This window comes from Oryx dammah, unplaced genomic scaffold (genome assembly GCF_014754425.2).
Source record: "Oryx dammah isolate SB20612 unplaced genomic scaffold, SCBI_Odam_1.1 HiC_scaffold_12, whole genome shotgun sequence".
Lineage (NCBI taxonomy): Eukaryota > Metazoa > Chordata > Mammalia > Artiodactyla > Bovidae > Oryx > Oryx dammah.
In genome coordinates, this window is record NW_024070196.1 from 53,012,667 (window position 1) to 53,154,946 (window position 142,280).

Sequence of the window (142,280 nt, forward strand, 5' to 3'; positions counted from 1 at the left end):
GCCCCGGGGGCTTTCACTCCAGTAGGCTCGGCTTGCATTTCCGCGCCTCCCGCTGAGGCCAGCCGTGCAAAGCTGCACCTCCCTCCCCACCCCCTCCCTCCTTCCCTTCCTCCCTGCCCCGCCATCTCCGGGATGCGCCCGCCGCCTGCAACTCAGCCCTTCCAAAAGTCAGCTCTGCACACAACTCCCGGGCGGCGGCGGCGCCTGCGTGCAGAGGCGCACTCGTGACCCAACAACAAAACAGCGATGCCAGGGCGCTAACGGCGCCCGGTGCCTCCCGGGCGCCCTCCCCGCCCCACACCTCCTCGGGCCGCCGCCCCCTCCCGCCCCCATCCCGGGCCGAGTGCCCCCTCCCGCTACTAGCCCGGCCGCGGGCTCCGAGCGCGATCGGCAACAATGTTTACGTTCCGGGGATTATGACGTCGACGCCTCCCCCCCCACAACTGCTGAAAATGGTTTCCTAGGACTTTGCAAACGGATCTGCTTAAGTGTTGGTGCAAAACTTTGTAGATCTCGGCTCTGGCTTGCTTTATTTATTTATTTTCTGGTTTGTTTTCTTTGGTCTTCCCTCCTTCCCCCCTCCGCCAAAATGCAGGGGGCAGGAGTGTTGACAATTAATTGGTGAACTCTCCTAAAAAAATGGAGGCAGAGAAAGACTCTGGAAGAAGATTGGTGTGTAGCTTTTTTTTTTTTTTTTCCAAATCTGTATCTGGTTTATGATAGATCTATTTTTTTTGGTCGTTGTTTCTTGCTGCCTTTTCTTTCCTTTTCTGTATTTTGCAAGAGGACCGGAAAAAAATATAATAAATTGCATGCAAAAGGAAGCAAGCAGCTTACTCCTCCAGTCCCTTGTGAGACTGAGTCTCAGACACTTATGTGGGGAGGTGGTAGCGGGGAAAGGCGTTGGGGGGGGTGCTCAGCGGGCTCGGGGTTCGCCCGGAATCTGGGGGGCTGCGGGGCCGGGCGCTCGGCGGTGGAGGGAGGAGGCAGGGGATGCGGGGAGTGGTGGGGGATTCTCCTAAAGAAGTGAGTGTGCGCGCGCGCTTGTGGGGAGATGAGGCAGCTGCTGGTGCGTTTTGGGGTCTCCGATGGGAGCTTTGTGGCGGGCCGTCTGCCTCTCCCCCTCCCAAGCCGCGAACCCCCCCCCCCCGACCTCTTCTTCTCGCACTAGCGGTCTGTCGGCTGGGGCGGCTGGGGTCTCAGCCCTTCCATTTCAGCTTTCCAGCTTACCCGGTAGCTCGGGGGCGGCTCCAGGCTTAGAAATGCCGCCGGCCCCCGGTTCCGGCTTCCCGGCTCTGCCGCCGCGGCCGCCAGGGCTGCTGTTACCGCCGAGCCGGGCGCTGCGGCGGCTCCTCCCGGGGCCTACAAATGCCCCGCAAGCCCGTGCGCGGAGCCCCCCTCGCGGGTTACATAACCAGGCTCCCGGTCGAGTGGGCAAAACTCAACACCTCTCGGGGGTGGGGGCCTGGAAGCAAGGGAGAGTCCTCCAGAAATCCCTTCCACGGCCTCCAAAGATGCAGGAGGGGAGTGCCCTGTATAGGGCGCCGCCTGACCCTGGGGGGTGCGGGTCCTTCTCCTTATCCCGATTTTCAGCATCTTTGGCTTCTGCGCAAAGTTGCTCCGGTCCCAAAGGTGGGGTGCAGGGGGGCGCGCGGCTCCTGCACCTGTTCGAGCTGGGCCCAGGGTGAGAGGCGACCCCCAGTTCCCCCAATAATGTCCCGGGCTCTCCGGTTTGGGTCCCCGCAGCGCCCGATTGACCGCCAAAGATACGACGAGAACGAGGACTTGTCGGACGTGGAGGAGATCGTCAGCGCCCGCGGCTTCAGCTTGGAGGAAAAGCTGCGCAGCCAGCTGTACCAGGGGGATTTCGTGCACGCCATGGAGGGCAAAGGTGAGGCGCCCCCTCTTCAGGCCGTCCTCCGCGGCGAGGCCCGAGCGCACGTGGGGAGGGAGCTGCCGGTGGCTGGGTTCGTATTTCGCGCCCGCGTCCCCCATTCCAGGGGATCCGGTGACGAAACGAGGCCGAGCACTCGGGGGGGTGGGGTGGGGTGGCGAGGGAGGAGGCCAGGCGGGAGACGGGGCCGGCCGTGGGCCTAGGCCCGGCCTGCGCCCACCACCAGCCCCAGGGTGGGCAGAACCAGGGGCCCGGCGGACAGAGGGACCTGGGGACCGACGGGTGGACCTAGGCAGGGCGGGTGCGCCGCGTTCTACCCCTCCCGGAGCCGGCTCAGCTCCTTGCACTGCACGAAGTGCGGCTGATGGGCTGCAGCGGGCCAGGGTCACCCCAGGGGCATTGGGGTGAGGGCCCCCCAGGCCTGAAGCCTCCCTAACCCCGTGCCGTTTCGGACCCTGCCAGTTGGGCTCTGGAGCTGGGGACGCCCCGGGTCACTTACTGACACCTCCTCAGGCCTGGGGTCTACTGAACCCCATCACCTCGTGGGCTTTGCCAGACTGGAGCAGGGTGGGTGAACCCGGAGTTGTTGGCTGGCCCCCAGTGAAGCCCGAGGCCTCTAGTCCTGCAGCCCTGATGCTTTGAATGTGGGGACTGCAGGTAAAGGGGTTATCCCTGCTCTGGCTTCAGACTTCCTCCTGGCAGTTGGAGGTGAAGACTTGGGGCACCCTCCTGGGAAACAGGGTCTCTTCGCAAGTCTAAGGCCTTGAGAGCTCTGTCCCTCTTGTGAGCCCTGCCAATTTAGAGAAGTTAGAGAAGCCTGGGGAGGGGTTGGCGATGTCACCCCAACCTGAGACCTTCGGGACCTGACTTTCAGCCTGACCCTGGTACTCGCAAGGTGTCTGGAGACCTTTAAGTGATGCTCTGACTTGGGTCTAAGGCCTGCAAGGCCCCTGGTTGGGCCCATGGGATTGGGGTTTTGGATTTGTTTTTGCCTACTTGTGTCTCTGTGCCCTTCTGGGATTTAAGTATATTTTTGCTTCTCAGTTATTTGGGTTTCCCTTTATATTACTGTTTCTATTTTGTTGATCCCCCATCCCCCTTGGAAAAGCCTCCAGTCCCTCAGTGAGCTGATTAACAGGGGAAGAGCCTCCCCCACCTTCAGGTTCTGGTTGAGTGACTGGGGCTGTCGGGTTAGCCCTTAGGAGAGACAGGGCCTGGCTTTGCATTTTTGAAGTTTCTCTTTTGTGTCCATTGCTTCCTGGAGTGCAGGGGTTCGGTGGTAGGGCTAGTTGTAGGGGAAAGGAGGAAGAAATTTCTTCCAGCCTGCCAGGTCTTAAAGAGCATTGCAGCGGAGGCTGGATAGTTCAGGGGTCTAGTCCCAACTACATCTAAATCCCCTTAGCACAAATGGGATTTTAATTCCTCTCCTTCCCCATTTTTCTTGAGTCGTTTGGCACATTGTAGGAGAAAACAGTATGCAACTCTTCCTGGTCATTGGTGAGGAATTCTCTGCCCAGGATCTCATGTTTTCTCAGGCTCATTTGAGGAAGTTGAAGCTGACCCTGGGGCTGGACTTTGGGTGTGTGTGTATTGGGGAGGAAGGTGGTAGTCAGGGGAGGTTTCCAGTAAGGGAGATTTCCTTAAATCTACTGTCCAGGCTCCTTTCAAAGAAGAGGACTCTAGGGTTGTTGGTTGTTAATTCAGATCTTGCCCCAGAACTCGAGGGAGGAGCTGAGAAACAGAAGGAGCCCTCAGCCTGGATTCAAAATAGAAGCTTTTTAAACTTCTCTGCCTTTAAATCCTTAGGAATCCCCATTCACTAGGAGCCCCTGGGGATCTGAGCTGCTAAGGTCAGGGCTTTCCCCAGCTCTGGTTTTGTTCTCTCTCCTCTGAGCAGAGTTGCCGTGGCCTCCCCACCCCCCGCAACCCCCCAAGCTGCCCTAGTGAACTGTTTCTCTGGGGCAGGGGTTTCAGTGCCCTGAGATCTCATCTGTCTCCCTTCTGACCGGCCAGGGTGGGCTTGTGTCTTTGTGAATTGCTTTAGTTACCTGAGGTCTTTGGGGGGTGTATTTGTCCCCGCCTCCCTCATCTCCATATTTAGGGATAAGGTTAAGTGACTCCTCTACTTTTGGAACTCAGGAGGATGGAAACTAAGGCTTCCTTCATTCTCTGGGGCATTCCGTAAGGATGTTGGGGTCTCCACTAGACAAGCATCCATCAGACAAAAAACTAAGTGGTGAATTTTCTTTGGGCCTCACCATGTCCCCTTCATACAGCCTTCACCTGGGCAGCATCCCTCTGGGTTATCCAGCTGAAGCAAGTGTTGTGATGGCTGCAACAGAATTTTACTATTAAGACAACAAAGCTGTGCCCAGTTCCCTAGTTATTTTGGCACCAAATACACAGTTTCCAGGGAAACCGACTTCCCCCCACTCCCCTTCACTACGCAGGATATTACAATAAGATCTTCCCTGATGCTCAGCTACAATGAGAACCCTCCTCCCAGCCTCCTCTATGGGGCTTCAGATCCTCCCAGGTGGCATTCTTCAGTTCTGCAGTTCCTTTACTTTCTGAGCTCAGCCTGGGATGCGTTTTCTCCATCCGTCCTTCTTTCGCAGTGAGAGCTGGGGCTCTTTCTGTGTGGGGCTCTTTCCTGAGTTTCCTTCCCCAACCCTCGCCGCCCCTGGGCTTTCATTGACAAGTTCTGACCCGTGGGGCATGCAGGGAATGACTGAGTAGGCAGAGGAGCCAAGAGTTGGCATAGCTTCTCTTGGGCTTTGCCTCATCCATTTCCTTGTCATTTTCTAGGGATCTCTTGCTCTTTGAGCTGGTGCCTGCGTCTCTTATAACCCCTGCCCGTTCCTCCATCAATGTTCTTCCCCTAACCAATGGATCATGGTTCATTTCCTCCTTCGTGACTTAACCAACCTGATTTAATTCCCATCTCCAAACAGATTTCAACTATGAGTATGTGCAGAGAGAAGCTCTCAGAGTTCCCCTGGTATTTCGAGAAAAGGATGGCCTGGGAATTAAGTAAGTTGCTGAAATGAATTGCTTCTTCCCCTGTCTCCTTCCCTCACACAGTTTATAGGTTGGATGGATTTCTTCCGCTCTTTCCCCTACCTTTCATCACTGAGCAGGATTTTTCTTTGTTATTTGGGGCTTGCACCTCTTTGTTCAAAAGAGGGGAAAAAATCTCCAATGATAGGTCTGGATTTTCAGAGAATTTGGATGGAGAGGTCACAGGGTACTTCACCGTGTGGACTTTCCCTTCTGATCCATCCCACTTATACGCAGTGACTTCCTAAAGGGAAACTGAGGCAGTGCCTAAACTGCGAAGGGATTAGCCAGCCTTTGGGCAGAGAGGCAGAATGCCTATATGCCTGTTTCTACTCAGACTCCCACTGTATGGGAAACTGGTCCTTTTCTTTGGAGGGCATGTTCCTTTTTTTGGCCCTGCCTCTTGGCATGCAGGTTCTTAGTTCCCCGAGCAGGGATCGAACCTGTGCCCCCTGCAGTGGAAGTGTGGTATCTTGCCACTGGACCGCTGGGGAAGTCCTTGGAGGGGATGTCAGGACACTAGGTCCTGTCTCCTCTTTCTGCTGGTACCCCAGCACCTGCCTCCCCACAGTAGCTTGTTTGGTTTACATTCTCTTTGGAGATCTGTCAGAGCTCCAGGTGGGGGAGAGATCCCGGAGGAAGCCTGGAAGAACAGGTTTCTGCCCCTGGGGCAGGGGTTGGAGGAGGTTGATGGTGTCCTCGTCACAGCCTGCCTCCTTCCACAAGCATCTACTGCCAGATTTGCTCAAGAGTCTCATTCCTATGAATAGAAATGAAATCTTTGGCATCACTGTCAATTAATAGTGAACATCATCACCGCCATAGTAGCCAGGGTCACCAAATCCTTGCAATTGGTGTGATGTGGGTTTTTTTTCCCCCTCTAAACTTAAAGAGGTTCCTCCCACCCTCCATACAACACCTTAGGGAAAGTATTTTCTAAAAGTGAAGCCACAGAGAGAGCTAGCCACTCTCTTTTAAAGCAGAGGTTTGAATGCCTAACTCTGGTGCTTACCTTGACAGCACTCTTCAGTCTTCCTGGGAAAAGTGGGCGGGGGGACAGTGAGTTCCATCCTCTTCTCTGTAGCAGTGTTGAGTTTGGGTGTCGGGGAGAGTGGGGTTTGATTTGCCTGTTGAGTTGAGAAAACTGCTCACTAGTTCCGGGGTGACCCTCCCTCTAGGCACCAACTCATCACTACCCTTTTGCTGAATTATCTCATTGTGTGTTCTCAGCCTGAGAACCAGGGAACTCTCTTAGAAAAATGGCTTCCCCTGCCCCCATTGTGAGATCTAACCCTGTTGTTTCTGGCTTCCCAACAAATGCCTGCGTTCCTCTTTTTCCAGGATGCCTGACCCTGATTTCACAGTCCGAGATGTCAAACTCCTAGTGGGTAAGTTGTGTGTGTGGCGGAGATGCTGCAGTTGGGGATGGGGGTTCCGGGGAGCAAGGCCTGTATCACCTGCCTATTTGGATATTTAACTGCCTCTGAAAAGAAAGTCCTCATGGGAGGAGGCAGGAGCAGGTGTGAGCTGCAACCGGCTCACTCTGGAGAACAGGTTGGATTGCAGAGCCGTAAGAAGCTGTATTAGAGGGTGTTTGCCAGTGCAGTTTTATGAGGCCGATTTGGACCCCAGCCTCCAGCTTGAGTGTCAGCAAGGCAATCTTAGATCTCTTCTGGTGTTTGTTTGTGGGTTGCTGGGTAAACATTGGGTGCTATGTGACCCCTGAAAGACTTTGAGAACTTCCAAGGGGGAGGGATTACTGTTCCCTACTTCCTCTGGGTTCCAGACAGGTCTAGGGCGGGGCTTGGCCCTGGGCACCTGCAGAGCTTGGCTGATCACTGAGTATCCCGGACTCTTGCCCAGGTAGTGGGCGGCCTTTCACATTTTACAGGAAGTTGTTCGATACATCCATTCTTTCCAGAAGTGTTTCTCAAGTAACTCATACATGGCAGGTGAATTCAGAGCTATGAATAGGACAGATAAGAGCCCTGCCCTCTTGGTTGGAGTGACAGGCAAAGAAGAAGTAAACTGTTTTTTAAAATATATATCTTTTCAGAAGGTGATGGGGCTATGTAGAAATAAAGCAGCATTAATGGGATGGAGGTTGTTGGAACTGTTTATTTTAGATGGAGGTAGTCAGGGAGGGCCTCTGGGTGGAGGTGATGAGGACATTTGGACAGAGACCTGACTGATGAGAAACTAACTGTGGGAAAGAATATTCTGGATGGAGGAATAAACAAGGGCAGAGGGTGGAGGAAGAATGGGAGGAGTGAGGAGAGGTGGGAGAGGTCTCAGGGCCAGGCCCACAGTGGGCCCTCTAGGCCCTGGTGGGGAATCTGGGTTTGGTATAATGGGGAGGCCCTTGGGGAATTTTAAAGTGTGATGAGGGGGTAGCTTTGTGATCTGATTATTTTCTTGGGAGGGGGAATTAAAAACATTTTTTAAATTGAGAGATTTCATATACCATAAAATTCACCATTTAACCATTTTAAAGCATGCAATTCAGTGGTTCTCTCTCTCTCTCTTTTTTTTTTTTTTTACTGCTTGTGGGATCTTAGTTCCCTGACCAGGGATTGAACCCTGGCTGCAGCAGTGAAAGCTCCAAGTGCTAACTGCTGGACAGCCAGGGATTTCCACAGTGGTTCTTCATATATTTACAGTGTTATGCAATCGTTAACCACTAATTCCAGAACATTTTCATCACCCCCAAAGTAAACTCTGTACCTCCCAATTCCCCTTTCCCTCCATCCCCTGACAACCGCTAATCCACTTTTTTGCCTCTGTGGGTTGTCTATTCTGGACATTTCGTATAAGTGGAATCGTAATATGTGGTCCTTTGTATGTGGCTTGTTTCATTTGGCCTCATGTTTTTGAGGTTCATCCGTGTAGCAACATGTCTCAGTATTTTGCTTCTTTTTATGGATGAATAGCATCCCATTATATGAATAGACCACATTTTGTTTACCCATAAGTCAGTTGATAGACATTTTGGTTGTTTCTGCTTCTTGGCTTTTGTGAATAATGATACTATGACTATTCATGTACAAGTGTTAGTGTAAACAGACATTTTCACTTCTTCAGGGGAGATTCATAGGAGGGGAATTGTTGGGTCATGAGGTAACTACATTTAATCTCTGGAGGAACTGCCAGACTGTTTTCTAAAGTAGCTGCACCCTTTGTTTTTTTTTTTTTTTTCAGCTGTGCCATTTTAAATTCCCATTAGCAACATACAAGGGTTCTAATTTCTTTGCCTTCCTTGCCCACACTTGTTATTGTCTGACTTTTTGCTGCTAGCCATCCTAGTGAGTGTGAAGTGATGTGGTCTAAGTTCTATCAGAGCTGACTCTGGTGGCCGTGTGGAGGATGCAGGCAGCTGACCAGGGGGTGTGCAGATGATCCGGCTTAAGTTCTTGACCCAGAGGTGTGTTAATGCAGGAAAGAAGACTGGGGCTTCTCTGGTGGCCCATCGGCCAAGGATCTGCCTTCTGCCTTCCACCGAAGAAGGCGCAGGCTCAATCCCTGATCAGGGAACATGCCTGCAGCCAAAAAAAGAGAAGAGAGGACCAGTTGGCTATAAGGAGATAGTGCTGTTGACAGAAGGATCTCAGTTAATTGATGAGGGTTTGCTCAGGAGAGATTTTTTTTTTTTTAAGCTGGATCCTAGAAACACTGAAGGAAGTGGATGTCAGAGCGGAAGGAGGCAAGCTTCCAGCAGTGAGCAGAAGGTGGGGCGATGGACCCCATAAATCGAGTCTTGGCATAGGTCACTCTCGCTGATGCCTCTGCTCAGCCCCAACCTTTGTTGTTGGGGCTCAGCTCTGCTTTTTGACTGAGTCATTTGGGGCAAGCTACTTCACCTGCTTAAGCCTCACTTTCCTCAGCTGTGAAATGGACCTAATAGCAGAATCTGCCTCAAATAAGGATCCTATAAGAAAATGAATAAATGCTTAGCTGATTGACTGGGTCGAGGGTGGGGGGTGGTCTCAGTAAATGGTCCCTATTATTATTCTAATGGAAGGATGTGGATCTGATGAGATTATCTTTATGGATAAGGATTAAAACCAGATTCTCAAATCTGGGGTTCAGGCATCAACATTACAATCTGAGTAATGTTGCTCTTTGCCCTTTTGAAAAATTTCCAAGCCCTCTGTGAAAGTGAAAGTCGCTCAGCTGTGTCCCACTCTTTGCCACCCCATGGACTACACAGTCCATGGAATTCTCCAGGCCAGAATACTGGAGTGGGTAGCCCATCCCTTTTCCAGGGGAATCTTTCCCACCCAGAAATCGAACTGGGGTCTCCTGCATTGCAGGTGGATTCTTTACCAGCTGAGCTATGCGGGAAGCCCTCCGTAGCTTTGTTATTAGTTCTGGTTGTATGTAGGCTGCCTCTTCTTTCTTTGAGCCTCATTCTTCTCATCGTGAGAGCAGAATTCAATTTTCTTCCCGGCTCTTGAAAAGCTTAGGATGGCAGAGAAAGTGGGAATAGTGGGACTTCCCTGGTCGTCCAGTGGTTAAGATTCCACAGTCCCAATGCTGGAGGCGTGGGTTCGATTCCTGATCAGGGAACTAAGATCCTGCATGCTGCATGATGTAGGCAAAAAAGGGGGATGGGGAAGGGGGGAAGAGTAATACCTGCAGCCTATGTCTCTGGTGATGATTGAATGGACTGGAGAATATGAAGGTGCTTTGTAGAAGTCCAGAAGCTCTGATACTGTGAGGGATGCCTGCGATGGCAGTTGGCAGGGGGTATGATAATGCCCATTTTAGTCTCTGGGAGTGCACGCAGGCTTCTGGAGAGTGGCGATGGGGAACATTTGTCACAGTGACATAAGTGACAAATGTAATTCAATCTGCCCTAAGCAAAACAGAATTCAGTGGTTTACATAATAAGTTCAGGATGTGACCTTAGGCATAGCTAGATCTAGAAGCTCCAAGAAGATCTCAAGAATTCGGTTCTTATTTTTTCATTTCTGCTTCCCTTTTTTTTGTTTCCTCTTTCTGCTTCATTCTCTGGCAAGTTTTTCCCCATGTGGCAAGAAAAATGGGGAGCACAACCCCACGCCCAAAGCTGCTGATGGGGTCCGCCCAAGCAGAACCATGTGAACTGAGAAGGGAAGGAGTGACTTCCCAGGGTTGCTGGTGACATGACCAGGCCCCTAACACAAATGGAGGGTGTTTGTTTGTTTGTTTTTGGTTGTGCTGCTTGCGGGATATTAGTTGCCCAACCAGAGATTGAACCCTGGTCCTCTGCAATGAGAGCGTGGAGTCCTAACCACTAGACTGCCAGGGAATTCCCACAACTGGGAGTTCTGCTATGGAGGGAAGAGCATAGGGGTGGCTGGACCATCCCCTTTGAGTTAGTGGGCTATCTCAGCCTATCTTCCAGCCACTTGCCCCCTCCCCAGGCCCTGTCTCTTGGGAGAAGCAGGTTGGTGCATGACCAGCTCTCAGGTCACAACTTGGGGCTCCAGACTCTTCTCTAATCTCCTGAGATTGGGCTTTTTTACCCCTCAGCCCTGTCTGTCTGCCCTGGGAAGACAGGCACCTAGCCTCTGTTTACAGTTCCTCACCTCTAAAGAACAGAAACAAAACGTGGCACTTTTCATTTCTTTGGCACTGTATGCTTAAAACTGAAGCTTTTTATTGAAGTCTAATATACAGACAGAGAAGTCCACAGTAGTTTAAATGTGTGTGACTTTAACAATTGCCTGCCTGAGAAGTCGTTTCAGTCATGTCCGACTCTGTGTGACCCTATGGACTGTAGCCCACCAGGCTCCTCTGTCCGTGGGGATTCTCCAGGCAAGAACACTGGAGTGGGTTGCCATGCCCTCCTCCAGGGGATCTTCCTGACTCAGGGATCGAACCCACATCTCTTATGTCTCCTGCATTGGCAGGCGGGTTCTTTATCACTAGTGCCATGGAACCCCAGGATCAACCCCTCTTGAATTCCTGTCCAGGTTTTCCCTCCGCTGTTTTCCTGACTTCTAATAGTGTAGATGAATTTTGCCTGTTTTCATACTTTATGTTAGTGAAGTCTTACAGGGTGTCTGTCCTCTTGATTTTGGCTTCCTTCATTCAACTTTGTGTTTACAGGATTCACCCAATTTGTTGTGTGCAGTTGTAGATGGCTTATTTTCATTGCTGTATGGGTTTCCATTTATGTGGTTATTTCCCAGTTGATTTATTCATTCTGTTAGTGGGCACTTGGGTGACTGCCAGTTTAAGGCTGGTGCATAGTGCTGCCATGAACATGCTAGGCATGATTGGTGAACAAGGGGGTACATTTCCATTGGGCATATACTTAAGAGCAGAATTGCTTGGGTCAGAGAGTTAGCATGTATGTTCAGTTTTAGTAAAAACCGTCCAATAATTATCTGGAGGAATTGTTCTGGTTCCGCTGGCTCCACAACCTCACCAAGAGTTGGCGTGTTCATCGTTTTCATTGTAGTCACGCCTCCATGCTGATGGGAGTATCGTTGTATTTCACTGTGTTTCAGTTGGTGTTTTTCTAATGACTCATGAAACTGAGCTCCATTTCATTACATGTGTTGGCTATTTGGAGATCTTTTGTGAACTGATTGATCGAGTCTTTTTTCCATTACTGTAAAGACTATCTCTTATTTAAAAACATATTTTTTTAAATTCAAGTGTAGTTGATTTACAATGTCGTGTTTGTCACATGTGCAGCAAAGTGATTCTGTTACTGAATATAGTTTCCTGTGCTGGACAATAGGGGTGCTTGTTTATCTATTTTATATATGGTAGTGTGTATCTATTAATCCTGAATTCCTCATTTATCCCTCCCCTCACCTTACCCTTTGGTAAGTATAAGATTGTTTTCTATGTCTGAGTCTGTTTCTGTTTTATAAATAAGTTCATTTGTATCATTTTTTTAGATTCCACATGTAAGTGATATATAATATTTGTCTTTGTCTGTCGTACTTCATTTAGCATAATAATAGTCCATTCATGTTGCCGCAAATGGCAGTATTCAATTCTTTTTTTATGATTTAGTAATATTCTGTTGCATACATATATATATATATATACACACACACCATACCTTTATCCATTCATCTATTGCTTTTGTGTCTTAGCTTTTGTAAATAGTGCTGCTGTGAACATTGGGGTGCATGTATATTTTCTAAATAGAATTTTTTTTTCTGGATATATGCCCAGGAGTGGGATTGCTGGATCATATGGTAACTGTATTTATTGTTTTTTAAGGAACTCTATACCATTCTCCACAGTGGTTGTACCAATTTACATTCCCACCAACAGTGTAGGAGGGTTCCCTTTTCTCCACATCCTCTCTAGCATTTATTACTTGTAGACTTTTTGGTGTTGGCTATTCTGACTGGTGTGGGGTGATACCTCACTGTAGTTTTGATTTGAATTTCTCTCACAATTAGCAATATTGAGCATATTTTCATGTGCCTGTTCCCACCAGTACATCTTCTTTGAAGAAAGGTCTATTTAGGTCTTTGCTCATTTTTAGATTGCATTGTTTGTTTTTCTGATACTGAGTTGTATGAACTGTATGTTTTGGAAATTAGGCCCTTGCTGGTTGCATCATTTGTGAATATTTTCTCCCAGTCTGTACGTTGTCTTTTCATTTTATTTATGATAAAGATTGTCTCTTGTTGATTGTGAGGTATATCAGTTTGCTATGGCCAAACATAGCAAAGTACCACAGATTGGGTGACTTAAACAACAGAAATTAATTTTTTCGTAATTCTGGAGTTGGAAGTCCAAGGTCAAGGTGTCAGCAGGGTTAGTTCTTTGATGGTCTCCCTCCTTGGCTTTTAGATGGCCGTCTTCTCCCTCTGTCTTCGTATGGTCTTCCCTCTGTATGTATCTGTGTTCCAATCTCCTCCTCTTATGAGAACACCAGTCTTACTGGAGTAGGGGCCACCCTCTCAGTTGGTTAAAAAATCTGCCTGCTTGTAGGAGACCTGGGTTTGATCCCTGGGTCGGGAAGATCCCCCAGAGAAGGAAATGGCAACCCACTCCAGTATTCTTGCCTGGGAAATCCCATGGAAACAGGATCATGGCAGGCTATGGTCCATGGGGTTGCAAAGAGTTGGATGTGGCTGAGTGATTAAACCACCACCAAAGACCTCATTTTTAAACTTAATATCCTCTCTAAAGACTTTATCTCCAAATAAGGTTACATATTGAGTTACTGGGGTTAGAACTTCAACATATAAATTTTAGGGGACACAATTCAGCTGATAATATAAAGGTTCTTTCTGTATTCTGCATGTTAGTCTCCTACTTTGTGGGTTGCCTTGTCGTCCTCTTAAAGATGTCTTAGAGGGAGGGGACATATGTACCTATGGCTGATTCATGCTGATGTATGGCAGAAACCAACACAATGTTGTAAAGCAATTATCCTTCAATTAAGAACAAATTTAAAAAAGAGACATTTTTGAATGAACAGGCAGTTTAAATTTTAACATAGACCATTTTGCTCTTCCTAGTCCATTAGTTCACATTGTGTCTTTTCAAATTAAGAAAATTTTGCATAGTGCAAGGTCACGAAGATATTCATATGTTCTCTTCCAAAAGTTTTATTGTTTAAACTCTTACATGTAGTCCATCTGGAGTTGATTTTTGTGTTTGGTATGAGATGGGGTCAAGATCTTTTTTCCCCCATACTTTGGCCACCTGAGGCGAAGAGCTGACTCATTTGAAAAGACCCTGATGCTGGGAAAGATTGAGGGCAGGAGGAGAAGGGGACGACAGAGGATCAGATGGTTGGATGGCATCACCAACTCGATGGACATGGGTTTGGGTAGACTCCGGCAGTTGGTGATGGACAGGGAGGCCTGGAGTGCTGCAGTTCATGGGGTCACAAAGAGTTGGACACAACTGAGCAACTGAATTGAACTGAATATAGATATCCAGTTGATCCAGTATCATTACTGAAAAATCACTCTTTTCTCCATGGCACTGAATCAGGTTACGTTGTTGGGAAACAAGTGACTGCATTTGTCTGAATCTGTCTGATGCTCTAATCTGTGTCCCCCACTCCCAGGATTGCTGTTCTGGATAGTTCATGTAAGAAGACTGGGATATTTTCACATCTGTGGTTTAGGAGTTGGGGGGCTAGGGAGAGTGAGGAAGAGATTTCTTTTGTTGTCTCTGAAGATGCTTTAAACCTCTTGAGAACATATACCCAGAAAGTGCAGGGTCTCCACTCCTTGTCTGGACTGACATCACCAAAAATAGGAAGGCCCACGGCTATGGGGAGACTTGCGTATTGTCTCTTCATTGTATTTCTCTTTAATGAGGGTACCCAAGCCAACCAATGCTTTCTTTGGCCGTTTTTCTTAAAAAAAATCTCATGACAGATCACTTCATTCAGTATTTATTTGTTCATACCATTAGAATAATACAGAGGAGCCTGGTGGGCTGCTGTCTGGGGTCGCACAGGGTTGGCAGACACTACTGGAGTGACTTGGCAGCAGCACCTATCTTTTACTGTATGTTTACGATGTGACCTCATTTTGTCCTCACTAATAACTGGAAATTAACTGCTGTTGTTCACTTTTCTGGATGAGGGATCCGAGTCTCACAGCTAGTGGGCAGCGGAGACAGGATCCGAACCCAGTCCGGGGTATTTCTCAAACCCATGTTTTTTAAAAAAATATTTATTCATTTGGCTGTGCCAGGTCTTAGTTGCGGTGGGTGGGATCTAGTTCCTTGACAAGGAATGGAACCCGGCCGGCCCCCTGCATTGGGAGTGGGGAGACCTCCAGGGAGTTACCCCAAGCTCGTGCTTTTGCTTTATGAGTTCCTACTCTACCCTAGCCCTCCTCCATTCCTTCTTCACTCACAGATTTACTGGATGTCTTTGTTGTGTCTGGTCCTAGCTCTACCCTTGACTGGCTGTGTTTAGGGAGACTACATTTTTACTCTAGAAATCAAAGGTGGCTGATCTGTCCTCAGACCTTATTTTTACCGTGTGTGTGTGTGTGTGTGTGTGTGCAGCATGCTGGATCTCACTTCCCCTATCTGGGATCGACCCTGTGCCCTTGTAGTGCAAGCACCAAGTTCTAACTGCTGGACTGCCAGGAAATTCCCAACTAATCATTAATTTTTTAACTTGAAGTAAAGTTAACTTAAAATATTGTATTAGTTTCATGTATATAGCAAAGTGTTTCATATACATATCCTTTCACATTATTTTCCATTTATAGGTTATTACAAGATATTGGATATAGTTTTCTCTGTTAAGCAGTAAATCCTTTTTGCTTACTATTTTATGTATAGTAGTTTATTAATCGAATACTCCTAATTTATCCCTCCACCTTTCCTAGAATTAAAAAAAAATTTTTTTGGTTTATTATTTATTTTATTTAATTAATTAAATTTTCGCTCTACTGGGTCTTCATTGCTGTGCCCGGACTTTCTCTACTTGTAGTGAGCAGGGACTGTTCTCTGGTTTCGGTTCTTGAGATTTTCATTTGGTGGCTTCTTGGACTTCCCTGGTGGCTCAGAGGTTAAAGTGTCTGCCTGGAATGCAGGAGACCAGGGTTCGATCCCTGGGTTGGGAAGATCCCCTGGAGAAGGAAATGGCAACCCACTCCAGTACTCTTGCCTGGAGAATCCCATGGACGGAGGAGCCTGGTAGGCTACAGTCCGTGGGATCAGAAAGAGTCGGACACGACTTCACTTTCACTTTCACTTGTTGCAAAGCACAGGATCTAAGGTACGTGTAGACCTTTTAAAAGTTGGTTTAAAAGCATAGACTTTAGGGATTTCCCTGGTGGTCCAGTGGTTAGGACTCCTTGCTTCCACTGCCTGGGACCCACATTCAGTTCCTGGTCAGGGAACTAAGATCCTACAGGCTGTGTGGTGTGGTCAAAAAAAAAAGAAACAATAACAGTAAAATAAAAATAGAAAATATTTAAAATCCTGGACGACTTTTTAGAATTCTTGTAGTCTTGCTTTCCCATTTCACAGGAGGGAGAAACTGAAACCTGGAGAGAAGTTATTTGCGAGTTGCCCAAGCAGATGGCACATCAGATTCAAATGTAGATTTGAATGTCAGCAATTGGGAAACGATGCTTGCAACAGAACCCAAGAGGAAACATTGATTCGGGTTGGGGTGTAGATGAGTTCAGTTCTGGCCACACTGAATTTGAGCTCAGGAGTGACATTAAGGCTGGACAGACAGGTAGGGGTGGCAGGACAGATAGAAGTGCCAGGAGGTGGGGGTGGTGCATGAGGCCAGGAGTGCTGAGGATCCCAAGTGAGGAGGGTTCCTGAGGGGTTCAGTTATGTTCTCAGGTATGTTTTCTTTCCAAGAGAAACATCCACCTCATTGATTTGTTCTGTGTCCATTTCCCCTAAAATAAAAATCTTTTTTTTTTTTTTTTTTTGGCTCCACTGCATGACATGTGGGGTCTTAGTTTCCCAACCAGGGATCAAACCCAGGCCCCCTGCAGTGGAAGCACAGAGTCCCAACCACTGGATAGCCAGGGGACGTCCCTAAAATCAAACTCTTGATGCTGCTAGGGGCCTAGGGAAACTGTGTTTGCTTCTGCCCACTGTCTGCATTAACTATTGTTCACTGAGACCTTGTTATAAGCCAAGGATCTTTAGTATAGCTTTTTGTCTGATCACACGAAATCCTATTTATTACGACCCCCATTTTATAGATGGCAAAACTGAGGCTCAGAGCGACTTGTCCACAGTCAAATAGCTAGAGTGTGGAAGAGCTGAGCTTTGTGCCCATATTTGTCTGACTGCAGAGCTATCCTGTTAATTTATGCATGGTACTCGGTGTCTCTTCATGTTGAATTCTTTGTTGTTGTTGGCTGGGTGTCTTTTGGATCTTCTTGCCTGATTGGTTTCAGCTCTGGTTTGTTAGTCTGTTTTGTATCTTCTTATGCCCCTCTCTCTGAGGGTCAGAATGTTTTTAAAAAATATTTATTTTTATTTATTTATTTGGCTGCACCGAGTCTTAGTTGTGGCATGTGAACTCTTAGTTGTGGCATGTAGGATCTAGTTCCCTGACCCAGGATGGAAACTGGGCCTCCTGTGTTGGAATCGTGGAGTTTTAGCCACTGGACCACCAGCGAAGTCCCAAGGCTCAGAGTCCTGAGCCCAGGGCACAGAGGACAACCTGGCACCAGATCTGTCTTGGGAATCATCTTAAAAGGTGCAAAGGTGAGGAAGTCAGAAGATATTGGTGCTTAGGGAAAGCCTGTGGACCTTTGAAAGCATCCTCTTATTTCACAAAGAGGAAAACTGATCTGGTTTCCCAAGTTGTGCAATGACTCAGCCCTGGGCTCCCTCTTTCCTGTACCCTTGCATCTTCAATTTGGGACAGCATCCTTACTAGAACCCCTGTTTTTAGGTTTAAAAAGTGCTTCCAAAAATTTTGTTGGGCCACTAGGCAGGTCCTATTATCCCACTTTGCAGGTGAGGCAACTGACGCCAGAGAGGGTCAGGGATTTACTTAAGGCCTCACTGCTGGGAAACAGAGGAGCAGGATTTGAACAATGACTGGTGCTCTTGCTAATAAACACTGCCTTTATGAGATGGATGAGGAAATACTCCCAAGTAGCAGAATAACAAACCAGAAACTTGAGGATGATAGAGAAGGTTCCAGAACTGTGATGCAAGACACTTGCATGTACTCTCTGAAGAGTGGGCTCAGTGGGAGTTGGGGTCAGGGCCCGTGCCTGCTTTACATTAGCCTTCAAGGTGACTTTCCCCAGCCTACTCCCAGCTCCGAGCCCATGGCTCTTGGAACTGACTGATGGAGCCTTCAAAGCAAGGGCCATAGGGCCACGGATTAATTTCTGCAGCTGGAATTTGTTGGATGTGGGTGAAGCCTGTGAGCGCAGAGAACCAGTGAGACTGGGAGGGAGGAGGAGGCGGGAGGAGGGAGCAAGGAGAAAGAGAAGCAGAGGGGTTGCTGAGCTGTTGGCCTACTTAGGAACTCCAGCACCACACCGACATGAAAAATTTCTCCTGTAACCCCTTGGCCTCAGGGCCTGGGTTCTAGCGCTGTGGATCCCTTGCAGGCTCCAAAAGGCACCTTGTCCCTGTCACCTGCTCCTGCGGGGTGCTCCCCAGAGCTTGGACTGCCACATTCCCTTCTCAGCACTGAGCTGTGCCACCTGCCTCCTCCCCAGGGCTCAGCTTCCAGCTCGGAGACCTGGCACTTAGGTCCAGCTCCCCTTTGCCACCAGTGGCAGACCAGCCTGGGAACCTGAGAAGACGGAATCCTGGCACTTAATCTCCCAGCTCAGACTGAAAGCGACTGGAAGGCCTCAAGTGTCCCCAGTGACCCCTCGGGCAAGCCTCTCCATCTTTTCCCTCTTCCTCCTACTCCCCTCAGTTCACATTAAAAAATTTTTTTTTTAATTTATTTTTGGCTATGTCAGGTCTTAGCTGTGGTGCACGTATCACCCATTGCAGTGCTTCGGGTTCTTTCTAGTTGTGGTTTTAAGGGCTTAGCTGCCCCAAGACATGTGTGATCTTAGTTCCCCAACCAGGGATCTAACCCGAATCCTCCGCATAGAAAGGCAGACTCTTAACTACTGGGCCACCAGGGAAGTCCCTCAGTTCACATTTAAGGGATATGATCTAAGTAAGAACTAGGCTAGGATGGGGAGGGAGGTTCAAGAGGGAGGGGATATAGGTTTACCTATGGCTGTTCATGTTGATGTATGGCAGAAACCAACGCAATATTGTAAAGCAATTATCCATCAATTCAGAATAAATAAACTTAATTAAGAAAAAAAGAACTAGACTAGAGAATTCCCCGGAGATCCGGGGGTTAAGATTCTGCCCTTTCTCTGTAGGGGTCACGGGTTTGATCCCTGGTCAGGGAATAAAGATCCCACATGCTATGTGGTATAGCCAAAAAATAAAAATTAAAAATAAAAGAGAAAAATTTTAAATCGGCACCACCAACAAAAAAAACTAGGCTAAAAATCAGTGTGTCAGCCCTGGAAAAGGACCTAAAAATGACCTAACCAGTGGTTTTCAAAGGAAAATCCCCAGAATCCAGTTCTGAATTCTGAGTGCCTTCTCCCTTCCCACTTCAGCCTGAGCTGCTTGTTTTTATTTATGTAGTTGGCTCTCATCAAAGCATCTGTTTGAAGGAAGAATTCTGCAGCAATGAAAAAAATATAAAGATCAACTTCTTCCTGTCTTTACATATGAGGCAACAGAGGCCTAGAGGAGGGGCATTTGGGTCTGCAGGTAGTCACAGAGGTGGTGGTGTCTATGAAGCCAGAACCCAAGACATGCAGATCCAAAGGGCATGGCTCCGTTTCTTCTCCATGAGAATGGCAGCTTCCACAGCGTCCTGGCTTTTACCCCACTCATCTTGGGATGGCCTCTGCACGTTCTGTAAGAGGATGTGGACACCACACTGGTTTTGCATTTTCAAATAATGCTTGGTGCCCTTGAGCTTCTCTGCCAATTCTGGGAAAAGTGGCCCATGCCCTCCAGAGCCACGCCCTGACACATCATTGTGGTCGAAATAGAATCCCATAGAGAGGGAGGTATAGGAGGCCTGCAGATGCGTGTTCCCCAGGTGGCGGACAGCACCCTCCGCTGTGGGGGAATAATTCTGACGAACCTGAGAGCTCATGATTGATGGGTATAAAGAGCTCAGATCAAAAAAAATGCTGTTGGCTGGGACTTCCTGGTGGTCCAGTGGTTAAGACTCTGCTTCCACGACAAGGGGTGCACATTTAATCTCTGGTCAAGGAACTAAGATCCCACATGTCGCCTAATGCAGTCCCCCCTCCCCCCAATTAAAAATACTCAACAATCCATTTTTTAAAAATGTTGTTGGCTGGTCCTGGAGATCAGGGGTAGTTGAGTGGCTGGTTCCTAAGGTATAACTGGAAAAAAGGTTGGAGGGTGGTTGGAGGCTGGAGGAAGGGGTGTTCCTGGGTCTTTTCCATCCCAACACTGATGAAGCAAAAGATAGGTCTGCAGGGCCATGGAGTGCTCTCTCACACCTAGTCTTTTAAAAACTAGGAACCTTAAAAACGAAGGAATTTTTTTGTTTGTTTTTTAAAAGCTAAAAGTGTCAAAAATTCCTTAAAATGAGTAAATATCCATATCCTTTGTTCAAATTTCCAGTTGTTTCCTATATGGCACAAATGTTACTTTCTTTTTTTAAATAGTTGAATGAGTCAGAATGTAAATAAGGGTTTTGCATTGTGATTGGTTGAGGTATCTTTTAACTCTTCTATAATCTCTGGGCTCTTCCTCGATCTCTTTCCCATCTGAAGAAGTTGGATTGATTGTTTGAGCTAGAGTTTTTCATTACTTGGACTCAGCCTTGCAGTAGCTTCTCTGTGGACGTCCCTGGTAACTCAGCTGGTAAAGAATCCACCTGCAATGCAGGAGACCCCGCTTCGATTCCTGGTCTGGAAGATCCCCTGGAGAAGGGATAAGCTATCCACTCCAGTGTTCTTGGGCTTCCCTGGTGGCTCAGAGGATACAGAATCCGCCTGCAATTCGGGAGACCTGGGTTCGATGCCTGGATTGGGAAGATCTCCTGGAGGAGGGCATGGCAACCCACTCCAGTATTCTGGCCTGGAGAATCCCCATGGACAGAGGAATTTCTGTAAATTGGTAGTTGGCTGTATTAATAGATGCTTGATCAGACTCAGAGCCTGTCTCACTCATTCATAATTAGTTCATTCATTTTTTTTCTGACTGCTTCATAGATCTGTCAGGAGGGGCATATTAGGTTCTCGCTTCTCCCTCTCTCTTCCTGATGCTAGCAGCTATTGACGTCTATCTCCATCATTTTATATTATTTTATTTTAGCGGTGCTGCAGGGCTTGCGTGACCTTAGTTCCCCAACCAGGGATCACCCCCCACCCATGCAGTGGAATCCTGGGGCTGCTCCTTTGGACCACCAGTAGTCCTCCTTTGCCCTTTATTGTCTGGAATACATGTATGGAGAAAAACTTACCCTCCTCTGCAGCTTGCTTCGAGCTGGCCCTTATCTCAGCTGTGTCAGACTCCTAAGCTTATAGTCACTTCACTCAATATCCTTTCGCCTCCTCAGGACGTGTTCTGAGGTTCCTGCATCTCTCATCCCCGCCTGCGGGCTGGAACGCAGCGGGATTGAATGCGGTTACTGGTACACCCATGTTTCCCTGGGGGTTTGTAGAGCCCCGGCATCCGGAAGAACTGACCATCTTTGCTCCTGCCTGTATTCCTATATTGTCTCCTCCCACCCCCCCCCCCCCCCCCCCCCCCCCGCCCCTGCGGCTGGCAGGACACCTGGGGGATCCGGACGTCGGTCCTGAACACTGAGGACGCTATTCTTAGAACCGCTCCAGATACAGTCCGTTGGCCTCCCACCCTGGGGCCTCTTTCCTCTGGCGCCCCTCTGCCCCAGCTGCCCCTCGTGGTTCTAACCACTCCAGAGTTCGGACTTACCTTTTCCGCTGAGGGTGGAGCAGATCGAGGTGGGTCAACAGGGGACCTGCACCTGGGCAGGATCACAGTGGATGAGGATGCACAGGAAGCCCTGGGGATTGTGTTGGGGAGAGGGGGTTCTGGAAGTCTGGTTGGTTGTTGTTCAGTCACTCAGTCCTGTCTGACTCTTTGTAATCCCATGGACTGCAGCACTCCAGGCTTCCCTGTCCTTCACCATCTCTAGGAGCTTGCTCAAACTCGTGTCCATTGAGCCAGTGATGCCATCCAACCATCTCGTCTTCAGTCGTCCCCTTCTTCTCCTGCCGTCTATCTGTCCTAGCATCAGGGTCTTTTCTAATGAGTCAGTTCTTCGCACCAGGTGGCCAAAGTATTAGAGCTTCAGCTTCAGCATCAGTCCTTCCAAAAATAGTCAGGGTTGATTTCCTTTAGGATTGCCTGGTTTGATCTCCTTGCAGTCCAAGGGACTCTCAAGAGTCTTCTCCAACACCACAGTTCAAAAGCCTGGTTAATGCTCAAAAAAGTAAAAAGTAGGCCTTTCCCATGGGTATCCTTCTTGTTCAGTGATGGGTGTCTGTAGAGGTGGGGCTCTGGACTGCTCAATACTTCTGGATGTTTTTTAGGCTGGGAGGAAGGCATGTGTGGGGTATCTTGCCCAATGCAAAGAGAGTTACTCTTATCCGCCTCCGGATACCCTCAGGGCGTTTCTTCAGTTCAGCTGTCATTTATATGTGAAGTAATAGGTTAAATGCTGGGCAGTAAGAAGAATAACACTCAACATTTATTTCTTTAGTCACTATTTTTAAAATATTTATTTATTGTTTATTTATTACTATATTTATTGGGCTGTGTCTGATCTTAGTTGCAGCACGCATCCTTGCTGCAAGCGGAATCTTTGGCTGCCATCATCTGTGGGATCTTAGTTCCCCAACTAGGGATGGAACCCTGGCCTGCTGCAGGGAAAGAGCAGAGCCCTAAACAGTGGACCACAAGGGAATATTTTTTAAAAATATTTAAAAAATTTTTTATTTATTTTTGGCTACACTGGGTCTTTGTTGTTGTGCCCTGGTTTTCTCTAGTATCAGTGCTGGGGCTTCTCATTGTGGTGGCTTCTCTTGCTGCAGAACACTAGCTCTAGAATACCTGGACTTCAGTAGTTATGGTCCACGGGCTTAGTTGTTCCCAGGCCTGTGGGATCTTCCTGGACCAGAAACTGAACCCACGTCCCATGCAGTTGGCAGGTGGGTTCTTAACTATTGGACCACCAGAGAAGTCCCTCTGTATTTTTTATGATGTGTGTTTTCAGTGGATAGAAGACTTTTGGAAGAAAAAAGATAATTGTAGAAAAACCAACTTTGTTGGTCATTTAGTGTCTGAGTGTTTTTGTTTAATAATATCTTTACTGAGTTATAATTCACATACCATACAATTCACTTATTTAAAGTGTACAATTCAATGGTTTGTCATCTGTCCAACAGAGTTTGTGCAATCATCACCACAGTCAATTTTAGAACATTTTAATTACCCCTCATACCTCTCACCCCTCTCCATTAGTCATCCTTTTAGACTGACTGGCAGAGATTTAACTCACTCTGATTTCCCACCACCTCACTTTCTCTACCTGTAATTATATGTATTTAAAAAAATTTTGTTTTAATTTTTTATTAGAGTGCAGTTGAGTGGGAAAGATCCCCCTGGAGGAGGATATGGCATCCCATGGACAGAGGATCCTGGAAGGCTATGGTCCATTGAGTCACAAAGAGTTGGACATGACTGAGCAAGCACATGTAGTTGATTAAAATGTTGTGTTAGCTTCGGGTGTACAGCAGAGTGATTCAGTTATACATATACAAGTATCTGTTCTTCTTCAAATTCTTTTCCCATTTAGGTTATTACAGAATATTGAGCAGAATTTCTTGTGCTACACAGTAGGTATTTGTTGATTGTCTATTTCAAATATAGTAGTTCCACCTGTTATTATAAATGAAATTGGCCAATTTGGTAACAGTTCCTACTTGCAGACACTTCTCAGAAGTCTTTCATGTGCATTAGCTCATTTAAATCATGACAACACCATAGGCTGGCTACCATGTTATAGATGGGGAAGCTGCTACTCTGAGATGCTAAGAGGCCTGAGGGCCAGTTGGGGTTCAAACCCACAAAGTCTTAGCTTAATGAGTGAAAGTCACTCAGTCATGAGTCTCTTTGGGACCCCATGGATTGTAGCCTACCAGTCTCCTCTGTCCATGGATTTCTCCAGGCCAGAAGATTGGAATGGGTAGCTGTTCCCTTCTCCAGGGGAATCTTCCCAATCCAGGGATCAGGGATCAAACCCGTCTCCCACATAGCAGGTGGATTATTTACCATCTGAGCCACCAGGGAAGCTTAATTTATTTTTAATCTTTTTTAATGCATTGAGTCTCTAATGCATCAAGTCTTGGTTACAGAATGGGGGATCTTCATTGCATCATGTAGGATCTTTCCTTACAGCACACAGATTCTCTAGTTGTCTGTGGGCTTAGTAGTTGCCGTGTGGGCTTAGTAGTTGCCGTGTGGGCTTAGTTGCTCCTTGACATGTGGGATCTTAGTTCCCCAACCAGGGATTGAACCTGCATCCCTTGCAATTGCAAGGTGGATTCTTAACCACTGGACTGCCAGGGAGTTCCCCAGCATAACCACTCTATTGTACTGATGGGGCAGCTAGCTCCAGGCCTTTAATGCCACTTGCCCCAGCCTGTAGGGCTGTGAGTCCCATCAGCTACCTGTCCAGTGAATCTCCTTCCCCAGGGGGCTTTGCGGATGGGACCTTGAGCAAAGTGAGGGAGGAGAGGCAGGGGGAGGCTGGAGGCGGGCCAGAAAGTGGGGAGAGCTTGGCGGGGGGCAGGGGCAGCTGTTCTTTTCCCCTCCCCACTCTTAACGGCAGGTTCTCTGCCAAGTGGGCTTTCCAGAAAAGCTGAGCAGAGCCCACCTGTTCCAGGAGCCCTGGTAAGGAAGGAGCTGGCACTGTCCAGAGCTCGGCCAGAGTTTCCGGCAAAGTTCAGGGATGCCCCCTGGTGGATTTGCACTCCTGACTCAAAAGCAAAGTGCTTCTCCAAGGCTTCCTGTGATCTGTGGGGCGAGGAGCCAGCCTCTGAAGGCGGAGATCATTTTTCAGCCTTAGCATGCGATCAAGATTCAGTATTGCAGGGGGCAGGGGCCAGCGTTGGGAGTTACGAACCTTGGTGCCGGCATTAGATGGAATTGGCTTCAAATCCCAGCTCTGCTGCTCAGTAACTGAGCTTTTGGGGTAAGTTAGTTGTGGAGGGAAACAGATCCGTTGAAGAGGGATTCCTTTAAAGATTGGAGAGCGATTCAGTGAGGAACACTGATGGGATGACGTCATTGAGCAGAGAAGGTATAGGGTTGTAGGATGATGAGGCATATTCTGGATGCTGGGTTAGGGATAGGTTTTGTTTTGCGGGGTCTCCCAAGTAGGATCTGGAGCTCTAGCTGTCTGGAGCCACCAGTCTGTGGATTCTGCCCCCAGGTAGCCGGCGGCTGGTGGATGTGATGGACGTGAACACCCAGAAAGGGACGGAGATGAGCATGTCCCAGTTCGTACGGTACTACGAGACGCCCGAGGCCCAGCGGGACAAGCTGTACAACGTCATCAGCCTTGAGTTCAGCCACACCAAGCTGGAGCACTTGGTCAAGCGTCCCACTGTGGTAGGTCCCCAGCTGTGGTTCCCCTCCCCAGTCACCGTCCCCCTCCTCTCCTTGCTCGAGGCCAGCCTGCCCCTGCCTATGGGGGGAGGGCAGGAGGATTTGGGAGCCGGAGGAGGAGGGCTGAGGCAGTGATCGGGTCTGACTTAAGGGTACCTGGGGCCAGGAAGTGCTGATGGTGGCCTGGCTGGATTTCAGGTAGACCTGGTGGACTGGGTGGACAACATGTGGCCTCAGCACTTGAAGGAGAAGCAGACGGAAGCCACGAACGCCATTGCAGAGATGAAGTACCCGAAAGTGAAGAAGTAAGGCTGGCTGGCTGGTGGCGGGAGCTGGGAGGGGTGACTCTCAGCCTTGTAGGGGGTGAGGGCTGGAAATGAGCCTGGGCTGAGGCCGCAGCTCTCTGGGGTGCTGCTGGGATGTGAGTGCTGGGGGTCCTGAGTGTGGGCAGGTTGGCTCTGCATTCTGCTCTGGGTCTGGATTCTTCATCCAGATGGTTCTTTGGCCTTCCTGCCAGCCTCACCCAGGGGGATGTGATCTGAAGAGGAGGAGGAAGAGTAATGGAAACCATCTCTCTGTGCATATGTGTGTGTGTGTGTGTGTGTGTGTGCATGTGTGTGCGTGCTTGTCAAACATTCATCCACTCCCTCTAAGTGTGTGTGTGTGTGTATGTGTGTGCGTGCTTGTCAAACATTCATCTACTCCAAGTGTGTGTGTGTGTGTGCATGTGTGTGCGTGCTTGTCAAACATTCATCCACTCCTTCTAAGTGAGTGTGTGTGTGTGTGTATGTGTGTGCGTTCTTGTCAAACATTCATCCACTCCCTCTAAGTGAGTGTGTGTGTGTGTGTGCATGTGTGTGCATGCTTGTCAAACATTCATCCACTCCCTCTAAGTGAGTGTGTGTGTGTGCGTATGCATGTGTGTGCGTGCTTGTCAAACATTCATCCACTCCCTCTAAGTGACAGTGTGTCGTAGGAGTGGATTTTCTAGGGACCCACCATGGACACTTTGCTTTTGCTGAGGGCTGGATAGGGGTCTGGTATTCTTTTGCTTCCTGTTGTTGAGACCAGGCACCTCTGATGGAGAAGAACCTTCTCTGAATAAAGCCAGGGGCCACTTTCTCACCAGACACTCCTTAGAAAGACAGTGTCCTCTAAGGGGGAGGTTGGTGCTGTGCTGGAAAGGTTGGCCACATCTAATTACGGGGACATCACTACAGGCAGCGTGACCAGCAAGTCCTGAGACCAGTTATTTAACACGGGCAGAGCTGGCTGCAAGCACCTCCGTGTTCTAGGATTTGAGTGGAGGACCCTTGGGATGATGAAGTCACCTTGGGGCTCCTGCCATCTCAGGCCCTCTGTTTCTATCTCTAAAATGAGAATGAGATACTCTTGGCCCAGGCAGTTGCTCTGTGCTTCCTGGAAGAGTTGGCTCTGGTGGCTCTGAATCCATTAGCATCTCTGCCGAGCCCTGCTGCCAGGAGTGCCCCAAGGAGCTTAAAGGCTGTGAACTTCTCATTCACTCAGCCCTTCATTCAGTGCATATTGAATGCAAACTCCGTGCCAGGCTTTGTAAGGGAGGCCAGCACGCTGGCCCTGGGCTTCCCAACGTTTTGCTTTCAAGCTCGCTCTCTCTGTTTAATTACTACTCAGGAATTTTTTTTCCTCTCAGAGCTGATGCTCCCTAATACCCCTTGGATCTGGGCTGTCTTGAAGGGAAAGACTGGGTTCAAGGGGGGGTTGGTAGGAGGGGTTTCAATTCTGTTCTGTTTTGATGCAATCGCAGTAAAATTTATGGAGACCCTGGGACAGGGAAGTAATAGAGAAACAGGTCTAAAAACCCCTACCTTCTGGAGAACTGCGGGCCATTAACGCGAGGGCAAGGTGCAGCTGTCATCCTGTGTGTGTGTGTTAGTCGTGTCTGATTCTTGCGACTCCATGGACTGTAACCTGCCAGGCTCTTTTGTCCATGGAATTCTCCAGGAAAGAATACTGGAGTGGGTTGCCATGCCCTCCTGCAGGGGATCTTTCCGACCCAGGGATCGAACCCAGGTCTCCTGCATTGCAGGCAGTTTCTTTACCATCTGAGCCACCAGGGGAGCCAGCTTTCATCCTAGGCAGAGAGAAACAGGTTACCAGAAGGGAAATGGGAAAAAGAGGAATCCCTTTTGGCTGCTGGCCTCAGAAAAATCCTCTCAGAGGGGATATTTGACATTGGCTTTAAAGGACAGAGGAGATGGGAGGGAAGTGGGGAGGGATGGAGGTAGGCAAGTGCCAAGGGCCTTGATGGAATCACAGAGGCGGACCTTGAGGAACAAGCGTGGGACTCAGATTAGAGGCAGATCCTAGCTCTCTTTGATTAATCGATTGATTGATTCCACCTAGATATTGAACAACTGGTTGGTGCTGGGCGCTGAGAATACAGTGGGGAGAAAACCATGTGAGCTCCCTGCCCTCATGGAGCTTATGGTCTGTGCAGGAGACCTATTAATCCAGTGATCAGAGAAACAAATGGAAGTTTGCAGTTGTGATGAGGCCACAAGGCCGAAACCCCTGGTGCTATAGTGTACCAGGGGATTCATCAGGTCAGGGAGGACAGGGCAAGCCACTTTGAGCTGTGGTCTGAAGGGAAGAAGAGTTATTTAGGTGAAGAGACCTTGGAAGAGCTTTTCTGACTGTGTACAGAGAGCCTGGGGTGGTGGGGAGGACTGGGAAGAGGGTGGAGCTGAAGGATTTGCAAGGCCAGTGGGAGTGGAGCAAAGCGAGGGAGGGTCAGTGGTGCAGGATAAGGGGTGGGCCAGGCTGACAGGAGTCATGCTGCTGCTGCTGCTAAGTCGCTTCAGTCGTGTCCAACTCTGTGCGACCCCAGAGACGGCAGCCCACCAGGCTCCCCCGTCCCTGGGATTCTCCAGGCAAGAACACTGGAGTGGGTTGCCATTTCCTTCTCCAATGCATGAAAGTGAAAAGTGAAAGTGAAGTGGCTTAGTTGTGTCCGACTCTTAGTGACCCCATGGACTGCAGCCCACCAGGCTCCTCTGTCCATGGGATTTTCCAGGCAAGAGTACTAGAGTAGGGTGCCATTGTCTTCTCCGATGATCCTCCTAAGGAGCCTTTTTTATTTTTAAAGACATTTCCCTTCTAAACACATCTTTCTCCTAATTGCCCACCTCTCAAAATTTAACGTCACAAAGATACTGTGTATCTGTTTATGTGTATATATGTGTGTGTGTGTACTTTACACATACAAAGAGTAAGATTTTGTTTCACCCCTTGGAAGTGCATCAGCCTGTAGAGGAGGGATGCTCTTGACTGAGAAGGAACACTAGGCTCACAGGAAGGCCAGGTGATAATATTATCAGACACGGGGCAGGAGTAAGTCTGTTTCTACAGTGGGACTCCTTCCATGAAGAAACTGCATGGTCTCAAGAGAAAATAGTTACAGATACTGATATACAGGGCTCTCTCAATGAACAGGTAGCTTACAATTAGTAAGGCCCACTAACAAAACCCAGCCTACAATCCCAGCTTGTAATCATTTTTTTAACATCTAACTGAATAGACAGCCAAGGATCAACAACTATATGAGAAAAGCCTGAAATATTAAAAAAAAAGGGGGGGGGAGGAGAGGGCTAAAAAACTTCAGAAAAAGAAAACTTATAATTAATATTCATGATACAGGAGATATCTCCTTTTTATTGAGCTTTGCCAATAGCGGTTTTTTGTTGTTATTTTCTTGTTCTTTTTTTTACAAATTGAAGTTTTGTGGCAATTCTATGTCAATCAAGTCTACAGGTTCCATTTTTCCAAGAGCATCTGCTCACTTCATGTATTTGTCACGTTTTGATAATTCTTATAGTAATACAAATATTTTCATTATTATTTTATTTGTTGTAGTGATCTATGATAAGTGATCTTTGATGTTACCATATGACTTGCTGAAGACTCAGATGATGGTCAACGTTTTTTATCATTAAAGTAGTTTTTAATTAAAGAATGTACAATTTTTTGAGGAGACTCATAAAGCTGATGTGCGTGTTAAGTCATTTCAGTTGTGTCTGACTCTGTGACCCCATGGGATGTAGCCTGCCAGGCTCCTCTATCCATGGGATTCTCCAGGCAAGAATACTGGAGTGGATTGCCGTGGGGGTCTGTGTTTCTTCTAAGGGCAATCAGAAACTTCTTGAATTACAAAAAAAAAAAATTTATTTTTTGATTACTCGGCATGTGGCATCTTAGTTTCCCAAGCAGGGATTGAACCCACACCCCCTGCATTGGAAGGGCAGTGTCTTAACCATTGGACCACTAGAGAAGTCCCCTGAAACCTTGTAGATTTTAAGCAGAGAGGGACGTGTTCAGATTTGCATTCTGCACATTCTGCAGCTTCAGTGTGGATTGAAGGAGGTGTGTGGGCAGAATGATAGGAGCAGCCATGGTGTCATCTACCTGAGGATGGGTAATGGGGCAGGGTTAGGGGAGAGCACAGCACAAACAGGCATGTATTTAGGAAGGTGAAATAGACAGCCTTTAGTGACACATTTCAGTTAAGTAATGTCTGCCTTGCCTGTCTGAGATATTCAGTGTATTCTTCACTTTATTGAAAGATTCCTTTAAATAGTAAGCTCTGTTAATACACTGAGAGTTCTATCTAATTACCAACAAAAGGGTCACCCACAATTTTCTAGAACCACATGTCTTGGACATATTGGTTGTATCATGTGGCAAATAAATTTACAAACCCTGTCAGTGGCCTAGAACTTGTTATACGATTTGAAGCCTGTTAGGAAGGAAATTGTCGCCTTGGAAATAGTACATTTGTTTGGCTGAAACAAATGCTAATTTCAGTTAATAAACAAGGTAAAAATCCCATGATGATGAAGTCCTCTGGGATCATAGAATTGTTCTTTGGAATTTAATTAAAACGACACTTTCTAGAAATCAGAGTTTTCATGCTGGAGGTGCCTGGAGAGTGGAAAGAGCTGAAGGGTCACCTGAACCGAGGGTTTGCAGGGGCGAGAGGAGGGTTACCAACCCATGACTGCTTCCTCCCTGGTTCTAGGATTTATGCCCTTTGATCATGGTGAGGAGGTAAGGAATTTTAGTGGATTTTTGTTCAGGAATTTCAGGCAAGGAAGGGGTGGAGACAGTTGTTAAGAGGGTAGTTGCAACATTGTGGGAGACAAAATATGTGTAAAGGGTATACTAGTGTGGGAATTCTCTGGTGGTCTAGTGTTTGGGACTTGGTGCTTTCACTACTGTGGTGCCCACTGGATCCCTAGTGGGGGAACTAAGATCCCACAAGCTGCATGGTACAGCCAAAGTATAAATAACTATATATATTTATACTAGTTATTAATTACCTCTTGCATTTGCTGTGTATTGCGTGCAAGACACTAAGTAGTTGGTAGACTGCAGTGAATAAATAGAGTCCCTCTTCTCATGGAGCTTGTATTCTGGGTGGGAGAAGAGACACGCCAGGATAAACTATATTCTGTGTGTGTGTGTGTGTATGTGTGTGTGTGTGTGTGTGTTGACTCCCTTCCCTTTGCTGTTTCACGTCCCTTCTCCCCACCTGTTACCTGGGATCACCTCCCAAATAGACCACTTGTGTTTGGAGGGAAAAATGTGTGTGTGTGTGTGTGTGTGTGTGTGTAAATAGACCACTTGTGTTTGGAGGGAAAAGTGTGTGTGTGTGTGTGTGTGTGTGTGTTAGTTGCTCAGTTGTGTCTGACTCTTTGTAATCCCATGGACTGTATGTAGCCTGCCTGGCTCCTGTGTCCATGGAATTCTCCCGGCAAGAATACTGGAGTGGGTTGCCATTCCCTTCTCCAGGGGATCTTCCGGACCCAGGGATTGAACCTGGGTCTCCTACATTGCAGGTAGATTCTTTACTGTCTGAGCCAAGCTCTAAATTATAGTATAATTTTTACCCTGAATTATTATATTATCCTAAGTTATATGTTAGGAAGTGATAAGTGTCATCAGCAAGATAAAGGGAAAAGGTGATGACAGAGTGGACTGAATAGCAGCTGTACCGTCTTATTTCTACCACGTCCTCCCCACTCCCATCGCTGTCCTGTAGAAACATTTTGACTGTACAGAATTATTTGTCTTGGGAAATTCCTTACCAGTGTACAAACAGTGACAATGATTTGGAAGTATCCCTGTTGGCTGTTTATTGCTACATTACACTTTAAATTTAACACCTTAAAAAAATGTATATCTTAGCAGCATCAGCTCACAGCTTTTGTAGGGCAGGTGTGACTCAGGTGGCTCAGTTATGGCTCAAAGTCTTGCTTGCACTTGGGTTAAAACTTTAGACCTGGGGGATTCCCTGATGGTCCAGTGGTTAAGCCTTTGCACTTTCACTGCCAAGGGCCTAGGTTTGATGCCAGGTCGAGGAACTAAGATCCCACAAGCCATGGGGTGTGGCAAAAAAAAAAAACCCACAAAAAACCAGTTTAGGCCTGGGCCTCAATTCTTCACTATGTGGGCCTCTCTGTAAGGCTGCTTGAGTGTCCTCAAGACATGGCAACTTCCTACCCTCCATCAGGAGTGGTTTGAAAGAGAACAGGAGGAAGCTACAGTGCCTTTTATAACCTAATTTTGGAAGTCATGTACTTTTTCGATCATGTTAAGTCCCTTCATTCATTTCTGACTCTTTGCAACCCTATGGAATATAGCCTGCCAGGCTCCTCTGTCCGTGGAATTTTCCAGGCAAGAATGCTGGAGTGGATAGCCATTTCTTCCTCCAAGGTATCTTCCCAACCCAGGAATCAAACCCGCCTCTCCTGTGCCTCCTGCATTGGCAGGTGGGTTCTTTACCACCACTGCCACGTGGGAAGCCTGACATACCGTTTGCTGCTGCTGCTGCTAAGTCGCTTCAGTCGTGTCCGACTCTGTGCGACCCCATAGACTGCAGCCCACTAGGCTCCTCTGTCTCTGGGATTCTCCAGGCAAGAGTACTGGAGTGGGTTGCCATTTCCTTCTCCAGTGCATGAAAGTGAAAAGTGAAAGTGAAGTCACCCAGTCGTGCCCGACTCTTAGCGACTTCATGGACTGCAGCCTACCAGGCTCCTCCGTCCATGGGATTTTCCAGGCAAGAGTACTGGAGTGGGGTGCCATTGCCTTCTCCGACCAAAATCTCTCTGGAAGACATAATAAAGTGAAGTTGCTCAGTCGTGTCCGACTCTTTGCAACCCGTGGACTGTAGCCCACCAGGCTCCTCCGTCCATGGGATTCTCCAGGCAAGAATACTGGAGTGGGTTGCCATTTCATATTCTAGTTAGTTAAAAGCAAGTCACTAAATCCAGCCCACACTCAAGGGAGGGGAATTTGGCTCTGCCTCTGGAAGGGGTTGGGGAGCACTCAGAGACTTTTTGGACGTGTTTTACAACTTCTGCAGTAATCTCCTAGGTCTGTGACATGGGCACACGTTTTTCACTTAAGAGTGTAGGATATTGTAATGCATTTCAGAAAGAAACGGGCAAGTCGTTTCCCTTCTCACCTGCTCACACTCCAGGCTTGCAGAAATGAGGTTTGCTGGTATATTGGAGATATACCGTGGACCAAAAGAGCTTAGAAGCCCAGCCTAAACGGGATCCCGTATAAAGCATACACTTGGCTCCCCCCAAATTGAACATTGACCACATTTTCTCCCCGTGTATGTTCTGGAAGTGGCAGGAAGAACAAGGGAATAATGTGGGGGTACAAAGGTGAAACAGGATGAAGGCAGGCAATGGGAAGACCAAGTTTGGGCCTGCCTCTGCTACTCCCTGTAGCTATGGCAAGTGTTTCATCTCCTTTTTTTTAAAAAAATAAATTATTTGTCTATTTGGTTGCCCAGGGTCTGAGCTCTGGCTGCTGATGCTACTGCTAAGTCGCTTCAGTCGTATCCAACTCTGTGCGACCCCAGAGACGGCAGCCCACCAGGCTCCCCCGTCCCTGGGATTCTCCAGGCAAGAACACTGGAGTGGGTTGCCATTTCCTTCTCCAGTGCATGAAAGTGAAAAGTGAAAGTGAAGTCGCTCAGCCGTGTCCGACCCTCAGCAACCCCATGGACTGCAGCCTTCCAGGCTCATCCATCCATGGGATTTTCCAGGCAAGAGTACCGGAGCGGGGTGCCATTGCCTTCTCTTCTGAGCTGTGGCAGGCAGGATTTTTTAAAATTGTGGCATGTGAACTCATAGTTGTGGCATGTAGCATCTAGTTCCTTGACCAGGGATTGAACCTGGGCCCCCTGCATTCAGAGCATGGAGTCTCAGCCACTGGACCACCAGGGAAGTCCAGATCTTCACTTCTGTCTACAAAATGGGGATCCTGTGATCCCTGCCCTGCCTCCCTGCTGTGCTAAAGGGAAGATGGAGCCTACAATGGATGTGAAATATAGTTGGAATAAAATGTTTTGTCCATGTGGCCTCATGTATAGACACACAGAGGCTGCAGCTGCCATTGGAATCCAGGCATCCACCGCTTTCTAATCTACCCTCCCTCACATTTGCACAGGGCATCTCTACAACCCATATTTACCTTCTCACTCTCATCAGTCATGTTTGCTGGCATCGTAAATGACTTCCCCTGTGTAATATATCACACAGAGAAATTGACATGGAGAGGCTGCTGATGTCACACATGGGCCATGCCCTGGACCCAAGCCTCTGGATTCGTGGGTTTTCCCTTGTACCTCAAAAAGAAGAGCAAAGAAAACTGTTCTTTCCTGTAGTGCCATGTATGGACCCAGGTGCTGTGTTTTATACTTAGCACACAAATCTCAAAAATATAGGAAGCAGGTTACTTGAGTTGTTGTTCAGTCGCTAAGTTGTATGGGACTGTTTGCAACCCTGTGAACTACAGCACACCAGATTTTGCTCAAACTCATGTCCATTGAATCGGTGATGCCACCCAACCATCTCATCCTCTATTGCCCCCTTCTCCTGCCCTCAATATTTCCAAGCATAGGGTCTTTTCCAATGAGTCGGCTCTTTGCATTAGGTGGCCAAAGTATTGGAGCTTCTGCATCAGTCCTTCCAGTGAATAGTCAGGGTTGATTTCCTTTAGGATTGACTGGTTTGATCTCCTTGCAGTCCACGGGACTCTCAAGAGTCTTCTCCATTACTACAATTCGAAAGGATCAATTCTTTGGCCCTCAGCCTTCTTTGTGGTCCAGCTGTCACATCCATAACATATAAATGGAAGCTGAAATTCACAGTCGTTTAATGCAGTATGGATGTAGCAGCTGAGCGCAAGTCAGTAGGAGATGGTGTGGCTTCTGGATAACCGGAGAGGCAACGTTTAAAAAAAAGAAAAAAACAGTGCTGGCCAAACCAAATTGATTCAGGGCCTGGTTTGATCTGTGAGGGCCATGAGTTAGAGGGCCCTGAGCAGTTCAACAAATGGGATGCTGAGTTCCAGAGGCGGGGAAAGATTTGGTCCAGCTCACATAGCTGATTAGAATAATTATAGGGCTGTTGCTGGGTGCTGCATTTACTCATGAATCTGGTGTGGTCCCTCCTCTCAAGTAGCTGAGGCGTTTGTGACTTTAAAAGTAATATGGGGAAGTTCTCTGGTGGCCTAGTGGTTAGGATTGGGTGCTTTCCCTGTGAAGGCCTCGGTTCAATCTCTGGTCTGGGAAACGTCCTGTATGCTGGTGATGCGGCCAAAATACAAAATTTAAAAAAAAAAAAAAAGAAAGGTAATATGTCTCCCATGTGGACAGCTTGATCCTGTTGTCCGGGCCCTCTCCTCTCTTAGATCATTTAATTCAATGACTGGTGCTCAGATTCAAGGTCAGGAATAATCATTGTCATGATTATCTTTTCTTTTAAATAGGCAAAGTATTCATAAGGTAAAAAATTCAACCCTTCTAAGGCATTTACAGTTTAACTTCACAGCAGGCCATCAGGGAGGTTCCAATGCATGAGCCATCCTGTAAATGACACCAGAGAGCAGCACGCTGCCACAGGGTATTGACCACCTTGAAATGGCTCAATGTTCACTTCCCTAAAATGGGGATTATTGGGTTGTTTTGAGGGTAAAATGTTATCATACCTGTAAACAGCTATTATTATGAGCAGCTGATAATTAGAACCTATTCATTAAGAATGGTTGGTAGCCTGGGGAATGGGACTTGGCTAAAGAAAGGAGAAGTTAGCTTTCTGTCCCTGCAGCCAGCATACCACCGTCTCCTACACTTCTTGTAGTTTGGGAGGAGAGCGGGAAGGGTGGGATGAAAAGTGGGCTGTTTTCCTGATGAGCGTGCCTGGGATGGAGGGGACTTATGATTTGAGCTGGATTAACTCTTTAGGGCTTCCCTGGTGGCTCACTGATAAAAAAAAAAAAATCCACCTGCTAATGCAGGAGACTCCATTCTGGTATTCTTGCCTGGGAAATCCCATGGACAGAGGAACCTGGCAGTCTACAGCCCACGGGGTCACAAAGAAAGATTTGGTGACTAAACAACAGTTCCTTCAGTTAGTGTCTGAGGTTTGGCTGTAACCTGCAGACTCTGTGAGTCTTGGGATTTACCAGGGAGATGTGGGGAGAATGGCTGAGAGACTTTGAGATAGGCTGTTTGGATAAGTACCTCACTTCAAGGGTAGTGATCAGGGTGAGCCTCTCTGCTTTCTCACCTGTAAAATGGGTACAATCCTGGGAATGACCTTACAGGGTTGTTGTGAAGATTGGATTCATCATCAAAGTGTCTATCTCAGTGAATTTCTACAGGAGTTCAATGATGTGGGGTTACATAGCTACTAAGGGCGCAGGTAAGGGACAGGGCTGAAAGAGCATCTTAGATTGCAAAGGAACTTCAGGTCACCTCCCTGCCCTCAGGACAAGTATCCTGCTGAGAGAGGGGAAGTGGTTGTCCAGGGTCATACTGGCAGTGTGTTTTAAGGCCAGAGCAGCGTCCCTGGTCCCTGGCTGCCACACCGGGATCTGACAAGCCCTCCACCTGCTGGCACTCGCCCTTCCTATAGCTTTGCCCCATGGGTGCATTTCAGGAAGCTAGTTTTGCTGGGTCGTCGCCTTCAACAGCAGGATAGCATCCACACTCCCTGAAAACGTGTGTGCGGGAGTCCCCGGGCGCCTGCCAGTAGAACAGAGGTGGGGAGAGCTATCCTGGTGCCCCCACCCAGCCCGGGTGAGGGGGCAGCCGTGGGCGGCGGCGGCGTCCCCTGGCGCTGGTGTGGCGCGCTTCCTTGTCACCGCCGCGGCCTCCCTCCGCCTCCCTGGCGGCCGCCTTGCCGCGCGCGGGTGTTCAGTTTCAGCGCGGGGATGAGTACAGGCTGCGCCCAGCTCCCCGAGAAAGGAAGGAAGCCAGCAAGTGAGGGCTCCGCGGTCCTCGACCGGGGCCTGGCAGCACCGTGGGGGGTGCTCGGCTCTAGTCGCGGGGGGCCGGGCGAGCGTCCAGCTTCCGCTGCCCAAGGGGACACCCGGGAGCCGCACAGCCGAGGGTAACCGCGGGCGGGGCTGGGCGGGCGTCCGCCTTGCGGGCCAGGGCTGCCCGGGAGCCCCCCACTCCTTCGGGGCGCGCCGGGGCGGGGTGTGGGTCGCCTCCCGCCCGCGGGCTGAACGGCCGGCGTAGCGGAGCAGCTCTTTGTGTCTCCCGGGGCTGCGTGTAAGTGTGTAGTGTGTGTGCACGCGTGCGCGCGCTCATCGCCTCCAGCCCCATCACCCTGTGCCCGCTTTCCAGGCATCCCCCCGCCCCCGCGAGCCAGACCTTTGCCCGAGGGGACGCCCCCTGGGCTGCCTGGGGAGTTTGGCCAAGTTGGAGGGAAAAGGGCGGGGTGGGGCTGCCCTGCCTCCCCAGACGCCAGGAGCGCCCCAGAGTAGTGCTGCAGGTGCCGCGCCCCCACCTTCCAGGCTCCTCCCCCGCCCGCCCGAGCCTTGGGAGGCGGGAGCCCCCCCAAAGGCTTGGGGTCGCCTGATATTCAGCCGCCAACTTGGAAGGTGTCCACAGAAAACCACCCGCGTCGGTGCGGGGGTAGGGGGTGCGGTGGGGGGGGGGAGCGCGGCTTTCCGGGCAGGGGGCGGCCGCGGCCCAGGCGGAACCAAGGCTGGCTGGCTGGCCGCCGCGAGAGCTTAGCGGCCGTGGCACCGAGCCGGGGTGCCCATGTGACTGCGGTGTGCTTTGGAAGAGGAAGCTGTTAGAGGTCAGTGCAAAGGCGTCACGCCAGAGAGAGCCAGAAGCCGGAGTGCGGGGGGAGACGTGGGATGAGCACGGCGGGGCGAAGGCTGCAGCCACCAGGACCGAAGCGGCCCTCTCCCCTCTCCCCTGGCTGCCCTAAAGCATGCAATTGCCCGGCAGGAGGGACCGGTCGGTCCTGGACGCCTGGGAATGAGGGACCTCTCCTGGAGGGGCGGGTCTGGAAGTGGTTCCCCCGAGCTCTGAGGGGCCTCAGAGGATGCCGGAGGGTGACTGGGAGGGCAGAGCAGACACCAGCTCAACTTGGAGAACTTTCCCTTGCACGCAGCAGCCGCAGCTTGAAGGGATTCCCTTTCCACACTTGCTGGGGAGGTTCGGGCTGGGGCTGGAGATGGGCAGGTTGAGGTGGGTGACCTGTTTGACCAGGCAGGCTTGGGTCTGGGGCCCAAGAGACTAAACTGCTCTCTTTTCTGCTCTGGGCACCGGGGAGAGTGTCCAGCTGCCGGCCAAAGGAAGCATCTCGCCTTGCTCCATCCCACGAACACTTAAATTGTTTTTCCTAGACTGGGTTCTGCCAGGGGCCTGGAGGAGGTGGAAATCAAGGTTAGATTAAAAAAAAGAAGAGATCGTTTTAGGAAAATGAGGACTAATATTTTGAAGTGGTGCTTAGAGAATAGAGGCCGGTGTGGTCCATGGGGGTGGGGTGGGGATGGGGTGGGGTGGGGGCTTCAGCCCCCCCGCTGCACCTTGAGTTCCTTGGAGAGATGAGAAACACCCAGGCCTTCGGCGTGGGGACCTGGCTGGGTGGGCAGGGAGGAGGCAGCGGGGTGTGGAGCCGGAGCTGGAGCTGGGACTTTAACAGTCTCAGCGCCAGCACCCGCAGCCCGCGCCTGTCTTCGTGACTGGGCTGCGTCCTGCGCTGTCAACTACACCCCTCCGATGGGGTTGCTAGGCAGCGGGGCTCTGATGTGCGGGAAGGCCTTCTGATTTGTCAGCCTCCTGCAGACACATGGTTAAGGCTCCTTCCAGCCTATCCGGAGGAGGGACGCGGGGCACGCCGCCTGCATACTGCCGACAGCCCTGGGTCCACCTGAATGTGAGGTGCAAAAGGCAACCAGAGGGAGGGGCCACCTGGAATCCTCCAGCTTCCTAACCAGCTCTGCCCCACGCCCCCCCCCTCCTCCCCTCCGCCCCATTATCTCTTAAGCTGCAGGTTCCTCCCTACCCATCCCCGCTCCATTCCTCCCCTCTTCCCCAAAACCGTGGAAAAGCAAAGTGCAGCAGGGAAAAGAGGTCAGTGGGGTAAGCATGTGTGTGCGGGCCTCTGGAGGTGCCAGGGTGTGTGAGCATGAGCCCTGGGGGACTGCCCCCAGCAGCGGCTCTTGTGGGAAGGGATAGGTGGGAGGGAGGGGGCCCTGGCACCGCCATCTGCCAGGCCCAGACCTGGAAGCCTGTCCTTCCCCCTCCTGAGCTCTGCCTACCCCTAGGAGGGCAGCAAGTGGAGGGAGGAGGGAGGAGACGGCTGAGTAAGGAAGGATGGGTTGTCTGGCAGTTGCAGGAGCTCAGAAGCAGTGCTGCTAGTGCGTTTCTTCTCTCAAATGCACTTCTTCTGTCCCAGCCTCTAAGGGCCAAGCTCTCCTTCCCTCTTTCCCTCCCTTTTTGCCTCTCCACCATCCCACCCCCAGGGGCTTTACCACTTGACTTTTTTTTTGGCAGCTTTTTTTGAGATGTACTTCACACACCATTCATCCATTTAAAGTGTACAATTCAGTGTTTCTTAGCATGTTTACAGAGTCATGCAACCACCATCAATTTTGGAACATTTTTGTCACCCCACAAAATGGAGTGACACCCCATTAGCTGTCACTCTTCATTTCCTCCTCCAACCTCCTTCAGCCTCTGGCCACCACTGACCTGCTCTCTGTCTCTAAATTTGCCTACTCTGGACATTTCATACATGGAATCGAACACTGTGGTCTTTTACAGCTGATACCCTTATACTTTCAGCTGCATTGCTTACTTTGCAATCAATTGCAGTTTGTCTTGTCATTTAACTTTTTCAGGGCTGTGTTCCAGTAAGAGTGTTTCATCCTTCAGGTCAGGGGTCTATGCTTTTCTCTTAAGTGCTATGCCTAGCTCTGGGCTGGACCACTGCTTGGCTCTCAGTCAGTGATTGTTGAATGAAGGAGGAGATGAATGGGGACTAGTAATTGGCAAGCAATGCAGGTGGTTTACAACTGAATTCCGGGGGGCCCAGCTGCTGCACAGGGGCCTGGCAGCTTGGGAGAACAGCAGGTACAGGAGCTGGAAGGAGTAGAAAGGAAGCCTCTTGCTTGGGTAGGAGGTGTGGGGGTGGGACAAGAGTAGAAACTGTCTGCAAGGAAGAAACGAAGTGGCCTGTGGGTTGCCAGTTCTTTCTCTGACGGGAACCTGAGAACAAAGATGCCTCCCCCAGCCTTGGGGGCAGGTAGCCAATGCTTGAGATTCATCATGTGGTCACAGGGGCTTCCCCCACGGGGAACTCTAATTAGATTTGGGTTTTTTAAAAAAAGAAAATTCCCCAGCGTCAGCGTTTATCAAAGGGCAGCAGGTCAAGCATCTCTGAAGCTCTTTGCTTACCTCCTGTGATTCAAGCACTGAATTGTTTTTTCTGTTTTTTTCGCTCCTGTGCTGCAGGTACTGTCTGATGAGTGTGAAGGGTTGTTTCACTGACTTCCACATCGACTTTGGAGGCACTTCCGTTTGGTACCATGTTTTCCGGGGTGGGAAGGTGAGTTGAGTCTCTTCAAATGTCTGTGCATCCCTGACTGTTTGTGCATGGAGGGGCTCTCACCTTTCTCTTTCCACTCACCTTCCCCAGCAAGCCCCCACCCTGTGCGTACTTTGAGGGCCACTTGGTCCCCTGGGGCCACCTCCTTACTCTCTGTCTTTTTCTGGAGGGAAAGATCAAGGTCAACTTTTTTGCATCACTCTTGGTTACCCATTCACCCCTGTTCACCCAGTCCAATCAATGTCCTAAGCATCTTTGGCCCGATTGGGAGCATGAATGCTTCAGTCCTGTCTGACTCTTTGTGATCCCATGGACTATAGCCTGCCAGGCTCCTCTGTCTACGAGATTCTCCAGGCAAAGATACTGAAATCATTTGTTATGTCCTCCTCCAGGGATCTTCCCGACCCAGGGATCAAACCCCAGTCTCTTAAGTCTCCTGCATTGGGAGGTGGGTTCTTTACCACTTGCACCACCTGGGAAGCATCTTAGGCCACATTAGAACTCCAGATTTGGCTCCCAAGAACCCCCCAGCATTCACTTCCCCCAGCTGTAGTTTCAGCTCCAGCACTGTGACCTTTTAACTTACAAGTCTAGTTGCTGGCACCACCTGCCTCCAAGAACATTTTCCATGAGGGACAGACATCACCCAGGGAAAGGAGGTGAGGCATGTGTTCAGGGTGCTTCTGCTGTGTCTGCCCCTGTGTGCCTGTCCCCGTGGGAATGGAGGGGTCCCTGCACAGACGTGAGTGTTCCTTGAGAATATGTGTGCGCCGTCCTGCTCCTCTGGGTCTACGTGTGCATGTGTTTTAACCAAACATGTTGGGAGAAATTCTGGTTAGAAAGTCACCCCACTTGGTTCCAGATGTTTTTCCTCCTTCTCCAGAGCGAGCACAAGCTGGGTTTATTTATTGGGCTGTTTTATCCTACAACTTAAGAAATCCCCCTTCCTCTCTTTGCCCCACCTCCCCCAACAAGCCCATGGCTCAGGAGAAAGAATGTTCTACCCAGTCTAAGTCTTTCCACCTTGGTGTTTCAGCTGGAATGAAGATTCTCTAAAGGCAGGCAGGGGGCCTCCCAGAGCAGCAGCACAGCCCACCCTGCCCCTGCAGAGACCCTTCGGAGAATCTGGCCCTAGAGGGGTCCCCGGGGCTGGGTCCTCCCCCATCTTCTCCGCTCCCAGGCAGATGGGGCTGTCTCCTGGCTTGTGGCAGAGTCTGGAAGAAATCAGAGACTTTGGCCTGGATCTTTAACCAATTGCTTCCTTTTCCTCCTAAGATCTTTTGGCTGATTCCTCCAACCTTGCACAATTTGGCACTGTATGAGGAGTGGGTGCTGTCAGGCAAACAGAGCGACATCTTCCTGGGAGACCGTGTGGAGCGATGCCAAAGAATTGAGCTGAAACAGGGCTACACGTTTTTCATCCCTTCCGGTAGGTTCCCGCGAGGCTGGCACTGGGCTGTCTCTTAGCAGCTTCCTGTGACCAGGCGTTTAGGCCAGGCGATGGGGTCTCTCTGGGCCTCCCGGCCTTGGGCAGTCTCCAAGAGAAGCAGACCTCAGGCTGCAGGGGAAAAACAACCTCGCACATCTTACCTGTTTCTTCCTGCCCGAGGGCTAGAATTTTCTCCTGGGAGAAAGCCAGAGCCCTCCCAGTCTGGGGAAGTTTGAATGCCTTCCTCCAAGATGTCCTGCTGAGATTTCTGATAGTGAGGATGAGGGTGGTCCTGTGGGGAGGGAAGGGGTGAATTTACCCTACGGGCTTGGAGGGGGAAGAGGAGGGTTTGCCCAGGGGAAGAACAGACCCCATGGAAGCCTGGGTGGAGGGGAGTGCACCCAGAGTGGCAGCCTCCTTCCTGCAGAATGAGATGAAATGTAATTGGGCTCAAGGTCAATTCCTGCACTTGGACTCTCCCCTTCCCCCAAAATAATTAGCTCCATAACTACAACAGAGGGCAGTAATTAAGAGCATGGGCCCTGGGGCCAGAATACCCCACCCTAATTCAAATTCTTTCTCTGATGTTTACCAGCTGTGACTTCCTGGAAATAACTTAACCTCTCGGTGCCTCAGTGTTCTCATCCGTAAAATGGAAGACTTACTGGGTGGTAATGAGGACTGAATGAGCCAAGACCTATTTGCCTACAGCTCCTGGGAGATGGGCTGAGGGCTTTTGGCCAGTTACAGGCTGAGTCACTAGTGGATGTGGCCAGGGACCTGGGACCCTTAGGCTGCCTTGGTGGTGGTTTAGTGTCTAAGTCGTGTCTAACTCTTGCAACCCATGGGATTCTCCAGACAAGAATATTGGAGTGGGTTGCCATTTCCTTCTCGATAGGCTGCATTAGTGGAAGCATTTTACCCCGCATGGGGGAGGTAACAGTCCCACTGGATAGAAGAGTGAGTCGGTCAGGCCACCTGACTGTATTCCTTGTGGGTTGTAAATTGGAGGAGAAGTCAACCTGGAGAAAGAGAAAAGAGTCTGGATATCATACCAGGTGAGTCGCAAAGAGTTGCAAAGAGTCGGACACGACTGAACGACTGCACTGAACTGAACTGAGGTAAATTTGAAGGAGCAGTTGGATTGTTTCGCCATGGAAGTGGAGATGTATGGTAACGGCCGTCAGCCAGCTGAAGGATCATCTGGAAGAAGAGGTGTCGCCAAGTAGTGCTGGACTGACTTGCTCTGCTAGGCACTGAGCTCCCCATCACTGGAAGTATACAAGTAGAGGTTATATGCCAAGGAGCCTACAGAGAATTTGCTGCTGAATGTAAGTGTGGCTCTTAGGGTAGGCTTATCCTTTGAGGCCAGTAAGATTCATTGGATGGAGAAGATAGTCACACTTAGGTTTCTGAGAGTTGGACTGGAGTTGGCCTTGAATCTGGGCCAAGCAGTAGTGTCAACTGAAGGAGGAGTGGTTGTGGTGATAGCTCCTGCCATGGGGATGTGGGACCTACATACGTGGGTTCTTCTAGAAAGTTGGGCAGAGATTTCACTGGTCGGGAAATCTGGGATTCGGAGGTGGCAGGGTTTAGTGGGGGTAACTTTGTTGTCAGGGCCCTGGATCCATCTTTGGACCTGCTTGACTTGGGGAGGGTTGGGACCCTTGCTTGAGACAGGAAGGAGTTGCAGTTGGTGGGCAGTGTTTATGGAGCACACCCTGGCCGGTGTGGTGTGGAGAGATAGAAAGGAGGTGCTAATCTGCCATGGGTTCAGGGCCACTCTGGGTTCTGGAGGACTGGCCCTGCTAGATTCAAAGGAAGGCTGGTGTGCTCTTGATCTTGCTGTTGTCTTTGTGACTTTGGGTTAATCTTTTCCCTTCTCTGTGCCTCAACTGTCCCATCTCTACGGTGGGGGCAGGGTGAGGCTGAACTCTGGGACCCTCAAGATCCCTCCCAGGGACTTCTCTGGTGGTCCAGTGGTTAAAACTCTGCCTTTCTACTGCAGGGGGCACAGGTTCAAATGCTGTGTGGTGTGGCCATTAAAAAAAGATTCCTCCCAACTCTGTCCCCTGAGCACAGGCCTCCCAGCCTTCCTAGGAAGACAGGCCTTTTTCTCACAGGGTCTTTTGCTGAACTAGGAGGTGGCTCGTTGCTTTCCCCTGATCTGGGATGGGAAGGGTGTTAATTTTGATGACTTAGGCAGACTGGAAAAGGTCTCAAGAAGCAGCCATGTAAACCCCAGCTAGGGTATGACTGTGTGTTGAAGGCAGAAAGAGGAGATGTGGCTTTGAACTGCAGCTGGCAGAAATCTACTTAGATCCCAGCAAAGACTTCTGGCCCTAAGGGTCTTGAGTGAGACACTAGAATTTTTTTTCCTGGATTTTTTTGGGAAGAAAAAAAGAGACAATTGAAATTTATCACCTTCGCGGGGGCAGGGTGTACATGTGGTTCCAGACATTGATTTCATGAACCTTGTAGTTTTGCTAAATATGGGCGTTACTTAACCTGTCACCTGTTTGTGCTATTGTTTTATGAAAGGAAGACTATTCTGACGCTAAAAAAGATGACAGTACATAATTCCAGAATAAAGAAGTCACTAGTTTTGAGTCTATGAGACTATACCATCTTCATTTTTCTCGTCTTGTTACCAACCAGTGAAAACTTAAGGGCCAGAGTTTTGGGGTCACTGAGCATCTTGGGTCCTCATGGGAGCCCAGGGATTCTTCCTAGCATCATACCCTCTGAAGCGAACACACATCTGAGATTTGTGGTAGCTGGGATGTGGCTTTGTAGGGAGAGAGGGCCCTGGGGATTCCTGCCGCTGCAGATGTGAGCTATTGGGTGTGGAAAGTGGAGAATCTCACTCTGGCATTTCCCACCCCTGACCTGGGTTTTCACCCCCTTGGTGTTACCTCAGACGTGTTCTGCCTTACGCTGGTCTCAGGCCTCCCTCCTCATCAGCCCTGTGTGAGCTAATAGATACTGGTGGGAGAGGAAGATGTCAACTGTAATGATATCTGATATCTTTGTAAGACTCGGTTGAGCCTTCTTTTGTCTGAGGATGAAAGGGTTGGGTGCTAGCTGTGCTTCAGAGGTGGTAGTTATTCAGATTTCCTTCCTGGGTAGTCCAGGAAAGCTGCCTGGAAGAGGAAGACTGTCGAAGGTGACTGAGGAGTAAGATGACCTGGATAAAGGGGCTGGAGTTTATCCCACTGAACTGGCCAGCTTTCAAAGGTGGAGGAGGTGGGACTACAATGGCCTCGCCAGTCTGCACAGAGTCAGAGTCCAGAGTGGGTTAGGTATCCCCAAGATTTAACCTGATCATTGGGAGTAAGGAATGCTGGAGTTGGAATGCAGCAGTGGACCCGGTGACATCTTTTTCCTTTCCTTGACCTGACCTATGTCCAATTCCCCTTTTGGAGAACTCTAGTTGATAGTAATAAGAACTTACATTACTGAGTAATGATCCTTTTATGTACATAAGTTCTGTGTGCATAAGGAAACTCCCCCCACCCCTCCCCCTTTCTATTTTTAATTTTGTTTTTTGACTGTGCTTGGTCTTTGTTGTGGCTCAGCCTTCTCGAGTTGCAGCACATGGGCTCTCTAGCTGCAGCGCTTGAGCTGAGTTGCCCTGCGGCATGTGGGATCTCAGTTCCCTGACCAGGGATCGAATCCTCATCCACTGTATGGAAGTCCCATTCCACCCGCTTTTTAAAAGTGAAGGTTCCTAAGGTCCAGAGAAGTGAACACACTAGTCGAAGGTCACACAGTTTATAAGTAACAGGGCAAGATGGGAACCCAGGTGTGTCTGGTTTCAGATCCCACTTGGTTTCTTGTCAGCCTGGGGGTCAGCAGGCTTGGGATCTGGTTCCCATTCTTGGCTCTGTGACTTGGGGATAATTGTATGCTCATTTAATAGACTTTCTTAAGGGTCCACTTGGCAGTGTGAAAGGTGCTTGGGGAGGCTGAGAGACAGATTTCCTCCATCATGAGTACATATCCAGCCAGCTAGCAGTAGGATGGAGGAGCCCAGTACAGGGGCCTGGCAAAGACCCCCTCAGTCATCTTTGCCTGGTAGTAAAATTCATAGTAGTTCCAGGCATTTCCTGGACTCGGGCCAGTCTGAGGAAACAGTAACTCACAGTTGTTTAACAGTGTAACGTGGCTTGGACCTGAGATGATCCATCTGTAAAATGGGTACAGAGCAGAGAAAGAAGGGCAGTGAAGCAGCCTGAGGTGGAGGGCCTCTGGCAACCCAGAGAATTGCTGCTCAGCTCCAGCCAGTTAGGCCCAGGTGGGAATGGGGCCTGGGTGGGGTCATTGTCTCATTTATTAGCAAAGTGTTAGTTGCTCAGTTGTGTCCGACTCTTTGCAACCCCATGGACTGTAGTCCACCAGGCTCCTTTGTCCGTGGGATTCTCCAGGCAAGAATACTGGAGTGGGTTGCCATTTCCTCCTCCAAGGGATCATCCCAACCCAGGGATTGAACCCAGCTCTCCTGCATTGCAGGCAGATTCTTTAAGTTCTGAGCCACCAGGGTAGCCCATGTATCTGGTGTGGAAGCCAGTTCAGATAGCCTTGTGAAATTTCTCTATTGTGATAACACAGGCAGGTCAAACTCTACACACCCCTGGTTCTGACGCAGCCCATGGCTTGGTACCAGCGAGGAGGTCCTGGAATGGAGAGGCCATCCTGGCAGCTGCTGTGCCAACCCCCAGGCCTGGCTCTGAACGGGGTGTTCATGGATGTTCCTGAAAGCAACAGGCCATGGGCCTCTGGGAGGCACCCTGAATTTTGTGAACTGTAGACATACCCCTGCAGTAGCCACTGATATAGACAGATGTGGGTCAGGGCCTTTGCATTCCAAATCCTGAGTGGCTGGGCTGTGGGTCAGACTCTGTGTGCCCCCTCTGGCCTTCTTGGCCCCTCAGGTCCCAGAGAACACACCTGTCAGTAGGTTTTGTTGGGTTGCCTGCTTTCCTTCCCTGACTGGATCTGTCTCCCATTGCCTGGCCTGAATAGCCTTTGTGATTAACTTCATATTGTTGGAGACTCTGGCCCGGAAGCAGGAGGTAGATGCCAGCCTCCTTGGCACAGTTGCCAGTCTGGGGACACCTGTTCCCTGGTGCTTCCTGGGGTGCAGTGAATGAGTCGCCATCGGGAGGGTGGGTTCAGATGAGACTTCTGAATTTTATTACTTCCCCTCCTTGGTTGTTCAGAGATATTTATTTTATTAAAATAATTTTTTTTTGGCTGTGCCACACAGCATGTGGGATCTTAGGTCCCCAACCACGAATAGAACCTAGACCCTCTGCAGTGGAAGTGTGGAGTCTTAACCATTGAACCTCCAGGGAAATCCCAGAAACAAGCATTTGAGATGTGAAAAGAGCTGGGGAGAGGGGCTGGGCAGCAACTCTAATCCAAGTAAGGTTGCCCGATCCACCTGCAGGGCACCGGCATGGAGAGGAGAGTGGAGAGAAGCTTCTAGAACCCCTGGAATATCTTGGAGCACAGATTCCCTGCCCCCACCCACCCAAACCCCCAAAACAGCACCTCTCACATCAGAGGGATAGCTGTAAGTCAGGTGTATCTGCCTTTCCAGAAGGGAGAGTCCAGGGCTGATGAATGCAGATTCACGTGGCCGCTGTTCTTTCTGAAGCCCTCGTGATGGCTGAGACTGCAGCAAATATCAGCGGTAGTTGCTTACACGGTTTGAGTTCTTACTCACAAGGGAAGCAGTGATCTTCCTCATTTCACACAGGCACGTGGAGGCCAGGAGTGGGGATAGTCAGGTGCCCCAGGCCACATGGTGGATCAGCCCTGGAGACAATCTCCATCTCCGGGCATGAGCTTTTGTAGGGTGGGAGGTGCAGCATAGGAAGGGGACCCAGGAACCCTTGTCTCATTTGGGCTTCACCCCACCATGAGCATCTGCCTGAGTCCCGCTGTCCTAGGTCCCAGCCTTGGGAAGTATTGCTTAAATAATGCTGATGGTGGTAACCACAATCATAATAGATAGCGTGGCTCTGCTTGGTAGAAATAAAAAAATGTACAGTTGAGAAAATCAGCTGAGGCGGAGAGGCTGAAGCAAATGCGGGAACCGGGGCTTTGGAGGCCTCATGGAGCCGGGGAGGGGGCAGGGAAGGAGCCCAGGACATGCCACAAGGGCACACCTGGCCGGCACAGATGCTGCCAGAGATGCGGGAGGTGACAGCAGATCCAGGTTACATAAAGCCTTCGCTCCCATTCGGTTAGCTAGTGGGTTCCCCTGCCCTCCCCGCCCCGCGTGCCACCAGGTCTGTCCCACCTGTTGTCCCCAGCAGGGGAGGGCCAGCCGCCCAGAGTGTCAGCATGATACCAGCAGTGGCCTTGCAGCCTCCGGGCTCTCTTCCCACGTGGTAGCGCTGCTCCCGGCAGCCGTGGCCACCCGCCGCTGACCCTGACTCAGGGCCGGCGTGTTCAGCTCGCCGAGGAAGGAGGCTGGATCTGCTCCCCCTCAGGGATGGGCGGGGAGGCCTCTGTAATTTGCCTCCGAGCAAATGAGTTAGGCTCCAGGTTGTGGGTAGAAGGCTCAGGATTTCAGGTCACCTGTGTGAACCCTTTCCCCTCTGCTGATCCTTTGTCTTTCACTGGGAGTCCCCTGTCCTTGTCTTTTTGCCTCTGTCTTGCTTGTTTCTCTCTTTGCCTCCGCTCCTGTGTTTTGCCGGCCTGTCTCCCGGGACTCCCGGGGCCTGTGCTAAGCCTCTGATGTAGTGTCTAAAAAACCGAGATGCTTTCACTCACCAGCTGCGAGGTCATTCAGCAAGTGACTTACCTTCTCTTGGCCTCAGCTTCAGTATCTGTTAATGAGAGTGGGGTATAACACCCCCTCTCCCCCAGCTCTGCGCTGTCCAGTGTGGTAGCTGGGTGCTGCAGGGAGGTCTGTTGAGCTCTGAGAGCATGATCAGTCTGAGACGGGTTATTCACTGGAGGAATTAGGCGGCTCCAAACCTTACAACTGACTTCACTTTGCTGTGCCTCAGTCTTCTCATCTGTGATTTGGGGATGAATGTTGCGTGTACCTTGTAGCGATCTTGAGAGAATTAGATGAGCTGAGGCCTGGAAAGCCTTCGGACCAGGGCCTGGCCCACAGGGATCCTTCTCATGACTGCAGTGCCAGCTTCTGGGCCGGGAGCTCAGGGAGATGAAAAAGCCCTGCTCCAAGCTGTTCAGAAGCTGCAGTCAGACAAGAGAGACTTGTCAGCACCTGCAGGGCACAGCAGACGCAGAGCTGATATGAGGGGTGCAAGAGACCACCTGGAAATGGGCTGTGGGTGATTTTGATGGCAGGAGGTGGCCTCAGGCAGAGGAGGGCATCTGGGTCCTGCAGCTCGGTCAAGATATCTGGAGCCTTAGCTGTGGCCTCAAGCCATCCCTGAGTAATCCTTGACCCCTCCTGAGATGAGGCATCTCTGGAATGATGCGGAAGAGGCTTCGGGCCATATGAGTAGCCTGAGTGAGGGGTTTCCAGCTCATTGACTGGCAGTGGCAGGGGACAGCCTGTCTCTGTTGGCGTCTACAGTCTGGTTTTTCATAACACTTTGTCACCAAGGTTTTCAGGACAAGGGGCTGGTCTGCAGCTGCCCCCTGGCTGGACTTGAGCTAGCCAGGGGTCTTAGCTTGTAGTGGTCCAGTGGGGCTTCAGGTCTGGGTCCTCCAGGACAGCTAGGAGCTCAGCTATCTGCATCACATAGCCTGAGCATCCTCGGGTGCTCACCCAGGCCTTCCACGCAATCTTATTGTGGGCCTAGTGGGGCATTACCGCAGGGCCAGCTGCTGACCCTTTCTTTCCGTGCCCTTCCCCACCCAGGCTGGATCCATGCAGTCTACACTCCCGTAGACTCTCTGGTGTTCGGCGGGAACATCCTGCACAGCTTCAACGTGCCCATGCAGCTGCGGATCTACGAGATCGAGGACAGAACGCGGGTGAGGCGGCTTCCTTTTCTTCTCGTGACCGTGCCAGCCCCTGAGCTCTGCCTGGTCCTCGGGGCACACGGGGCAGTCCTTCCAAAGTCCTTCCTGGCTCCTTGTCAAACCTCCTGAGTTCCCTGCCTCAAGGCAGGTCTTGGTCCTAGTTCTCTGGGGCAGGGGGTGCCCACGAGAGCCTCCACTCAGAGCCCCGGGTGTTTCTGTTCACCTCCAGACCCGTGGTGCCCAAAACCCCCTTGTCGAAGAGGAAGTATCTCTTGAGAAAGCACCGTATGATGTCAGGAATCTGGCTCTTCCTTCTTCCCACGTGTATAAAGGGACACGAGGCAGTGGGGCAGGGGTGGGGGGGTTGGTGGTTCATGGTTGTGCTGGTAGTTTGGAGCGGGGTTAGGATCTTGGGAAGTAACTCAGATCTTGACCATGGGGGGACCCTGAGGAAGCCAGTATTGATCTGTGAGTCTGCTGGGGGACTGTCCCTGAGCTCCATCTCAGTGTCTGCTTGCTGCTGTTGGGGGGGGTCCCTTGTCTTCTTGACACGAAGTCTCCCCTACTTTGCGCCCCAGGAGCAGAGTCCAAGCCTCAGACACCTGACCTGGGTCCTCCACTCTGTTCCCATTCCACAAGTTTCCTCTGAAAATCACTGTCCCATCCATGCCCGAAACTGACCCAGTGTCCCCAGGCATTTGAGACAGCTCTGAGAATGGGAAACCAGGACACAAAAGGCCTACTTCTTCATTCTTAACAGTTATTCAAATGTTTCTTCTCCCTTTTAATTGAGATGTAATCCACACAGACAAAGTGTACAATTCAGTGGCGTTTAGCATTTGCCTATGTAGCACAGCCGTCACTTCTAATGCAAAGGGGTTTTCATCACCCTAAGGAGAAACCCTGTCCTCAGTAGCAGTCACTCCCCACTCCCCCATCCCCAGCCTCTGGCAGTCACCGGTCTGTTTTCTGTCTCTGGATTTGCCTGTTCTGGATATTTTATGGAAATGGCATCGTATAACTTGTCCTTTTCTGTGTGGCTTCTTTCACCTAGCAGACTCTTCAGGGTCCATCTACAGTTGTGGTGTTTCTCAGTGCTTTGTTCCCATGGCTTAATTCTATTTCATTGTATGGGTAGACCACACCTGGCCATCTCGGGCTTTGCCTTGGAAGTGACTTTTGCCCCAGAGAGGGTTGCCATTCGTGGACCCTCTCATAGAAGCTGATGCTCTGTGCTCAGGGTTCCTGCCTTTCTTGGTCTTGTTTCCGGGCCTTGGTCTGCCTGGAATCACATGCGTGGGTCAAAGTCTTAGCCACTCTGTGTACACTAACCGTTTGAGTAGTCCCGATGCTGAGGTTTTAATAGTCCCGATGTTGAGGAGCCTCGTGCACAGGTTCCCTGGGGACCACTCTACGCTGTGTTCAGTGAGCAGGTGTGCTCACAAGGGCAAGTGCATATCTTCAGCTTGGTGGGTTTGCTACTGGGATGCCTGGATCCCAGGGGTCCTGCTTTGTGGAATTTCGTGCCTCTCTTCTGTTGCCTGCCGACCATCCCTCTCCTGGTCTTGGGGAGGCCAGTTCCAGCCCTGGTCTGGAGGCTGCTGCCCCATGGCGTTCTAGAGAAAGGCACCATTTGGGTGCCAGTGGTCAACTTGTAGTCTGGGTCAAGAGCTGTCTGGGACTCCGGCCAACTGTCCTTTGGCCAGCCCCTAAAGAATGGACCGGTTTGTTTGTGAGCAGACGGGTAGGTGTGGGAGAGCAAAGGAGAAAGAAGTCAAGCACACAACTTTCCAGGCAATTCCTAAAAGCCGGAGTCAGGCTGGGATATTTCTAAACGCTTCAGCAACTCACTTGGCAGCTGTCCCCGCTCCCCCCGAGGGAATCTGGATCCTACTTTTCCGTGGACTGGGGTCCTGTCGTCATTCTGTTAGGAGCCCAGCTGCCCTCCCCGTCAGCAGGAGGCGGGAGGGAGGGTAATGGAGTGGAACCCCCAGCGCCATGCTGAGCTGCTGTGGAATATCGCGCCTACATCGAGATGAGCACGGCAGGGCCCCTCCCCCAAGGCCCACTGTTCCCTGTCTCAGTGGGCATCCCATCTGGTTTCCTGAAGCAGGTGGATGGGCGGGGGGTTGAGGGGGAGATGTCGGGGGTGGGGTGGGGGGAATGGGTGCAGGCTGGGCGGGAACCAGCAGCAGGCTGTTTAATCTGCTTTGATTTCTGGTCTTTGGAGAGGGCTTGGCTACAAGGCCCGATTGTTTATGTCTTAGGAGCCAAAGCAGACAAAAGATGCTGGGAAGAGAGCCCTGGAAGCCAGATAAAATGCCAGGGCTGCTCCTCGTCAGCTCGCTACAGCTTAATTCTTTATATCCCTGTGAGCTTTCTTAAGAAGGTTATGGCCATTTAAAAATAGTTTTTCGAGAGTCCGAAAACATGGATTTGCTTGGAAACCAAATGCCGGGGGCGGGACAGAGGAAATCAGTCTCTAAGCCCTGGGGTGTGGGTTTGATTTAGAAAAATCATTTGCCTTTGTGGCCCAAGGTGGGGGACCTCTCCCTAGACACCAGGGGAACCGCAGTGTTCGCTTATGTTTAGGAAGCATGTCTGGCTCTCATGATTTGAATTTTTCTCGTCTGGATGAGAGGTGACCACCCTGCTGCCCATAAAGCAAGCATGGATAGGTGCAGATGTTCTGAGACTGGGTTTTTCATTTCCTGACCGTCTTTCCCCTCTCATTCTAAAGATAAGCAGAGGGGTGAAGAGCTAACCAAAGACTGGATGTGTCGCATGTTTATTATTTGAAGATAGCATCTCAACAACTCTCACTCCATATTTTTAACTCCAGTTGGCTTGATAGAGGATAGGAATCGTCCAATCGATCACTAAACTGCCGTCTCTCATATTTATCTTTCTCCCCCCACCCCCCGCCAATGTCTCTAGTGAAAACAGCCTTCTCAGGAAAGGTAATGAATGCCAACATGCCCCATTCCCTCTCAGCTAGTGAATCTATTTGGAAATTGCAGATAATTTATCCTTCCTCTCACCTTTCCCCTACCATTGGATTTTTTTTTTCCATTGACTTTTTTTTTTTTTTTTTCCAGGAGAAAAACAATTTTTAAGACACTTCCACCCACCCTCATATTTTAGTTTCTCGAGTCCTTGAGACCTTGGGGTTCTAGACGCACCAAAACATCTTTGGTTCTGATCCCCTGAGGTCACTCAGCTCCAGGAGGAAGGGCTTAGGCCAGGTGCCACTCGAATGGACCTTTGGGAACTCAAACTGACCCCTTGAGACCCGCTGAGAGATTGATTACTCCCCCAGGCTGGGAGCATTGCATGCTTTCTGACTGCCTTGCCTTTCGATGATCAACTCAATTTGGTGAGGCTCCGAATGTGTCAACAAGTAATGTTGAGCAATCGTGTGTTTAATGTTCCCAGGCATGTGGCTGAAACCTTTTGAAGGCGAAGGGTGGAAGGCGACAACCTGTTTGTAAGTCAATTCTTTGCAAATTTTGTTTCCTGCGGTGCTCTCTTGGAAAAAAAAAATTTAAAAAAAAACAACAAAAAAACCAAAAATAATTCTTCCATCAGCATTTGTTTTCACCCAGCTGGTTTCCCTTGGGTTCAGCAACGATGAGGGGAGACTTATCTTCCTCTCCGGAACTACAAAACAATTTTTTTCCTAATCTAGAAAGATTCTCAGGTGCCATGGTGCCCATCAGGGCCAAGTGGCTCAGACAGTTTTCCAAATTTGAAAAGTCAAAAGCAACTTGAGAGTTTTATCAATCAAGTCAGGAGATGCGAGGGAGGGTCTGAGAAGAGGCAGGCCTGCCTGTCCTCAACTTGCTCTGTAGGTTTTGACGATTTGTTTCAAAATCTCTTGGCCCTTGTTCTGGAGTAGGGTTGGGGTGGGGCTGAGAACCACCCCCTCCCCAAACTCTTCACAGGAGGCCAGGACGGCCTCAGGCCCGAGAGCTTCTCTCCTTTTCAAACTCTGGAGAACACTGATCCAATGACTGTGAAAAACAACGAATACTCTCCCAGCAATAAAACTGGGGTTCTTGGGAAAGCAAGCTGGAGCCAAGGAAACCACTAAATGATATTCCCAACTCCATGCATCTCCCCAGGAGCTCAAAAGCATGCGGCAGCCAGGATCTCATCCTAAAGCATACCGTCCCCCAGAGGCAGGGAGATCAGGTGGACCCAGGATGCAGATGGGAGAAGTAGGGACAGGGCCTTGCAGTCGGGAAACTGAGTCAGTGGGATCTGGGATGGCTGGGAGCTGGAAGTGGGACTCTGAGAGGGCAGAGTGGGGGCCTTGTCCAGGTGGACACCAAGAGAGGCAGGAAGACCGGATTTTAGGGATGATGGAGTTGATGGAGCATCTAGGTCTGCCTGAATTTGCCTTCTTCCCAGATGTAGAATGTCACCTGTTGGTTGTCAGCAAAGCAAGGTGGGAGAGTGCGCTTCCTTGACACCCAGTTCCCTGAGTTCCTAGAGGACAGGAGAGGTGAGGAGGGGTCTCTGGCCCCCACACAGGTCCCTCAAGGCTGGTGCATGCTCGGTGAGAGGGTCCAGGAGTGAATGTGGACATGCGGGAGCCGTGAGTGGTCTCAGAGAAGAGGGCGCAGCTGTGGGAGGCAGACCACCTCCCACCACCCTCGCCCTCTCAGGATGTAGTTTCTGGAAGGCTCCTCCATGCCAGGGCCATCAGTGTTATTGCTTCTTTCCCATCTCTTGCGGCCGTCTCATCCGTATAGAGCCCGTGCTGCCAACCATTGGAATCCCCCTGGGGCCTCTGGCCTTTTCACAGCTCTGATGCACCAAACTCTCAGCACCTGTACTTCCTCTCCTGTAAGAAACAGTCAAAAGGGGATCTCCAGCTGGACGCCTGCTCCAGACCCAGGGGGTGTGTCCTGCAGTGTTAGGACTGTCCCAGGTCACACCGGGGACTTGTGTCAGAGGGAGTCCTCTGTGGAGCTAAGGCTGGCAGTGCCAGGTATCCTGGGGGAGGCGCAGAAGGTGGGCTGAGGCCCCGCCTCTGATAGCAGGAGAGGCCACACCCCCTCCATCCTCATTGGTCCGTCTGTGGTGGCCTCCTTCTCTTGAGTACAGGAGATGCTTGACAGCCTGTCTACAAATGGGTAAGGTTTGGGGTTTGATTTCTGTTTTTCAAGGCGGGAAGGAGTGGTGGTAGAATCTATGCAAGGATTTTTGAGAATGGGCAAGGAGCCTGTGTCTGTGGTAGCTAGAATCAGGTAGGGGCTCGCAGCCGCAGGCACCTGCGCCCTCCGCCATCAGATCAGGGGACACCTCTTTCTCTGCATCTCCCCGAAGCACAAAGTGGACCCCATACAGCTTTCCCTGCGCAAAGCTCGAGGACCTTTGCAATGACGCTCTCACATAGGCCTCTTCCCTGCTCTTCCTCCTCATTCGTGCATGCTGGTATCTTGCCCCTTTCAGTGCTTCCCTCCAGCCCATACCCCTGCCCCGCCCCCCCCATTTTTCCTTCACACCATTTGTGCTCTTGCTAAGATGATGAAAATGACTCCCACTCCCAGGAACTCCCCCAAACCCATCCCAGTGCCCTTCTTTCCCACCTTTCTCCTCTGCCCTCCAGAAACTGACCTCTGCTCCTGGATCTTTGCTTTCAGGTGCAGCCCAAATTCCGTTACCCCTTCTACTATGAGATGTGCTGGTATGTCTTGGAGAGATACGTGTACTGTATGACCCAGCGGTCCTACCTCACTCAGGAATACCAGAGAGAATCAATGCTTATTGGTGAGTGAGCCTTGCTCGGCTGCCTCAACGGCTCAGCTGCAGCAGAAATAATTTTTTTTTTTTTAATTCTCAGCAGTATTTTTTTTTTCCATCTCTAGGTCGGTATTTCTATTTGTTTATCTTTAAAGATTAGTTTTTATTGGGGTACAGTTGCTTTCTGATGTTGTGTTAGTTTCTACTGAATAGCAAAATGAACCAGCTATACATATACATATATTCCTTCCCAGAAGTAATTATTTTCAGTGGGGCTTTGGGAGTCCTGGGTTCCAGGAATTCTTCTGAGCCAGTGTTATCAGGCAAATTCCTAGAGACTCTTGAGGGACAGGGAAGTCATCCTTCTTAGCTTCCCACTTGAAATAGTCTTAAGTGAAGGAAGTCATGACCTCCAACAGAGTCATCTTGGTGACCCCCAGGTTTTACTAGTTGATTATACAGAGGTGGGGAGGGGCTAATCCCCTGGCATGGTTACTGAGACAGGATCCCCACCGACCAAAGTTTCCTGGTTCTTTTTTTTTAATTCCTCCTTGGCCACCAACTAATTTTTTTTCTCCCTGCACTAGAGATTAGATTTTTGTCTATATAGAAGCAGTCCTAAGAGATTTAACCAGTTCCTCAAAACCCAGGCCAGTTATAAGCCAGAGGGAGGGGTGACCAGAGGGAGGGGTGCAAGCTTGGCAGAGCGGTGGGTGGTTATGACAGAGGCAGGGAGAGAGCATTTATAGCTGCAGCTGCAATGCCCTGCCCTGCTGCTCTTACTTAAAGGGACATCACACTCCCCCCACATATAGCTCAGTCCCTGAATCTTGGCTCACAGGCACACACCCTGAAGTTGGATCTAGCTTGTGACAGCCTCGAAGAGCGATCTGTAGGAAGAATATGCTTCTTCCCCTCAGCCTCTGAGCTGGTGCAGTCCAGGGTTTCTTCTGGATGCTAGAGTCACTGTACCTCACTCACTGCATCTTCCTCATCATGGGATAGAAAAATGGGGTTGGCCCGTCTCCTTTAGGGCCTGAACAATTTCTGCTGTGATTTACAAGATGTTTAGATTTGTTTTCTCCCTCTTACTAAACCTCTTCCTTCCTTCCCTTGACTACTGTCCTGACGTCCAGGGGTTTCAGGCCTGACATGTGATGAAGAACCAATGTTTCTGCTGGTGGGGGGGGGGGTCTTGATTAGGGAGTGCCTTTTGGAAATTCAATTCTGTCTGGGGTTCTAGGGTGGGGGTGGGGCCTCTGTTGTGATGTAGCTACATGCTCCCTTGGGGACCAGAGGCTGGATTTTGTGGCAGTCCACAGGACCAGGAAAGAGAGGGTCACCACTCTCACTTGGAAATTTAGGGACATAGAAGAAAGTTCCTTATTCTGTTCCATGCTTGGGAAGAAGTTCTAAGGCAACATTTGGATCACTGGTACCCCTGTTTCTCTTCAATTTTCTTGCCAACCAAAGAGAAGGGGGGATATTTGGGGGACACTTCATTTCTTGAGTGCTAATTTTGTGCCAGGAACAATGCTCTGTGATGCCTTATTTAATGCTCACTATGAGTGTTCAAGGGAAGTATTTAGTACCTGTATTTTTTAAAGAGCATTCTTGAGATATAGTTCACATATCATACAATTCACCCTTTTAAATATGTAGCATTCAGTGATTTTTAGTCTGTTCTCAGGGTTGTGCAGACACAAGCACGGTCAGTTTTTAGAACATTTTCATCATCCCCAAAGGCATTCTGTACCCTTGAGCTACCATGTCCTTTCACCCCATGCCTGTGACCTCAGCCCTAAGCAACCACAAATCCACTTTCTGTCTTTATGTAGTTTCTTCCTGTTCTGGACATTGGATATGAATGGAATCATTTAATATGCTCATTTTTGCTTTATTTTTTCCCGTATTGAAAGATACAGTACCAGGTGTGTTCAGAGAGGCGAGGCAACCTGTCAGGGTACACACAACTGGGGAAAAGCAGAGCTGTGTCTGGCTGGTGGCAGCCTCTCTAGGGCCTGAGGGAGGCAAAGGCTGTTAGAATCATCAGAAGGAGCTCAATGTGTAGAGTAAAGGAGGCATAGCGAGTGGGACTTCCAGGGACGTCCAGCAGGGAGTTTGGGGTGTTCATCTCTTTCTTGTGACATTCTTCCTCCACGCCTCCTGCCCCAACCCCATTCTTAGATGCCCCAAGAAAGCCCAGCATAGACGGCTTCTCATCTGATTCCTGGCTGGAGATGGAGGAGGAGTCCTGTGAGCAGCAGCCCCAGGAGGAGAAGGAGGAAGAAGAGGAAGAGGAGGAAGAGGAGGAGGGTGCAGATAAGACCCCCAAAGCATCCACCGATGCTCCTGCCTCACCCACGAGCACCCCATCCGAGGACCAGGAGGCCCCCGGGAAGAAGCCCAAAGCCCCTGCCATGCGGTTCCTCAAAAGGACTCTGTCAAACGAGTCAGAGGACAGCGTGAAGTCTGCCATGATGCCCACCGACTACCCCAAGACGCCCACCGGCTCTCCCGCCACTGAGGTCTCTGCCAAATGGACCCACCTCACCGAGTTTGAACTGAAGGGCCTGAAAGCTCTGGTGGAGAAACTTGAATCCCTCCCGGAGAACAAAAAGTGTGTCCCCGAGGGCATCGAGGACCCCCAGGCCCTCCTGGAGGGTGTGAAGGTGGGCAAAGGGGGTTGCCTCGGGCTGGGCAGCTAAGGAGGGCTGGGCAGGTCTTGTTCAACATACAGATTCTCGAGGGTAGCTCAGCTCCAGGGAGCTTGGGACAGACTGTCCTGGGGGGACGTCCATGCGTGGAGAGGGACTTTGGGTCCAAACAAGCCCATCTGGGGTATCCGAGTAGAGGCCACCATTGAGATCCCTGCAAGGGGATCTCGTAGTGGAAGTTGGCTCTGCAGTTGACAATGAACCCTCTCTTGGGACGTGTTCAGAATCCCAGCCATTGAGGACAGTAGGGTGTCACTACTTAGAGTGTACCAAGAGTGCTGTGGTTGGGCTTGGGGACAAACCACTGACATCATTGCCAGGGAGACTTGCTGCCCTGGGCTGGCTTTTTCACCCCAGAGGATGCTTCTGTTTCATGTGAACAGGTTGTTCATCCTGGTTGTCCCCTAGGTGACCATCTCAGGTGGGCCACCAGGATTGAGAGATCTCCAAGTAGAGCCTAATTATTATTAATTTTTTAATTTTAATTTTTAATTAGAAGATAACTACTTTACAGCATTGTGATGGTTTCTGCCATACATCAACATGAATTGGCCATAGGTATACATATGTCCCCTCCCTCTTAAACCTTCCTCCCACCTCTCTCTCACCTCCCTCCCAGAGCCTAATTATTGAGCAAGCTCATTGACCACCAGCTGTATTGGCCATAGGGGAATGGGAAGCAGGCAGGTAAAGAAATCAGGAGGAAATTCCCTGGTCTCCAGGACTTGATGACTTCACCACTGTGGCATGGGTTCAGTCCTTGTTTGGAGAACTAAGATCCTGCAAGCTTTGCGGCGTGGCCAAAAAGAAATTGGGAGGCAGGGAATTGAGTGCCACTGTGTGTACCCAAGTCATGGGAGTCGGGTAAGGGGACATTCATTGGCCACATCAGAGCCAGGGCTCTGGGACAGTTATGTACAGGGGATTTGAGTTGGGCCTCAGAGATTACATAGAGTTCTTCAGATGGAGAAGGCTGTTCTAGGCAGACTACAAACATGAAGTATATTTAAGAAATAGGAAGTACACTGGGAGACCTTGTCTGGTAGTAATCATGATATTTGTTGAAAGCTTGTGTGTGTGTGTGTTAGTTGCTCAGTCATGTCCTACTCTTTGTGACCCCATGGACTGTAGCCCACCAGGCTCCTCCTCTGTCCATGGAATTCTCCAGGCAAGAATACTGGAGTGGGTAGCCACTGCATTCTCCAGGGGGTCTTCCCAACAGAGGGACTGAACCCTGGTCTCCTGCACTGCAGGCAGTTTCTTCACCATGTTGAAAGCTTACTCCCTGCCAGGTAGCAGGGCTCAGCAGATGCTAGGTACCTGACGAGGAAGTTGACTCAGAGAGGTAAAATGACCTGCTTGAGGCGACAGCTCTATCTCCTACATCTGGACAGTATGGTCAGGATGAAGTCTTCAGAGTGCCTGTGTGGCTATCCCTGCGTGGAACTGCCTCCTGTCTCGGCATTGGTAATGCTTTTGGGTGTGAGGCCTCAGAGATGTTTGGGCTTCCTTCTCCAATGTCTGATTCTCAAGTGAATCCATCTGCCCACTGGAGTTGAAAACTGAATTCAGGTCTCTTGTTTGATGGCTGCAAACTCAACCCAGGATTTGTTAATTAGTTCATTTGTACATTTGTTCACTTAGAAAACAGCATGTCAGATCCTGGGATATTAAGACTGTTCTGCTGCCCTTGAGGTGCTCAGTGATAAGGGGCTGAACTCTTGGGGTCGAGTGGAGGTGAGACCTGGGGCTGTGTCAGGTAGCTTTACAGGTACCACCAGCAGAGGGAGCTGGTGTACAGGATCATTATTTCAGGTATACTGCTAAGTCACTTCAGTCGTGTCCGACTCTGTGCGACCCCATAGACGGCAGCCCATCAGGCTCCACCATCCCTGGGATTCCTCCAGGCAAGAAAACTGGAGTGGGTTGCTATTTCCTTCTCCAATGCATGAAAGTTAAAACTGAAAGTGAAGTCTCTCAGTCGTGTCCGACTCCTAGCGACCCCATGGACTGTCCATGGGATTTTCCAGGCAAGAGTATTGGAGTGGGGTGCCATTGCCTTCTCCATAATTCAGGTATATCTCACTTTATATAGCAGGTTATTCCCTGCAGATGCTGTGAATTCAGATCTTATGACTCTGGGAAATTGCCAAGTAAAAGAACTTTGTGATGAATATCCCTACAAAGCATATCTTTACTTTCAAATAGGTCTTTTTAAAACTGATTCTTGACTGATTTGGAGGTTGCTTCAACTCTCAAGAGTTTCATGAAAGTACGCATATACACACAAAATTTTGCACACAGTCTCAGAGGGTTTTGGACTCCTGAGCCTGCTCTAGAACCCCAGCTTAAGACCCTCTAATCTTGTGGAATGGAATTTTAGATATTGGGTTTCCTAAAGGAAACCTTAGAATTGTGCAGTGTGGCTACTTTTCTCTTCTAAGGTCCTATAAAATGAAAGCAAGGTATTTTCATCAATAATAACATCACTAATAGCATTAGAGTTCCAAAATGTTGTAAATGGGTTTAAAAAACACACGGTCATCTGAAAAGGAAGTGTTGTTGTGGAAAGCCTTTTTTACTTTATGTTCCTTTGCAGTGTCGCTAGTTCCTGGTTGGTCAGATTTCTTTCTAGGGATAGGATTCAGCCCCTTGTATCCCTCACGTGTGCCCACCTGATGGCCCTCTGAGGCTAGATTCAGCCTACGCCCCATGCTGGTGTGAAGGAGGCCTGGGGTAGGAGCTTAGACAAATCTCAAGGATCCCAGCCTCTTTCCTCCCCAACCCCCACCTTGGGGCTCAGTGGTAGCTCATGATGATGTGTGATAATGAATGGATTTCAATTACTGTGTGCTCCTATAGTCTTTTTCATGTAGAAATTAATTTAAACTGCCTAGCAATTCTCTGTGTTACTTTTGTTACCCTCATTTTACAGATGGGAAAATTGAGGTACAGATTAGGTTAAGTGACTTGCTCAAGGCCACACGTACTGCTCAATGGGGAAGTCCATGCTCTTACCTACTAGACCAGGCTTTGTTTGGCTGCGGTAGAGAAACTAATTCTCTCTTCTCAGAGGCCACTCTGAAATTAGGGAGAAGGTATTAAGGTGACTGTTAATGGCATTCTTTACAGAACAGGCAACACATTTGTTTGGTCCTATAAACAAAAACTATAAATTGGTAGTCTTAGGACAAAATCTAGCCTCTAGGCATGGCATTTGACCTGTGCGGCATTGAACATAATTTTGTAATTATTTGCCAATGTTAAAAAATCAGAAGAGTAAGTGAAAAAGAAAAAAAAAAATCAAGAGAGTTATATAAAATATCTTGGCTATCCTGGCTCATGTTTCTGACTGACTCTGAAAGTGAAAGTTAGTCCTTCACTCGTGTTCGACTCTTTGTGACCCCATTGACTGTAGCCCACCAGGCTCCTCTGTCCATGAAATTCTCCAGGCAGGAATACTGGAGTGGGTTGCCATTTCCTTCTCCAGATGACTGACTCTAAGCAGCAAGAAATGAGTATCAAGTGATCTTATATACCCCAGTCTCCACCACTCCCTACTGCCTTCTGAGTGTTGGCTTACCATTAGGCTCACACATCTCTTTTTGGTATAATCTAGCCAATTTAGCTTATTTATTGACTTAACTTGTCTTCAGAGATATTTATGGTCTTGAGTCTTGTCTGAGGAAAGCCTTTTCGGGCTAAAGAACTTATAAATTGGGTCGACAAGGCTCCTTAAAGCCTCAGGAAAATCAGGGCCTCTGCTCTCATCTCTGAGTATTGTATGGCCTGCATGGGGGAAGTGGACCAATCACCTTTTCCAGCGTAGGGAGAGCTGCTTCCTGGCTGTCTGGTCAGGCCATCAGCCCCTCCCAGTCCCTGGAGACCCAGAAGAGATTTTGAACCTAAGACTAGCTTCTAGAATGAGGATGTTGTCACAGAAGGGGAACAGCTTCTTCCTGGCTGCACGCTTTAGGTCCTTTTGTTCTCTCTTCTCAGATGTTGGGGTTTCTTTTGCATTGGCTGAGAAATAAAAGTCAGCTCAGGAATGTGGGTTCCAGATAGAATTCTTAGCTGATGCCCCCTGCTCCCACTACTAGTGAACGATTTGTGTTTCTCACCAGTGTTGGTTCCCCCTTGATGATTGATTGATCAGTCATGATCTTTGACTTTTGCAGCAAAAAGATGATGTCTTTTCTTCTCTCTCTTTCTCTGAGGCCTCAGAGATGGCTGCTAATGGTGGCTCATGGTAACCAGAGCCCCTGGGATTAGAGACACTCCCCAAAGTATTAATATTAATGTCACTCTCCAGATGGCTAGGTTTTAGCTTTTATCAGAAATTCTTTTTTTTCTTTCATTCATAATGTACGTTTTTAAATTGTGGTAATGTGTATTTACCATTTTCACTAGTTGATTAATTATACTGACTAGATCACCAGCTTAGAATCTTCAAGAAAGAAGATTTATGATTTTCACCATTTTAAAGTGTGCAGTTCAGTGGGATTAAGTACACTCACAGTAGTGTGCAGCCACCATCTCTGTCTAGTTCAGAACTTTTTCATTACCTTAGGCAGAGCCTTAGACCATCAGCAGTCAGGCTCCATTTCCCCCCTCACCCCAAACTGCATTCTGTCTTTATGGAAGTTCCCTGGTAGCCTAGTGGTTAGGATTTGAGACTTTCACTGCTGTTGCCTGGGTTTTCAATCCCTGGTTGGGGAACTGAGATCCTGCAAGCTACATTGCATGGCCAAGGGGGGAAAAAAAAAGTTTTGAGTGTAATATTATAATCTTAAGTGATTGTTTTTTTTTTTTTTTTTTAAATAAACATTACAGGTTATAGGATAGAAAATGTCTCCTTCCTCAGTTCTCACTTCCTGGAGAATAACCTCTGTTAATCATCTGCTGAACATACTTTTGGAGCCTTTTGCCTCACATCCATGTATATAAGCATATATATACATATTTTTAAAATTGGTTCATACTTGCTTTTTGTCCCTTCCTTTAAAGCTTCCTTTTTCGTGTCTGTTTCTTTTTTAAAAATACTTGTTTATTTTTGTTTGTGCGGGTCTTCGTTACTACATGCAGGCTTTCTCTAGTTGCAGTGAGCAGGGGCTTCTCTTATTGCAGAACATAGGCTCTAGGCTCACTGGCTTCAGTAGTCGGGGTTCTGGGCTCCAGAGCACAGGCTCAGCAGCTGTGGCTCACAGGCTTAGTTACTCCAAGGCAGGCGGGATAGTCGCAGATCAGGAGTTGAACCCCCGTGTCTTCTGCATTGGTTGGCGATTCTTTACCACTGAGCCTCCAGAGGAGCCTGACTCTCTTTTAAGACAATTATTCTGCTAGGGTTGCAGGATATTGGCCTGTGTGCAATGGGAAAACAGGAAATTGGGACATGAAACATGCTTTCCTTCAATTTTGATTTCTGTTCTTAGCTGTTTGCTGTGTGGTCTTGAGCAAGTCACACCACCTTTCTGTTTACTTGTATGTAAATCTAAGATATTAGACTAAATGTGCTTTGTTCCTCCAGAGCCCAGATTCTGTGGTTCCTTGGCCATTCAGAAATGGGTAACTGAAATCAGAGTATCTTCGCTGTAAAATAAGGATAGTAACAGGGACCTAAGTCACTGAATTATTGTGTGGGACAATGAGGTAATGAGCACCCAGCTCTCTTAGTAAGCCCTCCGAGAAAAATTAGCTATTCTTAGATAGCAGGCAGAGGAGAGTCAGACTGGCTTTGACCAGCTTCCCACCCTTCCCATGCTCTTTCCCTGCCTTTCAGCTTCTCTATCCCTGCTTAAGGGTTAATGATCACCACCTGTATTAGTTTCCTATAAAAAAAGTACCACAGACTGGCTCAAACAACAGAAATTTATTGTCTCATGGTTCTGGGAGCTAGAAGTCTGAAATCAAAACTATGCTTACTCTGAAGCCTCTATGGGAGGATTTTTCCTTGTCTCTTCCAGCTTCTCTTGGTTGCTGGCAATCCTTAGAGTTCCTGGGCTTGTAGCTACCTCACTCCAGTCTCTACCACGGTTTTTACACTGGCAGTCTGTGTTTTCTGTGTGTTTCTGTGTGTCTTCTCTTCTCATAAGGACATCAGTCTGTAGATTAAGTCTCATTCTAATCCAGTATGACCCATTTTCCAATTAGGTCATACTCTGAAGTTTTACATGCGCTTGAATTTTGAGGGGCAAAGATTCCCTGGAGGAGGAAATGGCAACCCCCCCCTCCAGTATTCTTGCCTGGGAAATCCCATGGACAGAAGAGCATGGAGAGCTATGGTCCAAGGGGTTGCAAAGAGTCTGACACAGATGACTTGAGTGCGTGTGTGTGTGTGTGTGCACACACACATGTGCTGTTCAATTCAGTGCATTGTCTTTTTCCCTTTTCCTTCTTGGATTGGCAACCATTAATTGGTGGATAGACTAATTCATAGTGAGATGGGAATTGGCCTGCATGCTGGCCTTCCTTGAAGAGTCCATACTTTCAACTAGAACTCAAGGAGACAGCTTGGGGCTCCTGATGGGAGAGAAGGTGGGCATATGGGCATGACTCTGTTGCTGCTGCTGCTAAGTCGCTTCAGTCGTGTCCGACTCTGTGTGACCCCATAGACGGCAGCCCACCAGGCTCCGCCGTCCCTGGGATTCTCCAGGCAAGAACAGAGGAGTGGGTTGCCATTTCCTTCTCCAATGCATGAAAGTGAAAAGTGAAAGTGAAGTGGCTCAGTCGTGTCCGACTCTTAGCGACTCCATGGACTGCAGCCTACCAGGCTCCTCCATCCATGGGATTTTCCAGGCAAGAGTACTGGAGTGGGTTGTCACTGCCTTCTCCAGGGCATTACTCTAAGTAGTTGTAAATGACTTGAAAATAACCAGATGCATTGCAAGCTTGTGAGGACTTGGGCCTAAGTGCGCAGTCACCACTGAGATAGGCGATGGGAGAGTCTTCATTAGATGTGTTTTTGCCAGGTGATTCTGCAGCTGTCCTTGTTAATTAAGATAATACCAAGCTCTCTTTTACATGATTCCGTGCTCCCTTGGCTGCCAGAGTATCTGGCTAGGGGTGGAAACACCAGTGCACTGTGGATAACCATCTTTCTTATTGCATGGAACTATGGGGGCCTCACAGAATTATGAGGCTGATGGAGTTGTCAGGCCACATGGAATTGTGGGCCCTGCATGGCATTATGGGGCCTCGGAGTTATGCAACTGGTGGAATTGTGAGACTGCATGGAATTATGGGGCTGCATGGAATTATGGGGCCACATAAAACTGTGGGTCTGCATGGAATTGTGGGATTGCATAGAATTGTGGGTCTGTGTGGGATTATGGGACTGCATAGAATTATGGGGCTGCATGGAATTGTGGGTCTGCAAGGAATTGTGGGGCTGCATGGAGTTATGGGACTGCACAGAATTATGGGGCTGCATAGAATTGTGGGGCAGAGTGGAATCAAGGAGCTGAAAGAGACAGTGAGGGGTGACTGCTTTCAGGTGTTACCGTTTTTATTTTTAAACACTAAAAAAGAGATCAGTGGTATTGCTCTTCCATCAAAACCCAATTGGGAAACAATCCAAAATAAGAGTGCATCACCCAAACAGGTATTATCTTTTAAGACCAAAGGTTCTGGAATCGGGCTTACTCCCCTGCATCATCCATTAATCAGCTGACTGAGGGAATGTAGTAAAATAGGGATAGAAAGAATCATGCCTCATCGAGTTTAGTGAGGTGACATTTAAAAAGCCTTAGAACAGGGCCTTTAAGTGCTCAGTGAGCTAGAGCTGAGCTCACTGATACTGTGGAATGAGAGCAGGCTCATTAAGGGTCAAGTGTGAGAGTGTGTGTGAAACTCATGACTGTAAAAGGAAGGGGTGTGCAGCTTTTCTCCCTTGGGGTCATCAGGTCTGTGCCCGAGAACACACCTGCTTATCTAAGGTGCCCTTCCTGGGTCTTGCTCTTTGTGAAACAGTGAGATGTAGAACCCAGACCTCCAACACTGTTGGCTTTTTAAAAGTCATCAAACCCTGCCTGCTTCAGAGGAGCCAGAATGTGGGAAGCCAGTGGGAGGGCTACAGCTTGTTTGGCTCACACCCTGAAGATGAACCAGAGTATAGAAAACAGGGAACAATCAGATTCAGCCTGGTCAGGGTGTCAGGCTTCCAGTAGTCGCTGAGGCTCTTCTGCCCAGGGCTGCATGTTATCCTGAGCCCTGGGTTTGGTATTTTGGATGATCTGTGAGTGGATAGAACATTGATGCAGGGATAAATGAGACAGGCCTGTCACCTAAGGAGCCAAACAAGCCACATGTATTCTGAGTCCACTGCTGGTACCACTTCAGGAGAATGAAGGAGAGCAGTGAGGGGCAGAAGATCTGAGTTCTAGACAGCTGTGTATACCAAGGCCTGAAAAATGGATGTGTTGATCCATGCCACTTAGGGGTCCTTTTGACTTAAAATTAGCTTCTTGGTCCCTGAATCACATTTTTATCCCCTCTAGTTGTGCAGCTAAATCAGCTTTTAAACTGTTGTTCCAACTAAATAAACTTAAAAAATTTTTCCCCCTATGCTTGCTGCTGCTGCTGCTAAGTCGCTTCAGTCGTGTCCGACTCTGTGCGACCCCATAGACGGCAGCCCACCAGGCTCCACTGTCCCTGGGATTCTCCAGGCAAGAACACTGGAGTGGGTTGCCATTTCCTTCTCCAATACATGAAAGTGAAAAGTGAAAGTGAAGTGGCTCAGTCGTGTCCGACTCTTAGCGACCCCATGGACTGCAGCCTACCAGGCTCCTCCATCCATGGGATTTTCCAGGCAAGAGTACTGGAGTGGAGTGCCATTGCCTTCTCCGCCCCCTATGCTTAGAACTTGTTGAATGGATGAATTCTGCAAACAGAGAATGGGGACAGCATATCCCAACTGGAAATATGGCATAAGCCAGAAGAGATTGACTAACATTCGTTTCTGCTCCCAGATGGCACTAGTAGTAAAGAACTTGCCAATGCAGAAGACGTTGGCACAGTCCATAGGGTCACAAAGAGTCAGACACTTAGCATGCATGCACGCAACCTTTATTGAGCATTATCCACATGCCAAATACCTTCCATGCGTTATGATCCTGGCAAGGTGGGGACAGTTACTATTCCATTTCTGAGACAGGAACCTGAGTCTCTGTGAGATGTGGTGATCTGCCCAAATCATGTAGCTAATAAGCTTTTAATCATGATGTTTGTTGTTGTTTGGTCTCTAAGTTGTGTCCGACTCCTTTTGCGACTCCATGGACAAGACAGGGCTCCTCTAACCCATCAGGCTCCTCTGCCCATGGAATTTTCCAGGCAAAAATACTGGAGTAGGTTGCCATTTCCTTCCCCAGGGGATCAAACAAGCCCCGAAGTGTGGACAAAAATAAAGAAAGAAAGATGTGTTCAAGTCCCGTGAATGTGACCTTACTTGGAAAAAGGGTCTTAGCAGATGTAATTAGTTCAGGGATCTCAAGAAGTAATTTTGGATAGGGTAGACCCTATGCCCTATATGCCTTCCCTTCCCTACACAGGGATCGAACCCGAGTCTCATGCATTGGCAGGCAGATTCTTTATCACTGAGCCACCAGGGAAGCTCCCTTTAACTGTGATGCACTCTGATAAATATGGTGTGTTAGTTTCCTGTGGGCTGCCATAACAAATGACCACAAACTTGGTGGATTAAAACAATAGAAATGTATTCTCTAACAGTTCCAGAGGCTAAAAGTCAGAAATCAAGGTGTGCTCCCTGGGAAGGCTCTGGGGAGGATCCTTCCTTGCTCTTCCAGATTCTGGTATTGCCTGGAGTTCTTTAGCTTGTAGTTGTGTCATTCCAGTCTCTGCCTCTGTCTTCCCATGGCCTTCTCCTTTATGTCTTTGTTCATATCTCCTCTCTTTTCTCTTGTTTTTTTTTTTTAAATTTATTTATTTTTTTGCTGTGCTGGGTTTTTGTTGCTATGCGGACTGTTCTCTGTGGCAAGCGGGGAGTACTCTTCATTGTGGTGCACAGGCTTCTCATTGCAGTTGCTTCTCTTGTTGCGGAGCACAAGCTCTAGGGTACATGGGCGTGGGTAGTTGTGGCTCCAGGCTCTAGAGCACAGGCTCCGTAGTTGTGGCACATGGGCTTAGTTGCTCCGAGGCATGTGGGATAGTCCCAGATCAGGAACCAAACCCGCGTCTCCTGCATTGGCAGGTGGATTCTTTACCACTGAGCCATCAGGGAAGCCCCCCTCCTTTCTTTTATAAAGACATCAGTCACTGGATGTAGGGTCTACCCTATCCGAAATTACTTCTTGAGATCCCTAAACTAATTACATCCGCTAAGACCCTTTTTCCAAGTAAGGTCACATTCACAGGTGCCAGGAATTAGGACTTGAAGATATCTTTATTTACTTATTTTTGTCCACACTTCAGGCCTTGTGCAGTTCTGTGACCCAGGGCCCTTGTGAACCTGGGTTCTTGGCAGTGAAAGCGCAGAGTCCTAACCACTAGACCACCAGGGAATTCCCTGAACATATATTCTTGAGAGATGCAATTCAACACAGTACAGATGGGTTTTTATAGGCAGGCACAAGAAGAACTAAAGAGCCTCTTGATGAAAGTGAAAGAGAGGAGTGAAAAAGTTGGCGTAAAGCTCAACATTCAAAAAACTAGGATCATGGCATCTGGTCCCATTACTTCATGACAAATAGATGGGGAAACAGTAGCTGACTTTATTTTGGGGGGCTCCAAAATCACTGCAGATGGTGATTGCAGCCTTGAAATTAAAAGGCGCTTACTCCTTGGAAGGAAAGTTATGACCAACCTAGACAGCATATTAAAAAGCAGAGACATTCCTTTGCCAACAAAGGTCCATCTAGTCAAGGCTATGGTTTTTCCAGTAGTCATGTATGGATGTGAAGTTGGACTATAAAGAAAGCCGAGCACTAAAGAATTGATGCTTTTGAACTGTGGTGTTGGAGAAGACTCTTGAGAGTCTGTCCCTTGGACTGCAAGGAGATCCAAGCAGTCCATCCTAAAGATCAGCCCTGGGTGTTCATTGGAAGGACTAATGTTGAAGCTGAGACTCCAATACTTTGGCCACCTGATGCAAAGAGCTGACTCATCTGAAAAGACCCTGACGCTGGGAAAGATTGAGGGCAGGAGGAGAAGGGGACGACAGAGGATGAGATGGTTGGATGGCATCACTGACTCAATGGACATGACTTTGGATAGACTCTGGGAGTTGGTGATGGACAGGGAGGCCTGGCATGCTGCAGTTCATGGGGTCGCAAAAAGTTAAGACATGACTGAGCGACTGAACTGAACTGAACTGAACAAGATGGTTGGGCTGGATTGGAGGGAGGGATCTTGGGAGACCCAAGATGCATTGATGCCTACTTGCAGGGGTCCTTACCTGTGGCCAGGAGGGACCCCTGAGACTGCCAAGTTCCCCACAACAGCAGCCTGAGCTACTCCATGCCATGTTACTCTCCCTCAACAGGTCTGTGGTTAGGGCTTCTTTCCTGATGCTTGCCTCTGCTTTACTGTCACAGTGTTGTTATTTTTAGTCACAGTTATAGATGCAGTTTCTAATTATTAATGCCGCATTCTGGGGAGCATGGGGCCTGAATCCATTGTTGACTAATTACGCTTTTTGAGAGAATTTGGCATCAGGAAGAGCGGAAGCCCAGCTTATCCATTGTCTGTGGGTATCTTGTTAGGTCAAAAGCAGGGCAGTTTCTAGCAGAAAGGGCCTGGTGATCCCAGTCTTTCTCTTCTAGAAACCCTGCCCTGTGGCTTCCTACTAAAAGGCTTGTATGGTATAACCCAAGAGTGCTGGGCTGGTGCAGGCACCCAGGCCTCCTCGTCTCTGCTTCTAAGAGCCCCAGGGAGTATATAAATTCTGGCAGAGCCCAGGAAAGCCAGTGACATGATTCCCTTCAGCACAATTTATTTCTCAGAGAGAAAATGTCCAATTAGAATAATCTCCTCTTTCTGCAGCCTGTCACATACAAATGAAAATACTTCCCTGAGGGACAGAGCCCAGAGTGCCCCCTGGTGGCCACTGACAGCCACACGTGGAGAGGTATTGCTTCCCTCAGGAAGTGTGTGAGATCCCCCGACTCAAGGATACTTGGGGATGTGTCTATTAATTTTAATTATTATTTATAATTATGTCTTAATTATTAATAATACTTATAACTTCAGTAATAGATTTTGTAATCAGACATTCCTCTAAAGAGGCCTGCCTCACTTTAATGCTTGTGAGTCACTGACTCCAGCTCTGATAGTGAAATGACAGGAAGTCTTGAGACAGTTCAGAAGGAAACTCAAACCAAACCGAGGCAAGCAGTCATTATTTTCAATCATACGCAGAGTAGTCTTTGTAAACTGGTCACCCCATGGCCCAAGCCAGCCCACAGATATATTTGGCTCACAAGTGTTGTTTATTTTTTTATTTTTTATTTTTTTTAATTTTCAGTCAGTTGCCAACATTTGAAATTGGAGAGATTTCAAATAAAACTCTGGATCTTTGGTTTCTTCTGAAAAATCAGAGATCTAGTGGGGCTTTCATTCCCACAGGAGGTTAGCAGGTTGAAATTAGGAAGCGTCTGCCATCTTTAAATAGGGTATGTGGTTTCTAGTTTGTCATAAGTGACCACACCGCTCCATGTCTTTCTGGTCCATTTATATTTTTCACTTTACCTGATTGGTTCCTGCAGGCATTTGAGTTTGTCATCCCCAGCCTAGAGTTAAAGATTGGAATGGGGAGTGGGGGCAGAAAGTCCTGTGGAAGTCCTCTGCCCCCCCCCCCAACCATATGGCGAGATATCTGTACATATATTCATAACCATATAAGCTTTGGTTACACAGGCACTATCTTCCTGAAAAGCTCTTTTTTTGTTAATGATTTTGGGGGGTGGGCAGGAAACATTATTTTTAGAAAAAACAAACTGATGTATTGTGGAGGAAGGTGTGAAATTCATGAAATGTCAACAAAACTTCATGGGTGTGTAGGCCCAATTTGGTCATGGAAGCCTCTTCTGTGATATGGGGAGGGGGACAAATCTCTTCTGTGATTTGGGGGGGATGTTTGAGATGCTTTATAAAGGCATTAGTAGTCAAATTAGTTCTCTCTCTTTGCAAAGAACAGGTGACTGTGACTCATTTCTGTATTTGCGAGTTGAATGGTAACTATAAGCCCAGATTCTCTCCTAGGTATCTTTTAATAATGGGGTAGGATCATCTGGAGAGGTTGCTGCCACGATCTCCTGAGGCTTTATCACCCAGGGTTACTCTTTAGGCTTGTCATCCGATGGACCAGGTCATTGCCAGCTTCTGCCCACCTCTCCGTTGTGTGACCTTGAACTATATCACTGAATCTCTTAAGTTTAGTTTCTGCTTTTGTGAAACAGGGAGAATCAGTCCTACCCCACAGGTAGGATGTTTTTTCTTTTTTGGCTGCGCGTGCTAGGTCTTTATTGCAGTGTGCAGGTTTCTCTAGCTGTGGCCTGTGGGCCTTGTTGCCCCACAGCATGTGAGATCTTAGTTCACAGACCAGGGATTGAACCCATATCCCCTGCATAGAAGGTGGATTCTTTACCACTGGAACACCAGGGAAGTCTCCCAGTTGAGATTATTTTAATGTTTAGGGCAAGCACTCAACAAATGTTCCTAAGAATGGTAGTAAAATTACCTCCAGCTTCGTAGCCTCCTATCAAGGTGCAGACATCACTGTTCTACCCCAGGACCACACATTAGGGAGCTGTGGCTTACCCGAGATCACACAGGTTGTCCTAGATCTTCGGACTCTAAAACTAGTGTTGTCCCAGGCATAACAGCAAAAGTTTAGCTAGAGAGGCGGTATGTGCCCAACTTGTACTTTCTAGAAGGTCTTGAATCCACTCCTTTATTTGTTTATGGCTGTGCTGGGTCTTTGTTGCTGCAGGGAGCCTTTCTCTAGTTACGGCGAGAGTATGCTACTCCTTGTTACGGTGTGTGGATTTCTCAGTGTGGAGGCAGGCTTGTTGTGGAGCGTGGGCTCTAGGCATACCTCGGGCTCAGCAGCTGTGGTTCGCCAGCTTAGTTACTCCTCAACATGTGGACTCTTCCCCAACCAGGGATCAAACCCATGTTCCCTGCATTGGCAGGCAGATTTCCAACCACTGGACCACCATTCATGGGAGTCCTGGATCCATTCCTTAGGGAGGGACTGCTTTGCCCCACTTCTTCCTCCCCAGTTAAAAATAGATAAAAATATAGTGAAAAATATTGTTGTTTAGTTGCGAAATAGTGCCTGCTCTGTTTTGCAGCCCTGTGGACTGTAGCCCACCAGGCTCCTCTGTCCATGGCATTTCCTAGGCAAGAATACTGGAGTGGGTTGCCATGCCCTCCTCCAGGGGATCTTCCTGACCTAGGCATTGAACCCGAGTCCCTTGCTTTGGCGAGTGGATTCTTCACCCCTCAGCCGGTGGTAAAATATACATAACATAAAATTTTAACCATGTTTAAGCGTTCAGTTCAGTGACATTAAGTACATTTCCATTGTTGGGTAACCATCACCATCCATAGCCAGAACTTTTTGATCTTCCTGAACTTAAAACTCTATATCCAGAAAAAAAATTAAAGTAAGAAAATCCCCTTGATATCCATTAAACAGTAACTCCCCACTTGTCCCCCCCCCCAACCCTTGGCTACCGGCTTTCTACTTTACACTTTTATGAATTTACTGCGTTAGGCACCTCGTATTAGTGGCACCTTGTGGTACTTGTCCTTTAGTGTTTGGCTTATTTCACTGAGCGTAATGTTGTTCAGGTTCATCTGTGTTATAGCATGTGACAGAATTCCCTCCCTTTTTCTGGCTGTATAATATTCCATGGCTTGTATGTTATCCATTTATCCATCCATGGATACTTGGGTTGTTTCTGCTGTTTGGCTGTTGTGAACAGTGTTGCTGTGAACACGGCTCCATTCCCTTTTCAGAGATGGGCTGAATGATGCCAAGGTTAAAGAGCCCAGGTCATCAAGAGTCTCCAGCCCTTCCTGGCTCAGCACTAGTCAACAGATCCCTTCGCCCCTTGAGCCCTGCCCTTCTCATCTGCACTGTGGAAATGGTCGTTCATTCCACAGGGTGGTCAAGAGGATTGGATGAGAGTGTGGGCATGAAATGTTTATTATGGTGCCCGCCGCAGAGCAAGACCTCAGGACCTCTTACTCCCATCCTTTCATTCAACACAACTGGAGGTGCCTGCGCTCCTGATGGGTACAGTTACCTCTCAACCTGGCTGGTTGCACCGACTCCGAGAGGTGGACCAAGGTGGGGAGAGGGCTGTGGAAATGGCCCGTTCGGATGCAAGTTCTCAGGGGCGCAGTGTCTGCAGTGTTTGTGAAAGCCATAATTTTAAAAATGAAGCTGATACAAAGTGGATTTGCTTTTTATCATCACCAGGAATTGGCAGTTCTAAACAATGTCAGTGGAAATTCCCTGGCAATCCAGTGGTTAGGACTCTGCGCTTCCATTGCTGGGGTCACGGGTTCTTTATCCTTGATTGGGGAACTAAGATTTGGTGGTGGAGCCAAAAAAACCCCAAAACAAAGAAACAAAAGACAATGTTAGTGATGAAATACTCCTTCCTCCAGGCAGGATCACTGCCACTGCCCCAGCTTTTGGTTGCCTCTGATGCTCCGTGTGAAGTCCATACCTGAGATGAATCGTGTCTGCTTGTTTCCCTTCTGTTGTATTACTTTTTAAATATGCCACATAGGTGTTAGCAAAATTGGCAGCCTAAGAGTCCTGTTTTCCTTTATTGTAACTGTTACTACTGTCTGATTGGCATTTTTAAAATGATTATTTGCTCATCGCTATTGTTTTAAAATTATTTTAAAACTGTTTTAGAAGTGTAATTTGTTGATTTGTATTTTAGAACAGTTTTAGATTTTCAGAAAAATTCTGCACATAATACAGAGTTTCCACATACCCTTCACCCTCAGTTTCCAATTAACATCCTACCTTAATATGGTGCATTTGTTACTTCTAATGAAACATTATTGATACATTGTTGTTAAGTGTATAATTTATTCACTTTTCCTCAGTTTTTCCTTGTGTCCTTTCTCTCGCCCCTTGGCTGTGATAGTCTCTCAGAGTTTGCTTGTGTGTGTCAACCTTGACAGATTTGAGGTCAGACATTCAGCAGAAAGTCCCTCTTTGGGGATTTGTGGCTTCATTTTTTTAAGATATTTACTGGAGGCTTACCGTAGGTTAGTCATTGTGAAGGCTGGGGGATATCGCAGTGAACCAAGGCATTTTATAAAAACAGCGTTTATAAATCATTGACGTTGACTCTTGGACTTAGAGAAAGTTGTACGTGCTGAGAATTGAACCTGGAACCCAAGCCCTGACCTTGCTGTTGGCCTCCTTCCGTGGGAAGAGGAGGGAGTTATTCAGGCGTGTTTGAGGTAATAAAGCACAGTTTGAAAAATCAGGCAACCAATTAAAAATTAAAGCAGGAAAACAAAGAGAATAAATTAGAAGTGAATCAGATTCTTTCTGATGAAGACTAGGGAAAGTGAGTTAAGATCATCTTCACCTACATTTATCTTCTGAGCTCTTTTGCACTTCCTGTGAAGTGCTACTATGCAGCTTACTCTGTCCTTGGATGTCTCTGCAGGAGTGTTTTTTGTACAATCCAAAAATTAGTAGTTGGGGTCAGAATAGACCACTAACAGTTCCCTGTCCATCCCTCAACACTTTTTTATGGTATGGTGTGGATGCAGCCCCAGATCCCATGTGGATGCATCCCATGACCTGGTCATGGGGCAGGAAGTTTGGTGCCAGAGAGCAGGGTTCAGGGCTCTGCCCTCTTGGTCTGGGATGGCATCCAAATCCTTTGAGTATTTCTGAATCTTGGTTGCCTTACTGGATAGGGATGATTCAGCGGAGTGACATCTTACACCTTGATGAGGTTCTGCAGTTGGCTGCACACAACACCAAAAGCTGCTAAAGTCAGGATTACCCTGTAAAGCATTGAAACCACCTACAAAGGAGTGACTATGAAGTGCCACATGGGAGACCCGCACAAAGTCTGGCAGTGTGTCTATCACAGCCCATTTTTTTTTCTGCCAGCATTTGTCCAGTTGACTATTTATGTTTAGGGACCTTGATGCAAAAAACAAAGACATGTCTTTACACACCAGGATGAGAGGACCTAGGGCATACTTGCTGACTGGTGAAAAAACCAGAGTCAGGGCTCATCGGTGAGACCTCATGGTTGCTTTGTTCATTTCTCTGTGGACATAGTTGAATTCGTGTACGTTAGAGGATTTATTAGACTGCTGCCCAGCCAGCACCTCCGAGAGGACTGTGTAAGGATTAAAGGAGGCTGGGTCCATGAGAGTCTTTGGTGCTCTGGATAAATGTTTCTTGTCGTATGATCAGTGAGCAGTATGCTCGTGGAAGTCTCAGGGAGGTGGGTGATATGCTTTTTAAAAACTTTCTTGCAGAAGGGGATGTTTTGTGTTTTGCGGACCCTGGGGAACCCTGGCAACTTGGTTTCTATTGAGCATGTGAGTATTGGTGGAGTTGGGGCAGGCAGTGGAGCTGCAGAGAACTTTGTCTTTTGCTGGGTGAGGGCCAGCCTCCACTCCCTTCAGAGACCTCTCCTGTACCCTGGGCTAATCTGGCTCCTTTGCTTGACCACAGAACGTCCTGAAGGAGCACGCGGAGGACGACCCCAGCCTGGCCATCACTGGGGTCCCCGTAGTCACTTGGCCAAAGAAGACGCCAAAGGTAAGACACAGATCGCCCGCAGCTGGGAGCCGGTATCCACTGCTTTTTCACATCTCCTGTAAGATGAATGTCAGCTTTTCAGGGGGAGCTCCAGGGAGAGGCCTCCGAATCAAGATGAATGGTGCTGGTGATTTTTTTTCCTTGCAAGTTTTTGTTTTTCAAAGGGGGATCATTTTCCCATGCTGTGGAAACTGCGGGCAGTGCCCCCTTGTGGTCACGCAGAAAACTGCGGGGAAATGATACCTCACCTTTGCCTGTCATTAGGGATCTTCTTTTCCTCCCCTCTCTCCTTGCTTCTCTATCTCCTTCCTTCCTTTGTCCTCCAGCTGCTTCTTGGGCTGTTTTCTCCTTTTTTTAAAAAAAGGATTTATGTATTTGACTGTGTCTGTTTTAGTTGAGGCACATGGAATCTCTAGTTGCAGCATGTAGTATCTTGTTCCCTCACCAGCGACCAAACCCAGGCCCCCTGCGTTGGGAGCACAGAGTCTTAGCCACTAGACCACAGTGAAATCCCTGTTTCACCACAGGAAGTCTCTGTTTTCTCCTCTTTTCAAAGTTAACTTTTTCTTCTCTTTCTAAATGGGTCCTTAGGAATTCCCTGGAAATCCAGTGGTTAGGACTCTGTGCTTCCACCGCAGGGAGCACAGGTTCAATCCCTGGTCAGAGAGTTAATATCCTGCATGCCTTGCAGTGTGACCAAAAGACAAAAAACACAAGAAGGGTTGATGCTCACCATGAAAAATCTAATCAAACAGGAATGGACAAAGATGCTGAAAAGAATAGCAGTGATATCACTGAGAACTTACCAGGGGCAGGTTGCCCTGCTTAGTCCTCTACATGCCCTGTTTTATTTAGACTCCCACAATCCTGTGGATAGACATTTATGATTTGCTTTACAGATGGGGAAACCGAGGCTTAAAAAGGCGAAGTTACTTGTTAGGTTACTTGGCAGAGCCGAGCATGCAAACGTAGGTCTGCCTGACAGTGGAGACCTAACTTTCAACCAATACCTGCCCCACCGTCCACCGCCCAGAGAAAACCAATAACATTTTGGCGTATCTAGCGTGGGATATATATGGATGAACCCATTCATCTATCATCACTCTGTCTTGGCTTCCTCACTTTCTTGAGCAAGTTATATGAGTTCCAAGAACCTTACTTCCTCATTTGTAGAAAGGTGTTTTACCGGTACCTACTTTGACTGGTCATTGTGAGGACTAAAAATAATGCGTGCAGAGTCCATAGAATGAGGGCTGACTCATGGTAAGTTCTCTAAATGTTGGTTGTAACCTAAGCAGCCTTCCTGTTGATGGGTATTTTGCTAATTTCTGATTTTTTACTGTTATAAAAAACACTTAGAGGAACTTTCTAGAACTTTCTCGATCTGTACTGTCCAAAAGGCCATGAGCCATGTGTGGCTATTGAGCACTTCAGATACGGCAAGCTTAAATTAAGAGGTGCTGCCAGTATAATATACATGACAGATTTTAAAGACAATATAAAAAAGAACAGTGTACAATACAACTTGTATTGATTGCATGCTGAAATTAGGGTTGCCAGATTTTAAAAAGGAAGCTCATTTAAATTTGAACTTCAGATTTTCAGACAATTAAACAGTTTTTTAGTTGAATATGTCCCATATGTTACATGGGATATATTTATGCTAAAAAAGTTTTTGTTCTTTTCTGAAATGTACTATGGCTGTATTTTTATTTGCTGAATCTGGCAGCCCTCATTGAAATGATCATATTTGTGTGTTAGTCACTCAATTGTGTCCGACTCTTTGTGACCCCATGGACTGTAGCCTGCCAGGCACCTCTGTCCATTGAATTCTCCACGTAAGAATACTGGAGTGGGTTGCCATGCCCTCCTCCAGGGAATCTTCCCGTCCCAAGAATCAAACCTGGGTCTCCTGCATTGCAGGCAGATTCTTTACCATCTGTGGCCAGGGAAGCCCGATAATCCATTAAACAAAATGGATTATTAATACTCATTTCACCTGTTTCTTTTTTATCTTTTAAAAAGTGGCTGCAAGTACTTACGTGGCTCACATTATGTTTCCGTTGGACATTGCTGTTCTGGGTTATCTTGTTCACCTTTTTTATTGTCTTTGATTGTCTTCCTAAATGTGGACTTGTGAATGGAGAGAAGGCACCCAATTCTTTGTGGGTGCTGAATTCTGATTCTCTCTGACGCTTAGTGGTAACTGAAGTGGCCATAGGACTGAAAAGGATTTGCCTCCACACCTTCTACCCTTAGCTCCCCAGTCTGTGGACACGCGTGGGGTTTCAGAGCTGACGTTCCCCGAAATGGGCAAAAATCTAATGCCATTTGTCAGATCGCAGACTGTACTTGCACACCTGGCACCTTGAAATGGCCCGGCTAGGCCCCAGGGTCGCTTTGAACCTATAGAGGAAACCGTGGCTTTGCCTTGCTGCCCGCTTCCCTCATGGTGGAGGAATTGCTTCGTGGGATGGATTGGGGTTTGTAGAACACGAGCTTCTAAAGGAACCCACTTGACATTGCTCACTGTAATCTCAGAATCAGTGGAGGTGTTCAGACCAGCCTCTCTGGGGATCACTTCAGGACCGTAAATGTGCCCTGTCTTCTGTGCTCGAGACCCTCAGCGCAGTCCTCAGGGGCTTCTAGGCAATTTTTTTTGTTTGTTTTTAAATTCAAACCTCTGCCCCCTTTCCTCTTAAGGCCTGGAAACAGGAAGCTGGCTTCTGGGGGCAGTAGTTCTCATTTAAGTTTCCTCTGGAGGATTGGTTTATAACCATGGGACTATATGGCATGGCTGGTGTCAACATGGGTAGGAGGAATCGGAGCACTTAGGCTAGGTGGGAAAGAGTGGGTGGGAGGGAGAAGTAAGAGCCTTTGACATTTAACAGTGCTCATGGTAGCAGGCTTTTCTCTTTTTTTAATCTTATAATAAATAAAACTCCCATACTTTATGGTTCTCCCACTTAAAGTGTATATAGTTAAATGTTTTTCTATATTGAAAATATTCAGAGTTGTGGAACCATCCCCACAACCACAATCTTCATTTTAGAACATTTTCATACCCCTTAGAAGAAACTCCATGAGCAGTCAGTTCCCCTTCCCCCAGCTCCTGGAAACTTTCTGTCTCCATGGATTTGCCTATTCTGGACATTTCAGATAAATAGAATTATACAGTATGTGGCCTTTTGTGACTACTTTCACTTAGCAGAATGTTTCCAAGGTTCATCTCTGTTGTACATCTATCAGTATTTTATGCCTTTATAGGGTTGAATAATATTCCATTGTATGGATGGACCACAGTCCGTTTATCTGTTCATCTGTCCATGGGCATTTGTGCTCTTTCTCCCTTTTGGCTATTGTGATTGATGATGCTGTGAATAATTTATGTACAGGTTTTTATGTGAAGTTATGTTTTCATTTCTCTTGGGTAGAAACCTAGGCATGCAGTTGGCTTATCAGATGGTAACTCTATGAGGAACTACCAGACTATTTCCCAAAGTGGCTACAGCATTTTGTGTTCCCCTCGGCAATTACAAGAGTTCCAGTTTCTCCACATCTTCACCCAACACCTATTGCCTATCTTTTTTTTTTTTTTTTCCAGTTAAAAAAATTTTTGGCTGCATGTGCCATGCAGCATATGGCATCTTAGTTCCCTGACCAGAGGTGGAACCCATGCCCCCTGCATTGGAAGCTCAGAATCTTAACCTCTGGACACCACGGAAGTCTCATATTGCCTGTCTTTCATTAGAGCCATTCAAGTTTTTTCCTATGAATTATTTGAAGTTAATTGTCTGAGTTTGCAAAGGCTAGCATAACAAAATACCCTAGACTGAGGGACTGAAATGACAGAAAAATTAATTTTTTCACCTTTCTGGAAGCCAGAAGTCTGAGATCAAGATGTCAGTTGGCAGGATTTATTTCTTCCGAGGATTCTCTCCTTGGTTTATAGATGGCTGTTGTCTCTCTGCATCTTCCCTTGGTCTTCCTTTTGGGTGTGTTCTAATCTCCTCTTCTTATAAGGACACTGTTTATACTGAATTCGAGTCCACCCAAATGATGCCATTTTAACTTAGTTATTACCTCATTAAAGGCCTATCTCTAGGGATTTCTCTGGTGGTACAGTGGTTAAGACTCCACATTTCACTTCAGGGGGCCCAGTTCCATCCCTGGTCAGGGAACTAGATCCTGCATGCTGCAATTTAAAAAAAAAATGCATGCTGCAATGAAAGAGTGAAGATCCCTTGTGCTGTAACTAAGACCTGGTGCAGCCAAATTATTAAAAAAAAAAAAAAAAAAAGACCTATTTTCAAACACAGTCACATTCTGAAGTGCTGGGGGTCAGACTTCAACATATGGATTTGAGGAGGACACAGTTTAGCCCATAACATGTATTACACATTATACACAAAGGAATAAATCATATAATAATGAATATCATGATTCCCCCTTCAACTCTATAAATAAATTATTTCCGGTATAAACCAAACCCCCGTGTATTCCTTCTAAATGTATGCAACAGTTCTGAGGTCTTATTGAATTCTTACAACGAGGCTGGGCGGATAGGATTATCTTCATGGTGCAGCTGAAACTGGAGGTTCAGAGAGGTACGCTGGTAAGTCTGAGGCCACACAGCTTATGAATCTAAGGTGTTCATCCTCAGATTTGTCCCTGCACCTAAGGAACTCTATGAGATGTGGTGGAGGGCAGGGGGAGGGGCGGCTGGGTGGTGTATTTATGCGTTTCCTGGCTGGTGGGGTTAAGAAGTTAACAGGAAAGGAAGAAGCAAGTACACGACTGACTGCCTGGGCTGCCCCGGGTCTCTCGATTCCCAGGTTCTCCCAATTTGATGCAGGTTGGCTTGAAAGATCAAGGGTGCTCATTGAGGCTGTCAGGATGCAAAGTCAGGAGAGGTCCGGGTCTGGCTCAGGTTACTTAAATAATTAATGCTAAATGATGATTAGCAAGAAATGCTTTGATCTTCCACCTTGCCTCCTGGAGAACAAAGTCCTTTTCTGGAACTGATTAGGTGCCATGAGGTCATTTCTGATGTGGCGTCTTTCAAATCGGAGATGCTACTGAATCACCCTTGGTCACAATCCCCCCACCCCCACTCCACCCCATTGGCTGTTTTCACCAGCGGTGATGGATTTGTTTTGATCTGTCTATACTCTGGCCACTTCCTTTTATGACCAAGTGGTAAGATTTGGAGGGGGGCAGGTTGTCTGTGACCTTAGAACCAAACCGAGGGAACTGAACTACTTTGAGGCCCAGCTTCTGACCTCAGCCTTATTAGTATGTTGACCTTCCTCGCAGCAGCCAGACGCTTCTACCGGGCCAGGCTGCAGGTTGGTTCCCAGAAAAGGAAACCAAGGAAGGAGGTGAGAGGAAGCCACGGTTTTCCTGGAAAGAGAACACGTTGATGCATTTGCTTCTTAATCTCTAGTGGCCAAACCAGGCTGCCTTTTGAATTTCAATTATTGTCAGTTTTTCTGGACTGGAGGAGCAGAGAGGCTGCAGAGTGTACCAAGAACCCTGACAGGGACATGGGGACAGCCCTCTCCAGCAGTTAGTGGATCAGCTTCCTTACGGGGACGTCACCGGAACCACAGGAGGAAGACAGACACACACGCACAGACACACACACACACACACACACACCTGATGTCTGTGGCCCGCTTCAGTTCTGCTTTTCCCCTTCCTCCATACTTGGTCATTTAGATCTGGGAGGCCTGATAAGTCTGGGGTCCCCCAGGGAGCGTCACACACAGCCTTTCCCTGAAGGATAGTCACATAAGTCATTAAAAGCAGCCCCCATGTACTTGCTGTTCCCACTGCCCTGCTCCCAGCTCCTGTCTCCCCCAAGTAATTAAGTTGATGGTGTACACTTGAGGAGGAGGATAATGCCTGCCATTTATTGTTGCCTGCTCAGGGCCAGATCATTTCCTATAAAGGCCGTGTGGCCTCAGGAGGACCTGTGCTCAAGCTGGTGACATCTGTTTTACCTGGGAAACGTATTTTTTTTTCTAAGTTGTTTGCTGGGCTCCCCTGAGACACTCTGATTTATTAGGTGTTGGTGGGGCCTAGGAATCTGCACTTGCTAAATGCTTCACAGGTAATTCTCATGCACAATGAGCTCTGGGGTCAGGTACACCTGGAGATTGACTCCTGGCACTGCCACTTACTAACTGTGTGGTCGTGGGACAGTCTGAGCCTTAGTTTACTCACCTGTGAAAAGGGCTCATAGTGCTTTCCTACAAGGTTGCTGTGAGGGGCTGTCTGCAAAATACCTCTATAGTAGCCCTTCCATCAGTGATACCAATTAGGCTTTTTCATAGTTCTGTTAGTAAATAATAATCCCGAATCTGCCCATCTAGAAGGCAGAAACAGAAGACACTGGAGGAGGAGCTGGGTCAGAAGGGGGTGATTAGTTTAGAGACATTCCCCATCTCTACATGATTACTGGCTGGTGCAAAAACTCAATCTCAGGCAAGGGCTTAAATGGCTCAATTTTGTGGAGGTAGTCACAGCTGGCATTTCCCGAAACGGGGCTGGTTTAAGGAACTGCTTCTTTATGCCTTCTGCACTCCACTGGAGGGAGGAACCCTAGGCCTGTGAGCAGAAGGGTAACTTGCCTTAGAATGTGCCAGAAGAAGCCTCGTGAGAGCAGCCTTGGAGATCAGGAATAGGCAGCGGGGAGACCAGCAGCAGCGGCCGTAGGGCAGAGAGGCACGAGCAGCAAGTGGACAATCCAAGACCCCCACCTAGAGTCCCCAGGACTTCCCTAAGTGACAGCTAAGTCATCTGTGGAGTTTGGAGGCCAGCAGGTTCCCAGGAGCACAGACAGCCAAAATCCCTGATCACAGAATACCCACAAGAGATGGTCTGCTCATTCTGGATAATGTTGCCTCCAACATCAGCAAGAGAAAAATCCCATTGATGGTCAAAGAATGCCACTGTTTCTTACAAGCTGAGACCCCAGGTCTCTGACCAGATATGTGATCTCTGATTCCAGAATCTGTAATCTCTGAACCATATGACTGGGATCCCATCAGAGCCCCCTGCCTTTTTTAGTCAACCCCAATGATGCTCTGTAAATTGAGCCTCTGTTTAACTCCCCTCCGTGACCTGGTGGGAGGGTGCCAGGATGCCATTTCATTTCCTGCTAAGATCCTGACTGATAGACAGACTTCCCGTTTTCTTCTTCTGTTGGACATCCACATTCTACTCTGCATTTTTAAAAAATTTATTTATTTCTGGCTGTGCTGGGTCTTTGTTGCTGGGCACTGGCTCTCTCTAGTTGTGGCGAGCAGGACTACCGTTTGTTGCAGAGCACGGGTTCCAGGCGCAAGGACTCAAGAGCTGTGGTGCATGGGCTTAGTTGCCCCGAGGCATGTTGGGTCTTCTCGGACCAGGGAACCCATGTCCCTTGCAATTTCAAGGCCAACTCTTAACCACCAGGGAAGTCCCTATACTCTGCATTTTGTTGCATATCTGTCTTAAGCTGCCATTAGCTTCTTGAGACTGGAGCTCATCTTATTAATTTTTTTCTCATCCTTTTTTTGTATCCTGTCATGCAAGATTGGTCCCAGAAAATGTTCAGTGAATGAATGAACTTGATAGCAAGGTTTCCCCAGAGCTTCTAGAAGATGAAGTTGTAGTCAGTCAGTTAAGTGTCCTTGCTGTCTTTTACCTTCTCTCCAGATCCCTCAGAGTCATCGCTAGTGAAAGTAAGCCTCTCTCCTTACTTTAATTTGTGTGTCCCAGTTGCACCCAATAAAAGAATGGTGAATAGAAGAGCACTAAGAAAGGCTCTTGGTCTTCCCTAGACCCTTTTGTCCCTCACATTTAAGCATCTCCCTTCATCCTCTTGGACTTAAAAAGATCTTATTTCTCACCTGGAACTTTTCCGCTATCAACCGTATCATTTTATTGAAACTTTAAGATAGTGAAATAACCTGTAATTAAAGTCTGCAGCCCAGGATTTCTTTCTTAGTCTGATAACCTGCTCTGCTGTCTGTGTTAATAATGCCAAAGACAAATTCTTGGAAAGCAATTGAGATACCGAGGGCTTTCCTGCCTTTGGTGGAGTAATTAGAAGGCCTGGCTGGCACTGTAAGTGATTGCTTGCCATTATCATGGTTTTATTTCTAGAACAGTGGTCTATCCTTCAGTCTTTTCCTTTTTTTTAAATCAAATGACATTGTATATTTCCTGTTTCAAAGGAGGATGCTTGCTCATTGACGTTGGGAGTAAGCTGTGACAGCCCTCCCCACCCCAACCCCTGCGTATCTAATCTGGCTTTATCAGGAAGATGTCAGATAATCTGCTCCCCAAATGTAGGTGATCTAGAGAAAAAAGGGGCACAGTTAAGTGAATACAGGTGAAATATTTGCTTTATTTAAGTTTGCTTCCTGTTACAAAAGGGGGAAGGGGAAGTCCATTTGTTGGGACAAGGGCATCTTTAATTATATACAAAGAAAATAGGTAGAAAGTGAAAGCTCTGGTAAAACCTGCTCTAAGTCACTCACCTTCTTCAATGAATGTAAATGACTAAACAGCAAAGCATGTTGCAGGAATTCAGAGATAATCTTCCTTAAAAGAATGATTTTGGGGGGGTATTTAAATTCATTTCTCTCTTAGTTAATATTCATGGGACAAGATGGCAGGAAGGGTTGTGTTGGGGACTGCTCTGGGGAAACTTGTTGGTTTGAGTGTACCCAGTTGATTGATTCTTCTGGGGGAGGGTGTTCTTTTATTTCTTTTTTACTTATTAGTTTATTTTTTTTAATTGAAGTATAATTGATTTACAATGTTGTGTTCATTTCTGGTGTACAGCAGAGTGATTCATTTTTGTATAGTAAATGTTATACATTTTTCAGATTCTTTTCCATTATAGGTTATTGCATGACATTGAATATAGTTCCCTGTGCTATACAGTAGGACTTGTTGTTTACTTATATATAGTAGTTTGTATCTGCTAATTCCAAATTCATAATCTATCTTGGAGATCCAACCAGTCCATTCTAAAGGAGATCAGTCCTGGGTGTTCTTTGGAAGGAATGATGCTAAAGCTGAAACTCTATTACTTTGGCCACCTCATGCAAAGAGTTGACTCATTGGAAAAGACTCTAATGCTGGGAGGGATTGGGGGCAGGAGGAGAAGGGGATGACAGAGGATGAGATGGCTGGATGGCATCACCGACTCGATGGACATGAGTTTGAGTGAACTCCAGGAGATGGTGATGGACAGGAGGCCTGGCGTGCTGCGATTCATGGGGTCACAAAGAGTCGGACACGACTGAGCAACCGAACTGAACTGAACTGAATCTATCCTCACTCCTTTCCCCTTTGGTAACCATAAGATTTTCTATGTCTGTGAGTCTGTTTCTGTTTTGTAAATAAGTGCGTTTGTACCATGTTTTAGATTCCACATATATAAGTGATATCAGATGAATTTTGTCTCTCTCTGACTTTCTTCCCTTAGTATGGTAATCTCTAAGTCCATCTTTTTATTTATCTCTTATCACATTTCCTTAAATTGTGGGAAAGAGACAGCATAAAATTGACTGTGTTAGCTATTTTTGGTGTACTTGAGTGGCATTTTGAGTGTATTTTGGGTGGCATTGAGTACATTCACATTGTTATCAACCATCACCACCGTCCGTCTCCAGAACTTTTTCTTCATCTGAAACTGGAATTCTTAATCCCTTAAACACTAAATCCCCATTCCCCCATGTTCTGCTTTTTTTATCTCGGTGAATTTGACTCTTCTAGATACCATGCATAAGTGGAATCATACAGTATTTGTCTTTTTGTGACTGGCTCCTTTCACGAGCATGTCTTCAGGGTTCCTCCATGCGGTAGCATGTGCCAGAATCTCTTTCCTTTTTAGAGCTGGATGGTTTTCCATTGTGTGTATATACATTTTATTTACCCATCTATCTGTTGATGGGCACTTGGGTTGCTTCCACCTTTGGCTGTTATTAATAATGCTGCTGTGAACAGAGGTGAGTAAAAATGTTTTCAAGTCCTTATTTTCAGTTCTTTTGGGTACATACCTAGAAACGAAATTGCTGGAATCATAGAATAATTATGTTTTAAATTTTGGAGGGGCTGCCATACTGTCTTCCACAGTGACTGCATCGAACATTCCTATCAACAGTGCACAAGGGGTTCCAGGTTCGCCACATCCTGGCTATTGTTATTTTCTGTTCGTTTGTTTTTCATAATAGCCCTCCTAATGGGTATGTTGTTTTTCAACTAACTTTATTTTTTATGTTGAAGTATTCTTTAGAGTATGACAGACATCATGTCATTCCATCCCTCAGTACTTAGGTTTGCATCCCTGAAAAATAATATTTTTCTCCATTCTTGAAATAACATTATTATACCTAGCAAAAGTGACAATTCCTCCTGCTGCTGGGTCATATAAATTATCTTTTACAGCTACTTTGTTCAAATCAGGATCCACTCCAAGAATCTGTTCTTAATTCTCTTTTAATCTTGACCTTTCTCAGAATATTGATCGGTAGAGAAGATGGAACCATGTCCTGAAGAATATCTCACTTTATGCATTTGTCTGATTGTTTCCTTGTGGTGATATTTAGCTTTTTCGTTATCTCTTATAATTTCTGTAAATTAGAAATTAGGTCTAAAGGTTTGGTTAGACTGAAGTTAAATTTCATAGGTAGTGGATTAAAGCAATGGTGGTCTGATTATTCCCTCATCATTCAATTACGTTCATGCCTCTTTGTTCCAGAGAATAATCTGGAAGGGAATACGTTAGGGCCTTGCTTCCATTTACCACTCACTGATGATTTCACCACCAGTTATCATTCTTTTCCTGTATCAATAATTTTCTCAGGAGATGAAAATAAACCTTTGGGACTCCCCTGGCAGTCCGGCGGTTAAGACTCTACGCTTCACTGCAGGGTACCATGGGTTCAATCCTTGGTCGGGAACTAAGATCCCACACACTGCACAGCACAGCCCCCCAAAAAGAAAATGAATCTTTGATGTATTATCATCCCTCCTTTATGTACTAGCTGGCTTTTTTTCTGCAGTTTTCCCTCATCAATGGGCGCTTCCCTTGAATATAGTTCCTCCTGAAAAGGCTGCACACATGCTTAATTCTTTCCCTTTAAACACCAATTTTCAAACTAAGGAGTTGGTATAATGGTTGCTTCAAATGGTGACAGATGAGTTTTGTCAGATTTTTTCTATTTTGAGTATCTTGGTAAACTCATGGATTTTCATAGATCCAAGGGGCTTGTAGAGGCAAATTGGCCTGCTGGAGTTGAGCCATTTTTAAAGGAAAGCAAGAATGTATGTGAAGAAGGCAGCCAGAGTATGTATGTGAGAGAGTGTGTGTGTGTGTGTGTGTCTGTCCCCCTATCCCTGCTCCCAGCCATACCAACCAGTGTGTATTCGCATTTGTTAGGCGTCCTTAAGTGAAAGGCTTTCAAGTGCTGTCAAAGCCCATCAGACCCCTATGGTGACTGTTAGCAGCTCATTTAGGAGGTGATTCAACTATCACCTTGGTCTGATAAGTTTCAACCTGCCCCAGGGCTGAGTGGCTACATTTCCTAACCAGGTTACCTTTCAGGGACAGGAACTAAGATCACTCTTAAATGATAACTGATGAAAAGGAAAAAAAATTATGTGTGTGTGTGTGTATGTATATATATGTGTGTATGTATATGTATATTTGTATATACAAATACTTGTATTGTATATAAATATATATACAAATATTGTATATATACATATATACCCAAACACATGTGTGTGTATATACAGATACACTTTCTAAAAACTTTTTATATTGGAGTATAGCTGATTAACAGTCTTATGGTAGTTTCAGGTGGACAGCAAAGGGACTCAGCCATGCATTATACATGTATCCATTCTCCCCCAAACTCCCCTCCCATCCAGGCTGCCACAAAACATTGAGCAGAGTTCCCTGTGCTGTACAGTAGGACCTTGTTGGTTGTCCATTTTAAATATAGCAGTGTATACATGTCCATCCCAAACTCCCTAATACATAATTTTTTAAATTGAAATAAAATTCAATTAGCATACAGTTAGCCATTTTAAAGTACCAATTCAGCGACATTTTGTATTTTCACAGTGTTGTGTAAGCATCACCTCTTTCTAAACCCCAGGATATTTTCATCACTCCCCAAAGAAACCCCATGCCTATTAGGGGGTCATTTTCCACTCTCCCATCGCATCCCCACCCAGCCCCTGGCAATCACGAATTGGCACTTGGTCCCTGTGGGTTTTTCTATTCTGGACATTTTATATATATGGAATCATACTATATGGTGTGTTTCACTTGGCGTGTTTTCAAGATTCAACACATTGTAGCTTGTGCCACTACTTCATTCCTTCTATGGCTGAATAACACGCCATTGTGTGGATATACCACATTTTGTTTACCTTTCATCGATGGACAGAATTTGATTTGTTTCTGCCATTTGACCATTGTGAACAGAGCTGCTAATTTTACTCCTGTTTTGCCTCTTCACTGTCTGCTTTATCTGTCCATTTTGAGTAAGCTTTGTATTTGGTCTTTTTAAGTCTTTATAACCTGGTTTTCTAAGGTCTTTCTTTGAAGGATGGTGGGATGGACAGTGAGGAGTGCTCTGACTACAAAGGAAACCAAGGGCAAGATTTGGTCTTGTTAAGAAAAATATTTCGGGGTCTTCCCTGGTGGTCCAGTGGTTAGGACTCAGTGCTTCCGTTGCAGGGGCAGGGGTTTGATCCCCGGTTAGGGAACTAAAATCCCACATGCAAAGTAGACAGGGAAAAAAAAATATTACAAAAGTCCTGCATGAAGGAATTCCCTGGTGATCCAGTAGTTAGGACTCCATGCTTTCACCGCAAGCATGCAGGTTCAGTACCTGGTTGGGGAACCAAGATCCCACATACCAAGTAGTTTGGCAAAAAAACAATAAAAATAATAATAATAAGTCCCGGTTGTAGGCCCAAATTACGCTGGCATTTTATGTACTTTTAGTCCCTGTTTTCTGGGGTGGGAGGTGGGATTGCAAAGTCAATCCATTAATCTTGTCTGAATTGTCTGAGCACTCAGCCTTAACCTGGATTTGTGTAGGGAAATGAATGGAGAAGGGAAGTAACTTTCTAAGGTCAGTGATTGAGTTGGAAATGAGATGGATGGCAGGAAACATTTTTCAGATCAGTGCCAGTCACCTGTTAAATTAGTTAATTTAAATAAAAAAATCCTGTGCACAGTCACAAATCTTCCAGTGAATGCAAATATTTATTGGTTGATCTTTGTAATGTAAGGAGACAGTATTAGGAGAGGAACTCTATTTAAGAGAAAGCTTGGTCTCTTTAAAGGAGCCATCTGACAGATATATGTGGATTTTAAATGCTTGTGGAATGATTCTCCAGGGGCAAAATAAAAAGCAATTAACATTAGTAATTTCCTTAACCGAAATCAGTGCAGCCCTCGGTCTGTCATACAGTGACTCTTTGAACCATAGTTTTATCCAGGCAGCTCTGAAATTAGTCCTAAATTGCTATGTGACACAATGCAAAAATTTTTCTTATTTATGTTTTATTAGAAAAATAACTCTCCAAAAGACCTACTTCTTGGGCTGTGAATGGGGAACAACCCATTGAAGAACAGAGAGACAAGTGGTAAAATAATAGTAAAATAACTGAAGCATGCATTCTCTATTGCTTATTAAACATACGTTATTATGTATGTTAGGAAGCAACCCTCCAAGTCATTTTTGTTCCTTCCTTAGGGGCATGTTTACAAATGGTGTCCCTTGGTTCAGGAGTGTGCCAGCCAGTTACTGGTCTGGACACAGGAAATACATTCTCTTTCCCTGTCCTGATCCTCTGGAAAAGACTTTTTCTAAGTTTAGCCATGCCCTTTGTGACATGGATACAAGGAAACGGGGCACATGCCAGGGAGACCCTCCCCTAGGGAGCCCAGAGTCCAGGGGGCATTTATTCAATCTGTCCCTTTCTTACTGGTCCTGGACATGAGGATGGAAAGGACTGGAGGGGACAGCTGCCTTCTCCCTTCTACTTTAGGTCACTGCCCATCTCTGCCCTGGGACAGGCTGCAGTGCCCTCAGATGGCTAAGTCTGGGCAAAATCTCTAGGCAGACTGGGATCCCTCCTAGAATCTCATGATCTAATAGGCAGACCAGAAAATTGAATGACATTCAGAGAAAGCGAAGAAGTGGGTGACACCTGTGACCGAGGCAGGCTTGGCTTCCATCTGTTTTTATTTATTTCTTCCTCACTTGGTGAAAATTTTGGACCCTCCTGGCTCAGGGCAAGCACCAGTTGCCCTGATGGCATTAGCTTTGGGGAACTCTAAGAAAGTAAACCTTGGCTAAGTGGAGCTGGGAGAGCGTTCAGTTCTTAGGGTCCCTGAAAGAGGAGGTTGAAAGGGAGAAAGGACGAGCCTAAGGCACAATATAAATGCTAAATTTTATGGTAGTAATTCTGGGCAAGTAAATAATATATTTTGTATATAGTCCAGTACACTATTAATACAAAAGAAACATTGGATAGTTGTGTGTACCAGTTAACTAAAGGAAGTTTTGATCAAGGAGGTAAAGATGCTAAAAGGCTCTTTTCAAGTGTCAGAAGAGGAATTTTTAAGAGGAGTTAGGGCAGTGGCTGCTGGCATGAGCCTTGTTAGAATTTGGAGAGGACCCACCACATTGCCATATCTTAATCCTGGCTTCCTCCTTTCATATCAACCTCCACCGATCCATCAGACAGCAATCTGGTTACCAAAACCATACCTACCTGTCCTGAAATTGAATTTGAACTGAGAACACAGAATTTGTAAACTTTAGTAAGGGACAGTTAATTTTCCACATAAATCTTGAGTATTTCACTTGGATTGTTACATGGCATCCTCCTGTCTTGATTCTGGAATTAGTGCAGTGTTATTAACAGCCCAGGCTGCAGGCTCCAGCTGCTTATAGGTTCAAATCCAGGTTGTTTCACTTCCTAGCAGCCATGTGTCTCAGTTTCCTCATCTGTGAAATGGGTGAACGGTAGAACATACCTCATGGGGCTGTCTAAAAGAATAAATGAGATATATCTGCACTACACTTAGCATGGGATCTAGCCCTTCAATCATGCTTAGTAAACATTAGCTCCTCTTATTGCCTGGACCCCTAGAGAGGGTCTCTGGATGGTGTTTTATAAGGAACCCTGGGCTTCAGAGCTACTTTCCAATTTTCTCTGGGCTTCCTCACCTTTTCTCTGGGCTTTCCTTACCTGTGAAGTCAGGGACGAGGGTGAGGGCCCTTTTAGCTCAGAAATGATGTGACGGAAGGAAGGAAGTTTTGTGTTAGCTGCAGCTTCTGTTCATTAACACTTTCCCTTTCTCTTCTTTGAACCATGATAAATGAGAACTGTCTTTTTACTTCCTTAAATACAGAAGTGAGCTTTTGAGAATTCTCAAAAGAAATCAGCCCAAAGACAGGTCTAAATAATCTTGTACTCCTACTAGGTAATGAGAAAAACCTTTGAGAAAAAGTCCTGTTTCCATACCTCTTTCATGATGTATTGTGCTATTTGTATGTTTCTGTATCCTGGCAGTTTTGACCAATTACAGTGAAGTGAAAGCATGATTAGCTTTTTTTTTTTCAGCCCCTCCTCTTTCTTTAAGGGACTTCCTACTAGGTTGAGTGGCCCCTGAGAGTTCATGGACTACATCAGATAGAGACTTTAATTGAGACAAGGTAGTTTTATACAGGCTGAGACTTTGGGGGGTGGATTGAGATGGAGGGGGGAGTATTCTTTTCAAAATGACGTTTTTGTTGTTAACCTTGAGTGAATTGTGGAAAATGTAAGAAGGGAGAAAGGTAATTCAGAAAAGGTATGTTACAGTAAAGAGCAAGTTGGCTGGGATTTTTTTTTCCCCCGTTGTGTCAGTGGTTGTATAAATTTCAGACTTTAAAATCCACTCCGTAAAACTGACATCCCTGTTTATTCACTCCTGCCGACTCCCTGATAGAAACCTCCTGAGTTTTACATCCATCACTCATTTTGCCTTCCTTGAAAGCCCAGGGCATGACCTGCCTGTGGGTCCCTTCTATTCTGAGAGTGGATTTCATGGCCCATGGCCTGGGCATGAATAACAGTTGGACAACACTGCGGAATTGGTCACCAGGCTTCACAGCTAATGAGCTTTTTCTTGGGAAAGCCTCAGATTCCTTGGTTGGGGAAACCCTCCCACTTTACAGATGAAGAAACGGTTGCATGTATACATGTTCAGTGTCACCTTGGACATCCTAATTAGGTGATGAGTATGCCAGCTACCTAGCTAAGTCAGTCTGGTCCTTAGCTTGAGTTTGGCTGTGGTTTTGATGCTTATAACAGAATTGCACACTCTAGCTAATGGTCACTGAGCTCTTCCTTCAGAGTAAGGACTGCTGGCCTAAGTACCCCCTAGACTTTTTTCTTTTAAATCAATCTCAATCTGGATTTCCAGTAACAGTTTTCTACAGGATGGGCTGCTTTAGAAGTAAGCATTAGGAATGTTTCCAGTTTAAGAATTTAGAAACCCACACCTTCTGGGCCAGCTTCAGGCACTGCAACGCTTCTACGAGACTGGGTTCTGGCCTGCCCTCACCCCTTCCGAGAGCGACCCTTGGGCACCTCACGGAAGGGCGGGCTATGGGTGGGATCCTGTCCAAGACAGTAGGGCGCCCACCTCAGGGCAGAGTGCATTTATGGTGTTCTGTCTGGCAACCGCCCAAGTCAGTACAGCTCCCGCCTGTACCACCACGCCGCATTTTACGTTGACTCCCTTGCGACCTGGAAAGGCAAACCTGAGGGCAACGTCAGGGGACCAGCCTAACCGAACTGCTGGCGTCTTGCAGAACTAGCTCCCTAGACCGTACCCAGGCCAGCGGGCCCGAAGAGGGTACGGGACTCCCGGGTTCGCAGGCATATCAGGTCGTGGTCTCAGAGCTTGTGCAAACCCGAGAGTCCGTGTGCCCGCTGCCGGGGGCACAGGGACCCGTCCCTGGTGTCGCCTGCAGGGCCGTTCCCCGCGGCCCATGCACCCCGGGGCTCCTGTAAGACACCCCGCAGGACCACACAAAAGACCCCACCCCAGGTCGGGCGTGCATTTCCTGTTAGAGACGCGCGGCGTGCAGCCACCCATGTGCATCCCGCGGCGCGCGGGCCGGGCGGGGCGCCGGGCACGCCCCCACGCAGCCCCAGTCCCCCAGCTCCGGCCGCGAGGGGCCGCCCTCGGCGGGCCCGCCCCCGTGTCACCGCAGGCCGGGCTCCCTTTGTGTGCGGCCCGAACGCCGGGGCCGCGCCATTGGCCCGCCGGCCCGGGGGGCCAGCCCCTTCCTGGCTCGCCTCATGCATATGCATGAGCGCCCCGGCCCTCCCCACGCCGGCCCCTCTCCGCCCCCTCCCGCGCGGGCGTGCGAAGCGCGCGGCGCGGCTCCCTCCTCGCGGCAGCGGGAGCCCGAGCCCGAGCCCGAGCCCGAGCCCGAGCCAGGGCGAGCCGAGCCTGCTCCGGGCGGGCGGCGGCGGCGGCGGCGCCGCTCCAGCCATGTCAGCGCGCGCGAGCCTGGGCCCACCATGAGCCATGGCCATGTCCGTGAGCGCCGAGGACGACGACTATGAATCGGAGCCGGACCAGGTCTGTGGCCCGGGGTGGGGTTGAGGGAGGGACCCGCCACCCGCCGGTTCGACCTCCCGACCGGCCGACTGACGCGCCCCGGGCGGCCGCGACGCCGCCGCCGCCACGATGAGGAGAAAGTTTTGCAGTCGCCGCCGGCGGAGCTGCCAGGGCCGGGCCCGAGCGGGGCGTGGAGGAGCGCGGCAGGCCGGCGGCCACCCAGGCGCCGCGGGCCCCGTAGCCGGCCGGGGCAGGGGGCGTGTGCGGGCGTCCGTGCGTGAGGGTGGCCGGCCGTGCCGCGGGGACAATGTGGGCCTCGCCGTCGGGCGGGCCCTGAGGGGCGCGGGGCACGGCCAGCGGGCAAGTTGCGGGCGCCGGCGCGGGCGGCCGGGCGCGCCTCGCCCTCCCCTCGCGCCCTCGCCCGCGGCCCACGCGCGTGCCGGCCGCCCCGGGCGCACCCGGACCTGCAGGCGACGGCGCCTCCTTCCTTTCTGTTCGCAAAGTTGCACCGGGACCCTCGGCCTCTGGGCTGGAGGACGCCCGCGGCCCGGAGGGTGGGCGGCCCGGGGCCCGTGGGCCCGACGGCCCGAGCTTTTGTCTGGGCGCCGCGCGCCGGCCGCCTGCCGTGGGCAGACGGAGACAGGAAGGGGTACGAGGCTCGGGCCGGCGCGGGGAATCCGGAACCCAGCGAGTCCGCTCCGCGGCGGCGGCAGCGGCGAGAGGAAGCCGTGACCCCAGATGGCAGTATTTGGCCTCGGTTGGATCTAGAAGGGAAAGCAACCTCTCTTGGGACCAGGGGGTTGAAATCTGTATAAAACAAAGCCTTGGGTGTGTTTATGGCGTGAATTTACTCCGGGGAGATTCGTGTTTAGGAAGGAGGGGAAGAAAGAAAGTTGAGGTTTTACGAAGTAGAATCTGCACGGTATTTGAAACAGGGCACCGGCTGGGTAGACTTGTCTGAGGAATTAAGCATTGACGGATTGAGTTATCGTGTGGGCATGAGACTAGGTGAATAAGATGCTTACTTATAATCCCGGGTGCATTTCTTCAGTGGAATGAAGATGTTTTGGAATGTTCAGACCAAGATGTAGGAACGTTTTTTTTTCCTTCTATCAGGCGTGGTTGAGGAAGTACTATATATACTGCACTTAAGTCGTAACACACATATTATTAAGTGGTTTTATGTAACAGAGATGAAGTTAAAGTGCATTTTCTCAGTTTTGCTGGACGTTTTTCAGGCTCATCGTGTATCTTATGATGTGTTCCTGAATCTCACTTGTCTTCTAGATCGGATGAACCCAGAGACAACCCAGGTGGTTTTGCCTTGGAACTTTCATCAGGGCAGAAGCACAGTCTGTGAGGTTCTCAGTTCTTGCTGCTTAGTTCATACTTCAACTCTTCCTCTGAAAATTTTCAGTTCAGTGTGGGTCTGCCTAATCCCTGCCAACAGTGTACCCTTCCTGCATCTGGTCACTCATAAGACACCTGTATTCAGTATTGATTGTGTTTTGGTGTGTCGGGTGAGGTTCCTGTTACCTATTTTGTGTTGGTTTTTAATTTGACCACACCCTATGGTAGACACTACATGGGACAGGTACGTCTCTGGGCTTAAATCACATTTTCACCTTTTTGCCACTCCTGAGAGGACCCATACTCCCTGTAGGCAGATTTTTTCCCCCTCCTGCTCACATCAGCCTGACTGTGGCACTTCTGGAGTTGTTAGTAACGGAAGTTCTCCAGGTTGCCGTGTTCGCTTTAAGATGATGCTACCACTCAGGAGCATTGAGGGAGATGACCTGTAAGCCAGGCCAGCGGGCAGAAGGTTTTCCCCAGAGTCCCAATAGAGAAGTTGGCTGTCGGCCACAGACCCTGCATTTGCCAACCCTCCAGGCCATGGCTCCCTGCTGCTTGCCCTCCCACCCCCAACCGTTTCCTCAGCCCCAGGATTTCTTGGATCTGAGAAGAGCGGCTTCCTCTGAGGCAACTGTGTCTTCCACATGGGAGCCAGAGTCTCTGGATAGAATCTACAGCTCACAGACTGTAGACCCCACTCTCCTCTGAAGTCTCCTTCAAGGAGGGGCAGAAGTCTTGGAGTGTGGGCATACAGGTATGCTCAGCCACCTGCTGCGGGCCACCTGCTGCGTGAAGGGCCCCATTGGAGGCCCTGTCAGGAAGCTTCTGTTACCTGGTCTGTCCCTGCAGCTGAGCCTGGCCCCTCACCCTTGATCAGAATTTGGCCTGCTCTACCTTAAAAGTCTCTGCACTTCCTTGGTCCCCACTGGAGGGTGCCGTCCAGTCCTGGGCGGCATCAGGCTCCCTTACGCGTGTGCCAAGCTGGCCTTCTGCCCCTCACCTTCCCACAGCACCCTGACTTTCCCCTGCTCCCAGTGTTGAGCCTGTGCAATGGGAGAGACCCTTGGCTGGGTCTTCTCCCATGGACTTCCTGTGCTTCTCCAGTGCAGAATGTGCGGGAAGATTCTTTCCAGCTCTGATTTTTTAGTTTGAGGGCTATTAGTAAGGAGAATCCCATCTTGTGTTTTTTTTTTTAAACTGCTGAAGAGTAAATACCGTTATTCCTTTTTTTTTTCCTTTTAACTGAAAATGATTATTGCTTGTTTGTTAAAAATACTAATTAGGGGAACTTGCCTGGTGGTCCAGTGGTTAGGACTCTGTGCTTCCACTTTAGAGAACACGGGTTCAATCCCTGGTTGGGGAACTAAGATCTCACATGCTCCGTGGCACGGCCAAAAAAAGAATTTTAGGAAATTATGATGAAGAAGGTCTCAGAAATTTATATGGCTGTAATCACTGCACTATTCTCTGTAACTGTTAATACTAAGAGTGACATTTTCATAATGGGTCCCTGAACCCTCCCCAAATTGCATACAAAAGTTTTATGCCCTTGTGTGTATGTGCATTTTTCTGGGATAAAGGTCTTCAGGTTTGCTTGGATTCTCCAGAGGCCCACCCCTCCCCTGGGTTTCTGGTAGCTCCTGTGTTTTTATTCTCTTGCTCCTTACTCTTGGTATATAAACAAACCCGAACCCTCCCTGAAGTCTGCAGGTGTGTGTTAAGGAGCCTGCAGCGCAGCTCAAAACCAGCCTTTCCTGGGATATCCATTATGCTTGAAGATCTGGGAACAGACATGATGTTGAAAAAAATCTGTTATACAACTGAAGGTAACGTTAGCATGACAAAGATTTCCCTGCTGTTCAGGGGCTCTGGCTACCCTTCTTGGGGCCAGGTGTCAGTGGGCTGCTGTTTGGGGCAGTTTGGTGGGGAACACCAAATCGTACAAACAGACACCACCGCGTTTACTGCTCTTCTGACCGACTCCTTTGACGATTGAAACTCTGGCCTGCTCCCTCCTTGAAGCTCTTCTCTGGCTTCCATCTGCGATGCCACCAACTCCTGCTGCTTCTCCTGCCCTTCTGGCCATTCCTCAGTAGGGTGCTCTTTGTCACCCAGCTCTTGGATGTTTTCTCTCCTGAAGGTACTGCTCAGGACCCTGTGGGCCATGCTGTCCATTCTCCCTGAACAACGCTATAGACTTAAGTAGTTCAGCACCACACGATGCTGATTCCCAGCGATGTGCCTCAGCTCCAGTCCCTCCTGGCTGCTTGCTACTGGCCACCTTCCCTGGATGTCTCATGGGTTCCTCGGATTCCATGTGTCCACAGCGAATTTGTGTTCTCTCCTCTCTCCTGTTGCTCAAGCCTGAAACCTCAGAGTCTTCCAGGACTCTTCCTGCTTGTAAGCCCCACCTGCAGCCAGCCTGCTGGGTCTTCTAAACTGGCTCTGCTTCTAAAACACCCCTGACTCTTCCCCTCCCTGGCATTCCTTCTGTGGCTTCTACCCCAGCCTTCACAACCCTCAGCCTGACTGCTGTAGCATCCTCAATCCATATCCCTGTCTTTCATCTTGCCCACCACCCAAAAAATTCACTCCCTACAGCGTAGCCAGAATACAATCGTTTTGTTCCTGCACGCAAAGCCCTTTAACTGCTCTTATGCAGAACACCATGATGTGGTCTATGGGGCCCTGCAGGTTTAGGCTCCTGCCACCTCAGGGCTGTTTTCCAGCAGCCATATCAAGCTATTCCTTGTACGAGTCATCTAGCTTCTTCTCTCTATCTTACTGTTCCTTCTGCCTAGAATATTCACTCCTGAACCCCACCCCTCCTCCTGGCCTGCAGCAGCGTATCTTCTCTCTAAAACTCACTTTAGTCACAGCCACTGTGTGTGACACTTGTCTCAGCCTCTCTTCCTTGTGAGATGAGGCACTTGTGGGTCAGGATGCCCACATTATTATTATCATTGTTATCATTATTATTATCATCATTGTGTTGCCGTGCATTTATGCAGTAACATATCTCTCTCCCCCTAGACTGTAGTGCCTTTGAGAGTAGGGAACAAACACCTTACTCAGGTTTGTAGTCCCAGCACCTAGCAGTGTGTCTGTATATAATTCACAGCCAGAAGACAGTTGAGTGGGTAGGAGGGTGGGTGTGGGTGTGAGGGGGTTAATGAATGAGTCTCTGGCACAGATCACATGCTTTACTGGCCTAGTTTGGAGAAATTTTTTCATGCGCTTATTGCCCATTTCTTATATCTCTTTTTGGAGAAGTATCTGCTTAAATCCTTTGCCCCTTTTAAAACTGAGATATTTATTAGTGTTTTTTTCTTTTTTTTTTTTGGTTGCGCCAGGTCTTAGTTGCAGCATGCAGGACCTTCATTGCTATGTCCGGGATCTTTAGTTGCAGCACTTGGGCTTTTAGCTGCAATGCGGAGTATCTAGGTCCCTGACTAGGAATCAAACTCAGCTTCCCCTGCATTGGGAGCACAGAGTCCTCACCAGGGAAGTCCCAAGATAGTTGTCTTTCTGTTATTGCTGTATACTTTGCAAATAGTTTCTCCCACTCTCTGTACTTCTTACTTGATAGGGAAGTCCCGAGATAGTTGTCTTTCTGTTGTTGCTGTTTTATACCCTTTGGATGCTAGCCCCTTAAGAGATGTATACTTTGCAAATAATTTCTCCCACTCTCTGTACTTCTTACTTGATAGTGCCTTTTTTTTTTTTTTTGACTGCATCAGGTCTTAGTTGTAGCACATGGGATCAAGTTCCCTGACCAGGGATCGAAACCCAGAACCCTGCATTGGGAGCGTGGTGTCTTAGCCACTGGACCACCTGGGAAACCCCTGATAGTGCCCTTTTAAGCACATAAGTTTAAAACTTTGAAGTCCAGTTTTATCTTCGTCACCTGTGCTTTTGGTATCATATTCAAAAACTCATTGCCTGACCCAAGGTCATGAAGATTTATCCTTATTTTTTCTTCTAAGAGTCTTATGGTTTTAGCTCTTACATTAAGGTCTTCTATCCATTTTGGGGTTAATTTTTGTATGTAATGTGATGTAAGAGTTCAACATCATCCTTTTGCATATGGATATCCATTTATCCCCACACCATTTGTCAGAAAGACTGTTCTTTTCCCCACTGAATTGTCTTGACATATGTGCCAAAAATCAGTTGGTTATAAATATTGTATTTATGGGACTTTATTTCTGAATTCTCAATTCCAGTACAGTAATCTGTATATCTGTCCTTATGCTAGTACCACACTGTTTTGGTTATTGTGAGTGAAGTGAAAGTTGCTCAGTCGTGTCCGACTCTTGGCGACCCCGTAGACTATACAGTCCATGGAATTCTCTAGCCCAGAATTCTGGAGTTGGTAGCCTTTCCCTTCTCCAGGGGATCTTCCCAACCCAGAGATTGAACCCAGGTCTCCTGCATTGCAGGCGGATTCTTTACCAGCTGAGCTATCAGGGGACTGTAGTTTTGAAGTAAGTTTTGAAATCAGGAAGTGTAAGTCTTCCAACTTTGTTCTTCATTTTCAAAATTGTTTTGGTTTTTCGGGTTCCTTGTGTTTCTACATGATTTTTTTTTTTTTGGCCATGAAGTGTAGCTTGTGGGATCTTAGTTCTCCAGTCGATCTGGGATCCAACCTGCCCCCTGCACTGGAAGTGTGGAGTGCTGCCTGCTGGATCACCAAGGAGGTCCCGCCACATGAATTTTAGAATCAGCTTTTCAGTTTCTTCAGATGAACCAGCTGAGATTTTCATAGGGGTTGCACTGAATCTGTAGACCACTTTAGGGAGTACTGTCACCTTAACAGTATTGTCTTTCAGTCCATGAACGTGGGGTGGTCTTTTTATTAATTCAGGTTAATTCAACTAATGTTAATCCCAGTATTTTAGAGATGAGGGATTGAATATTCTGGAGAATAGGATCTGATAGGAGGCACTCAGTTAATGTTTGTGGAATGAATGAACTATCTCAGTAGTATTCCTTTTTTTAAATTTCATTATTTAAAACTTTCTTATCAATAACATTCCTTTTAAGGATGATACTTATGAGCTGTTGATGGGGAAAAAGTGTTGAATACTTAAGATTTATGTGGGTTCAATTTTCCTAACCAGATGGAGCTGAGACTATGAGTCCTGAGCTGATAAAATCAACAAACCTTGGGGTTTGGGAGGCTGGTTTGTATGTGAAAGTCAGTGGTTGCTACCATTCCCTTTTGCTGAGAACACATCAGGCTGAAATTAACAAAGGAACATCCTGGGTTATTTGAATAGAGGTACAGGTAGGATAGAGTAGAATGGAGTATTGGTTTGGGCTTCCCTGGTGGCTCAGGTGGTAAAGAATCCAGCTCCAGTGTAGGAGACCTGGGTTTGATCCCTGAGTTGGGAAGATCCAGAGAAGATCCCTGGAGAAGGGAATGGCAACCCACTCCAGTATTCTTGCCTGGGAAATCCTGTGGACAGAAGAGCCTGGTGGGCTACAGTCCACAGGGTCACAAAGAGTCGGACACCAAAGTTTGGGACTAAAAGAAGTTTGGGAACGTTGAGGTGTCACCCAGAAGAGGTTAGGATAGAGGCGCCACCTTTCCTAATAGAGACCTTCTGATCTTACCTGTGGATTTTCTCAGTGGTCTTTATGAGGCTCCTGCATTTCAGGTGTTGCTCAGTTGACTCCCGAGCAGTTGACTCCCCTTGGCCCACGAAGCTGCAGGCAGCAGGAGCTTCTCTGGTTGTCTGGCGGCCTGGCAAAGAGGGCCTGAATCAAGGTCTCTGGAAGCAGCCGCCCTTAAACCTCTTCCTTCGAGGCATTGTCCACTGTTGATTCTTGTCATTTTCCAGGATGTCTCAGCTGCCATCGAGATCCAGACAGATTTGGTTTTCCCATAGCCTGGGAAAGTGCTTCTTCAGATGAAAATGAACTTTGGGAAGCAAAGGAAAGTGGATTTATTTCAGAGTCAAGTATGAGCTTTATGACTCTGGTCAATTTGACCCAACTCTCTTAGTTCCAAGTGGGCAGTGAGGCCAGGGGCGCTCAGCGGCTGTTTATACCTGATGTTCCTGAGTGGGAGGCAGAAGCCAGTTTTGGACACCTGGAATTTTTTCCCTTCATCGAAGAAGCTAAGTCCTTAGACTCTCCTGCTCCAGGGTCAGCGTGTGAGCCCTTGGCCTTGGTTTTGTCTGTGGGGCTGGACCGTGTGCTCTCCTCTCTGTACCTGACTTGTAGCTCTGAATCTCCCATGTTTCAGGGATTTGAGGAGTGAGTTGCTAACTGGACTCGGGCTTTTTACCAGAGAGTCTTCTGGGCTGTAAAGAGAGGGAAAAACCTTCCTGGTTTCCATTTCTCTGGAAACTGATGTCTTCCTCTGCACCTCGTGTCGGCCTCCATTCTACTGAGGGCGTCGAGGCACTAGCTGTGGGCCCCTTCCAGGGCATGTGGTCAGTTCCCGTGGATCTGGGAGCGCATCACTCTGGTTTATAGCGTTTACACGCACTTGCAGGGTACGCACATCCTCTGCTGGCTCCCTGACCTTGGGCAGGTCATTTACCCTCTAGCAGCAGTTTCCTCATCTCCCACAGGGTTGTTACTGGGAAATTAGATGATGCCCCATGTGAAGTGATGAGCAGGATGCCAGGCCCCTGGCAAGTGCCCACCTGCACTGTGGTCACCGTCCCTGTCATGGCTGCTTGCTGCTTCGTGTTCAGGTCCACGGTCCCTTACTTGCTGTTCTCAAATCTAGAGACTCTGAAAACTGATTTTTTTTTTTTTTTCACTACTCATCTGGCAGCAAGACCTGCCCTGAATTGACAGGTGATGCGTAGGCTGACATATCCCTCTGAAGGTGCCTCCCTGGGCTGTGTGTGGTGTGCAAGGAGGCCCTCCACAGCTTGCAGGAGGAGTAACTTGTGTTGGGGCAGCCCCGTACCCCGCCTGGGGACACTGGCGTGGTCTGGCGGGAATGGCGGGGTCAGGGCAGGGGCAGTGAGGACGCAGGGACCCGCAGAGCTGGGTCTCCTTCCCTCTGGAGTTGAGAGCAAGTTGAGAGGGATCAGGAGTCAGAGAAGATGGTGGGAGTGAGGCATGATTCTCAGAGAAACGTGGGCTGTTTTCCTTGCTGATGTGGTTGTAAGTTTCTCAGCAGCCCATGTAGTTTTTGGGGAGGGGACTGTAAGTGTGTATTGTGGGGGGCGGGTACCTGGAAGGAAGACTTTCTCTGCACTGTGGTACAGCATAACCACACTTCTGGGCCTGGGAGCTGGCGTGGGGCAGGATTTTGCCGAGGGATCCAAGTTTGGCAAGCAACTAAAATGAAAGGGCCGGGATGGACTGAAGCTGGCTAAGGGCTTGAAGCATTTGATGCCAATTAGATAGTTTTGGGAAGAGAGTTCGTCTCCCTGACAGAGGGATGAACCATTTTCCAGCAGATAGAAAGCTGCTCCAGGCAGGACAGACTCTCCCTGCCATCCAGGTCTTTCCCAGATCTGATCCCGGCTGGACAGTGTCCCAGCAGCTGGCTTCCGATCCTGGTTTGCAGGAGGCTCTGGAGCTGGTGGCCAGGTCGTAAGGGTCTCAGAGCAGGATGTGTGGCTGGCTCGTGCCCTGTTCAGCATTCGCCAGCACTTTCTGGTCACCTGTGTTTCTCTGATAGGGTTTGGAGTCCATGTGGGGAAGGTCTCAAATCAGCTCCTTGGGGTTCTGGTCTCCTTCTCCCGGGGTCCGGTTTATTGAGCGCATGCCAGGTGTCAGCCGCTTTGTGGAGGGACAGTGGCTACAAGCACCCTCCGTAACTGCCTCCCGAGCTCTTGTCTCGAGAAGACTCCCACAGGAGGACGGGCAGTTACGCTGTGGCGGGCCGGAGCAGGCGGTCAGGGAGGGCGGCCGGGAGAAGGCGGTGTGTAAACGGGGCCCTGCAGCCCGAGCTGGCCTTAGCCAGGCGGGCGGTGTGCGGAGGGGTCGGTGCTCCTGGCGGACGGGCTCCCCGCGGAGACACGGGTGGCCTGAGGAGCCTGGCCTGAGGCGTGGGGGCCACGGGCGGCTCTTGAGCTGCCCTCAGAAGCAGGGGATGTAGCCCGCAGTTTTCCGCGCCTGCTCTAGTGAAGCCCCAAACAACGGATCCCGTCTGGAGCCTGGAAGTTGGAAGTCAAGGTGTCGCGAGGGCTCTGCTTTCTCTGAAGGCTCTAGGCGAGGACCCTTCCTCTCTTCCTCCAGCTTCTGGCGTCCGCTGGCTTTCTTGGCATTTCTTGGCTTGGAGACTGGGGCCCTCCAGTCGTCTCTCCGCCGTCTCTCCGCGTCTTCACATAAGATCTCTCCGCTGCGTCCACGTGCCGCCTTTCACAAGGACACCAGTCCCCACTGGAGCAACGTCCCCCTTCAGGCCCTTATTTTAGTGATTTCCTCTATAAAGACCCTGTTTCCGAATCAGATCGCATTCTGAGGTCGTGGGGACGGGACTTCAGTATGTCTTTCGGGGGTGGGGCAGACTTTACCGCCTAAACCGTCGTCTCACCACGTCACGCCCGTGTCTTCTGCCGCAGAACCGGGCGGTAGGTCGGCCCAAGGGGAAGCTGGGCCCTGCCTCCGCGGTGAAGTTGGCCGCCAACCGGACCACGGCGGGAGCTCGCCGGCGCCGGACGCGATGCCGCAAGTGCGAGGCCTGCCTGCGGACGGAGTGCGGCGAGTGCCACTTCTGCAAGGACATGAAGAAGTTCGGGGGCCCCGGGCGGATGAAGCAGAGCTGCATCATGAGGCAGTGCATCGCGGTGAGTGCGCCCCAGGCCGTGCTTCTCCGCACTGGCCCCGGGAATCCAGGCCCCACCTCCTCTGCATAGGGCTGGTCTCTGCAGCCCCTCCGCTGAAAGACAGTGTGGCCACAGCAGAAACCCCGGAGGGGTGCTCCCTCCTGCAAAGAGAGGGGCCCTAGTGCTGTTTCCAGATTGCTGGCTGCAGGCCTCCGGGATGGTTCTACCATGTGCTGCGGCTCCTTTTTCTTCATAGCCCGATGCTCTTAAACTCCTTCCTTCCCTCAATGACCCAGTACTTTGAAGTCTCAGCCATTAAAGATGTCGGGGCAGCCTGTCCTGTCTTTGACCCCGTTGCCAACATTTATGGTCCAGTTCATGATGGTTGTGGGCCCTCCCTTCCTTCCTGTCCTGCCTTCAAAGTCAGAGGTCTGGGTGGAAGGTCAGTGCCCCTCCTGAGGGGGCCGTCTCAGAGAAAAAGGACTGATTTATGGGGCCCAGGAGTGGGCTGCTGGAGAGCCTGGCCAGCCCCACCAGACCTGGCCTCCTGCTTCCCCCCTGGACAGGGTGGTGGGCACCGACTCTGGCCACTCGGCGGGGTCCCAGCTCTGCCCTGCATCTGCCCTGTACACACTGACGCACTCTGCCTTCCTTAGGGCACTGTGCCTCCAGCCCCAGGGAGGGAGTGGCGATCTCCCTGCTCCCCGGGGACAGCAGGCTCAGCGGGAGGATCAAGGCCTCCGGCCCAGGTGAGCCCATTGCAGGCCCAGCCTGGCATCGAGGGAGCCTTCCTCCTGTGTCCCTGCTACTTCAAGCCTGGGGCACCTTCCTCTTCCTCCTACATGTACTGCTTGTATTTTCTGTCTCTGTTTTTAATTGTGGTCAATAACTTCTGTGACCATTTTTAAATGTACATGTCAGTGATATTACCAGTGTACTTTTTTTTATTGCAAACTGATCTGTGGAACTTTTTTATCTTGTCAAATGGAAACTCTATATCCATTGAACAGCACCTCCCCCCACCCTCCACCCCAGCCCCTGGCAACCACTTTTCTACTTTCTGTTTCTAATTGTGACTACTTCTTACATCTCTTAAAAGGTGAATAGGGCAGGGTCTGCCGGATTTCACTTATCATTAAGGTTCCCGAGGCTCATCCTTGCCAGGGTTTTCTTTGTAAAGGGTGACTGAAATTCCACTGTATGGATATGCCGCATTTTCTCTTGCTGTTCGTGTATTGATGGGCATTTCAGTTGCCCCCACCTCTTGGCTATTGTGAATAGTGCTGCAGTGGACAGGAGCCTGCCCGTATCCCTTTGAGATCTGGCTTTGGATTCCGTTGTTGGATGGCCCGGTAGTTCTGGTTTTAATTGTTTGAGGAATCTCCATGCTGTTCCCCACAGCAGTTGCTCCGTCTCACCTGCCCGCCAGTGGTGCCCAAGGGTTCCAGTTTCTCCATTTCCTTATTTTCCACAACACTTGCTGTCTTCTTTTTTACGGTAGTGGGCATTCCTAGTGGGTGCCAGGTGCTACTTCATTGTGGTTTTGAGTCACATTTATCTGGTGCTTCCTGATGTCAAGCATCCTTTCATGTGATTGGTGGTCATTTGTAGACCTTCTTTGTACAAACATCTGTTGAAGTCCGTTGCCTATTTTAAAATTGGATTGCATTTCTGTCCTTGAGTTTTAGGAGTTCTTCACATAGTGTGGATATTAACCCCTGATCAGATACATGGTTTGTAAATATTTTCTCCCATTCTGAAGGTTACCTTTTTGCTCTATTGACTAGTCTTTTTCTTTTCTGTGCAGGAGTTTTAAAGTTTCATGGCTTGTGTTTTTATGACCTGTACCCAGACCATTGGAATGGATTTCAGGGAATTTGAACGGTCCCCTGAAATTAAATACAGATTGTTATCTGTGTGCATGAGTGTGTGTGCATTTTTCTGGAGTGAGGGTCCATGACCTGTTGCATTCTGTCACGAATTAAGAGAGGTTGTCTGTAGGGACTCTGGGTTTAGAGAACGGTGTCACCTAAACCCTGGCCCGTCAGCACGGTCCCAGGACAGTCTCTTCCTCTTTCGCTGTGCTTTCTTTCACCCCTGCCTTCCCTCCAGTGAACCAGGCCCAGTTATAGGAACCTGTCCCTGCCGTCACCTCTTCTATGCAGCCCTGCTGTCTGGCCTGGTGCCTGGCAAAGGGATTGTCAGTTGTAGGAAATCTCACCTCTGTGTGTGTCTCCAGTCTGACGTTTCTGGGACTGATGGCAAAGGCAGCCTAAGCGCAGCCCTCTGTCCTTTTCTTCCAGCCTTTCCCATCTGTTGGGGCATTCTTGCCATGTTTTATCCACCTGTGACCCAGGCAGACCCTCTGCCCCCTCCTGCTTCTCCAGGCCGTTTTCCCTGAAGTGTGGGTCTGCCTCTTCCTGTTGGCACCTTTCCCTTGCACCCTCTCTCAAGGACGCTTGCCCCACTGACTTGATCCCTTCCCAGCACCCTTTCCCTCAAGCCTGGGCTGGGGCTTCCCCTCCAGTGTCTCTGCATTCACTTGGCCTCTGAGTCTGCCCCTCCTCACCTGAACGAACGAGAACTCCTTTGACTTCAGTGTTCCATTCACTTGAACGGAAATGTGTTGTCATCTTACAGACTTTCACTAGTTACCGGTGAAGTGTATATCCTAGCTTATTTGAAGCTGTTCTAACTCAGTTTACTAAAAATTGGCCGTGTGTTTCCTCTGGATCCTGAGTACTGGAAGGTGGGTGTGTATAAGGAGGAGAGAGTGAGAGCCTACTCACAGGGGTTTACAGTCTAGGACTACATCAGCTCTCAGACTTTGTGGTCTTCAAATACCCTCTTAAAAACTATGAGAACCCCCAAAGAGCTTTTGTTTATGTGGGCTATTTATTTATTAACATTACTATAATAAATTTTTTTTAATGTCTTGAATTCATTTAAAAATGACAAGAAACCCACACTATATGTTAGCATAAACAACGTTTTTATGAGAAATAACATCTTCCAAAGCAAAAGGGATGAGTAGGAAAAATAGCATTGTTATGTTTTTGTAAATCTCTTTTATGCCTGGTTCATTAGAAAAGACCTGGGTTTTCATGTATGCTCCTGTATTTATTCTCTTGCGGTAATGCTTCAAAGAACCCTTTGAGGAGAATTTGGGCTCGTAGATATGTAGTTGGAAAAGGGAGGAGTCTTTTACTGTAGTGTTTCCAGGGAATTGTGAATATTCTAATCCACCACCAGAATGGGACAGGTGGCAAGTGCTCCCTGGTTAGTTGCAGTGTGGAATCTGAAACTGTATCAACACACTTTTCATACTGTTACATTAAAATTCATTAGTCTTTCTTGTCCCTCATGTATTCCTGCATAATATTGTAACATCAGACACTGGACATTTGGAAAATACTGGCTCACTTAGTTTTTACAGATTTTTCAAGTCGGGGCAAATAGTGTTATACAGTGTTAAAAAAAATAATGAATGAACACATGTGTGAACACCACACTAGTGTCCTCCGGAATGTCTTTAAGTGTTGGGAAGTTGTCTATTTCATGATGGTTAATGTAAGTTTTCCAAAATTCTAATTTTTGTTTGAAAATTTGTATTTCATCATCTGCAACAGATGCCTTCATTTATTTTTCTGTGACAGGCTCACTTATTTTCATCCTTGAAAAAAATGTGCCATTACCCACCCCCCCGTTTTTTTAATCAGTCATTCTTTCCAAAAAAAACTGATGTTCTATGGAGAAAGTGGCCAGTTCAGCTCACAGCTTGGTCACAAGTGCTTTTCCTTTAGATAACCATCATTCTTTGGTGTTCAGCTAAAATAGTTAATGGCTGTTTCCTATTTTGTCATGCTGAATCTGAAAAGGGTGTGACCTCAGAGGTCAGACTTTTAATAAAATTAATCATTTCTACTGCTTTATTGACGATACCCTTAAATGAAACTGGCCATTTCTTTAAGGAGCGTATAGCCAGGAATGGCCCAGTGACTGCCCAGGCATATTGGAGCCTGACACCAGTGGTTTCACCCACACAGTGAAAAAAGCAGATGACGTATTGGTGGTATTCTGAACATAGTTTGACCTCCCTTTAAAGTCCTGAGGACCCAGAATCCTCGATCCATGCTTTGATGGCCACTGGAGAGATACAGCCTCAGCCCTGACACATCCAGGCTTGGTTTGTGCCCCACCTCCCTCTGCAGGTCTTGTCTCAAGTGTGAGGCGGTCCCTGACCTCTGTGTTCCAGGTCAGCCCTCCTTTCCCTCATCTCTCCCCTGGCAGCCCTCCTTGCTTTATTCTCCATTTCCTTTGTCACCATCTAACAGACTCTTCATTTTGTCTGCTTCTCTCCACTAAAATGTAAGCTCAGGATGGCAGAGACTTCTATCTGTCTGGTTCAGTGCTGGAACAGTACCTGGCGTGTGGAGGTAGTACTTGGATAAGGATTTGAATGAATGAATGAATGGTGGCAGCCCTGGGCTGGTTCTCCCAGGGCTCCTGGAAGGCCTGAGGGGAGCTCATTGCCTTTGATCTGTTCCCCAGGGGGTCCCAGCCATGCTGACTTCCCTTGTGTTCTCCCCACCCTGCAGCCAGTGCTGCCTCACACCGCGGTGTGCCTGGTGTGTGGCGAGGCGGGGAAAGAGGACACAGTAGAAGAGGAAGAAGGCAAGTTTAACCTCATGCTCATGGAATGCTCCATCTGCAATGAAATCATCCACCCTGGATGCCTTAAGGTGAGCAGGCTTGGGGGCATTGGGCTGCACTGCTCAACACCTAACCCTGGCTCTCTCTGTGCTGGGGGTGGTTGGGGTGGAGGGGAGTAAATTCCTTCCCTGGAAGACCTGGGAATCTGGGGGATTCTGTGCATCCGAGGCTGAGTTGAGAGCAGAAGGGCCTGGACTAGCTCAGACCTTGCACACACCCATGTCTCTGCACACACGCATGCGTGCACATGCACACATTCCACCTGCCAGGACCTCAGACCCACAGAGTTCCCAGAGTCTTGCACCTGGGCCAGAGAGAGACTGGGTAGTTGGGTTGCTTTAGGGGCTTCTGGGAAAGTAAGGCCTGGGCCAGGGGAGGGCAGGTCGTGTAACAACAGGTGGTTGCATTCCTGTCCTTTGTGCCAGGAACCTGTTCCCTCAGTGTGCCCAGGACAGGCCTGCCTTCTCCTGGTGACTGTCATGCTGGGCCTGCCCTTCTTAGGCAGCCGGTTCCACCTTTGAAAGGAAGGTACTGCTCTGGGCTGGCACATACCTCACACCTTCTGTCTCAAGTGAATGTCGTCATACCTGGCACCTCCCATCAGCCCAGGTGTATCTCTGTTTAGAGAGATGAGGGTGGGTCTGCCAGTGGGCCCGCCTCAAAGGGTGCTTCGACTGAGGTGTCTGTCCCCTTTTCCCTCAGTGATGTTAGCGGAGGTTTGTTTTGACACTTATCCCCTTTTCCCCAACACACCCACCTCCCACTCTGAAAGGGGTGCCAAAACTCTCCCCCAGCCCCTGGTCACTTCTTTCTCTCTTGGATCTGAATCTCCAGGAGAACCGGGACAGCACATTTGCCGGGTTGATATCAAGCACCCAGTACGGCGCTGTGAGATGACTGAACAGTGTGTGGGTCCTTGCTGGGTGCCAGGCCCTGAGCTGATTGCTTTCACTAGGTTTACCTCATTGAATTCTTACATAACTCCAGGGAAACAGGCACATTCCATTTATGGCTGAGGGTACTTGTCCACGGAGATGAAGTGATTTGCCCAGGATCATGGAGCTAGGGAGAGGCACAATCAGGATTTGAATCCTGACCTGAATCCAGAGCCACCGTCTTAACTACTACTCTTGTTTTCTCTTTTTGTCAAAGGTGGTATGGAAATAGCATTTGGGAGGGGGGTGTCAATGCCTGGGGCAGAGCTGGCCTTGTTCCCCACCTCCTTGCTTGCTGACTGGTGTGTGTCCCTCCCAGATTAAGGAGTCAGAGGGCGTGGTCAACGATGAGCTTCCAAACTGCTGGGAGTGTCCCAAGTGTAACCACGCCGGCAAGACCGGGAAAGTGAGTGCCGGGCTCCAAGTCCCAGGGGTCAGCCCGGGAGGGGTAGACCTTGGCCTTGCCAGACCCAGGTTGTCCCCGCCACGGTGATATCTGCTGGGAGGGGCTCCTGCGGACTCGGGGGCAGGGGCAAGTCCAAAGATATACAGTTGGTGTGTTCCTTCTCTGTTTTTGGCCTACAAGCAAAAGCGTGGCCCTGGCTTTAAGTACGCCTCCAACCTGCCTGGCTCCCTGCTCAAGGAGCAGAAGATGAACCGGGACAACAAGGAAGGGCAGGAACCTGCTAAGCGGAGGAGCGAGTGTGAGGAGGCGCCCCGGCGCAGGTCCGATGAGCACCCCAAGAAGGCGCCCCCCGACGGCATCCTGCGCCGAAAGTCGGACGACGTGCACCTGAGGCGGAAGCGGAAATACGAGAAGCCCCAGGAGCTGAGTGGACGCAAGCGAGTACGCTTAGGGGCGGGGGGTAGGGACCGGGCAGCGGGCAGCGAGGGGTGGCCTGGCTGGTCCCGGGTGCAGGGGCGCGCGCGGGCGGGGGCGGGGACGGGCAGCGGGCCGCCCGAGCAAGTCACAGAAGTCCTGAGAGCCCAGCCCAAGAGAAAAGGAGGGGAAAACCAGCGAGTCACTCCTCTTCCCACCCCTTTAGGCCTCGACGCTTCAAACGTCCCCCGGTTCCTCCTCTCACCTCTCGCCGAGGCCCCCTCTAGGCAGCAGCCTCAGCCCCTGGTGGAGATCCAGTCTCACTTACTTCCAGCAGCAGGTGCTCCCACGTCGCCCCGCCCCCGGGACCGCGAGTCCCAGGCCCCCCCGCCCCCCCGCGCCCCACTCCCACCCCGCCCCCGCCCCACTGGTCCTCGAACCCACTGCTGCAGACACCGTTTCACCGTAACTTCCCAGGCCCCAGCCCCGGGTCGCCGGCTCATGGTTCTGGCGTGGGGCCTGGGAAGCTGAAGCTGCCGCAGGGAAGCCCTGTGGATCTGGGGAACCTCGGAGGATCCTGGCGGCACCGCTCCACCCACCGGCCCTTCCAGCATTGGCCACGAGGTGGCGCCCGGTTGTCTTCTCCCAGCTTTAGCCATTAAGAATCTGCAGGGAAATCCCGCAGACCCTGCCTCCAGGCCTGGCTCCCAGAGCCAAGTCCGACCTGAATGGGAGACTGCGGATGCCTGGGTCTGTCCAGGGGTGGGAGGTCAATTGGGTGGGGACAGTTCCATCAGCCTCCGCCTCTTCCAGATAGTCCTGAAAGCCAGCAGGCAGGGCCCACCCAGAGCGGAGGAGACGGGTTTGTTGGGAAGGTGACCCCCCCAGCCTCTGCTCTGTAGAGACTGTGGATTCTTGGTGGGGCTGGGTGTGGAGGGGACCAAATCCCTCAAACCCTGGGAGCAAGCTTTGCATCTTTTCTTTCCCATGACAGCTAAAACCCGGCAAAGAAGATAAGCTTTTCAGGAAAAAGGTACCATCTCCCACCCCCCACCCCCACCCCGACCACCCCCACTCCCCGCTTGTCCTAGAACTTCTCTTGGGGCAGTAGTCTTAGGCTGGAGGGTAGGAGGGCCTGGGTGGGCGCAGTCCTGGGCATGGGGGCTTACTGTCGTGCTCCACTTCCTCAGCGGCGGTCCTGGAAGAACGCCGAGGACCGGATAACTCTGCCCAACAAGCCTCTCCGGCGGTTCAAGCAGGAACCAGAAGACGACCTGCCCGAGGCTCCCCCCAAGACCAGGGAGAGCGACCACTCGCGCTCCAGCTCCCCTACTGCCGGGCCAAGCACGGAGGGCGTGGAGGGGCCCGAGGAGAAGAAGAAGGTGAAGATGCGCCGGAAGCGGCGGCTCCCCAACAAGGAGCTGAGCAAGGAGCTGAGCAAGGAGCTGAACCAGGAGATCCAGAAGACCGAGAGCAGCCTGGCCCAGGAGAATCACCAGCCCATCAAGTCGGAGCCTGAGAGCGAGAACGAGGAGCCCAAGCGGCCCCTGGGCCTCTGCGAGCGCCCCCACCGCTTCAGCAAGGGGCTCAACGGCACCCCCCGGGAGCTGCGGCACCAGCTGGGGCCTGGCCTGCGCAGCCCGCCCCGAGTCATTTCCCGGCCCCCTCCCTCCGTGTCCCCTCCCAAGTGCATCCAGATGGAGCGACATGTGATCCGGCCGCCCCCCATCAGCCCCCCGCCCGACTCGCTGCCCCTGGATGACGGGGCAGCCCACGTCATGCACAGGGAGGTGTGGATGGCCGTCTTCAGCTACCTCAGCCACCAAGACTTGTGTGTCTGCATGCGGGTCTGCAAGACCTGGAACCGCTGGTGAGGGGCCGAGCTCAGATGTGGATGCACCGGGGGGCCAGGTTGCTGCTAGACCCGGGTGGGCCAGGGCATCCCCATGGGGAGTCACTTGTGATGCTCTCCCCTTCTAAGTCAGTCCAGCTTCAGTATCCTCAGAGAGTTCCAGAGTCCCATCAGTGTGGTCTTGTTGAAAGAGGTGAACCCTATTTGCTTTCCTGGCTTAACTCCTTGGGAGGTGAACTAAGAACCAAGTGGTATCCTTGTTCTCTAAGAGTTAGCCCAGGTGAGACTTGCCTGGCAGTCCTGTGGTTGGGAATCCGTGCTTCCACTGCCAGGGGCATAGGAATCCCTGGCCAGGAAGTTAAGATCCCATATACCAAGCAGTAGGGCACAAAAAAAAAAAAAGGAGCCCAGGTTAAGGGCACCTTGCCAGTTCCTGGTGTTCCTGCTTTGAGAGTCCCCAGCTTTCTGACCTTGGTCAAGTTACTTACCTTCATCTGTGAACAGGCATGCTGCAGGGTTGTTTTGAGATTTGAACTGTGGAAGGTGTCATAAAGCCCCCAGTAAATACATTATAGGTGCTGGTACTTTCCATGGGGGGTGGAGGGGGGGAGGGCTGTGACCCCAGAGCAGCCTCTTCCAGGTGGGAATGAGATAGAAACAGAAGAGTCCAGAGGGCAAAGTTAAGGAGCCTCCCCTTGGGCTCGGGAGATGGGAGACCACAGCCATGCAGGAGGCTCCCCCAGTGAGCTCCCAACTCTGATGTTGCTCCTTCTAATGGGCCTGGCCCCCAGGTGCTGCGATAAGCGGTTATGGACCCGCATCGATTTGAACCACTGCAAGTCCATCACGCCCCTGATGCTAAGCGGCATCATCCGGCGACAGCCCGTCTCCCTGGACCTCAGCTGGACCAATATCTCCAAGAAACAGCTGAGCTGGCTCATCAACCGGTTGCCTGGTGAGCACTGGACCAGGGACACCCCCGAGTGCAGTATTAGGAGCTGGGGGCGTGTCACCTGACCTGCGACCCCCTCTCTGTCCTCCCAGGGCTCCGAGACTTGGTGCTGTCCGGCTGCTCATGGATCGCAGTCTCCGCCCTCTGTAGCTCCAGCTGTCCACTGCTCCGGACCCTGGATGTCCAGTGGGTAGAAGGGCTGAAGGACGCCCAGATGCGGGACCTCCTGTCCCCGCCTACAGACAACAGGCCAGGTGAGGGGCCAGACCCACGTGGTTCAGGTAAAGGTGGTGTGACCAAGCTGTGCTGGTGGATCTGGTTTTCACCATAGACACGTCTGGTGCTTGTGTCCTCAAGCCTTCTCTGGCCTCGGCCCTTCTGTTCTCAGTCAGCTTTGGGCACAGAAGGGATCCGTGAGAGGGCAGCGGCTCCCATCATGCCACTTTGGGAGCTCTGCCTGGGTCTGACTACTTTGCTGCTCACTTGTTCTTCTGAGCTCTGCACCTCGGAAGCATTGGGGTCTGTGTGGCTGGGCAGGGCCTCAGAGATGGAGCCCTCTAGAACAGGTTGCAGGGCTCACTGCTCCACAGAGGAAACTGCTGATCCAGAGATGCTGTGCTATCTCTGCTTTAATTGGCCAAGCACTGAGGGTGGAATGCAGGATGTGTTTGTAGATCTTCTGACTTTTAAAGAATTTGCAAATGTAAAACTTGACGTGGAATATGCTAGTCTTTAAATGTTGGAAGCAGTCCTGATCTTTTAGGGGAGACACTGGCTAATTGAAACCCAGGTGTCCCATCTGGTGGGTGGGCCTTGTAGAGTGTCATGTCCGGGTGACACGTTGCCTCTTCCATGCCCTGTCTCAGGTCAGATGGACAATCGGAGTAAGCTCCGGAACATCGTGGAGCTGCGTCTGGCCGGCCTGGACATCACAGACGCCTCCCTGCGGCTTATCATCCGCCACATGCCCCTGCTCTCCAAGCTCCACCTCAGTTACTGTAACCACGTCACTGACCAGTCCATCAACCTGCTCACTGCTGTGGGCACCACCACCCGGGACTCCTTAACCGAAATCAACCTGTCAGGTCAGTCAAGGGCACCCACGGGGCTCTGTCCAGGACCCCATGGTTCGGGGGGGCATTTCACATTTGTAGGGAAATACTTGCTTGCCTCTTATTATAGGGTCACGTCCTAGGTGCGGTGACATACCAGGGAACAAGACAGACACACGGTCTAGTCTAGCAGGGAAACACATTAAACAATTAGGCATTATTAGATTTTAAATAATTGCTACAAAAAATTAGTGCCAGTAGCAGTGAGCACTCATGAGCACAAAGCGGTGGCTCTTGACCCAAAATAAGGGCTAGAAAAGCTTCCCTGGGCTCAGTGGATGAGCTGGTGCCGGGCAGCAGGGGGTGTGGGAGGGCGCCTGGCAGTGTAGCCGGGCCAGGCGGATGGAGTGCCCGGCTTGATGGCTGCCATTGTTGTTGTCGCTCATGTGTCCCCCTCCTGACTCTGCTATCAAAGGGCCCGTTGTTGACAAGAAAACCCCACAGTGGAGTCCTCACTCCCTCCGTTTACTGATGGGGCTGGAGTTAGTTCCTGAGAGCTTGGGGCACGACCAACAGGGAGGTAGACCGAGGTGATGCCACCCTACAGTCTGATGGCTTGGGATGGTCAGGTTAGGTGTGGGAGATTTGGATGAGACCAAAAAAACACAAACTTTTTTTTTTCCTCCGGAAATTAGCAAGTAATAAATGATATTCTCACTTCATGTAAATTATATTTTGACACAATCTAATCTGCTGTTGGCTTGGTCAGCATTCACATGCTGTTTTGCTGTTTGCCTCTCTTCAGCCCGTGTTCGTTCGTGAGAAACTCCTCCTTCCTGTTGCTAATGCTCCATCCAACTGGGAGCGGGGAGGTTTGGCTCACATGAGCTAAAGCTGTACCTTTAGTGCCTGGGAGGTCCCTTCAGCCTCCTCAGGGAGTTTTGGTGGTGGGTGGCAGTGAGGTGGTGGCCCCCCAAGGAGGCAGCGAACAGACAGCCACGCTGAGGTGAGCTTCCACCAAGACCTCAGCTATTGGTCTTGAAGTGCTGCCGGGCTGCCCCGTGGAGAAGGTCCTGGGAGGCAGCTTGTTCTAAGTGCTTGGTAGTAATGAACTCGTTCCCTTGCTCTGACTGGGTCACTAGGGTATATAGCAGGGCTAGCAGTTTAAATCCCCTCCGCTGCTCCCCTGCAGCGAGAGGATGTCCATGCTATGTGGGTGTGAGTCATCTTTTGCATTTTGTTTTCCGCCACAGTCTAGTCGCCTCATCTTTTTGTCTCAGAGCCTGCGTGTGTGCCTCCCCGTTTGTGTTCAGAGCTGTGACACGCGTGAAGGCCTGTCTCCATACCCAGTCTTTTCTATACTCGGTTCTTTTGAACATGTTTTCTCTTCCTGTAAGTGTAAGTAGTTAATGGTAAAATAAGCCTCTGCCACAGAAAGGAGTGCGCTTGACACATTGCCAGATCCTTCAGTGTGGTCAGATCAGGTCTAGTAGCAAAAGTGAAGCCACTTTGGTGCCTTGCTTCCCCTCCTCCTCACCTGGAGGAGCCACCTTCAGATTTTGAGCTCTTGCTGTTTGTTTACCTCCACTTTTCCAAATAGCCTACATTGCTATTTCTTGTTTATTTTTGACTCAGATGCTTTTTTTGTTCACTTGCCTTATAGAGCATAAGGATTACTGTTCTTAAATTCTCTCCACTGCCGCCTCTCCCACCCCAAATCTTCCCAGTTTGTGTGGTTAAGTCACTGTTATTTACCACATTATGGCCATGCATGTATTGTCCACTGTCGAGCCAAAGTGTGTATTATGAGTATGTTTCTTTCCTTGCACAATTTTTTTGTTTTCCCTAGAGTTAATAATTGCCTCCTTTTTGTTTGCTCAGTCTCTGAACAGACTCTACAACAGACTCGAGCACTATTCTTTACCCTCATGAACTCATCAGGCCCTTGACCAGTCTTGGTAGGAAACCACCCTCCTAGCTTTCTTTCCTCCTGCCCCCACTTGAACTTGACTGCCTCTGCCATCTGCATGTCTGCTTCCTAGGATTTCCTTGGTCTCTGTCTCAAGTAGGGGCCCCTCTTTCCTTTGGTCCTGTATCTTCTTTCTTGGTTTATCTATTCATTTGGTGGAGGACATAATCCAGACCTTCTGTGTCTGAAATGGTTTCATTATACCTTCATGTTATAATCAATCTCTCAACTTGGAAATATATGTTCTGTGGTTCTGGAAAATTTCCTTGAATTTAATTTCCTTCCCTTCTGTTTTCTTTCCTTAGTAGTCTTGATACTTTTACTTTTTCCCCACCTCTTGTCTTTTTGCTCTATTCTCTGGTTTTCCCCCACTTCTTCCACAGTTCATAGTTCACCCTTGAACAACTTAGGTGCTAGGGGTGGAGCCCTCTGCAGTAGAAAATCCAAATATAACTGATGGTTGGCCCTTGGTATTCACACGTCCTCCGTAACCTCAGGTTCAACCACAAATTTGTAGCACTGTAGTATTTACTATTGAAACACATGGGCAGATAAGTTGACCTGCACAGTTCAAACACGTGTTGTTCAAGGATCAACTGCAGTGAATTTTTCATTTCAGACATATGAAAATGCTTTATTATGTAGGTCAGAAAGTCACAAATTGGCAGTTCTCACATGGTTTAGCCTGTATTTTTAACTTGACAGCTCCAGTTCTCAGCACTTTTGGGAGTGGCCTGTTCTTGTTTCTTGGATCCAGGTGTTGTCCATCCTGAGGATACTGGTGGTTGTGTTTTCTTCTCCGCATAGACCATGCGTTCCTTCAGGAGCGGCCAGTGGGCCTGCCTGAGGGGCTCCTCTCAGTTCTGTCTTCAGTGTGTGGTTTTCTCTTCAGCTGATGGGCTGCTCTTGGGACAAGGTGGGAGCTGACTGACTGTAGATGTCATTGGGTGGTCAGCATGGGTTGTTTCTTTGGGGAAATCCAGACTTGACATCCATCCATCTTTCCTCTTAAGCTGGTCAAAGTTGCCTAAGGACACTTTTCTTGACCTCCCAGCTGAAGGGTTCAGGCCAGGCTGCTGGTGTTCTAGGGCTTGGCAGGAGTCTGGGCGTCTCAACAGTCAGCAGGTAGATTTCCCTGTAACCCCCGTTTTTCAGTGGGCCCTCCTGCCTTCCACAGTGGTGGTGCCTAGTCTAGAGCCTTTCTCTTGCCCAGAGACAAACTCTGGTGTAAGTCTTCCAGCTTTATACCTCTTCCCCTTACAGGGTTTATACACCATCCTTTCTCACTTGACTTTTACAGTAAGATTATGGGGGCAAATATTTGAGAGATTATGAGGTAAGGGGATACCCTTGGAAAATCTGAGGTGTTAATCTTCCAAGTCACCTCTTTGGCAGCATCCTTGTCACTTTCCCATCTGCCTGGCTGGCATGGGAGGCACTCAGCTTTCCATCACCACTTGTTCATGAGGTCATTGTTCTGGATTGGGTTTTGTTGACATTGTCTGGAGTGTGTATCAGACTCTGAGCATTTGTGCAAGGATGTTGTGCAGAGCTGAGGAGAGCGCTCTTTGGTGACTGGTGGGGTGCTATGACGTGACTTCTTTGTACCACCTCCCACGCTGGAGGGACTGTGACATGGAGCTGACATGGGCCTCATATGCATTACTGCAGTTTGCCCTTACTGTTAACATTTGTTCTACTCAATTCAATAGCAAAATGAAAGTATGCATACTAGCAATGACAAGCAAAGGTCAGTAATACCACTGAGATGAAGGAATCTCCAGGCTCAGGGTAAGGACTTGGCCTCAGTTGGATGAGAGCTGGCACTGCCTCTCTGAGGGTTCAGTTCTAAGAAAAGACTATGACAGACCCCAAGTCCACATTGATAGAAATACTTGGTTGAGGGTTCGGAGTTCTGATTTTGCTCTCTGTGGATGGAATCTCTTCAGCCGTTTCTAGTGCATTAGTTTCCTGCATGGGTTTGAGGTAGACATTCCATGGAAGGGGACCAAGCATGTGGGGTCTTGCAGTAAAGCGCCAGTGTCCAGGGGAGCAGGAGGGTCCCGGGATGGCCTTACCTGTGTCCTCACTCCCCAGCATCTCTTCCCTGGGAAGGAGCAGGTAAGCACACAAGAGCATGCAGAGAGAGGTGTTCCTCAGCGGGAGTATAGACATGAAAAGCAAGCTGTTTTCGTGTGATCTTATCTGTAAAACAACATGGACAGGACCTGTTGATGCGAGAATGTATACATGTAAGACTCTTACATAGGACAAGAGCCCGAGCAGTTTCACTCGGAACTTGGGGGTGTTTTTCAGGCATGTATGAACCTTTGTAAGTGGCAGAGGAAACCAGGCCCCATCTGAGGAGACTAAACAGGAGAGCTGCTCGGGGGGATAGGGGTTCTCGGTTCCACGCCTCCTCCACCTCACCTGTGTCCTCTTCCCTCCAGACTGCAATAAGGTGACTGACCAGTGCCTGTCCTTCTTCAAACGCTGTGGGAATATCTGTCACATTGACCTGAGGTACTGCAAGCAAGTTACCAAGGAAGGCTGCGAGCAGTTCATAGCCGAAATGTCTGTTAGTGTCCAGTTCGGGCAAGTGGAAGAAAAACTCCTGCAAAAACTGAGTTAGTCCAAGGACAAGTATGTAAATATGGGATGGGAGAGGGGAGGGGAGACGCCAGGGGAAGGGGAAAGACTTTACAAAAACTAGGGCCTTTAAATATTTTCAATTTGGAACTTGGAACAACAAACCCCAGACGATTCCCTTTTGCAAGTCTCGCCGAGGGAGAAGCCAGTCCGCCACCGTTTGGGAGATGAGCGAGCCTGGTGCTTTCCTCTGGTCTTTCTGAATCAAAACCGCACTGCTTTCTGGACCATTGCTCAGGCGGCCTTTACCAAGAAGACATTCCCGTTGGAGAGGAGGATGAACTTGGGCGACATTCTCTTACTGAAGCATGAGCTTAGGAAATTTTGGGGGGGTGGTGGTATTTTTTGTTTTGGACACCTTACTCCTGACAACTTTGGGGGTTTTGGTGTCAACATAAAGTGGACCACACGCCACATCTGCCGTCTCAACATGTTTGTTTGGTTTTGTTACATCTTACATTATGCAGAACTATTTTTGTACAAATTGTTTAAAAGTTATTTATGCAAGGTTTGAATGCATACCAGTGTTTTTATTGTTTTGAGATTGCCAACTTCCCTGGTTTCCTTAAGGTAGGAGAGAACTTGTCCCTGTACTTCATACAAACCCATCTATACATGTGCCCAGATCCGGCAAAGCAGGCTAAGACCTCTAGTTAAAAGCATGTCTAACTGGAAGTTGAGAGCCTGCTTTGTATGTCAAGAAATTGCATAAGCATGATGTGGATATATGTAAATTATAGTCAAAGTGAGAGAGACACTTTGCTAAATTTCCTCTGTATAGAATTCACCTTTTTTTTTTCCCTCAAAATTTTGAAATTCAGACTTCAGCCTTTGCACTCAGGAGGGGTTTGCTCCAGCATGAGCTCTTATATTCTACATAGATCTAATTTATACAGTGAGTCGAGAAATAGAATAAATGACCCAACACAGCCTTTTCTTCTCTTCTCTCCTTTGAAGTGAGCTGAGTTCTCATTTGAGGTTTAGCACATGGCTGTTGCCCAGTTGTAAAGTTACGCATTCATAAGTGCCACTGTTGTAAGGTGTTGTTTTCCTAGACCTTCCCTGATGCAGTTTTACCTTTGTTGGATTTGTATAAACAATTGTACAAAAAAACCCACTCTTGGACTTTTGAGGGTTTTTGTTCTGGGGCGGACTGGAAGTCTGACTGGGAGGTCCAGAGGCCATAGTCTCGACACCAGTGTATGCTGTTCTGAAGCCAGACTAGGTATCATTTCTTAGTCACCAGAGAAATGCAGCAGCCCCTTGGTACACGTTTTTCCGTCTTCAGAAAGAGATCTTGCCGTTCGTAGCTAATAAGGTACGTCCACATGTAAGAATGAGATATGAACTGCTTTAAGGGGCAGAGTGGCTTACCTGTGTGGTTGCCGCTGACCACGCCTATATAAAATAACTTCCACAGCCACTTGGCATTTCCACTGCCAAAGAGGGGGAACGGGGGTCCACTTGCTCAGCCTCCAGTGGAGGCAACTCAAGGAGACCACAACCTGAACTGGTGACCTTGGGCTGGGGTGGCTGGAGGCCCTTAGCTAGGAGGTAACTGCCCCAGGTAGGAAGTCAACTTGAGATCACAGAAAGATGCAACTAGTCATCTGAAAATAAAGGTAGACCAGCTTCCTTCCTCAGTCATCAACAGCACCATCAGACTTGGGTCTCATGGGACTAGGCTTTCTCACTAATAGTCATTTCATACTCACACCACCACCCCCAATCCTTTTTTTTCCCCATGGTGAAATGGTTTTAGATCCCATCTAGGTTTATGCCTCCTATTCATTTAAATCCAGAGATCCTTTCTGACTCAAACTGGAGACATCTGAAGCTGTTGCACCCTGGAATTTAACTTAGGGGGTCCATTTGACAGACGTAAGATTAACACATGATGGTTTATAAAAATGTGGCTTACCTTTAACAAGCCTGATCTCTCATTGTGGAGCACCCACACCAAAGGTCAAGCTGCAGTTTTCTTGGCAGCCTGAGTGCTGCGAACCTGAGTAAGACTGACCCTGATGTCCAGTAAAGGCATCTTCTTCCTTGGGAACTGCTGAAGGATGACAGTCGTTTCCATGTAGAATCTCGGCATTACAAACTAACCCTGTTTCCTGGTCACGTTTGCAGTGCGCTGGTCACAGATTACCATCCCCCAGGTGTACCAAACAATCCAGTTAAGATTATATAGTAAGTCCCCTACACACAAACAAGTTCTGTTCTGAGAGCACATTCCTAAGTTCAACTTTTTCTGAAATCCAACAAAGTTAGCCTAGATACCTAACTAATGCAATCAGATATACAGAACTGTATAGGTTTATAATACTTTGGACACGTTTCTAACCTTCTAGTACAGACTTTAAGTACAGTACCAGCTACATCACTGCTGCTTTAACACTTGCTTCCAGACATCCTGGGCTTGAAATAAACACTGTATTCTCTACAGTATTGTGAAGTACACAAAAGCACAACCACTCACAGACGATGCATGCACGTGACAGTGTATGCGAGGTATGTGAACTAACTCATGACTGGACATGTGAACACATGTTCACAACTTGAAGGTGCATTATGTCAAGGTACTTAGAATATCCCAGTACAGACCTATTCCTCAGAATGAGCTTTAGATGAGGCTGGGCCAAGCTAGATGCTTGCAAACAGCTATTCTGAGCCCAAATATTGTATCTGATGAAGTCATGGAAGGCACAGAAACCATACGGAGCACTTCCTGGGTAAGACCACATCTTAACCCAAGAAAGAGGAGAGGCTCCAACCCTCTTTCCTCGAGGGATGCTGACCTTGACAAAGGGAGATATGGCCCATCGAATGACATCCTTCCATACCTTGAGGATAAAGAGATGTCACTGTTCCCTTCCTTGTGGATCCATATGACAGGTTACCTATTCAGAAATAGAGGCATGGCATGTGGCTAGAAAATGCAGGTTCCAGAGAGACATGTTTGCCCTCTGCCAAATAAATTAGTCCCTTATTATTGCAACTTATTAGGCTGAAAATGTGTATGCTTCTTACTAAGCCAAGGTTGTTTGAAAATGCTACCTAAAAAGATCCACCACTAGGAGTTTTTATTCACTGCTAAAACAAGCACCTGATACTATATATAAGCCCAAGAGGAAACAGTAAATAAGCTGTTTTCAGCTGAGACTATGAGCAAACAAATCTCAACTTTCTAATTTAACTTCAGATACACCAATACCTGCTGCTTGGCTTCTATTTAGGTGTGTTTACTATCTCACCCACTAGCCTGGATTTGAAGACCCCTCCACCAAATTAGTGATTTGTGGGTAATGTTGAATTTCTGGAGTTCACTGTCTGACTAGATGTACAGATTAAGTGCACCTATAGCTTCAGCAGGGGCTGAGCTTTGGGTCTGCAAGCAAACACAAGAGATTTTGAGAGTATCCACAAAGCGTTGGTTTACATGCTTTTGACTCACTATCAGAAAACATAGAAAGGCAACTTTATTTCATAGCTAACCAAGCTTCCGGCCTTAAGCACAGCGGGAAAGACTATTTACCTCCTTTGCTGTAATTTTCAGGTCTTGTTCATTGACTTCTGGATCCTGAGCACCTGAAGGCATGTGTTACCCACTGCACAGAGTCAAAAGATCAGAAACCCACAGGACTTACCCAAGGAGTTATGTGATGTTTCCCAAAACATACCTCCTCACAAGCAGTGGAAGTGAATCCACAGTTGGTCTCAACTCAACCACCATGATCAGAATTAGATCTAAAAGAAGAGAGATTTCAGATCATTAATATCCCAAGAACCTTTTTTGCATAAGTTAGTTTCTCAGGTTTATCATCTCAGGTATTAGAGGAGTTAAGAAAAAACATCAGAGCTAGGTTCAAATTCTGAGGTGGGGGCTTATTTAAAAACTTTTTTCTTTGGCCTCACCATATGACTCACAGGACCTTAGCTCCCCAATCAGGAATTGAACCCAACCCTCGGCAATGAGAGCACAGAGTCTTAACCATTGGACCTCCAGGGAATTCCTTGTGACTTTTTAACAGACTTTAGACAAGTTTTCTCAGAGTCTGAGTTCCCCATCTGTGACATGAGGTAATATATATTTTGAGATAACCACACAGCACCTGGCACACCACCTGGTCACAGTAAACGGTGAAAATGTAGTTAAACTCACCATTAAGTCAGCAGCCAAGGGTAGATGGGGGCAACGTCTTTGAAGGTGCTCCTTGCTCTCCTAAAGGAGGTGCTGGACCCCGTGTGGACACCCATTCATGCTGTACCCAAGTGAATTAGGAACTGACCAGGAAAAGTGTCCATAAAAACATTTCTTAAAATCTAATTTTATTCCTAAAGTTCAAATTAGCTAGTGGGTAGCACTGAAAATACACTTTCACTATACAAAACAGTGTAAACAGATTACACGTTAATAAAGAATTCAACACACACACTTCTCTAATGAAGGAAGCTAGATGCAGCCCTTGCTAGAAAAAGCTGTACCTGAACAAAAATGGACATGTTTAGTCTAAGGCCCTGGCAGTTGACTATAGAATGTCAGTTGTTCCCAATGATGTTGAAATGCAGAAAGAGCAACAATGTGGAAACTTACATTCATCAAATAGTAGCATTTAAAATATATATGACTAATAAAATGAACATTCAGAGGTGCCACTGCTCAGCGTGTACCATGTCAGCCATTTGCAGACAGTGATCTCATCCAAAGAGAACAGAAGTTTCAAACATCTGAGTTAAAAATAGGACGAAGGAGAAACAAGAGAACAAGAGAAATGTCCTGCAAAGAGAGCAGTAGCTGATGCCATAAGCAGTCCACTTGAGCGAGGAGTGATCAGAGGTGTGAGGGAGCCCAGCAGAACCTGGGAAACAGCCCGTGCTCAGGCTGACGGGCATATGGCATAGACCAGTGTGGCCGCAACTCAGGATGAATCTTTCCCGTCCCCAGTTCGGAGTGAAAGTAATTTTTTAAAAATAGCTTCAGCTTTCGAACAGGAAGTTTCCAGTCCCCTTCTGTACACGGAGATGTCTAAGACCAAGCTCAGCGCGGGGGGGGGCGGGCTTCAGGACTTGAACACGTGCACAGCGCGCACCACGTACTGCCGGCAGATGGGGCATTCGCTCATGCGCTTGCCGCACTTGGTGCACGTGACCATGTGGCCGCACTCGAGCAGGACGCAGTCGATGACGGCGTCCATGCAGATCCGGCACAGGCTGTCGTCCTCCTCATCCTGCAGCTGCAGCCGCTCGCCATCTGAAAGGCAACAGAGGGCTGATGTGGCGGGCACGGCCGCGGAGGGACCCAGTGACCCCACTGTGAGCAGCAGTCCCCATTTCTCCGCACCTCGCTTCCTTCCCCTAGAAATGACAGTAAGGACGCCTCGTAGGGTTATGTGAAGAATAAATGAGAAATGCTAAGCTGAGGGCCAGGGATGATGTGCCTAGCAAATGTTAGCTATTTAATGCTATTTTATGTTGCTGTTGTTTAGCTGCTAAATCGTATCCGACTCTTCTGTGACCCCGAGGACTGTAGCCCGCCAAGTTCCTCTATCCGAGGGATTCTCCAGGCAAGAATGCTGGAGTTAGTTACCACTTCCTCCTCCAGCGGATCTTCCCGACCCAGGAATCAAACTAGTGTCTCCTGCATTGGCAGGTAGATTCTTTACCACTGGGCCACCTGGGGACCCCCGATTCTATTTTATATCTGTACATAATATAAGGTTTTTGTGATAATGATGGTTTGCTTCTGTAAATAAAAATGAAGAAACCCCAGGCTGGCTGATACAGGAGCCTCAGAGTCAGAACATGATTGGAATTTCCAGCCCAACTGTGTGGCCTTGGGAAAGTCACAGACTCCAGAGCCTCATCTCTGGAGAAGGAGCGTGAGGAAAGTTTATTAAAGCATCATACATCAAGTTCCCTGTCACTGGGGGAAGGCACCCCCTGAGTCTTGGAAGCATCTTGAAATTCATCTGTGTTTCTGGCTATGATAGTACTGTTGGGGTCTGTCTACTCAAAAGGCACCTTCTGGTTCTGTACAAGGTGTGGAATTGAGTTTAAAAAGTTCATTGCAGCCTGAGATTTGGCCACAGATTTGGACGGTGAGGTTTCCCCTTCTACAGGTCACAGAAGGACTCAATGGGAATCGTGAAGAAGGTTAGGAAAACCAAACAGGAATCCAAGCTCTAAGGGCCAGTAGTCTCCGGATTTAAGAGAAATAAACACTGCCATGTCAAGAGATTTTTGTCCTCTGAGGTCCTAGTTCTCGGCCCACACCACTACCACAAAGTGGGTAGAAAGCGTGCATGGAATAAGGTGACACGTGAGCCTCTAAAGGCTCCAGTGACTAAGATGCCTGTGTCTACTACTGTGGCATCATCTTAGAAACAGGTGTGCCAGAAGGCTTTCTGCATATTCTGGGCATAGACCTGTTTATCAACCAACGCTGTGTTATAACCAGCTTTTAAAGAAAAAAATTCAAGATGATAAAAGTTAATGATGGGGGACTTCCCTGGTGGTCTAGTGGCTAAGACTCTGAGCTCCCAGTGTGGGGGGCCCAGGTTCGATCCCTGGTCAGGGAGCTAGATCCCACATGCTACAATTAAGACCCAGAGCAGCCAAATAAATAATAAAATTAAAAAAAAAAAGTTAATGATGGGAGGACTGTTTTTGAGATTAGAACATAATATTTGTCAGTCTGAACACCACTGAATTCTTTTATCTTACCTATAAACGCTCTGTGGCCCTGACCCTTTACTAGCTGAGGATTTCTGCTCCATGCTCCATCAGTATGTAGTTTAGAAGTTCTTAACCTCAGCTTTTCATGACTTACACAGAAACCTACTAATACTGATGCTAAGAACTACTTAATATCTTGGCTTTAGGGAATTTTTTTCCCCACTGATTATCTCAATTATAGCTTTTAAATCCTAAGTACCAGCTTGCAAGACAGGTGAGTGAGAAAAGAAGACTTTTTATAGATCCAAGGAATTTCATTAGAGTTCTAACAAATTATGGAAAGAAAAAACAGACTGAACAAATGATTACCTGACTCACCAGCAATGGTGAAGCAATGGTGATCTCAAAGCCAACATTACATAATGAACCTACTGCTTAAAAGATCTATAAACAGCTTCGTGACTAATTCACACTCAATCAAAGGATAGTTTTCTCAAAAATAAACTGGACTTCATTGTGACAGAGACAGCCCAGTTTTAAAAAGCCTAAAGAAGGCTACTCTAAGGACAAAAAAAGGAAAAATAAACCTACATGACTTTTGGTTTTCTTCATTCTCTTTGTATAACCGGTTTACTTTCTCTACTAGCTCCCATTTTTCACAGCAGCCAGAATAGTTGACGAAATTCCGAGTCAGGATCTCCTTCAGCTGGCGCACACTCATCCCTTCCACGTCCTCAAGGCTTGACAGGTCAGACAGAGAAGCTCTCACTCTCTTCTTGGCGAGGCCAGGCGTCTGAAATCAGAGTGCATCCATTACCTCTGTTCCTGCAAATTCAGCAAGGAAAACAGCATACCACATTTGCCCTACGGGCATCACTGGTGCTAGAGATTCGACCCAGACCTCTCATGAGTCCTTGTTGTGTCCTATATGCTGTGCTGCATTCAGACTAGAAGCAACAACCTGTGCTAATCTAGAGGAAGTCCACGTGGGTATTTTCCCTACCAGGGTGAAGAAATGTCAGGAAAATCAAATTACACAGGCAATCTCACCCGCTCCTCCAAGTTTTCTTCATCATCGTCGTCATCATCGTCATCGTCGTCGTCATCATCGTCATCGTCTTCTGTGTTTGCTGAAGCTATTTCACTGGGCTCCTATACACATAATGGATATTAGGCCAGGACTTTTCCTAGCAATATCAACCCATATTTAATACTAGAGAAAACCCTTCTAGCCATCCTCCCTAAGAATGACCCCAACACCTGGTATACTCCACACCTTCCCAGGGTCCTGAGAGCTGCTGCCCCTCCCAAAGAGTTGGGCCCCACATGATTCTCTAAACAACCAACCTTCCATAGTTATCTCACAGGTCAAATTCCTATAAGAATGTGAATCTGTAAAAGTCTAACCAGAATATTAACTCCCCAAGGAGTTAAGGAGGGCCCATCACAGGATACCAAAGCCAATAGTGTATGAAACTGCACTGTGTCCTGATCAAAGGACCTGCACATGGCTAGTTTAACTGGAGCCTCTAAGATACAGGTAGAAACTAAAGCTCTAAGATCAGCCCTAGTCTCAGGGCTATTTGATTTCAAAGATCTCAGTCTTACTATCTCATACTTAGACATTCTAATTCCAAGCAAAGCTTTCTAGAATAATTCACTGATGGTGGATGCTAGTTCTAGTTTTTAGAAGTTCCTCAACCATCAGATATGTTTTTCTTTAGGGAGAACAGAAACCCTATTGTCAATTTCCGATTTCAAGTATTCTATCCCAGTAGTTCACAAGCACCATATTGTAATACCCAAAACCCACACCTCCTGAGTGGTGTCATATACCGCAAAGTGACACGAAGGTCAGACACATGCATCTTGTGTTTGCATTGTAATTGTGCCAGCTGCCATTTGACAAAACAATAAAATGCCCAGCTTGGGCTTATTTATGACTATTTAGAAAGCAACTAGACCACATTTCCCTCTGCTTCTAACCTCTTTCCTCAGAGGATAAAATTAAACACGGAGAGAAATGTTCAAAACAATTCTTTCAGCATTTTAGAATCATTCATATATACAAATTGGGTATTAATTACAAGCCCTTGCATGTTATTCCATCAGAATGCCCAAGGAACTCACTGGGACAACATTCTGCACTGGCATTTCTTTGAAATGAGTAAATAACCATATCATGTTGCTAATTCAGATGGCTCTTTCCCAATATCTAGATGAGCACAACTTTACCATAGCAAGACAACTGGGCATTAGGTTACCTTATAGTTTCCATGGTCATTGACACACAAATAGTAAACATTTTTACTAGTTTCAATAGTAAACACAAATAGTAAAAATGTTTACATCCTGTAAACACTTATGTGCTATGTTTCACAGCCATTATATCAACAGCTAGTATTTAACTATAGGATTTAAGGAAACTGGGATAACTAAGGTCAAGACTGACGAGCTCTTTTGAGACCCTTTGTACAGCACCTAAGTGCAGAGCTTCACACTACGGGAGCCAGCAGGCGCAGAGTTCAGCAAAGCGTGGAACCTCTGCTCAGCAAGGAGCCATCAGCCCTGAGGGCCCCACCACACTGGCCAAGAGCAGACGATGTGCCAGGCCCTTGGGGTAACTGCACCCTCGTACCTGTGCCAGCGCTCCAGATCCTAAGGTCCGGTCTCCACCCATAAGCTCTCCCTGAAACGAAGATGCGGTAGCAGACGGGGCTGTATAGTTTGAAAAAAATGAGTGTGTAAAAAAGCTAGAAGTCTGGGACCTTGAGGAATTGAGACTGCTCGTGTCCAAGTCGTCCTCAGAGCCCAGCCGACGGTGGCACAGGACCAGGTCCACCAAGTCTTCTTTCTCCCGACAGGTATCGATTGGTATGTTTCGAAGGATGAGATACTGTCGGAGATCCTTCACTTTCAGTCGCATTAACTGAGGGCGCTGAAAGGCCGTCTCTTGTAATAAGTGACAAGTGGAACATCTACGGAGATTTTCTTGTAAGACTGAACACACGGAGCAAAAATCTTTCTTGCAGTCACAACATACATGCTGAAGAGAGAGAGAGAAAAGAAGCATTTAATGAGAGCCAGACATAAGCCACTGCAAAAGCCCTAGTTTTCCTTTCATCTTCTATTAAAATTAAATTTTAGTTTTTATGAAGCCCCCTATGGTACCAGACCCATGGGCGTTTCGTGTTCTCAAAGCTGTGAAAATCAAAACAGTCATTGCTGAGGCAGTCTGGATTCACCGAAGTACAAATATAGCCCTTTTAAAAAATATATACTCTTGTGTTAATGAATTAAAACCTTTTCCACTCATGAGTGCAAACATGTAATTAGCAAAGCAGAGCTGACTTGAACCACATGGAGCAGAAAAGCACAAGCACAAACTCTCTTCCTGCTCTTTTCCTGTGGAAATTTCCTGTTTAAAGAGAAGGGGGGCTGTTCACATGTTAACCAACTATATCGAATATAAAATAAAAAATAAGTAAAGAGAAGAGGGGAAAGCCTAACACAGAGAAGAAAAGAGAGACAATTGATCTCTCAACATCAAGCCAAGCAAACAGAGGACGCCACTTTACAATATCTGTACCCTCAGTTCAGTTACTCAGTCGTGTCTGACTCTTTGCAACCCCATGAATCACAGCACGCCAGGCCTCCCTGTCCATCACCAACTCCCAGAGTTCACTCAAACTCATGTCCATCGAGTCCGTGATGCCATCCAGCCATCTCATCCTCTGTCGTCCCCTTCTCCTCCTGCCCCCAATCCCTCCCAGCATCAGGGTCTTTTCCAGTGAGTCAACTCTTCGCATGAGGTGGCCAAAGCATTGGAGTTTCAGCTTTAGCATCAGTCCTACCAATGAATACCCAGGACTGATCTCCTTTAGGATAGACTGGTTGGATCTCCTTGCAGTCCAAGGGACTCTCAAGAGTCTTCTCCAACACCATGGTTCAAAAGCATCAATTCTTTGGCACTCAGCTTTCTTCACAGTCCAACTCTCACATCCATACATGACCACTGGAAAAACCATAGCCTTGACTAGACGGACCTTTGTTGGCAAAGTAATATCTCTGCTTTTCAATATGCTATCTAGGTTGGTCATAACTTTCCTTCCAAGGAGTAAACATCTTTTAATTTCATGGCTGCAATCACCATCTGCAGTGATTTTGGAGCCCCCAAAAATAAAGTCTGACACTGTTTCCACTGTTTCCCCATCTATCTGCCATGAAGTGATGGGACCAGATGCCATGATCTTCGTTTTCTGAATGTTGAGCTTTAAGCCAACTCTTTCACTCTCCTCTTTCTCTTTCCTCAAGAGGCTTTTTACTTTTCCTCTTCACTTTCTGCCATAAGGGTGGTGTCATCTGCATATCTGAGGTTATTGATATTTCTCCCAGCAGTCTTGATTCCAGCTTGTGCTTCTTCCAGTCCAGCATTTCTCATGATGTACTATGCATAGAAGTTAAATAAGCAGGGTGGCAATATACAGCCTTGACGTACTCCTTTTCCTATTTGGAACCAGTCTGTTGTTCCATGTCCAATTCTAACTGTTGCTTCTTGACCTGCATATAGGTTTCTCAAGAGGCAGGTCAGGTGGTCTGGTATTCCCATCTCTTTCAGAATTTTCCACAGTTTATTGTGATCCACACAGTCAAAGGCTTTGGCAGAGTCAATAAAGCAGAAATAGATATTTTTCTGGAATCCTCTTGCTTTTTCCATCATCCAGAGGATGTTGGCAATTTGATCTCTGGTTCCTCTGCCTTTTCTAAAACCAGCTTGAACATCAGGAAGTTCATGGTTCATGTATTGCTGAAGCCTGGCTTGGAGAATTTTGAGCATTACTTTACTAGCGTGTGAGATGGGTGCAATTGTGCGGTAGTGTGAGCATTCTTTGGCATTGCCTTTCTTTGGGATTGGAATGAAAACTGACTTTTTCCAGTCCTGTGGCCACTGCTGAGTTTTCCAAATTTGCTGGCAGATTGAGTGCAGCACGTTCACAGCATCATCTTTCAGGATTTGAAATAGCTCAACTGGAATTCTATCACCTCCACTAGCTTTGTTCATAGTGATGCTTTCTAAGGCCCACTTGACTTCACATTCCAGGATGTCTGGCTCTAGGTGAGTGATCATACCATTGTTGATTATCTGGGTCGTGAAGCTCTTTTTTGTACAGTTCTTCTGTGTATTCTTGCCACCTCTTAATATCTTCTGCTTCTGTTAGGTCCATACCATTTCTGTCCTTTATTGAGCCCATCTTTGCATGAAATGTTCCCTTGGTATCTCTAATTTTCTTGAAGAGATCTCTAGTCTTTCCCATTCTGTTGTTTTCCTCTATTTCTTTGCATTGATCGCTGAGGAAGGCTTTCTTATCTCTCCTTGCTATTCTTTGCAGAACCTTAAATCACAATCAAAGCCATTCCATGAACAAAGCTTAAAGATACTGAGATGTGGTCATTTCCGCTTGGGGTTAGGAATACCAACCCTTGCTACCACCTTGTTCCTTAAGTATTTTAAAGGACTGAACTGATAGACTAGGAGATGACCTAGCAATATGATGGTTCTCAGAAAGAATGACTTTCTGTCCTAAAAAAAAATAACTGTTTTAGCCCGAGTGTGGTATGTTGAATCTTTAAACAATAGTCAATATTAATATACTCACTTCTTCACTTGAGTTCATATGGGTAGAGGCATATTTTTTGAAACTTGAGGTCAGAGCCATAGTAAATCATCTCTGAACAGATCGTTGACTAATTAAATCTTTTGCTTCAGAACATAAGCAGCATCAGGAAGAATCAAAGTGGATAAACAAAGTCAGAATCCAGGAGAAAGGATGGCTGAGCATCGTGAGAAATAATAGTGTCTAGTCAGAAAAACTGAGCAATGATACACAGCCCCTTCAACTTAATACTTTTCCAAATGGGAAATGGTTATTAGGACTAAGTTTTTGACATGCATAAGAAGAAATGAAGAAAGTATTCAAAATAACATACAGTTGAGAATTCTGACACATAAGTTTTTAGTATATAACATTTCATGCAACTCACCTTCTTTCTAAAGACTGAAAATGAAAGTCCACAGGCTTTGCAAACTATATTGGGCCCTTCTGCAGATGCTGGTGGGTAAGCAGAAAAATCAGAATTTGGTGTAAATCTGAATGGACCAGTGCCTCCTGCAAATCCAGATTGCTGGCCCCTGACAGCTCCAGTCCCCATGACTTCGTTCAGTAGCCCACAGCACGAAGCCCACATAGACGTAGCACCCGCCTGAAAAGGAACAAAAACAGGCATCAGTTTAAAGCTGAGTGGAACCTGGGCTCTCTGGGATTCTTAAGGAATGCTATTCTGCAGAAGCATGTTTGCCCTAAATAATTTTGAGATTGTGAGGGGGTTTTTTTGGCCACACTGCCTGGCCTGTGGGATTCTACTTCCCTGACCAAGGATTGAACTGGTATCTCCTGCAGTGGAAGCATGGAGTCTTAATTATTGGATCACCAAGGAAGTTCCATCGAGATTATCTTTTTAGCATCAAAATTTTAAGCTATTTGACAGTGGGTAATATTCTGGTATTTACAAAGAATATTTGGCTTTGGGGATACTCATGATACACTGTTAACTAAAGGAGAAAGATACAACATGAACCCAATTTCATTAAAAAAAAAAAAACCCACACATAAATGCTTAGAGATGTATGTGCATATAGCACAGAAAAAAAAAAAAAAGACAGGATAGAAGTACATGCTGTGTGATATTTGGGGTTAATGCTTCCCCCCCCACCCCGCCCCCGCCGACAAATTGTTCTTTATCTAAAATTCTAATTAAGTGTCTTGTATTCTACCTGGCAACCTTAAAGACTGGTGACTACAGATAGCACTGTTCTGTAGGCTGAAGCAGTTTTTCCTATCATTTAGCAGAAAGAATATAAATTCAAATTATTTAATTTCACTAAACTTCAGTCCTCTCATTTGTAACTGGACATAATAAACTATGGCATATGAATACTTTTTTGGTTTTTTAAAAATGACTGGGAAAACATCAAAATGCCAACTGAGGCGCTCTCTAGGTTATCATGTAGATCTCATATAATTTGTTTTCTGGAGTTTTCCCCTGCTTTCCAAATCTTTATAAAGAAAATATTAGGGACTTCCCTGGTGGTCCAGTGGTTAAGAATCTATACTGCAGTGCAGGGGACGCAGGTTTGATCCCTTGTCGGGGAACTAAGATCCCACATGACACGGGCCGACGAAGGCGGTCACAGAGTTCTCCAGAGCCTGCACGTCACAACTAGAGAGCCAGGATGCTGCAATGAACATCCCGCTTATTATAACCAGGACCAAACACAACCAAATAAATAAATATTTGTTAAAAAGAATGTATATATTAACATTAAGGAAAATTTTTACAAGCAAACAATACTGAACACAATTTTTGATAACCCGATAACCATAATGATGTTATGAGGTCTAAGGGCTATTTGCTACACCACTAAGTGGCTTGAAACTAATATGCTGCCTTTTATGTTTTCTCCCATCTCTTCCCTTTCTGTGAATCATCACTGCTATCACTATAGCTACCTCTAGCAACTTCGTTTTTTTACTGTACTCAGAAACCTGATAACCAAGCTTGTTAGAAGTGTATATAAAAATATATTTTCAGTGAGGGCTTTAGGCATTTTCCCATGCTAAAAACAAAAAGCTACAGTGTTTGGAACCAGTGAGCTCTTGCCCCTTGTCCTGACTAAGCACATTCTAGACTCTAGATAATGTGATAAGTAGTGGAATTCCAGGTAGGTGAGGTCTTACTAGTTAAAAGGGCAAACATGACAACAGTATGCTGTCCCTTCATCATCTAACTCTGTCAAACATTTACTGTTCGTCCAATGAGCTCTTAAAAAAACTTTTTTATAAACAATCTTAAAAGGCTATTTGGAATGTTAGAGAAGGATCTGGCCATTCTTGCTACTACCCAGAAGTAGTGCGTGTGTGTGCTAAGTGCTCAGCTGTGTCTGGCTCTTTGTGACCCCATGGACTGTACCCTGCCAGTCCTTGGGATTCTCCAGGCAAGAATACTGGAATGGGTTGCCGTTCCCTTCTCCAGGGGATCTTCCTGACCCAGGGATTGAACCGCCTCCTGTATTGGCAGGCGGGTTTCCACCACTAGCGCCACTTGAGAAGCCCACCAGAAGTAGTATGCTATGTTAAATACCGGGAAAAGAGAAGGTAAAGAAACATGAAACCACAATACAAGGTTCAAACAGTCTTAAGCATCAGGGTCACTGACTTAAGTGTTATATGCCTTCAAACCCTATAATTCTCAAGAAATAGTGATACCTTTAAAGTCAGGTTAAGTTATAATTAATAGTTCATCCTTTAAATAAATACATACCTCAGACCCTAGAGCCATGATTTGTTTAAACATAAAAGGATAAAAATCCAGATTTACTAACAGTCCATTTAAAGTGATTGTTTTTTTAGCAAAGGATTCACCCGCAGTGCTTTAAACAGTGAGCTCTTAAAACAACTGAGAATGTTTTCAAAATATTCAATTTGCACATAATATTTTGGGGGGAATACCTCAACTACAGAAAGTACCACTAGGAGAAACTTTTTTCATTCTAAGAGTTTAAAGAAGTATAGTTTTGAGAAGCTTTATCTTCCTGCTGACCTAGCTTCTAAATGATTAAATTGTGGTTAGCACCCTTTTAATTCCTGGGTGATATTGTCTTAACTCCAGTAAAAATTCCTCATGAACAGAACTTCTTTCTATAGTTGCATCACCATGACTAATTGATAAATAACTCTGTAAAAGGTTTTATTATGATACTTCTTTAAAAAGGCAATGTAATTAAATTTTTCCTGCTACCTAAAAAGTTCAAAATGTGTCTTGTTAAGAAAGAGTAATAAAGATGGAAAAAATTCTGACCTTGCAGGCCAAAAAAATGAATGATACTCCCTTTTTAAAAGTAGCTCTGTTGCACATTTTGTTCTTTCTGTCCCGAAACACTTTTACAATGAGAGTAAAGGAAGGATACAAATTTTCAAACCATGTTAATGAGTACAACCATTAAAATTCTAGGTTAAAAATACACACAGTTCTGATGAAGGGAATAGAAGAATTTGTTTTTGGGAAAGCAACTGAATCTCTGTGTAGACATTGGAAGGTAACAATTTCATCCAATTCCTCACGTTTCTATAAAGGGGAGAGAATTTCCTTTTTATTCCCCAGAAGGGAATATAATGGAAAGAATGCTTCTATCTTTCAGTTACTTCATTATAAAATAAAAATTATAACACAAAGCCCAAGCCAACTCCCAGAGCACTGTCCCAGGCAAAAATGTGTTGCTATAACATAATATTTGGTACAAATCAGCCAAAGACCATACCAGAGGGGAAAAAAAAGAAAAATCTGAAACACTGAAAATCTGTTTCCGCCTCCTTAGATCTGTGAACTCAATTTTGAACAAAATCTCCCAAAATGAGAATAATCTCCCAATAAGAGAATATTCCTCACATCCCGCTAAAGGGTACGTCTACCTGTGCGTACTGTCACCTTCTGACAGGAGCATTGGCGATACTCCAGCCTTTCTCAAAAAGTGCAGAAATTTGAAAGAGTGGAAGCCCAGTTACCAGTTTTATTCCAGGTACCTTTCTTTACCATCCAGCATATCTTAAAAACTTCATTTCTATTTCCCCTTTAAGACTGTGTTTTCTGGCACCCCAGTGCTTAAATGAAAGTGATCTCTCTAGTGATTCAACCTCCCCCACTTCTTTGGAGCAGGTATTTTTAATCTTGTACTACAGAGGCTGCTGTCACTGCCTCTCACTAAGGAGTTGCCTAGGCCAGTGAAACTGCCCTTAAGACAGCAGTTGGACTGGCCAGGAGAGCCGTAAAAAATACTGAGCCCCAAGATTCTGATTTAACTAGTCTGGGCATCAGAACTAAAAAAAAAAAATTCCCTATGTGGAGGGGTGGAATATGGAATTTGGGGTGGGGGAGGCTCATAAGGGAGGGGACATATATGACTGATTCGTGTTGATGTATGACAGACTACCACAGCACTGTAAAGCAATTATTCTCCAATTAAAAATTTTTTAATAAAGAGAAAAAAATCAACTATAAAAAAAAATTCCCCATGTGATGTGCACGTACAGTCGAGGTCAAATGGTTAACACCTGCTGAGTCTAGATTTCTCCTTCCTGCCTCCATCATTTCAGCTGGAGAATCACTCAGAGATTCCAAAGTGGAAGGGGCTGCGATTACTTCTGAAGCCTGTGCCTCTAGAGTTCTAGGACCAACACCTCCATCACGCGCTCCTCACAACCTTTGTATACTCCCCACCCCATGTCCCATCCCCAGGCCCCAAGTAGTGGGATATGCTTTCTGTTCTTCCTTTCCTGCCATGGTTTCCCCTAATTCTTTCAGAAAGGCTCAGCTTGAGTTTTCAACAATTTACTCTGATTTTTAAATTAGTTCCTCTCCTTTACCACACATTATTAGCCTGGAACTTAGGCTGAAATTTGATGCCGTCCTTCATTTGTTCTTTGCTTTTTGGCCCAAATTTCTTATTTTCTAACTTATTCCTCTACACCTTTTCTTGTGTGCAATCTCCAATATTGGGAGAAAGAGTGATTTCTACGTCCATCAAAAACAGCCATTGCGCAAACTATTTTTGTCATTCCTCACCTCTAAGTTGAAGGATCCACACAAAAGATGAAGCTTCCAGGCTTAGGCTCCATCTCCCTGACTTCCATTAGTATGTTTCATCTTCTAGCACTTTCCCTTAAAGTCCTAATTGCCTAAATTTCTTCTGATGTCCCCTCGGGGCACAAGGACCCTCCCTAACAACTGTTACCTTGCCATTCAGTTAATAGTACTTGAAGTGTCCTATACTAATCTTTCCCTTTCAAATCTATCCAAACTTCTGTTACTGCTTGATATTACACTTCCAGGGCTTCAGATGGTGCAGGGAAGAATCTGCCTGCCAATGCAGGAGACACAAGAGATGGGAATTCGATCCCTGGGTCGGGAAGATTCCCTGGAGGAGGAAATGGCAACCCACTCCAGTACTCTTGTCTGGAGAATCCTTGTACAGAGAAGCCTGGTGGGCTACAGTCCATGGGGTCGCAAAGAGTAGACATGACTGAGTACACAACACACACACTAACAGTCCCATTTTTCAAGTGACAGAATCTCCAAAAGCAATTAAGGAACAATTTAAGAGAGCATTTTTCTAACAACTGAGTTGAATGTGTGCTCTTGGGAAGGGGGCAGGTAGGGGAACATGAATTTATCCTCTGAGCTTTTGACTCTCTCTTACATTCCCTTGGAGCCCAGTTACCGAATCTAGGGGAGTCATAACCAAAAAGCCCTCTTTCTTGCACCCTCCCTCGAAGAGCTTTAGATACCCAACTTCATGTTCTTTCCAATTCTGTTTTCCCTATCCTCTAAGATCTTCTACCAGTTTAATTTGCCTGCTTTCTCTTATTTTGCTTTTATTTACACTCTGATCATCTTTTGATAGTAAGATTGAAGCATATTTTCCAAACTATTCCATTTTCTTCTGAATATTCTGAGCAAACACAATTTCTAGGCAGACAGTACACAAGACACAGCTCTTTGGTTTTTGGAATTGCAGTAAATTCAAGTTGTTGCTATGCCTCAGTTACAAAGAGGTGTGTCACCTAAATATAGGTCACCACCCATCTTTCAGTTGCTTACTTTGTTAAAAACAAACAAACAAAAACAAACCTACTATCCTTCCATGAAAAAAAGACAAAGTCTGGATCTCTGAAAACTAAAGCTATGATCTGGGTATATGTGACTAACAATTCTAAACCTTACTTGGGACCATGGTTGACAGCAGGACTCAACAGACTAAACCACATGAACCCAAGAGGTTAGAAGGAACAATAATCTGCAAAGATGGTGACATTTCCTCTCTTGGCCATGAATATAGTTCAAAAACAACATAGAGAATAACTGAATAAGGCAACCATCTACTTATGTCTGGCACAAAACTCCTAGCTCAGGGAATTTAGCTGTTTGCAGCTGATTTTCTAGCCATCAATGACTACTGAAAATAAATGACTTTCTTGATAAACCTAATCCCTTTCCTACACATCCTGTTAAGACTAAAATTATTTCTGAACAGATTAGCCACAGAACCAGGGCCTGCCTGGCATCAGTTAAGAACCAGATATCATATTAAAAACTTACATGACCCACAGTAAGAAATTAAGTTTTAAAGTTTCTTATCTGAACTGCCCCAGACACCTAGATCTCTTCATGTTATTCTGGTTTCCAATGCCAGCTCTTATTTTTTTTTCCCAAAGCCAGTGCACCAAGATCTTAGGGAGCCAATAACACTTTTTTTTTTTTTTGTCACTCCCATTCTAAAACTGAGTAAACAGATAAGACAAATAGAAATTTAATATTTGCTTTTTTACTGGTAACACCAATAGGAGAACATGACTTTAGCTCTGCAGCCAACTGGTCTTGATAACATGTCACCCAATAACCTACACAGCTGGCCAACAGCAGCTTACCATCCAGCTAATCAGAGTGTCATCCCAACCAAAAGAAGTGAGATCTGAGAAGGTCCCAGGAAAGTACTGAGTCAAGCATGTTTAGCTCCTTTGTTAAGATCACCAACATAGAAGTTTCTGTTTATTTTCTAGTAGCAGAAAGGCTGAAAGTGTTCCTCCTGTGTTGTTTCTTCCTAGAGAATGAAGAGGAAAGTCCCTCTCCTCCAGAGTAGTGCAGAGGAGGGGCAGGGACTGTTATTCACAAACCTCGACAACTTGCAGGAGAGTGGGACTAACAGTTTCCAGTGCTGTGACACTTATTTCCACAACAGTACCAGACCACCAATTTTATAAGCACTCTCTGGTGTTCCTCAGTCAGAGTCACAATAGAGGCTCATTCTGAATCATCATTTTAGTCAACAAAGGCAAGAGGAAATGTGTTGTTTCTCTGGGAGAGCAGTAGCCCAGTCTTCTTTCTGGCACAATGCCAGAGTTTTTGAGTGGCTCAAGGTTCAGCTGCTGCCTGTGTGTGTGTATGTTGTGTGTGTTCAGTGACTCAAGGTTCAGCTGCTGCCTGTGTGTGTGTGTGTGTTCTAATGTGTTTTTTAGAATAGCTAGGGGTTGAGGGCAGGGGAGACTTCTAAAATCCTCAACTGAGAGAATTAACGAAAAGTTTACTACAAACTTTGAATCCTCTTCTAAACTATATCAGGATGTGATCCTTTTAATGGGTCCACCAAATGTAATAGTAGCCAGGCAAACTAGAATGAGGAATAAGAAAAGCTACACTGACTTCCATGAAGACTAAATCAGGAAGCAGGGGGAGTTAATGGGTTTGAAAACAGCAAAAAACTAAGTGATCACAGGTGCTGTGCTTACTTGCTCAATCCTGTGCCACTCTTTGCAACCCCATGGGCCGTAGCCCGCCAGGCTCCTCTGTCCATGGGATTCTCCAGTCAACAATACTGGAGTGGGTTGCCATGCCCTCCTCCAGGGGATCTTCCCAACCCAGGGATCAAACCCAGCTCTCCTGCATTGCAGGCAGATTCTTTACCATCTGAGCTACCAGGGAAGCCCAAGAATACTGGAGTGGGTAGCCTATCCCTTTTCCAGGGGCATCTTCCTGACCCAGGAATCAAACCAGGGTCTCCTGCATTGCAAGTGGATTCTTTATCAGCTGAGCTACGAGGAAAGCTAAATAATCTAAATGATCATAGTCTAAATCATTTGCTTTTGACTAAACTAAGTGATCATGAAGCCACCTCCTAAGCATTGCTTGCTTTAACTCTAAATGTGGTAATAATTTACACAATTAAGGATAAACCTAAAAGTTCCCATTTCAGAAACATTAGTTTTCTTGGATACTGTAAGAAGGTATAAGGACCAGGCAGGAATTCAGTTCTTCCACTAGTGGAAGCTTCTTCAGAGAACTCAATCATCAAAAACTCTCTTTAAACTCTGAACAACCTTCAGTTTGCTGAAACTCAATGTCCTTGTGTTAACAATAAGACAAGGTGTTTCAAATCTCAGTACCCATGATACAAAAGAATAAGTTTTACAGTTTTAATTTTAATGAGGTTAAACTTCCCTACAGAACTTAAAGTAAACCAGAAGAAACTGTTAAGATAATAAGCAAAAACCTTTACCCTATTTAGAGCCACTGGAGGAACACAGTTTCTTAAAACGTCAAAGGATTTCTTACTGAAACTGGTGCTTCAACTGAAATATAATATGCCAGCAACTCTGCTACCTTAATGATCAAGTATTAGACCATATACCACAAAGGAGGAAACTCTGCATTCTAAGTTCTTTCTCTCATACCATCTAAACATTAAGCAGGCTGCAAAAACAAATGCTGGTCTTAAAAATGTAATATTTTTATGCAAGACATTTGACCAAATTGACTGATTTTTACAATAACGTGTTCTGGAGATCATAAATGTTGTCTTCTTTCTGTTTGGGTTTTCTTTTTTTAAACAGTATACTTAACCCTTAGCACCACTCCCCCACCTTTCAGGGAAAAGAGGAGGAAAAAAAGAAACTACATTAAACAGATTACTTTCTTCTTGATGTCTCATTTGAATTTGGAACAATGAACATTATTAGTACAATTAAGGGGGAAATCAATATAAATACGGAAAAACAGGAAGGAGAATTAAATCAAACTAACATAAGACACACACGAGCAAAGCAATGCTCAAAATGCTCCAAGCTAGGCTTCAACAGTATGTGAACAGAGAACTTCCAGATGTTCAAGCTGGATTTAGAAAAAGCAGAGGAAGCAGAGATCAAATTGCCAACATCTGTTGGATCATACAAAAAGCAAGAGAATTCCAGAAAAACATCTACTTCTGCTTCACTGGACTAAGCCAAAGCCTTTGACTGTGTGGGTCACAAGAAACTATGGAAAATTCTTAAAGAGATGGGAATACCAGAACACCTTCCCTGCCTCCTGAGAAATCTGTATGCAGGTCAAGAAGCAACAATTAGAACCAGAAATGAAAGAACGGACTGGTTCCAAACTGGGAAAGGAGTATGTCAAGGCTGTATACTGTCACCTTGCTTATTTAACTTATATGCAGAGTATATCATGAGAAATGCCAGGCTGGATGAAGCATAAGCTGAAATCAAGATTGCAGGGAAAAACATCAGTAACCTCAGATATGCAGATGACACCTCCCTTATGACAGAAAGCAAAGAGGAACTAAAGAGCCTCTTGATGAAAGTGAAAGAGTAGAGTGAAAAGCCAGTTTAAAACTCAACAGTCAAAAAACTAAGATCATGGCATCTGGGCCCATCACTTCATGGCATATAGATGGGGAAACAACGGAAACAGTGACAGACTTCATTTTTTTGGGCTCCAAAATCACTGCAGATGGTGACTGCAGCCATGAAATTAAAAGACGCTTGCTCCTTGGAAGAAAAGCTATGACCAACCTAGACAGCGTATTAAAAAGCAGAGACATTACTTTGCTGACAAAGGTCCGTCTAGTCAAAGCTATGGTTTTTCCAGTAGTCATGTATGGATTTGAGAGTTGGACCATAAAGCTGAGCACTGAAGAACTGATGCTTTTGAACTACGGTGTTGGAGAAGACTCTTGAAAGTCCCTTGGGCATCAAGGAGATCAAACCAGTCAACCCTAAAGGAAATCAGTCCTTAACAGTCATTGGAAGGATTGATGCTGAAGCTCCAATACTTTGGTCACCTGATGAAAAGACCCTGTTGCTGGGAAAGACTGAAGGCAGGAGAAGGGGATGACAGAGGATAAGATGGTTGGATAGCATCACCAACTCAATGGACATGAGTTTGAGCAAGCTCTGGGAGTTGGTGATGGACAAGGAAGCCTGGTGTGCTGCAGCCCATGGGGTTGCAAAAAGACACAACTGAGCAACTGAACTGAACATACGACACTAATTTGTATTTTCTTAAAATCCCTTATAGGAAGTTAATTAGATACTACTCAAAGGTAAAACAGTTACTTGAATCTTTGAGACATAAACCTATTTCAAAACATTTTCTAGACTCCCCCCCAAAAAATTAAAGAAAGTAAATACCCATTTTATACATATACTAAAACCAGCTCCTATTCCTGGGTCTGTGTGAAGATGTATTTATCTGATTGCTTGACTTTTAAATTAATTTTAATTCCAGTGAAAGAAGTACTTGCTTTGATGAACATTCATATGTTAGAATTTCATGACATCAGGAATCAATGATCCTGCCCAGAAATCTATAGATGACACCACATAATTAATCCTAGTGAAAAACAAAGTTAATAAACAGCTCAAATCCTAAATTTTATGAATCCAGTTTTCACAGAAATTTAAATGGAAAACAGAATCTTCATAATTGTCTTGTTCAGACTGGTCTATCAGGTTTGTACTTTGTTTCACAAATGTCTTTTTACATTTTCAAATCCCATCCAATTCGGTTTTTAAAACTCAGAAAGCAGCATCTTCCACCTAAATTCAAAAATACTCCTGAAAAGATTTCAACACTGGACTTGCCTTGCATTCTCTCCTTTGACACCTTGTTTCTTGGTAGGTCACAAATTTAATACTAATAAAGATACTAACATTCTTTGAGGAGTTACGTATAAAGATTCCTGCTTTGTTTTTGGATCTTATTAATAAAACAGCAAGATGATGGTTTTCAGCAAAGAAAGCTAGTTTTAGATATCTTAATTAGGTAAATTCAAAGTTGAAACATTTCATGGCTGAACTGGGAAGTTAAAATAAGCTCTTTGAATATACTCATACTTAACATCCAGTTCAGAAGTTACCTATTCCAAAAATCTTCCTTGCTTCCTATAGCCAGAAAAAATGCTTTCTTGCTCCTGAGGGTTTTGCATTTTTGATACCTTACATCAAATTCTCCCTCAGAATGTGGTCTCTTGAGAACGTCTCTTCTCTTTTGGTTGGCAAACTCCCAAAGGATGAGATTGTATTGTGAATTACTTCTATGCATGAAATATCCCTCTTAGCTAACATATGGGAAATGCTCAACAAAATATTTCCTTGGGGCTTTGTGAAAGAGTTTCAAGCTAGCGGTTCACTCTGTTATTTTTCTTAACCCACTGTCAATCACACCTCTTCACAGAACTTAAAAAAATCATCTAAGTCTGAAAGAGTATCACCTTATGACTCATCCCACTTGGTTTGAATCAATACTTGAATTGATTGTTGTACCCAGAGTTCTTCAGAATTCTCAGCGATAGAGTTGAGAGAATCAGTTCCGAAAAGTGGGCCAGAATC

At 47.6% G+C, this 142,280-nt stretch overlaps 2 protein-coding genes across 2 annotated transcripts in view; one reads left to right on the top strand and one right to left on the bottom strand.

Annotated features, from left to right (window-relative positions):
- The first annotated feature begins 373 nt into the window (after nt 1-373).
- On the top strand, nt 374-119,446 carry KDM2B (lysine demethylase 2B). The gene is made up of 23 exons (XM_040250625.1): nt 374-672; nt 1,747-1,891; nt 4,849-4,927; nt 6,296-6,342; nt 24,918-25,096; nt 25,292-25,398; nt 39,912-40,005; nt 41,281-41,434; nt 49,287-49,402; nt 55,042-55,168; nt 57,329-57,813; nt 75,551-75,637; nt 103,184-103,408; nt 107,986-108,129; nt 109,355-109,441; nt 109,622-109,882; nt 110,082-110,195; nt 110,850-110,888; nt 111,046-111,725; nt 112,499-112,662; nt 112,752-112,913; nt 113,526-113,744; nt 118,131-119,446. Exons 1-23 carry the CDS (start codon nt 640-642, stop codon nt 118,310-118,312), a joined length of 3,930 nt encoding a protein of 1,309 aa, XP_040106559.1. The 5' UTR covers nt 374-639; the 3' UTR covers nt 118,313-119,446.
- Nucleotides 119,447-122,636: 3,190 nt separating this feature from the next.
- RNF34 (ring finger protein 34) overlaps nt 122,637-142,280 on the bottom strand; it is a 20,495-nt gene continuing 851 nt past the window's right edge. Inside the window, exons 2-6 of the mRNA XM_040250705.1 lie at nt 131,050-131,268; nt 127,646-128,053; nt 126,058-126,159; nt 125,599-125,800; nt 122,637-123,583 (exon numbers count right to left, since the gene is read on the bottom strand). Coding sequence (XP_040106639.1) covers nt 123,393-123,583; nt 125,599-125,800; nt 126,058-126,159; nt 127,646-128,053; nt 131,050-131,268 — 1,122 coding nt within the window. The 3' untranslated portion in view covers nt 122,637-123,392. The remainder of the gene's footprint in view (nt 123,584-125,598; nt 125,801-126,057; nt 126,160-127,645; nt 128,054-131,049; nt 131,269-142,280) is intronic.

Bases quoted from the DNA above. Each gene is read 5' to 3' on its own strand.
- KDM2B (XM_040250625.1), top strand. From the start codon at position 640: ATGGAGGCAGAGAAAGACTCTGGAAGAAGATTG. The intron at 75,638-103,183 runs GTAAGACACAGA...CTTCTGCCGCAG, and splicing joins GGCCAAAGAAGACGCCAAAG to AACCGGGCGGTAGGTCGGCC. The intron at 112,663-112,751 runs GTGAGCACTGGA...CTGTCCTCCCAG, and splicing joins GCTCATCAACCGGTTGCCTG to GGCTCCGAGACTTGGTGCTG.